At 42.3% G+C, this 144,179-nt stretch overlaps 1 protein-coding gene across 1 annotated transcript; it reads left to right on the forward strand.

Annotated features, from left to right (window-relative positions):
- The first annotated feature begins 1,334 nt into the window (after nt 1–1,334).
- Nucleotides 1,335–55,239, forward strand: rfx6 (regulatory factor X6). Its single transcript, XM_033022050.1, has 19 exons — nt 1,335–1,557; nt 3,167–3,323; nt 3,610–3,733; nt 4,245–4,306; nt 4,711–4,788; nt 7,458–7,485; nt 11,373–11,480; nt 18,264–18,341; nt 18,458–18,571; nt 21,248–21,297; nt 23,368–23,527; nt 23,617–23,761; nt 25,374–25,483; nt 25,586–25,703; nt 30,218–30,340; nt 32,893–33,099; nt 39,138–39,632; nt 47,022–47,234; nt 54,862–55,239. Exons 1-19 carry the CDS (start codon nt 1,335–1,337, stop codon nt 55,041–55,043), a joined length of 2,775 nt encoding a protein of 924 aa, XP_032877941.1. The 3' UTR covers nt 55,044–55,239.
- Nucleotides 55,240–144,179: the final 88,940 nt, after the last annotated feature.

The following is a 144,179-nucleotide window of genomic DNA, read 5'->3' on the forward strand; positions in this document are numbered from 1 at the left end:
CATCTGCGGAGGGAAATAGACAGACGAAGTTTCGGATCGGGACCCTTTTAAGACAGATGGCGTTCCGATGGGTCCGGACCCGAAACATCTCCTGTTTATTCCCTCTACAGATGCTGCCTGGCCCGCTGAGTAACTCCAACACTTTGCGCTTTGCTCAATATTCCAACATCTGCAGTTGTGACTTCACTATTTCTGAAAAGGCGTCATTTCATGAAGTGGGAACCAATCCCTATGTTCTTAAAGCGATGAAGCTGCCAGCTATCACTGATGATAGCTCGACCCCTCCGCATCGGGAACTACACCAAAGCTGATGGATTTAAAGGGCACAATCAGATCTCTGGACCAAACGCAGAATGAATGAGGCGTCAGGAGCTAAACAATAACTGTTCAGAAATCAAAGCCATGTTACTGGTGAGGGAAAAACAGTGGCTCCTCGTCCTATAGTAAAGGGCCAGATGGGAGCAGTGACGTGCGGCCTGGGCACGAAAAAAAAGACACAACATCGATTAGCAAGATAGGAAATGAATTCTAAGTATGTTGCTTGCTCTTTAATTTACCATCTGTGATAATCTTGTGTGGGAACATTGTTCACCTGATGGACAATATCTTTTCACGACAGTTATCTTTTTACTCTGTTTCCGCACAAAGTTTCAAGGGTCAGTAATGTGTTGGTTCTTTCAACCCTTCTATCACGGATTTAGCTATCTACCGCCTTATACACAAAAAAACCGTACGATAAACACAAATCTGAAAGGCGCATTCAAAAAATGATTGTTCTCTGCGGTTAATCATTAATGTTTTCTGAGTTCTCCTCTCCACATTTCCTTTACATGATAAATACGCGTAATTCATCACTCGGTCGTAACCACGGGTTTAATTAACAATGTGGCCGTGTCTACTTTCACAGTAAGAGCTCCTCACATTCAATTCCCCCATCTGCTACTTATTGCTGACTTCGTTTTTGATATCTGCCCCGTGCAAACAAATAGGCGTACTCTGGAGAGTTTAAATAGCTATTGAAGGTGCGCACCCTGGAGCTGGTAGGTAGATTGTTGGTGTTCGATCCAAAAACCAGGATGCTTTCTCACATCAGGGGAGCTCCAGTTACCTAACCATGACCTGCTATATCAAACCCATCACTGAGAGTGAAAACTCAACTAAACCGTTTTCTAACAAGAACACCCGAGATTCAGATCGAGGAGTTGGTTATGGTGTGATGTGAGGCTGTGGAGATTATATATCATGAGCCATTAATGTTGATTCCCAGCGACGGCCGACTCTGGGAGAAGAGATAGTGCTGGGCCAGCAAGCCCAGGCTCTGCCAACCGTTCGCCATGAAGATGCCATTGAAGAGAATGGCTGAACCCCATGGATCGTCCATGCTTCACCTGCAGCCTCCTCATAAGGTGTCGGCCAGAGTTCATGACCAAACCTACATGACTCTGATCGGCAAACACTTAGATTCATTGTCGGACGAGTGTGTCGGCAGTGAGGAGCCGGAGTCACTGCCTGAATGTGGAGAGGAGGAAATAGGGGTCGATCTAGGCATTAAATCAGGTGAGGTTCCGTCAGTCAGCCCACAATTTGCTGCGACAGGACACGCACTGTGGAAACTGGGCAGGATATTTCGCTATCGGCTGCGCAGTGACTTACAAGTAATCGAGCTTCAATAGTAACACATTTAAAACAGACTGCATTTAGAGTATTATGTTCAGTTTTGGGAACCATGTTATGGGAAAGATGCTGCCAAGCTGGAAAGTGTGAAGAGAAGGTTTACGGCGGAGAAGATTTACCAGGATGTTGTCAGGACTGGAGAGCCTGAGCTATAGGGAGCAGTAGAGCAGGCTGTGACTTTATTCCTTGGAGCGCAGGTGGATGAGGGGTGATCTTATAGAAGTGTACAAAATCGTGCGTGGAATAGGACGGGTAAACGCACATAATCTCTTGCCCAGAGTAGGGGGCTCGAGAACCAGACGACATAGGTTTAAGGGGAAGGGGGGGGGGGGGTTTAATAGGAACCTTGGGGTAACTTGTAACTTGTGGGTGTACTGTAAGGAACGAGCTGCCGATTAGGTAGTTGAGGCAGGTACTATCGCAGCGTTTAAGAAACATTTAGACAGGTACATGGATAGGACAGGTCCAGAGGGATATGTGATAAACGCAGGCAGGTGGGACTAGTGTAGATGGAACATGTCGGTCGATGTGGGCAAGTTGGGCCGATGGGCCTATTTCCACGCTCTATGACTCTAATATCAACGAATATTGAACGATAGACTGTTCAATCTCAAAATCATATCAATGCAACTGTATTAATTTTTGCAGAAGCTCTAATACCGAATCAAAGCATCGGCTAATTCCTTTCAGCACCACGGCCCTACTATGCATGAGATCCCCACCTGCTGCTGCTTTAATAAAGCATTGTACGCCGCGAAATTCAATTCAGGATTTATGATATTGAGTGATACAGCGTGGAAACAGGAAACAGGCCCTTCGGCCCAACTTGCCCACCGGCCAACATGTCCCAGCTACACTCGTCCCACCTGCTTCCGTTCGGTCCATATCCCTCCAACCTGTCCTATACATGTAAATGAATATTATATTATTATTAATATAATATTATTCGATATTATATCGAATAATGTAATGTGAAATAATCGTGGGGAAATCTATTCACAATAAGCTGGAGTAACTCAGCGGGTCAGGCAGCGTCTCTGGAGATAAGCTATAGGTGACGTTTCAAGTCGAGACCCTTCTTCAGACTCGACCCGAAACGTCACCCGTTTTATACCTTTTCTCCAGAGATGCTGCCTGACCCGCCGAGTTACTCCAGTTTTTAAAGTCTATCTTCGGTTTAAACGAGCATCTGCAGTTCCTTCATACATGTAGAATCTATTTGTTGGCTTCCATTAGAACCACCCACAATATGGCCACGGAAATCTTTCCCTTGGCAAGCTAATGGGAAATAACCATATAAATGAGAAGCTACAGAAAACGCCGTGGACGCTATGTCCTCTCTCTGGCAGTTTAGGATAATTCAGCCTCTCACACTTCACAAAACGGACAGATAAAACACAGCAAATTGATGCGTTGAAATGAAATAAATAAATACAAATAGATCGCTGAAAGATTAACCGATAAGGACCTTGTCGTTCGTTGATTCCACCAGAATCGGAGAATTGCAACGGATTCGCATCGTCTGAAGAGGAGGATGGGAACGTTTCTGAAGAAAAAACGTTCTTGAGCGACAAGCAACAAAGTCCGAAAAGAACCATCACACAAATCATCAAGGACAAGAAGAAACAAACGCAACTCACCCTGCAATGGTAGGGACAGCTCAGACTGGGAATCCTATCTCAAGATGATGCATTAGTCCCTTAGTTTCATACATGATGTATATATGGAGTATGTGTATGATATTTTGATATAGTTTCCACTGAGGTCCCTTTGATTCGTTATACTTTAGATGAATTCGTTAGATCTCAGATAATCTGAAGCAATGCCAGTTCTGGGCATGTTGTAAAGTATCATTGAATGCTGGCAAATTTATCGGCAAATGCTTTAATGCTCCGAACTAATTGGATTGCGCGTTGTTGACCTTTCTTTTGTCAGGTTGGAGGAAAACTACATAGTTTGTGAAGGGGTCTGTTTACCCAGATGTATCCTCTACGCCCACTATCTCGATTTCTGTAGGAAAGATAAACTGGAACCAGCTTGTGCAGCGACGTTCGGCAAGGTATTATCTGCGGACTCGCGGCGACTTCTCCAAACCAAGAATAGAACTGTTAACCAGAACAAAGACGTGCAGATGCTAGAATCTTGTGTAAAAACGCCCAGTGCTGGAGTAACTCAGCAGGTCAGGCAGCATCCCTGCAGGACATGGACAGGCGACGTTTCAGGTCGAGACCCTTCTTCAAGTTCTAGTGTTCCGATGTTCATTTATTGATGATAAATAAGCAAGTCTTTGAAGCACGGGCCAACTTAAAGCATATCAGGGCACCAATGGGACCTCCCCCTCTTCCAGTTGTCGGTATAATAAATTAAAACAGAAAAACGTTTAAAAAAAATACCCGATTATAAAATAGTGAACATTTGTTTTCTGTGCCTTCAAATTGGCTTTGGGCAAAGCTACCATTCCTCTAACACTGCGTTTTGCTCACGATTCCAGTATCTGCATTTTCTTGCATCTGCAAAGATGGGATATTTTATTCAATCTCTTTACACCTTCCTTCCTATTTCGTTGATAGACGATAAGACAAAAGTTTCCCCTGTTGACGACGAGAAGACTTGGAACGAGAGGACATTCAAAGTGAGTTCGTTAACATTTTGTCCGGTAAAGCAATCTTTCCTTTATCCCTTGGGCGTTAGGCTTGTCGAAGCTCGAAACCATCTGGATCTATTAGCTCCTTCGCTCCTTGATTTCCTTCGCTCCATAGATGCTGCTGCACCCGCTGAGTTTCCCCAGCAATTTTGTGTACCTTGGATCTATTAGCAGTAGTTTTCTTTAATTGTTTTAACGGCATCCGTTTATTTGATGACAGTACTTGTCAAGAAAAAAAACCCCCGAGAGCAGTGTCGCAAGCCCGGTAAAACAACGCGAACAATTTATTTGGTGGATATTAAATGACGTGTGCCAATTTTTGGACGGATGTTATGTTTTTAAACATTGACTTGGTATCAAAATAATATATGAATCTTGACACTATTTTGCAGGTATCACTATTATGGTATTGGCATCAAAGAGAGCAGTGCATATTATCATTCGGTATATTCTGGTAAAGGCTTGACAAGGTATCTTAATCCTCTACATTATACATTTTGCTAATATATCTATGCCTATACTGAAAGTGATTAATGGTGTAATATTTCATTAGGCAGCTGTGTGCTGATTGTGATTATATTTGTTAGAATTACTACTTGGTGGCTTCAAACAAAAGTGAATAATAGTTGAGGAATTGAAGGTTTGATGGATCTGGCACAGGATAGGAGTTGAGGCCTGCATAGATCAGCCATGATCATATGGGATGCCTGGCAGGCTCCCAGCACCAGAGACCCAGGTTCTATCCTGACCTCGGGTACTGTCTGTGTGGAGTTTGCACATTCTCCCTGTGACCGTGTGGGTTTCCTCTGGATACTCTAGTTTCCTCTCACATCCCAATGACGTCAGTGTTTGTGGGTAATTGTCCTCTGTAAATTGTCCCTGGTGCGTGGGGAGTGGATGAGAAAGTGGCATAATGGAAAACTAATGTGAATGGGTGATCAATGGTCAGCGTGGACTCAGTGGGCCAAAGGGTCTGTTTCCATGCTGTGCCTTTAAACTAAACCACATGCTTGAGGAGACTGCTGGCCTGCTCCTACTCCTATTTTCTTGTGTTTTTATGCAAGCTATTACTAGGACAAAAACAAATGGTGATATAACATGAAAGGCAAATTTGCAAGTTAACTGCTGAGTGTACTGAAACAAAAAAATAATCAGTTTCATTTAAACAGTTGCACTCGGGTAAGACACCTTTTGGTTGTGAATAAAGCTGAAAATGTGGTTACGTTTAGCATCTGTATAGAGATTAACAGAGTTAACATTTATTGTGTTTGTTGACGAAATGTAAACTCAATTTCTCTGTCTAGATGAGCCTGGGCCAGCTGAATATTCCCTTTTACTTCAGATTCCCAAGATGTGTTTTGTTTCTGGCATTTTAGTTGACTTTAGAGACTATAGCTCCATTTTAACAGCATTTTAAAATTGCTCTCTATATGTAGGTGCCATATGCATGAAAACATTTATACGTGAATTGTCTTCATGTGGACAAAAAAAAGCTCTCTCCCGGGCTTGTTTAGTTTAGCGGCAAATATCACCCTTTTTATTTCTCAGTCACATAGATATTCACTTGTTATTGTGATGTAGCTCCTCTTTGACTGTAGCTACAACAGTTAGATAGCTGGTCCACTGAAATTTTTGTTCAGTTGCGATGTCTCAGATGATGGGGGTTCTCAGCAATGGTAATACAGCTAAATTTAAAGAAAATGGAGATGGTTAGATTTGCTTCTGTGGAGCATTATATTTACAGTACCACTAACATATATAACATTTATATAATCGTTTAATATAGATAAAGTCACCAAGGTGCTTAAAATGTATTTAATAGAACATGTAACTTTTCTCAGCAGAAAATGATTGAAAGTTTAATTTCAGTCAGCTGCTGAGAAATAAAATGAATTTACATATTTAAAGTGTCATACCCCTTTCCGAACATCGCAGTGCACTTTACTAGGGCATTGAGATGCTTTTTATTGATCATTGCAGTAATATAAGAAAATATAGTAGCAAATGCATAAACATCAACTGTTCATAATCAGCAAAAATGATCAGATTATCTATTTTGTCTTGACATATGTTAATCAAGCATATAAATATTAACTGGGCTACTTAAGATACTTCTTCTGATCCCTCACTCCCAAAAGAGCAGGTGGTCCTTGAACCTGAAAGCGAAGAGCTTAGAGATACCGAATGGAAGCAGGCCCTTCGGTCCACCGATTCCATGCTAACCATCGATCGCCCATTCACACTAGTTCTATGTTATCCCACTTCCTCATCCATTTCTACAAACAAGTTGTAATTTACAGAGGCTGATTAGCCTACAAACCAGCCCATATTTGGAATTGGGGAGAAAAATTGATTATTTGGAGAAAGCCCACGCAGTCACTGGGAGAACATGTAAACTCCACACAAACAGCGCTTGAGGTCAGGATCAAACTTGTGCCTCTGGTGCTGTGAGACAGCAGCTCTACTAGCTGTGCCACTGTGTCACCCTTAAGTAGGTGGACCTGAAGATTAGGCGTGTCTTGATTCAACATCTTAGCTAAATAAGTGCTGTACTAGTGTCTCAGTCCTGCATTGAAGGGTCATTTTAGTTTATTGAATTCATGTCTCTGAATTAGGATTTGAATCCAGGACTTTCTGACCAAGAAGCAAAATTGCTATTGACTGACACTTGCTGACAAACAATTAATGCTTATCTACTCATTCTATTTCACCTCAATTTGATAATCAAAATCCATTAATTTGGATAGATAGATAGATAGATGCTTGATATTTTCTGTGATTAAATTTCTAATTTCTTGTTAATTTCATTTGATATTTTCTGTGATTTAAATACCTTGTCCTGAGAAATGCAGAGCTGCTGAGGAAAATGTTACAGGTTTTATAACTTGAGTGGAAATATATCAATATTTGCATGTGACATTTGGGACACATTTAGTAAAAATTTGAGAGAGGTTTACTATCGATTGAGAAATCCCCCTTGTAACATCATGCTTCTTTGTCACATCAACAGCTTTAATGGGACACCTGAATTTAAAACAATTGAAGGTGTTATGTTTAGAAGATGTATTTAATTGATCATGGATTGCTGTAAGGAATGTAATTATATTAACAATTAATTATTTGATGTTATATCTCACAGATTTTCAGGAAGCAAATTGAAAAATGAGGTATGTTATATAAAAAACATATTTGTCACCATATTTCTGATTCACACAAATGAAAGCTGCATTCATCATTACAAAGAAATGAATCTAATGGTAAAATAAGACATTACATTTTTTTCCAGAGCAGTCTACAGCCAGATAGTTAAAGCTATTGATTGCACTGTGCAATAATGATTGAACTTGACAAAGGCCACAAAGCAATGATTATAAATAATTAAGTTAAGGTAGCATATGTGGTTGTGCATAAGTAAATATTTCCCAATGTTAATGTGTAATGAAGACTTTAAAGATAAGCATTTCCATTTAAAAGAATAGATCGCTAACTGTATGCTGTCCATTACATCCTTTATAGTTGAAGCAGTAGATGGCTTGGGTTGAATATTAGGCTGAAGAATCATTCTTGGGGGCACATATGGCACTCCATAGGCATGTTAACATAACATGGTCATGGATGCATAAATCAAATTTAAAAAAAGTCATGATCAGTTATCTAGGTATAATATATTTATGACGTAATATTTTTTACACAGCGAGTGGTGGGTGCCTGGTGGTGGAGGCAGATTTGAGTGGGATTTAAGAGGCTTTTAGACAGGCATATAGAAATGCAGGGATTGGAGGAATATGGATGATGTTTATCCTGGCACCATGTTCAATGTTACATTGTGGGCCAAAGGGATTGTTCTTGCTATACTGTTGCATGTTCTATGTAAGAGGCAACTGCTTCACTTTCATCTTTGGGCAATATCAGTCCTATACTATAATGGGACATTAATTGTGCAGAGTGACAACTGAAAGTAACACTTGTTTGACATTGCATATGAAGTAACATAACATGCATGATTTCCAAAAGCAAACTAATATAGAAAGGGAAACAACAATTTCATTTTAGAAGGATAAGGTTAGAATAAGGTTTATTCATACAATTTATCATCTCCACAAAAACAGTAAACACATAAAAATAAAATTAAAAGTAAGAACTTTAGAAGGTAAAATGCAATATGATAGTCGTGTCATTTGGCACAGTAATTCTAGTCACATGATCACATGATTGCTAACAATTGTTTGTAAATTAATTATTTTTCCGGTTTTACAATGCAATTAGAGATGAAGAATTATTTTTAAAAGAACGCATCCCATTTAGCATTTGGCTGTGCCAATCATACTCCATGTCACCAACTTTATTGTGCATAAATTAGAAGAGGTGTGAGAAGCAATCTTCAGTGATGCAGTACAATTTCATGAAGACTATTCTAAACAGAAAAAAAATCCAAAGAAGATGAATGATATAGAAGAGTAAATGCTTAGTATGTGTAGTCCCTAGTTCCTATAAGTCCCTAGTGTGTAGGATAGTGTTAGTGTGCGTCGATAGCTGGTCGGCACAGAGAAATGTAAAGCCAAATCATTAAGCTACAGCACTATTTAGAACTATTATAAAGGAACACCTTTGACTCCTAATCAGTGCCTCGTAGGTACCATTAAAATCAATGGGATGTCAAATCCTGCATCAACATAATAGTGGAGAATCCCACCATTGACTCCATGGGGAGCCTTGTAGCAGAGCCCACTGACAAATTCAGTACTCTGGGTCTGTTAGTAAGTCCCCTTTTCACAATTACTCTGTGGAAATCCAGGACCTACTTCTGTTTGAATGGCAGAATGCTACAATTTTGCATTCATGTTTTGGAATAGTTCTCAGAATGCTCCAAAGCGCTTTACGTACAGTAAATTGTTTTGTAGCCAATATTTGGCATGAGATCTAGGAAACCACACTGAAATAATTATCAGTTCAATTATCATTAGCAATGTTGATTTAAGAGAAGTGTGCTGGCCAGAAGTCTTTGCTATTTTTAATCAATGTCTGAAGATCTTTCATGTCCATTGAAACAAACACACAATTTTGTCCATCCGATCTGAATCATGTTAGTCTTTTATTTTTCTAACAACTTTGTGAATTTTGCAATGATTTATTTGAACATATGAAGTCAAATGGAGTAAATATAAACTTTCCTAAAATTGATCATGTCTTCGTTTGGGTAGCGCACAGGATCGACTAAAACAAATGTACTTCTGAAATTCAAAGGGCAATGATTGATGACAGAAGGTGTGTAGCTAAAGACAGATTTTGGCATTCTGCAAAATATTGAAATATTGGGTTTTTCAGCTTTAACTTTCTGCGGGTGGCAATGACCGACTTTGAGATGCCAGCAGCCTTATTTACTTGACAGATTTGTGAATCACTAAAGGTTTCATGACTAATTATGCAGAAGATTATTACAATAGCTATATAAATACAAACTGGTAATTAGAAACAGATGTCCCTGGATAAAAGGTGATTTAGATTATAAATTTTGATTGAGTGATGCAGAATTGTTCATAAATGCACATTCATTAACTTGATCTAAATGATATTAGCATTTGGTTTTCACCAATGAAATTACTTAACGTAACCTACTTTATCAAAGCCAAGTCCATTTGCTCATAATCATTATATGCTCCTCATGTTAACCAGTGCAGTACATTTTTAAGAGTTAATTAAGCTGATATAAAATGACTGAACTGCGCTATTTGCATTGCAAATAAGAGTAAACAACATGCAGTTAATGGGCAATTATAGTGGCTAAAAACTTGAAGTTGGAGGACTAGTCCATTTAATTAACTAACCAAAACAAATTGACATGGATTGGAGAGAGTTCACCGTTAATATTTCAGGTGCTAGCCTGCCCTTCTGAGTTTTTCCAGTAGTTTTGTTTATTTATTCAGATTTCCAGCAACTAAGATTTGCTTTTTGGTTTGGACTGGAAAATGTAGGCCCAGTCTCCCCATCAGAGTTGCAGCCTGTGGTTCATCCATCTACACTTACCTGGGCCAGATGAACATAGAATAGTACAGCACAGGAATGGGCCATTTGGTCCACAATGTTTGCGCCAAATATGATGCCGTTAAACTGATCTCATCTGCCTGTACACAATGTATATCCCTCTGTCCTTTGCACTTCCGTGTGCCTATCTAAAAGCCTCTTAAACGCCACTATCATATCTAACTCCACCACCACCCCTGGCAAAGGGTTCCAGGCCCCTTCCATTCTCTGTGTGAAAAAACTTGTCCCGCGCATCTCCATTAAACCTTCCCCCCTCTCAGCTTATAACTATGCCCTCTAGTGTTGGACATTTCCACTCTGGGGGAAAAAAGGTTCTGACTGTCTATCCTATCTATGCCTCCCATAATTTTATACACCTTCATCAAGTCTCCCCTCGATCTCCTTCCGACATTTCACAGAGGATGGAGAGGGCATTTTACTGTCCTTTACTGCTGGAAGTCGAGATGCTCTGGATAGTGACTGGGGCCTCAGTGGTGTAATGCCAAAAGCTTTAAAAAGATTCCTAAAGCCAATGATATTTCAAACTATTAAAAATAAAATGATTAAAGAAAACAAAAATTAAACAAAATACAAGCACCACAAAAATATTTAGGAATAATTTAAAACTTTAAGCTAAAGCAAAGATGACTTGTCCACCATTTACATTCTAAAGGTTTGTCCTAATAAGTTTATGGACCTGTGTTAGGTCCATTCTAGAGAAGATAATTTCTCAATTATCGGCAGGCCAGCAGTAAGTTATACAGTCCTCTGAATCTGCCATACCTCCCGGGGTTTTACGTTTCGCAGTACGAGTCTGTGATTCTCTGTAGCTATAATGACCAAATGCTGATGGTTCTTAATGGAACAACTAGCAAAAGGCAGCATGATCCTGCCCATTGTTGTAGTATTGTTGTACAATTAGTTTTACACAATTTTAAAATAATTGTCTTTACTTTGCAATTGGAAATATTTGACTGATTCAGAATAATGGTGTTTACTTGGACTCTAATGGGACACGTTTATTTCATGACAGGGAGGATTTACTCGGAAGTATTCACTCAGTTCAAAAACTGGAACTTTGCTTCCTGATTTTCCCAGTGCACAGCATCTGATTCTTCAAGGGCCTATTTCAAAGGAAAAGGTACAGACTGTTATTAATTTAATTCAATTCACACATCATCATAGAACACCAAACCACTATTGTGAACAACCATGAAACAAAACTTATTATCACTCATGTTACCGTGAGAAAGACCGGATAATATAGATGAACATTTGATCAGAATTTATAAACAAATCCTGAACGATTTTTGGCAACGTTAGTAAAAGAATGCTCACCCGAAGCAAGTGCATCATCTATTTTAATGCATGGTATTGTCGCATATATTTAACATGTTTAAATCTGTGCAGCTAGTTTTATGTCCATATTTAAAATATCTATATTCCTTTCTGAACAAGTTATTTTTGGTTTGAAAACAAAAATACAATGATGTTCAAGATGTTTTAAAATGGACGGTAGGGAGTTATACCTACAATGTGGTTTTCTCTAGAAAATAAACACATACATTTTCTGTATTTAACAATTACAGCAAAATGTGTTTCTTTGAAAATTAGAATCACTTAAATGGTAAGCGTTCAAATCTCAGTCACGACTGTAATTTATATAATTTATCTGCTTACACTTTAACTGTAACACCTTCAGAAGGCATAAAGCTTATATTTAGTACTATTATTAAGGTGTTACTTTTTCTGGGATTATGCTAGCTTTTGTTTTTATAATTCAGAGTGCTTTTAGCAGCATGTTAAAATATAATAGTTATCTGTATATGCACTATTGATGGGTAATTTAGAATCATAGTCATATAGCATGTAACAGACCCTTCAGCCCAACACCCATGTCAACCAACATGCCCCATCTACACTAGTCTCACCTGCCTGTCTTTGGCCCATATCCTAAACTCATCCTATTTATGTACCTGTCTATATGTATTTTACCTGTTGTGATAGCACCTGCCTCAACCACCTCCTCTGGTTGCAACCGCAAGAAATGCAACACCTGTCCCTTCACCTCCCCCCTCGACTCCATTCAAGGACCCAAGCAGTCGTTCCAGGTGCGACAAAGGTTCACCTGTATCTCCTCCAACCTCATCTACTGCATCCGCTGCTCTAGATGTCAGCTGATTTACATCGGGGAGACCAAGCGCAGGTTGGGCGATCGTTTCGCCGAACACGCTCAGTCCGCCATAACCTACCTTAACTCCCGGTGGCTCAGCACTTCAACTCCCCCTCCCATTCCCAATCCGACCTCTCTGTCCTGGGTCTCCTCCATTGCCAGAGTGAGCAACAGCGGAAATTGGAGGAACAGCACCTCATATTCCGCCTGGGGACCTTGCGTCCGTATAGCATTAACATTGAATTCTCCCAATTTTGCTAGCCCTTGCTGTCTCCTCCCCTTCCTTAACCCTCTAGCTGTCTCCTCCCACCCTCCCATCCACCCGCCCTCGGGCTCCTCCTCCTCCCCTTTTCCTTCTTTCTCCCCCCCCCACCCCCCATCAGTCTGAAGAAGGGTTTCGGCCCGAAACGTCGCCTATTTCCTTCGCTCCATAGATGCTGCTGCACCCGCTGAGTTTCCCCAGCAATTTTGTGTACCCACCTCCTCTGGCAGATCGTTCCATATACCCATCACCCTTTGTGTAAAAAAAAAAGTTGCCCCTCTACTTTCCCCCATCATCTATATCTTTTGGTTCTTGATTCCCCCTATCTGGGTTAAAGACTCTGTGCATTTCCCCAATCTAATCCCCCCATGATCTTATAATAGCACTGTCCCATGGTACGAGTTCATTCCAAGAGCTCTCCCAAGTATAAAAAAAATCAAACTCGTGGTAAGCACGGAGAATGAACATCGCGGGTACGTCGGAATTCAGGACGTCTCTTAGCGGCTCGTAACGCTATCGGCAGGTACTCGGGAAGACTCGCTAACAGCAGGTAAGCACGGGAAGACTCGTGAAGATTTTTCAACATGTGGAAAAATGTCCACGAGATCCCGAGTACCGACGAGTGGCCATTATCGTAAATCTCCGAGTTCGAATCAGGGCAAACTTGAGAGAGCTCTTGGAATGACCTCGTACCGTGGGACAGGGCACCGCCCATGTCTGCTTTTCGAACAGGCGTTCCTGGAGCAGATGCTTGACGAAGTCCGACTAATGCTCGCTGGAGCTGATTTCAGCGACCATCAACAACTCGCGGAGAGAGCTGACGAATTGTGGGCACACAGACGGCGGGACGTGTTTGATTTTGTCCGCCCCCTGGTCACGGTGCGGTTGCAGCCGAACCGACATCGGGAGGAAGAAGAAGCCCAGCCCAGCGCTGAAGAAGCATCGCCACGGCCAGTGATCTACAGCCAACGCCGCTGGTGTTATTACCATCAACGATATGGGCCCGAAGCATGAAGATGTCGGAGCCCCTGCCAGTACCCGGGAAATGCCTCGTCCATAGAGGCGAACGCGATCGGCCCAAACGAACGCCTCTACGTCCGCGATCGCCATTCCGGCCACCGTTTCCTGGTAGACTCCGGTGCCAGCATCCTGCCTCCGAGCACCCCAAGATATTCGCGCCGGTAAGGTAGGACCCATCCTCTCGGCTGTCAACGGGACCAACATTCGCACTTACGGTACGCGGACCCTGGACTTAAATATTGACTCTCGCCCATACAGGTGGAAGTTTCTCGTTGCTGACGTCGCCCAACCGATCCTGGGGGCTGATTTCTTGCGCGCTCCCTGTTAGTCGATGTGCGAGGTGGACGCATGGTTCCTGTGTCGGACCAGTGCCCTGCCAAGCCGTGCATTCCGTCCACGCCCCTACAGCAACTCGACGAGGTAGCTGAGATCCAGCAACCTTTCGCAGCCCTACTCGCCAAATTCCCTGGGTTGCTCACACCCCGGTTTGACGGGGCCACTTCCGTCATGGCGTGGTCCACCACATTCCCACCGAGGACCCACCGGTACACGCCCACGCGTGCCGCCTCCCGCCCGATAAACTGTGCATCGCACGAGACGGGTTCCAGCTTATTGAGGACATGGGGATTGTCCGGCGGTCGGATAGCCCTTGGGCTTCCCCGCTGCACATGGTGCCCAAAGCGTCCAGAGGTTGGAGACCTTGCGGTGATTACAGGCTTTAGAACGCGATAACCACAGCAGATCGGTACCCAGTCCCGAACATCCAGGATTTCTCGGCTCATCTGGAGGGTGCTACATTTTTCTCGAAGGTCGACCTTATCCGCGGGTAAAATCAAATTCCGGTCCATCCCGACGACGTCCCTAAGATGGCCACCATCACCCCTTTCGGCCTTTTCGAATGGCTAAGAATGCCTTTTGGCCTGAAGAACGCCGCTCAAACATTCCAAAAGTTAATGGATCAGGTCGGTCAGGGTTTGCCGTTCATATTCATCTACCTCGATGATATTCTGGTGGCCAGCAGCTCGCAGGCAGAGCACGTTAGGCACCTCCGCCTGCTTTTCGAACGGCTATGCAAACACCGGTTGGTGATCAACCCTGCGAAGTGCCAGTTCAGATTGCGTTCCATTTCTTTCTTGGGTCACAGCATTACCTGCCACGGTGCACAGTCGCTGCCCGAGAAGGTCGACGCCATCCGTCGCTTCCCGAGGCCCCTATCCATCAAGGGCCTGCAGGAGTTTATCGGGATGGTAAATGTCTACCACCGATTCATCCCATCAGCAGCTGCCATCATGCGGCCGTTGTTCCAATGCCTGGCCGGTAAGCCTAAGGACCTGCTCTGGTCCAAGGAGGCGGAGAAGGCGTTCGAGGGGGCTAAGACTGCATTGGCCAACGCCACTATTCTAGAACACCCTAGAGTGTCAGCCCAAATGGCACTCACCGTGGACGCTTCCGACATCGCAGTAGGCGCCGTCCTCGAGCAACACGTACGTAATCGCTGGGTGCTGCTGGCATTTTTCAGCAGGCAGCTGCGAGCCCCCGAAGTTAAGTATTGCGCTTTCGACCGGGAACTCCTTGCGCTCTACCTAGCGATCCGCCATTTTCGTTATTTCTTGGAGGGACGCGCTTTCACTGCATTCACAGATCACAAGCCACTCACGTTCACATTGACCAAGGTATATGTTCCCTGGTCTGCCAGACAGCAATGGCACCTCGCCTACATTTCCGAATTCACGTCCGATATTCGGCATGTGGCGGGGAACCTGAACGTTGTTGATGATGCGTTGTCCCGTCCAGCACTGCCCGAAGTTTCAGCATTAAGTCTAGGCGTTGATTATGTGGAGCTGGCCACTGCCCAACAGGCAGATGCCGGTATGGAGGTTTACCGCAATGTTAAATCAGGTCTCAAGCTGTCAAAGGTGCCTTGCAGCGCCACCGGCGTGCAAGTCCTTTGTGATATCTCCACGGGCAAAGCCCATCCCATTGTACCGGTTGCTTGGAGGCGTCGGATTTTCAACACTATCCACAGCCTAGCGCACCCGTCCATTCGCGCCACCTCTGCCTTGGTCACGGCGAAGTTCGTCTGCCATGGGTTGAGGAAGCAGGTCGTAGCATGGGCCCATTCCTGCATCCTTTGCCAGACTTCCAAGGTGCAGAGACATGTGCGCCCGCCGGGTGCAGGACTTCGCCATCCCGGACGGCAGGTTCCTGCACATCCATGTCGACCTGGTGGGTCCTTTGCCGTGTTCGCGCGGGGCTACTCACCTACTGGCCATCGTGGATGGGTTTACCAGGTGGGCGGAGGTGATACCGTTAACGGATACCTCCGCTGAGGCGTGCGCGAGGGCCATTGTCTCGAATGGGATCGCTCGTTTCAGGGTCCCCTCCGATATCACTACCGATCGTGGGGCTCAGTTCACGTCCTCCCTGTGGAGTGGTATGGCGCAGCTGTATGGCGCGAAGCTGCATCTGTATGACCACCGCGTATCACCCAGATTCCAGATTGGGTCGACCAGTTGCCTTGGGTCCTCCTAGGCATCAGAACCACGCCTAAGGAGGACCTCAATGCCTCCTCAGCCGAGTTGGTTTACGGCTCGGTTTTGTGAGTTCCTGGGGATTTCCTGCCCGTCCCCCGGGATCAAGAGGTCCCGGCTTCGGCGTTGTTAGCTGACCTTCGCGAGCGGGCGCGTGCCTTGGTCCCGGTTCCCACTTCCCGGCATGGTTCGTCTGCGGTGCATGTGCCTACTATGTTACGGGATTGTGCTTATGTTTTTCTCCATAGGGATGCTCACCGCTCACCGTTACAGTGGGTGTACGAGGGTCCGTACAGGGTGCTGTGTACTGGTGCCTCGACGTTTACGTAGGACATGGGTGGCAAGGAGGAGTTCGTCTCCGTGTGCCGCCTTAAGCCGGCACACGCTGACGAGACAGTGGCTGCTCCTGTTACCCCCGGTCATGTTTCTCCGGTCCCCTTTGTTACGCCCGTCCCTTGCTCACGTTTTGCGCGTCCTTCCGGTTCTGTTTTGCCGGCCCCCACTGTTACGCTCGTCCCGCAACCTCGGACTACGCGTTCCGGTCGAACCGTCCAGTTACCCATGCGTTTCCGTACCGCGGATTCTGGGGGGGGCCATGTAGCGGCGCCTACTGGCGCACGCAGGTATCGAACCCGGCGTTCGGAAGCCGCGGTCATGTGACTCGGGAGGGGCTGCTTGTTTTCGCGCTGTTTTGCTTTCGCGCAGCAGTTCAGCGCTGACCACCGATGTGGCCAGACGTGTCGAGAGAACCTGTTTACTGAAAAAGTGAATTTTCGAATAAAGATTAGTTTAAAAGTTCAGTTGTCGTTCTTGAGACCGCCAAACACTTGGACTTTATTCTATATGTATATGTCATCTATAAAATGTGGCAAAAAATAACTATAGTTTGTTGACTATCAATAAATCTATTTAGCTTGTTAAGCCTCAAGTGAGTGGTGTAGTTCATTTAATATCTTCATTGTGAAGTTTTGAAACAAAAACTTAATTGCTTGAAATCGTACTGAATTGGGAATATGTCCACTAAAAGGCACACCCATTTAACCAAACACAGGAGATTAATTTATTGAGAGAATCTACCTGAAACAATGCTGGCCATTTCACTCTTGATTGGAGTCTGTGGACATATCATTTATCCATTAACAATTGAGCAGGTAGCAGTCTGATTTAAGGGCTTGCTGGTGACCTGGTGTTCAAGGAGAGAAGGGGCAGGCAGCAGGTAGGGTTGGAAACTGTTTATCAGTGAGTTGGAAACCTACTTACTCTATCTTCAAAATTCTGCAAACAGATTTTAGATTCTAGTTATGTTACATGATGGTAAAGAACAACTCAAATTATTCTTAAACTGAAAAGTTAGAACGGACATAAGTACTCTTATTTTAGCTGTAGGTAAGGTGACTAATTCTAAATATTGTCACCAAAATACATAGAATAATTAGCAGAACCCAAAGTAATGGATGAACTCAGTGGCCCAGGCAGCACTGGGAGATGAAATGGAAAGATGATGGTTCAATTGGCAACCCTTCTTCAGAGGCAGCACGGCACGGTGGTGCAGTGGTAGAGATGCTGCTTTACGGCACTAGAGACTTGGTTTTGATCCTGACTGCGGGTGCTTGTTTGTATGTTCTCCCTGTGATCTGCGTGGGTTTTCCATGGGAGCTCTGCTCTCCTCCCACATTCCAAAGACGTATAGGTTTGTAGGTTAATTGGCTTGGTAAAATTGTAAATTGTCCCCAGTGTGTGTATAGGATAGTATTAATATGTGGGGATCGCTGGTCGGCGTGGACTCGGTGGGCCGAAGGACCTGTATCCTAAACTAAACTAAATAATTTTTGAGTCTGAAGAAGGACCCTGATATAATCCTATGCATGATTATATAATATTGTAGTAAGTTATAAGGGTTGTCATTCTAATACATTTCTGGTACTTTTAACAACACAGGTAGATATATTAATTATGATGTACAAAACACATTGCCAATGCATCCTGGATAATGCAATCAATGGAAACTTTGAAGAGGTAAGATATTTACACAAAATTGCAGTTTATGTTTCTTTGTACATGTCTAAGTGAGACTAACATGAGCTTAAATCTAAAAGCAAGTGTGATTCCAATATTTTCAATTTAATTTTCAGATTCAGAACTTTTTGTTGCACTTTTGGCAAGGAATGCCTGACCATCTTCTTCCATTGTTGGAAAATCCTGTCATTATTGATATATTTTGTGTCTGTGACTCCATACTTTACAAAGTGAGTATTGATTGAAATGATAATAAATAAATAAAAGATGCAGCTTGCCAAAGTTGTAATATAAATAAAGCCTGTATGGAGTAAGGTTTTTAAAACCATTCGAGCAAATCGATTTTATGCCTGGTTACCTGACCTAAACTCAGTGTCTTCTGCAAATTTACAAATTCACGCCTTCATCCAAATCATTGATATAAACTACAAACAGCAATGGGCCTAGCACCAATCACTCAGGCATGCCACATAAGAGTCATAGGCTCTAGTCCAAAAAGCATCCTTCCACCATCACTCCCTGCTTCCTTCCATGAAGCCAATTCTCTATCCAGTCGGTTGGCTTTCCCTGGATCCCATGCAATCTAACCTTCTAGAGCAGCCGTACTGCGGAACCTCATCGAAGGCCTTGCTGGTCTATATAGACAGAGTCTATAGCAATTTCTTCTCTAGCCTCCCACAGTGTCTTCAGATATATCAGATCAGGCCCAGGATATTTATTTGCTTTCATGCGCCTTAAGACATCCTTCAGGCGCATCTCTTCGACCATAATATGGACTGTCCTCCAGACATCTCCATTAATTATCCCAAGTTCCAAAGTCTTCACATCTTTCTCCACAGTAAAAAGAGGAGAAATACTTTTTGATGACCTTGCCCATCCCCTGTTGCTCTACACAGATGATCATTGTTTCTGAGGGGCAATATTCTCTCTCTCTCTCGAGTTCCCATCGTTCCCATAATGTACATTTAAATTCTTGATTTTCCTTAATAATAACTGTCAGAGCAATTCCCTCCACCATTTTAGCCCTTTTAAGTGTGTTCCTCTCAATTTCTTTCTTAAGTGTGCTCCTCAGTTCTCGACACTCCTCCAAGAAACAATTAATCGTTGATGCCTAAACCTGTCCCATGGCTCCTTTTTCACCTTCTTTTTCCTGACGAGAGCACCAATTTCTCTCATTATCCAAGCTTGCTTACTCCCACCTGCCTTGCCCTTAACTCTAACAGGACCATGCATGTCCTGAACTCTTGTTATCACACTTTTAAAAGCATCCCATTTCCTAGACGTTTCATTGCCCGCAAATGACTTACTCCTATCAGACTCAGCAAGTTCCTGTCCAATGCCATCAAAGTTGGCCTGGCCCCAATTCAGAATTTTAACTTGTGGGACTGCCCTATCTTTATTCACAACTATTTTAAAGCTAATAGAACAGTGATCACTAGTCCCAAAAGACTTACCCATGGACACTTAATTCACTTGCCCTTCCAATTTCCTAACTGTAGATCAAGCTTTGTCCTTTCCTTTGTAGGCTATTTACATGTTGCCCGAGGGAAGGTCTAAACCCTTGGCATTATGACAATCCCAATCAAAACTGGGAAAGTTAAAATCCCCTACCATGACAATTTTATTAGTCCTGCAGCTGCCTGCAATCTCCTGCCATATTTGCTCTTCTAATTCCCATTGTACATTCTATAGGATATTCTATAGAATGTATCTATAGGGGATCTATAGGACATCCCCAACAAGATGATAGACACAAAAATGCTGGAGTAACTCAGCGGAACAGGCAGCATCTGTGGATAGAAGGAAATTCTAATCAGAGATGCTGCCTGGCCCGCTGAGTTACTCCAGAATTTTGTGTCTAACTTCGGTGTAATCTAGCATCTGCAGTTCCTTCCTTCACAGCCAACAAGATGATTATCCCTTTTTAATTATTGGTTCTATCCATATAGCCTTACTGGACGAACCATCAGTAATGTAATATCGGACTGCTACAATGACATTTTCCTTAATAAATAAAGCAACACATCCTCCTCCTTTACTCCCACATCTATCTCTCCTGCAGCACATACCCTGGAACATTAAGCTGCCAGTCCTGTCGCTCTCTTACCCAAGTTTTTGTAATGGCTACAATTCCCAGTCACATGTACCTATCCACGCGTTGAGTTCATCCTTACCCGTCAGGCCTCTCACATTAAAATAAATGCAAATCAATCTTTGCTCGCTCCCTGCCAAACTGCTGTCTATCCCATCCACTGAACTTTCTTTCATCACCTTCCATACAGACTTCTAGGCTCGCCCTGCATGAAATCCTGCCCCCCCCACCCCTGCTCCCCTCACCTCTCTCCCTGCCAATCTGAGTCTGGATATAGATGTAGTCAAAGTAAATCCTGAATACCTGAATAAAACTGGATTCTGGGCTCAATAAATGATTTCCAGGGGCACAAATATCATCTGCTGCTGACTGATCATCAGCTTTGTAAAATTAAAATCTGGTCAGTCTGAAATTCAGAAGGTCTTGCAGTGTGAAGAATTGTCCACAGCTGGATGCAGGTCCACTCTAAGATGCAGATCTACAGGTAGTGATTAAGGGAAGCATCTATGAGTATTCTAGATAGACAGTGCACGGTTTGAAGTTCTTCTGCCAATGTATGGGAACAGAAAATTCCAAATGTTTGTGTCCATAACTGTCATCATTCTGATGTAAGGCTTGGAATAACAAGGCTTTTACTGTAAAAGCTGACAGATGAGAGTTCTGCGTATCATGGAGCTGCAGAATTTATAAATAAACTAGTATATTGAAATAAATCAGAAAACTGGAAGATGTTTGTTTACGTTAAGCGGCAATTTCTTAAATTCACCTGCAGTCAATAAAATGAAAAACTTACATTTCTAAATATTTCCCCAAGGTGCTGACGGATGTCCTTATTCCAGCGACAATGCAAGAAATGCCAGAAAGGTAAGAATATATCCCTGAAGAGAAAATAAGTGTAAAATAATTCCTTTACATTACAGGATATATAACTATATCACAACCATTCTTTCCAGAAAATATTCATTGGAATGTTTTATATAATCATTAATGTAAAGAAGTCAAGTCTGACACACTTGTAACTTTACTGAGTATTTAATAAAGGCACATATAAGGTGCTTGCCTCGCCATTCGAATATGTCAGCAGCCAGCGAGGTCCAGGGCATAGCAGGCGCTGGTTGCTGTAGAAGGGGCTGGCGCTGCTGATGTGGGGCCAGGGTGTTGCAGTCAGGACAGGAGGCTACTCGGGCTTTAATGTATTTGGCCATGCCGGGCCAATAGTAATGGGCATGTGAGACGGTGGCATCGGCTCCGGGATGCCTCATGTGGGCAGCGTTGTAGTACAAGTCGTACAGGGAGGCAGGGACGACCACCTTGTGACCCTTGATGATGATACCGTCCCGGAGCACCAGCTCGTCGCGGACCAGAAAGAAAGGGTGGGCACCCGCAGGCAGCGAGGTGTGCCTGCTGGGTCACCCCCGCTGGATGACAGCTGCGAGCTGTTGCAGGTCGGGGTCGTTGGCGGTGTGCTCAACCAGGCACTGCAGCTGCTTAGAGGGAACAAAGTTGACATTGAGTACCTGCAGATCCTCCTGCTCGTAGGGGTGCCTGTCACAGGAGGAGCGGGGGGCCCGGGATAGCGCGTCGGCCACATGCATCTCGGTGCCCCTCTTGTACACGATCAGAAAGTCGAATCGTTGGAGCTGTAACATCATGCGCTGGAGTCCGGCAGGTGCGATGTGAATGGGCTTATTGAGGATGGTCACCAAGGGTTGATGATCGGTCTCAACCGTGAATCTGCTACCGAAAAGAAAGTCTTTAAATTTGGAGCAGGCGAATACAACCGCAAGAAGCTCCTTCTCGATTTGTGCATAGCGCTGCTCAGTGTCTGTCATGGTACGCGAGGCATAAGAAATGGGCTGTAGCGAGCCGTCATCGTGGAGCTGCAGGCAGGCAGCACCGAGTCCGAAACGGGATGCATCACACGTTACTACGATCGGATGGTACAAATCGAAAAACTTGAGAGTCGGTGTGCTGATCAGCTTTGTTTTGAGAGAGTCGAAAGCCTGCTGGTGTTGAGGAAACCAGGACCAGGCAACGTCTTTTTTCGTCAGTTGCCTCAGGGGTGCCCTCAACTCGCTGAGGTTGGGGATGAACTTTCCCAGGTAGTTGACCATGCCCAGGAATCGCTGCAGGCTGGTTACCTCGGTCGGGGCAGGCAGCTCGGAGATAGCGTTGGTCTTCTGCGGGTCAGGTTTCAGCCCGTGGGCTGATAAGATGTGGCCAACATAGGGTACTTCAGCTACACGGAACTTGCACTTTGACAGGTTGAGTTTTGGCAAGTTAAACGCGCGCCTCCTGTTCATCGGGTTTTATTTGCTCCTAATTTTACTAGTGTTTAAATCCCACTTCTGACACCATGTAAAGATCACAAGTCTGACACACTTGTAACTTTACTGAGTATTTAATAAATGCACATATAAGGCACGTCCCAGTACTGACTGCATCTAGTCTTCAGGCGTACTGGAACCAGGGGAGGAGCAAGGGGAAGATATCACAATTATACTGAGATAACTAAGGCGTGGTTAGTGGTATTGAGGTAGCTACATTATAGGTTGCATGCATAAACCATCTACAATTAATAAAACTCATTTGTGAATTTAAATTGACCCATCATCAATTTATAATTAATATTGCAATGCATATCAATTTGGGCCTAAATAGCCTATATGGGTCAATTGAAGTACAATTTGCAAAATTTGACTTTGGATGTAAAGGAAGGGGCAGAGGTAGATATGTGGCTGAAATGCTTTGAACCTTAAGGAAATGGAGATGAATTGCTTGCAGAATAACAGATACAAATGACAATTTTTGTCATTGCAACCATTGTTTGGCCATTTGGATGCAGGATAACAAGATTGTGAGGAAAGGAATGTAGAAAACCAAAATTAGGGCAGCATTTAGAACTTACTGGTTCATTGTTTTCTTCATTTTCAGTTTGCTGGCAGATATCAGAAATTTTGCTAAGCATTGGGAGCACTGGATATCTTTATCCCTGGAAAATCTGCCAGATACTCTAGCTGAGAAGAAGTTGCCCATTGCACAAAGATTTGTGGCTTCTCTGAAACGGCAAACTTCATTTCTGCATCTTGCGCAGGTAGGTTTTGAGCTAGTTGTTTGCCACCATGTACGTGGGTTCTTTAGTGTTCAGCTCTGTGAATTGTGGTTGTGTGCTATTCTGCACAGATTGCCAGGCCGGCTTTATTTGACCAGACTGTTGTGAATTCCATGGTGGCTGACATTGAAAAGGTGGATCTAAACAGCATCAGTTCTCAAGCCCTTCTTGCAGTATCAGGTGGAGCTGACCAGGAATTTGAACTATATTCTGATTGTAAGTATAATACTTGACATGCTGTAATAGTGATACATTTTAATTAACAGCTCTACAGGTTACAGAACATCACATTACCGATAAGTCAAGATTTAAGATAAACTCGTGAGAGAGTTACTGCAAACATCAGCTATAATTATACATGTTAATCCTTCAAATAGGTTTTGTTGTAATGGTTTATTTGCAGTAGTTTGTTTTCATATCATCAGTGTTTCTAATTGGCCTCTATTTACTATTCTAATATTCAATAAAGAATATAATTCTGACTGGTACTCAAGATCATTACCCCAAAGGATCGCAGCTCCTTGCAGGATACACACGCTCACAAATAGGTACTTTTCAAAAACTTTTTTGGAGATACAGCACGGCCCACCGAGTCTGCGCTGACCAGCGATCACCCCGTACACCAGCACTATCCTACACATTAGAGACAATTTACAATTTTAACGAAGCCATTTAACCTACAAACCTGTACGTCTTTGTGGAGTGGGAAGAAACCGGAGCACCCGGAGTAAACCCATGTAGTCACAGGGAGAAAGTACAGGCAACACCCTTAGTCAGGATCAAACCCCCATCTCTCGTGCTGTAAGGCAGCAACTCTACTGCTGTGCCACAGTGTCGCCCCAGGTAGTTAAGTGCTGGTGGATTTGTAAAACATACAATGCGATTCACACTCATTCATATCTTTCCCAGAAGTTCAGCATTCGGTCATCTATCTAAATACTGTATCTCCTCAATGTGTCACAATGGCAAATGTTAATTGATAATTCTTCTACAGAGTACCCAGCTACATTACAAAATACTATATGTGTTATTATACTATACCCAGTTGAAGCTATGGCATTTTATGATGTGAAAATATTCATGGTTGTCAGAATAATTGCAAACATTCCGCCATCAAAGCTGATAGCAACTTTGGGTTTTCATATGAATGTGGAATTTCAAAAGTCTCAGTGATTTTCACCTCATGGAGACAAGCTGTGGAACAAAAAGGTGGGGCATTTCCCCTGTAACATATTTGGGAATCCAATCAATCAACTTGTATCAGGTTATAAATGATGCAATTTGAGTGGAGAAGAACATTTCCAAGTATCAGGTAAATTTTATTTAATTTACCTTCTTGACATTATGTTAATTTATTTTGTTTTCCTTGTTTTGTGTTTTAAGTACTGTTGCAAGGTTTTTGAATATTTCTGAATTTAGCACCCAGCAAACTCCTTACTCAGTTCTTCAGTCCTCTCAGTTCTTCATCCTGTTTCTAAGTCTGATATGACTTAATTAACCCTCCATACCAATGAACTAATCTTTATCAATTAAAAAATAAATAAATGCTGCAGCAACTCAGTGGGCTGCAGTTTGAAGACACATCATCTGTCTATATTTCCTTGCAAATTATGCTGCAGATGCATCTTAAACTGAGTTGAAAGGAAGAGCAGAACGTATGATATACATCTTTTAGTCCTTCGAGATGTAATCAATATAACAGGAATTCTTATAAACATGAACCGGCTTCTACTTAAGCAACAGCTTTCACGTTTTTGTTTTGAAAATTACTGCTTCTAAATGTTCAAATAGTTAGAGCAATCTCATATTTTCCTTTTTTACATGCTAGATGACTCTATTACAGTGTTTCAAGAGCTGAAGGATCTGTTGAAGAAAAATGCTACGGTCGAATCATTTATTGAATGGTTGGATACAGTAGTAGATCAAAGAGTCATCAAGGTATGCTTTAATGATGTGATAGCTGTATTAAAATAAATAAAATATACTTCCTTATGTTGTTTTTATTTAAGTGGTGACTTTCGATATACTCTCCTTTTTAAGCCCAGCAAACAAAATGGAAGGTCCCTTAAGAAGAGAGCGCAGGATTTTCTTTTGCGATGGAGCTTTTTTGGAGCTCGAGTCATGCATAATCTCACTCTCAACAATGCTTCAAGCTTTGGTAAGCATTTACATTTGATTTGTTTTAAAACATGGCCTGCTGTAGGTAAATACGACAGATAATACTGTACAACATTGTATAACAATATTCAAGAGCTCTCGGGCATGAACATTTCTCAACCAAGAGCACATTTTGGGGAATCAAGGCTGGAGAAGTATCAAACGTGTGTAGGGAGGAACTGCAGATGCTAGTTTAAACCAAAAATATACACAAGATGCTGTCTCGATTGAAATGTCACCCATTCCTTTTCTCCAGAGATGCTGTCTGACCCGCTGAGTTACTCCAGCTTTTTGTGTCTATTTTCAAAGTATCAAACATTTCAGGCTAGGTGTCTAGTATTTTCCATTAAAGTCCTTTTGAAGGCACCACTTGTCCAAAATTGAAAAGTTACCTTCAACATTTTTTTGGATTGTTTGCCATTTCATTCCCCTAACACAGACTTATTAATACTTGTGCTTTCAAACATTTTTCTGTTTCAATTGACTAATATAATTTCCCACTTTAACTGATCAATGAGCATTCGGTTGTTTAATATTCATTACGTTGCTCGTAAAGAGCTGAACTGACTGCTGTGAAACGGAATCAAATTGAATAATAACAAAAGTAAAACATTGGAGAGTAAGATGCTCCTTATTGTAAAATGTTAAAACATGAAAACAAAATATCACGTTATTTATCTAGATGGCAACTTTCCTGCAATGTTATTGACAGGAAAAAATGATTCCCCTTTTCAAAACATAATTCTTAGTGCTTGATACTATCAAATGCTTAAGGAGCTAGCACCATTGATATTACTGTGATTAAGTTATCTTGGGCTCTATTCACCACCAGATGAATGTTAGTTACATATTTAATATTTGTAAAGAACAAGCTGGGCAAGAATGATGCATGAAGGTGTAGGCAGGAGGATTGTATGAAGCAAAAAATAACTGTTGGCTCAAGCTATTTTTTCTCTGTGCTCTAATGTGTTCTTTTCAATGTAGTATAGATTATATTTTGGTGTAAACCAGCATCTGCAGTTCCTTTCTATATTATAGATTCATGTAGTTATATAGCACGGAAACAGGTCTTCCGCCTAACTCATCCACGCCAACCAAGATACACAATCTAAGCTGGTTCTATTTGCCCATGATTGGCTCATATCCCTCTAAACCTTTCATATCCATGTACCTGACCAAATGTCGTTTAAATGGCATATCATAACTGCTTTGATTACTTCCTCTGACAGCTTATTTCATATACCCCCCCCCCCCCCCCCCCCCCCCCCCTTGCGTGCAAAAAGTTGCCCCTCAGCTTCCTATTAAATCTTACCCATCTTACCTTAAACCAATGCTCTCTAGCTTTAAACTCCCCTTCCCTTGTGGAAAGATTGTAGCTGTTCGCCTTATATGGGCTCCTCATGATGTTATAAAGGTCTATTGCTGGTAACTTAAGATAGCCTTTGGTTGCAGTTATACCGCATTGTGCAACGTCAAATAACATTTAAAAAGAATTAAGGGCCGCAATGGGTGCTCCCAACAAACAAAAAGTGGTTGCAGACACATATTTTTGGAAATATTAGGTTGAGCACTCTTGATTTTCCATGGTGTCTATCCAATGAGTAATGCTCCCCACTGAGTGTGCCGTAGCACACAATTACTTTTCATCTAATCGATCATACATAAATAGCACAAGGTTCTCATCGATAATTAACAATTTTTAAGTTTTACTGCACAGAATGCATCAAATAATCTGAAACTATATTGAAACAATCTCAAATGCATTAAATAATTGCTCATGTTCATAAGTCACAGGAGCACCATTAGGCCATTTGGCCCATTGAGTCAATTCTGCCATTCAATCATGGCGGATCTGTCTTTCCCTCTCAACCCCATTCTCTTGTATTTTACCCATAACCCTTGACACCTGTACTAATCAAGGATCTGTCAACCTCTGCCTTAAAAATACTCAATGGCTTGGCCTCCAAAGACGTTTGTGGCAATGAATTCCACAGATTCACCACCCTCTGACGAAACCAATTCCTCCTTCTCCTTTCTAGAGGTGTTGGTGTGGCTGGGATCACTTAAATCAGAAACTGGTGAATATCAAAATAAAGCTTTTGTTAGTCTGCACATAATAGTTCAAAATATTTTGGAGAGACAGCAAGGAAACAGGTCCTTCAGCCCATTGAATCCATGCCGACCATCGGTCACCCTTTCACACTTGTCTAATGTTATTCTACTTTCATATGCACCCACTCACTACACACACTAGAGGTAATTTACAGAGGCCATTTAACCTATAACCCACAGGTCTTTCGGATGTAATTGGAAATCGGAGCATCTTGCAGAAACTCACGCAGTCATAAGGAGATCATGCATACTCCACACAGGCTGCACCCCATCTCAGGATTGAACTGGGTCTCTGGTGCTGTGAGGCAGCAACTCTACCGGCAATGCCACTGCCCCTCTAACTTCATACTTCTATTTCTAAACAGTCTTCGGGATGTGTCATGCTCTTCAAGCAAAGCCATCACTATATTGTATGATTTAACTGCTTAGCACAGAAGAAACGTTTTCATTGTATTTCGGTACACCTGATGGTAATAAACCAATCCATTTTCCTTTAGCAATTCAATATGAAATTAATTTCTGGTCCTCATCAAACAAGGGAGAGATTAGTAACTCAGCATTATGACTTTATGAGTGTGCTATTTCACACAAGGGGAGCTAGCTGCTTGGATACAGAATTGGCTTCATGGAAAGAAGCAGAGTGTGGTGGTAGATGGTTGTTTTTCACCCTGCATGCCTGTAACTAGTGGCGTGCCTCAGGGATAGAAACATATAAACATAGAAAATAGGTGCAGGAGTAGGCCATTCGGCCCTTCGAGCCTGCACCGCCATTCAATATGATTATCCAACTCAGTATCCCGTACCTGCCTTCTCCCCATACCCCCTGATCCCTTTAGCCACAAGGGCCACATCTAACTCCCTCTTAAATATAGTCAATGAACTGGCCTCAACTACCTTCTGTGGCAGAGAATTCCACAGATTCACCACTCTCTGTGTAAAAAATGATTTTCTCATCTCGGTCCTAAAAGACTTCCCTCTTATCCTTAAACTGTGACCCCTTGTTCTGGACTTCCCCAACATCGGGAATAATCTTCCTGCATCTAGCCTGTCCAACCCCTTAAGAGGGATAGGTGCTGGGCCCATTGCTGTTTGTGGTTTATATCAATGATTTGGATTCCAATGTACAAGGCAGATGACACTAAAGTAGGTGGTATGTAGACAGTGAAGATAGTTATCAAAAATTACACTAGGATCTTGATCAGCTGGGCAAGCGGGCTGAGGAATGGTTAATGGAGTTCAATGAGGATAAGTGTGAGGTGTTGCACTTTGGGAAGTCAAACCAGGGAAGGGCCTTCACAGTGAGTGACAGGAACCTGGGGAGTGTTGCACAGCAGAGGGATTTAGGAGTACATGTACATAGCTCCCTGACAGTGGCATCACAGGTAGATAAGGTGGTAAAGAAGGCTTTTAGTACATTGGCCTTCATCAGTCAGGGTATTGAGTATAGAAGTTGAAATGCTATGTTATGGTTGTACAAGATGCTGGTGAGATGTTGCTGTTCCTTCACCCTACGAAGGGAAGGATGTAATTATTTAGAAGAATGTTGCCAGGATTCGGTGGGTGAACTACAGTGAGAGGTTGAGCAAGCTCGGACTTTATTCCTTGGAGCACAAGAGGCTGAGGGATAGCCTAATAGAGGTATATAAAATCATGAGGGGAATTGAAAAGGAAAATCTTTTACTCAGGGTAAGGAAATCAAGAATCAAAGGACATATGTTTAAGGTGAGAGGTAAAGATTTAATAGGAATCTGAGGGACATATTTTTCACACAGAGGTTGGTGGGTATTTTGAACCAGCTACCTGAGGAGGTAGTTGAGGCAGGAACTACAACAGCATTTAAAATACATTTTGATAGGTATATGGATAGGAAAGGTTTAGAGAGATATGGCCAAACCTGGAAAAAAAGGGGACTAGGTTAGATGGGGCACCCTGGTCGGCATGGATGAGTTGGGCTGAGGGGTCTGTTTATGTGCTATATGGCTCCATGATTCTATGACAAGGTGTTGGTTGTTTGTAATTTAACTGTTGTAAAGGTTCTTTAATTCAGTCCAAGTCCCTTCATTGAAACACATATCTAGTGTCAATTTAAAGAGAAGATATATAAAAACGAACACAAGCAAATCCTCAAAGTATAAATATTGTACCTTCTATTGTATCTGAAGTTTGGCCTACTTTCATCACTAGTTTCTTTTCATGTAATTAGTTGTCAAACAGTCTGTGAAAACAGTAAACAAAATGAGAGGTAGGTGAACCTTACAACAGATTAGGATCAGAATTTAAAACAGTGCCATGTTTGAGGTAGAAAGAGGTCCTTTGCAGTCAAACAATGGCTTTTATTTCCTTTGCCTCTTAAAGTGAACTGATGGTCACTGAGATTATTTTCCTTTGCTCCTCTTCTCCAAGGCTCCTTTCATCTGATTCGAATGCTGCTTGATGAATACATATTGTTGGCCATGGAGACTCAATTTAACAATGACAAGGAGCAGGAGCTACAGAACCTCCTGGATAAATACATGAAAAATTCAGGTACTTCAATAAAACAACCAAATTTTTTTTTTTTGGTGAAAATCTAAAATGTTACAAGCATTTGTTCTCTTTTGCAAAAGTTAATTGAAGGCAGGAACAGCAGCAGGCTATACAACTCTGAGCCTGTGCCATCGTTCAACAAGATTATGGCTGATGTGAAAGTGCAGCAATCAGGACTGCTTTACCTCATATCCAATACAACAGACAGGATAGAAGCTGAACAGAAATACATGCTTAAGTGCTGGTTTGGTTATTGATTTTATTTTAAAATACCCTATACCTCCTCATCGGATTATTCAATATAAGTGGCATTGAGGTTGAATAGTGAAAGGCCTGGATGGAGTGGATGTGGATTAGATGTTTCCACTAGTGGGAGAGTCTAGGACCAGAGAACATAGCCTCAGAATAAATGGGTGTACCTTTAGGAAGGAGATGAGTGGTAAATCTGTAGAATTTATTGCCCCAGAAGGCTGTGGAGACATTCAATGGATATTTTTAAGGCAGAGATTGATAGATTCTTGATTAATACAGGTGTCAGAGATTATGGGGATTAAGGCAGGAGAATGGGATTGAGAGGGAAAGATAGATCAGTCATGATTGAATGGCGGAGTAGACTTGAAGGGGCCAAATGGCCTAAGTCTACTCCTATAACTTTTGAATGTATTTAAGAGGCTTGTGGATATGCATATGGATATGCGAGGAATGGAGGGATATGGATTATGCACAAGTAGATAAGTGATGGCCTTGGTGTCATGGACGGCGCAGACATTGTGGTCCTTAGGGCCTGTTCTTCTGTTGTTCTGCTCTATGTTCTATGATCTATGTTCTATAAGGGTGGGAAATATATATTTTTAAATACCAAGTCTTTCCCAAAATGCATCACTTAGCACTAGCTTGTGCTAAATTCCATCCGCCATTCCTTTTCCCACTTTCCCAGTTGATCTATTTTTGTTATCTTATCGGCCAGGAATAAATCGTCCAGTTTTTGCCCTCCTAATTTTCTCCTTACATGTTCCCCTACATCCCTTATGGTCCTCAGTTCAATAATAATAAAATGATGGAAAATTAGCGGGTCACACAGAATCTGTGAAAAGTGAAACGGTTAATGTTTTTGGTTGATGATTTGTCATCATTATTATTCTGATGAAGAGTTCTCAAACAAAATCATTGATTGTTTCTTTTTTCACAAACATTGCTCGAGTAAATTAAGGGGTCAGGAATAGATCCTTAGCTTGTGAGAAAAAAGAACACAAAGTGCTGGAGTAACCCACAAATCTGGCAGCATCTCTGGAGAACATGGAAGGGTAACATTTTGGGTCGAGACCCTTCATACTAAAGAAGGTTCCCACCCAAAATGTCACCTATCCATATTCTCCAGAGATGCTAGGCGACCATCCGATTTACTCCAGCACTTTGTGTCTTTTTTATAAACCAGCATCTGCAGTTCCTTGTTTCTACATCTTAGCTTGTGAGAGGTCTGCTCAAGAGTGTGATGGCAGCGGGGTGGAAACTGTTCTTAAATCTGTTGGCATGTGCTTTCAAGCTCCCAGGAGAAGGGAGAAGAGGGAATGGCTGAGGTGTGAGTAGTGCTTGTTTATGTTGGCTGCTTACCCGAGACATCGTGATAGAGTCAATGGAGTGGGTAAACTGGACTGCATCCACATCTTTCTACATAATTCACCCGCCGTCTTGGGAAGACCAGTTGTCAAACCACATTGTGATTCATCCTGATAGAATGCCTTCTATGGTGCATTTATAGAAATTGGTAGAGTCATTGAAGACATGCCAAATTTATTTAGTTTTCTGAGGAAGTAGAGATATTAGTGTGCACACTTGGTCATAGTGTCAATGACTTTGCACTAGGACAAATTGTTGGTGAGGATTACTCTTCAGAACTTGAAACTTTTGAGCATGTCCACTGCAGCACTATTGATTAGACTGAGGCCTGTACCTCATGCCATTTCCTGAATGTGATGACCAGTTCCTTAGTGGAGAAATGTAGGCATAGGGAGCAGGGTGACAAGTAGAATAGCTCAGCATTAAATGAAGAACAATCCGATTATTTTACAAAGGTTATTTTTCACAGTAAATTATGAGAATACAGCATAATTAGTTGGCTTTGGATAATGCCGTCAGAAATTGTTTTGACAATTTCCAGAAACTCCTCATTTGTTTTAGAAAGGACATCGACTTTAAACGTGCCAAGTGGACAGTGCTTTTACAAGCAATAATCCTAAAGATGTTCGAATATTAGGTGAAGTAAACTACATAAAAACTATCCTACTTTAAAAAAAAATAAAAAAATTATAACATAATTGCAGTTGTATGCCCTCCAGGGCAATATATTCTCGCCATTTAGCTTGTTTCAAAATTTTATGCAGAATTTTCTTTCAATATTTTACCAATTTCCATTATTTTATGCCAATTTGTGATTAATTTTTGGTTTCTATTTTTTGTTTCCTTCCTGATGTTAGAGAAGAGTTTTCACCATAATAAATCTTAAGCACTCTTAAGACAATAATTCTCAAGTTGTCTTCTATTTAACTTTACAGATGTGAGCAAAACGACTTTCACAGCACCACCAAGCTCCTGTTTTCTTGCAAGCCGAAGTAAACATGCATTACTTTCTAATGATGCCATGGTAAAAAATGAATCTTTGGTAGAGCAGCCATATACATCTCTCTCCACAAGTCAACACAACGTGGCTACCAATATAACTTCATACCCAAATGCTGAAAACACTGCTCTTCAAATGGCAGGTAAGAAAGTATTCTTATAATTTTACTAAAACTGCATTCTTGTTATATTGTTCATCTTTATTCATAAAATACAGCAGCCTGTGTTGAACTAGTTTGGGTGGTTATTTCTAATCCATACATGTATTACCATGGAATAGCATTTTTGGGATGGAGATCACAACTCAATAAGTTTTCTTTGTCTAACATTGACTTCTCAAACTTCAAGTAGCCCTTGCTTTCCATCTCCCTCCACCCCCTCCCCCTTCCCAGTTCTCCGTCCAGACTTACTGTCACTGACTACATTTTGTCTCTGTACCACACACTCCCCTGACATCTGTCTGAAAAAGGATCTTGACCTGAACCGTCACCAGTTCCTTCTCTCCAGAGATGCAGCCTGTCCCGCTGAGTTACTCCAGCATTTAGTGTCTAAGTTTTAAGATTGATTTGAATAGGGAGAAGGCTGGGCCTTGCAGGATGATACTGAATTGGTGTATTGCAAATTACAATGTTATTGGGCAGGAACTCGGGAGGGTACACTGGGAGCAATAGTTATTAGGTAATTCTACATCTGACATATGCAAACTGTTTCAAAGTTCAGGGCTGGCGTGTTCCAGTAAGGAGGAGAAATAATGATGGCAAAGTAAGGAAACCTTGGATGAACAAAGATGGTGTACATTTGGTAAAAATCAAAAAAGGAAGAGTATGCAAGGTTTGAGAGAATGGGATGACACAGAGCCTTTGAATAATATAAATAAAGGAAGAAAGAACTTAAATTCACGAGTAGAGGAACAAAGGGGCCACAAAGTGACATTGACGAGTCGATTAAAGAAAATCCCAAAGGTTTCTATACCTACGTTAAAAACAAGAGGAAGAAGTTAGGACCACTCAGGGATACAGGAATTTGTGCTTGGTGTCAAGAGATGGAGGCAGGGTTGTAAATGAGTACTTTGCATTAGTTTTCATTAAGAAGGACATGGAGGACGGTGAAATTAGGGTGGAGAACATTATTAATGTTTAGTGTTTTCTGAGTCATTCGTAACTGTCACTTTATGTCATGTTGTTACTTGTGGGTGGAGCACCAAGGCAAATTACTTGTATGTGAATGCTTGGCCAATAAACTTACTTACTTAGGGCAGTTTAAGATTAAGATGGAGGAGGTGCTGTGGCTCTTGAAGAGCATTAAAGGGGATAGATCTCTAGAGCCTGATGGGATACATCTCAGGTTATTCAGAAATTAGGGCCAAGCTTTACAATTGCAGATGAAAAGCCTGATTTTCCACATCAGTAGTTTTCCATTAAAATGTTTTCCCACTTGTTAGATGTTTGTTCTTTGACGATCCCCATTTAACATTAATATGTTGGGGTTTTTTTCAACTACTTTACTCCATCATTTCATAATTATTATGCTTTTTAGTTAATCTGCCATAAATGTAATATTTTTTTAATTGTAGCTACATTACAACCACAAATTCAATCATTCCTACTGTGTTGTTATAAGGGGATGTTCGACGATTATTAAATATTAAGAAAGTCCCTTTCAACTATCTTACATTTTTCAATATTAATAAGATCTCAATATTAATTGTCAACTCTGGTAATGCATCACAGAACCTCAGATCCATTGTGTTTTTAAATAGAAATTAAAATTCTTTATGTATTTTAAGTTTATTTAATTGAGAAGATTGGAATTCGATCAGTAGATTTGGATATAATCATTTAGTTCATCTTTCAGCATCCTGGAATTGGCATGATTCATTGAAAATTGAATTGTTGACTATATTATAGCATAGTTATGGAGAAAATAAATTCTAGATTCTCTAAAAGAAGCGGTACTTAACAAAATACAATATATTTGTGCAAGAGCAGTCTGAAGAATGGTCTGGACTCGAAATGATGACTACCCATTCACTCCACGATGCTGTCTGACCTGCTGAGTTACTCCAGCACTTTGTGTTGAGCATAATAAATTTGAGAAGTTTATTAAAATCAAGGAAGATGAATCTACATCAGAATCTGCAACAGAGATAGAAGAGTAAATGTTTCAGCATTAGAAGAGAGGTCATCGAGTCATAGTCATAGAGTGATACATTATGGAAACATGCCCTTCGGCCCAATTTGCCCACAATGGCCAACATGTCCCAGCTACACTTGTCCCACCTGCCTGCGTTTAGTCCATATCCCTCCAAACTTGTCCTATCCATGTACCTGTCTAACTGTTTCTTAAACGTTGGGATAGTCCCAGCGTCAACTACCTCCTGTGGCAGCTTGTTCCATACACCCACCTCCCTTTGTGTGAAAATGTTACCCCTCAGATTCCTACTAAATATTTTCCCATTCACCTTGAACCTATGTCCTCTGGTCCTCGATTCACCTGCTCTCGGCAAGTGATTCTGTACATCTACCCGATCTATTCCACTCATGATCTTATACACCTCTATAAGATCTCCCCTCATCTTCCTACGCTCCAAGGAATAGAGACGCAGCCTACTCAACCACTCCCTATAGCTCAGACCCTCTAGTCCTGGCAACATTCTCATAAATCTCAGAACCCTGAAAGGTCAAGTGACAACCTTTCTTTAACTCAGTGGTTCTAAGGCTATGGGATCTGTTAGCAGAGTTGGTGATTGTTGAGGCTATAATAATATTTAAGGTTGTTAAATTAATAATAAATAGGGAAATACTTGGAGTTACAATGTATTTTATTATGTTGAGGCACTCTACAGCATATTGAAGCACATTTTATTGTATAGGGATGGAAGAGATACAGCAGCCACTTTATATACAACAAGCTTCCACACAAAGTGATGTGATAATGAGCAAATAATCTGTTGCTTTTCTCATGACACAAGAATAGGCAGATGTAGGAATCCGGAGCAAAATTTTAACTCTCGTTGCTGAGGGAAATGATGTAGGCTGCATATAGACATTAGTTGGTTAAAAGGTAAGCACCTAGAGAATACGTATCTCTGTTCTATCTCTGGAAAGCAACAGGTGAGACCATAAGTTTGGGAAATGGAGGAAATACAAGTGAGGGCTCCATCAATCACAGCGAAGGGAAGCCATATTTCCTGAAAAATGAAGGCATTTCACATGTCCTAGAATAAAAGGGGTCACCTTAGGAGCAGCAGCAGTGGCGGCAGAGAACTGAGAGAAAGTAATGGCATTCTTGCTTCAAACATAATGGGAAGAGTGAATGGTACTTTATTATCACATGTGACCTGATAATAAAGTACTCTTTGCATACTTTGTAAAGTATGCAAAGAGTTGCCATGAATAGGGCGTCCGCAAAGCGACAAATTGTTCAACGTAGTTGACAATGGTCCCTCTTTGCTCTTGGCGGCCCTCCACGCGGATCCCTCTTTGTTCTCTCAGTGGCACATCCTCGTCCGACCTCGGGCACCTCTTCGGCCCTCCTCGCTCACCGACAGTGACTCAAGGATTCAAAGTGTAGTCAAGGGATCTGTAGGAGCTGTCTCTTTTGATGTTGGTATAAATAGGGGTAAATATTGCATAAGATTTTGGGGAGATTTCCCTGCACTTCTTTGAAGTAGTTCTGGAGCCATTCAAGGAGCCATGCTCCTTGACCTGCTGATTTTCTCCAGCAGTTTGTTTTTTTGCTCTTTGAACTAGTGTTGTGGGATCTTTTACATTCTCCCAAGAACACAGTTGTGGTCTTGATTTGGTCGTAACATTATCTACATAGCTCCCCCTAATTGTGCAACATATTCTCAATGGTATGAAGAGTCAGCCTAGAACTTTGGACCCGAATGGGTACTTGAAGTCATAACCTCCTCAAGAGTATGCCAACATTTGAGACATAGAGGACACCAGTTGAAGGGGAAAAAAAAAAAAAAGAGATTTTGGAACAAGGCAAACATGTGAATTTAAGTCTACATTATGGCCGTTTAGGTAATGGAAATTCATGCTTATAGCATTAAAAAATATCCACCCAAAAATTTGAGCTACCGAATAAGTTAAATTGGGTCACAATAGTGCATGTTAACTAAAATGTATTAAAGGGTGTGGCAACACATTATACCACACTTTGCGGTAAAAAGTGTACGGGGGTTTATGCATGTGAGAAGAGGGTAGCAGCTTTATTTTAATATACATGGTGCAAACAATATTCAGATTACATTTACAACCTATTAACATTTCTTATGTTCAACACTTCTTCAGAGTCAAAAGCAAATTTTTTTTCAGATATCATTACTTATCAGTTCTATGATAACACTAAACTGTTCTTCATTTTATTGACATTGTAACCAGTTAATACATGTCAAGTCAAGAGTGTTTACCTGTCATCTCCTCTGGATATGAACTGGAACAATGAAATCTTTACTTCCCACAGCTTTGCAAACACATTAGAGCTGTTTTAGGCATAACATTTCCAAAAACTTATTTCCAATCACAGGACACTTCTTCTTTTAAAGAACACTTCATTCCTTTGAGAACACATTAACTATCTGATAATCTCTCAAAATTAGAAATTTTGCATAGCAAAATGAGCTTAGCAAAAATTTGTGTAAAATATTAAAACAAGTTGCAATGTATTGATTCAAACTGAATCAAGACATTTCAAAATCTAGACTTCAAGATTTATTAGTTGGCGAGCTCTGAAAATGTTAAAGAATATCCTTAGTTGCCTTATAAATTTAGAGAAGGAATGTAATTCTTAACAATACCTGAATGATTATGTTTTTCTATTTTCATTAACACTAGTGAACCAGGTTGAGTTGAGTTGAGTTTCCTTTATTGTCATTCAAACTTATTAGTTTGAACGAAATTGGGTACCTTGCAGTCATAACAGAAAATAAAGTAACAGAACACACAATTAACACAGTTTAACACAAACATCCATCACAGTGGTCTAAGGTAATATGTTGTATTGTATTTATAAAAAGGTATTTTGATAAGTTAGATCTAGACTGGAGTAATCACATGGTTTACAAGTGAAGAGACTGCAAGGAAATTAAAAATACTTTACAAGAATAGCAATTTAAAGATATTAAAGAAAATTGTATTCAGTTTTGGACAAAGTGAAGAAATATAGATGCACGCTGTTTTTAGTGTTCTCCCAATTTCCTCATGTGCCAAAAAGCTAAAGATCAATTTATGAATTGATTCCTTATTGATGAAAATTAATGGACTTAAGTCTATGTCTGTCATGCTTTCTGTAATAAACATCTTTCCAGGTTTAACATAGAATCGTTTTTAAATTTTATACAACTTTAAAATAATGTTTTAAAGCATTATTTACAATGCTATTCAAATGAGTGACAAAAACAGGTTTAATCTCTACATGATTTTTTAAAATTTATGGTGAACTGCAAACTCATAAAATAATTATTGACTGAGATAAACCAAGTGTGCATTTTTGTTCATCAAATCAGGAACTCTTCAGATTATTCCCATCACAGCATTCAGTCTTTGAAATGATTCCAATGATTTTTTATCTTACCAGGAGGAATGTATCCATTCAACAGATAAAATGTATGAGCTTAACTCCCTGTCCCACTTAGGAGACCTAAACAGCAACCTCTGGTGACCTTGCCCACACCCAAGGTTTCCATGAGGTCACCGGAGGTTTTGGGTCACTCTCCCTAATGGTCGAATGTGGTTTCCGCGCGGTCGAGGCTTCATCTAGGTTGCTATTTTTTCATCATGATTAAAACCGGCCTTGACTAAAAATAGGTTGCTGTTTTAAAAATCGATAATTTTTTAGTCGCAGGTCTAGTCGAAGCCGGTTTTCTTCATAGTCGAGGAAGGTTTTCAACATATGCGTGGGAGGTTGCAGGTCACCTCGACCTTGATTTTTTTTTTTGGGTGGCGGGCACGGTCACCAGAGGTTGCTGTTTAGGTCTCCTAAGTGGGACGGACTTAGTGTTACTGCTGAGACAAAAGATAGAAGCATGGAAAACTATGAGCTGGAGATTTCAATCAGCACTGTGTAGGATTAAAGAAAGACTTGAGAACAAAATTTTTCATTGCAGCCACTTTGTCTATTCAACTAACACTGCCTTTTTTATTTAAATACTGTTTATATCTTTTGTTCACAGATCCCATGGAACTTGCCCACAGTCACGGTCATGTGATGACCCCACCTCTATCTCCAGTGTTGGGCAACAGGGGAAGTGTAATCAATCAAGGACCAATGGCTGTAAGGTCACAAAATGGCAGCTCAGCTTTATCCATCCACACGCATTGCCACTCGTACCCAGATTCATTCTATCAGACTTTGCCCCAGCCCAGCCAAAACTTCTACGGTACAAACTCCAACTATCAAACCATGTTCAGAAATCAGACTGCTGCAGGTTACCAGCACAGAATGGATCCTGGCCGTTTCACTTCTTTCAATGAACAACCTGTTTCAAGAGACTACTTCAGAAGCTGCGCCATGTCGCCATATAGCTCCAGATCTCCGTCTAACTTTGGGTCATCTTCAAATCCACAGGAAGCACACAATTTGCAGCTGCTCAACGCTGGCAACTTTAACTTTTTGGGGAATTCGGTTGCATGCCAAGGAGCATCATTTTCTTCCGCCGGTTCAAATGGTAAATATCAAAGGGGCAATTCAATTCCCTTTAATCAAATGCAAGGAAAGTCATTTATCACCAGTCGAGAATTAAATTGAATCAAACCTTTGAGCTGAAAATCAAGCCCTAATGGATAAAGATAACCAACAGTCTATTATCTAAAGGGCTATAAAGGTTTCACATTGCTTTAAATTTTTTTATTTATTATTGCAAAACATTAGAGAAGATGATTATTTTAATGTATCTGTCAAACACAAATATTGTTCTATATTGGCATCTCTCTCTAGCTTGTGGTACAAAGTGTGGTCATGACTTCTTTAGTACAGGAAATGCATTTCTGGTGGTTGGTAGCCTGCCTGTTGTAGAACCTTTGACAATAGGGATCCAAATGCTGGGAAAGTACAGGGAGCATGGGTAAATCCATTGACGAACCTGTTTGCTAATTGATCCCATTTAGTAAATTACAAAGATCTCCATGAGCAGTAAAATGAGATACAAGGACCTGCTGATGCTGGTAATTAGAGTCACATCATTGTGAGATAGTATGATATAATATATTTAAACATTAAAAATCAAAACATCAAGTGGTGGAATTACAAAGCACGACCCTTTGATTGGAGCATCATTCTTTAATTAAAGTTATTGTTAGACTGCAGTTTTGAGAACTAAAGAATCCTTTGTGAAACACAACCTGCATCTTCATCAGTGGCATCTTGATATTACTGGGGGAAGGTGCAATTATTAACCTGTTATGTTATCCATTTGAGAACATCAGATATACAAATCACATAAACATGCTAACTCAGAATGTGTAAACTAATCCACGGATCAGATCATTGTGTATATTCTAAGAGTGGATCAGATTTATTTTTGATGAATGCTACAGATTCAATGAAAGAACCAAACATTTAAAGGTGTATTTGACTGGTCTATCTGTGTCACAGTTTTAAATCGTATTTTCGGAGATTTTGCTATGTTTACCCAACCAAGTTGAAATTGGAAACTTAGTCTTGCACTGTAGGTCTTATTCTTTGCTCTTAGTGTATGAAATCAGAAAGCAAGTCATCAAGTTCCAGGAGTAGTACAGGACATTATATCCAAATGTTTTGGTGGGGAGTGAATGATAAAGACACACATTTTATATGTATATGGGGGCATGAAATGTGTCAGTTCCATGTTTAATGAAGGTTCAAGGCCCATGGCATTGTTAAAGTGGGAGTACATTGGATGGCAGCCACGAATTGCACTGCTGGCTGTGGAGGATTGGGAGGTGCTGAGCAGATTTGTAACAAAAAATAGTAAGATTAAACGAGAACTTACCAGTTTGAAGTTTGATCTGTATTTTATGAGGAGTTACGATGAGGGATTACGTGAAGAAGCCCGCCAGGACACATGCGTGCCATTCTTCAAAGCAGCGGTGTGAAATCACAGATAACTGTAATGACTAAACATAGTAAGATTAGAGAAGAGATACCAGTTAAGTATATGATCAAGGGTGGGAGCGGAGGGCACGTAATCCCTCATCGTAACTCCTCATAAAATACAGATCAAACTTCAAACTGGTAAGTTCTCATTTAATCTTACTATTTTACTTCGGAGTCACGTGAGTGACTACGTGAAGATTTTAATGCTCTGTGATTTCATGCCGTGGAAACGAGTCCATGCATCACGTCTGCCTTGATGACTAGGAGGAATTGTGTTAACATAATTTGGACATGAATTCGACATTGAAATCATAAAATTTGTTAACACAAAATTATAAATTATGGGTTTAAATTAATTTACAGAACTTAAAATTGTTTCTGCAAACGTTCCAGGTTTCATTACTGGTTTGTTGTAAAATAATTTGAATGTTTTTTCCCCAGACCATCCTGCTGCCTTGAGGATTTGGTCCATTGGTACATCCAACTGTATCGCTGCCGATGTAGCTGCAGCCCTGGTGGAATGAGATTTAAAAATATTAGTATCCACCCCAGCCTGTGTTAGCACCTGTTTCAGCCATCTTGAGATGGTCTGGACCGTCACTCTTGGTGTGGTTGCTAGTGGCTGACCAAAAGTGCCTTCTCATTGCCTCTTAGGATTTTCGTTGTCTCCATGTATAATGACAGATGTCTTACTATACAGAGACGGTCATCTGTTGGGTATGACCTAAATTGTATATTGAGGCCTGCTGATCCCTGTCTGTTCTGCTTTACTAACTCATAGATATGAAACTTAATATTTTCTGTTGAGGAAGTCATGTTGTCCAGTCTTAGTTTATGCAGTGACTGTACCCTCTGTGCCGTGACCAATGCCATTAGCATGACTGTTTTTAATTTCAGTCTGTGTAGGGACAGAGCTGTTGCTGGAGACCAATTCCTGAGCATCTTCAGGACAATACTTACATCCCATATTTGGGAGTACCTGGTTCTTGGGGGATTAGTATTAAAATTTCCCCTCATAAGTTTTGTTACCAGTGGGTGAGCCCCAACAGAGTAACGCTCTGTCCCCTGCCATAGGTAAGTCGATAGGGCACTTCTGGCGCAGTTGATGGCACTGTAACTGAGCCCCTCATCATAGTGGAGGCCTGCCAGATATTCCAGAACAGACGGGATGTTCATGTCTCTGTAGGTGATGTTGTTTTTATGGCAGTACATCTCCCACTTCCTGATATAGACCAGATACTGTTTTTTGGTTGACTGTCTTTGGGCCGCCGAGATCATGTTCACTGTTCGGTCCGTCAGTCCCAGTTGTAATAGAGGTGTTTTTAAACTCTACAAATTAATAAGTTCAAATGTTTATGGCATGGGTGGCTATCCCTTGTTACGGGATGTAGCAATAATTCTGGTCTAAGTGGGATGGTGATACATGGTTCTAATACCATGTTTAATACCACTGGGAACCATGGTTGAGTAGGCCAATCGGGTACTACCAAAATACCAGACGCAGAGTCTTGTTGTATTTTCTTTAATACCCGACTGATGAGGCAGAAAGGAGGGAATGCGTAAATAAACAATTTCCCCCCAATGCAGCGAAAATGCATCTGTCACCGCTGCCCCAGGGTCTGGTTCCCATGAAACATAATTTGATAACTGGTGGTTAAGTCTGGATGCGAATAGATCGATATCTGGTGTTCCATATTTTGCTGTAAAATCAGCAAATACTTTTTTATTCAACATCCATTCGGTGTTTTCATTAAATTTGCGTGACCTGGTGTCTGCCACTAAATTTAGTCTTCCTGGTAGGTAAGTGGCTGATATCCAAATATCTCTCTGGATACACCATTGCCAAATTGTATTAGCCAGATTGTCACATGATGTCGATTTGTTTCCACCCATGTGGTTAATGTATGCTACCACGGTGGTATTGTCTATCTGTAGTCTAACATGCTGGTGATATGATCCAGTACAATATGACTTTAGGCCATGGAATGCACCCAACATTTCCAGGTGTGAGTAATAATGATGCTTCCTGAGCAGTCCATCTACCTCCACAGCTGGTGATGGTATTGGTGGCTCCCCACCCAAGTGCTCTGGCATCAGTTTGTAGTACCATGGAAGGGTTACTGACAATGATTGGATTGGAACAAAGCCAGATCTATCCACCATTTTAGTTCCATTTTAGCTTTGATTGGTAGTTTCATAGGTCTGTCAAAGTGACCTGCATTAATTTTGAGTGCTTGTATTTTTGCTCTCTGTAAGTGTTGGTAATGTAGAGGTCCAAATTGTGTGGCTGGATAGGCAGCCACCATTTTGTCAATTACTTTTGCTACCAATCTGATGGATGGTTTGCTGATGTCAATGAGGTTATTGCAAGCCTCTATTAAATCTCTAGCCTTTCCCTTAGGCAGAGTCACCGACATGTGAACTGAGTCAATGGTGAACCCCAAATAGTCCATAGTAGTGGAAGGCGTTAGTTTAGATTTAACTGGATGGATAATGAATCCCAGTTTTTCAAATAACTGTTTTGTGGTTGTGACAGTTTGTTTGGCCAATTCCAAAGTTTTGCCCACAATGAGTATGTCATCTAAATATGCCATGACCATGTGTTTACATTTCCGTAGAAACGCTAGGGCTGGTTTCAAAATTTTTGTGAACAGCCTGGGTGCTGATGATAAACCATTTGGCAGTGCTTTACACTGTCAGCATTGTCCCATCCAGTTGAATTTTAAGTAACATCTGTGGTCACCTCGTATAGGCACTGAATAGTAAGCATCTTTTAAATCGATGCTGGCCATGAAGTAACCTTTGGAAATTAATTGTTTAGCAGTAACAAAGGTTTCCATTTTGAAGTGAATATATTGAACAAATGTATTCAATTTTGTCAGATCTATGATGATGCGACAACCACCATCTTTTTTGTTTTTGGTAAATATATTGGACACGAATTCTAATGGTTCGTGTTGAGTTTTCTCAATTACACCTTTTACGTAAAGCCGCTCCAGTTCAGCTTGCGCTTTTGATTTTTCTTTATCAGAAAGCACGAACATTCGGTTCGGTATATGTTGAACTGGAGGGCTGTACTTGTGTATAAACTCTATTGTATATCCCTCGATACTGCTTAAGATGTAAGTATCGTTTGTTAACATGCTCCATGCATTCAGAAAAGAGTGTAATCTCCCCCCAACCTCCATGCTCCCTGTATTTTGTAGGGAACCAGACCCACCTACCTCCATAGTTACCAGTGGCAGGTTTACTTCTTTTTTGTAGGTTCTTCACTGCTGTTGTTGCGCTGGTGTCTGGATTTTCGGTTTGGTTGGCGTTGGAGGTCCCCGCATCTTCCAAGAAGGCCAGCCTGGGCCATGGCCTAAAAAGACTCATGTTTTGAGTACCGGGCCTTCGAGCTTTCACCAGTTCTGCCGGTGGGTGCATAGGGTGCTGTCTTTGGCTATAGTCGGTTTTTGTTGGAATCCCTTTTATTAGTCCCAGGGTTTTTGCTCCCTCATCGAGCTCCTTGACTTGCTTCGATAGGTTGCCTCTAAACAATAGTATTGGTGGTTTTGTGGTCCAGGTTTGCACAGTCCCTGCACCCCTTGCACACTTGTCTTTCCTTCTGCGGACCCCTCTTCCAGGTCAGCCCAGAACTGACCCACAGTGCTCCCCTCTGATGAGGTAGAAGCACTATGCAGCCCTTGAAGAGGTACTGCTGTGGGTTTATCATAGGGCCCACAGTGACCCGACTCCATCTCCCGGAGTCTGTCACGTTGGAGCAAATGCTCCACACACCGCTCCATCCGGCTCCAGCGCTCTCGGTCGCTGGCCACCCATGGTTGTTCAAAGTCGGACTCCTCTGAGTCCACGACCTTGTTTGTTTTGTGTCTAGCCTTACCGCCCGGCCGCGTGGATCTGGCCGGTGCGGAGGCAACATCGGGCACAGCTGATCCCACTATCGGTGATCCGAGTGCCGCTGGCTGCTGCTGGCTGCCCGCTGCTCTGCGGTCCTCCCTCACCAGCTTTGTCGCAGCCCGTTGGTTTCTCCACCGGTAATCACATGGGAAAACACAAATAGACCGCAGCTCTTACCTGCAGGTCCTGGTTTAAATTGTCGCTACGGGGGAATGTCGTTCCACCCCGCCTCCTCCGTTTTCGACTTGTCAAAAGTCGACGGCCCCATTCTGAATAGTCTCTCGCCCGGCCGTGGTGTTCTGGCCGGCGCGGGACAAAAAGTCGGCACAGCTGATCCCTTACGGGGTTTGTGCCTTCAGCTGCTGCTGGCTCCCGCAACTTCGCGGTCCTCCCCAGCCAGCTTTACTCGCAGCACTTGTGGACACTATTTTGTCCAGCTTCCCCCCCTGTGTAAAAACAGTGCGGGGACAAAAACTACCGCAGAGTATATCACTTACCTGCAGGTCGCGGTTTCAAACTTACCGCTGTGGGGGAACGCTCCACCCCGCCTGTCGTTTCGCAAGCGTGAAAGCGATATGACACGCATGCGTCCTGGCGGGCTTCTTCACGTAGTCACTCACGTGACTCCGAAGTAAAATAGGCCAGAATGTCTATCGAACATGTCCTTGGGATATGGATACTCCCAGCATCCAGCCTTCATCACTGGATTTATTAAACCACTGCCTCGGAGGTTGGAGCCAAAGTCATGTGTGTGTAGTTTAGAATACCCATTAACGAGGGTGGAAGAGATTGCCTGGGAAGCACTTTCTTGACATTAGAGATGGCCATGCTGGTAGAATATCTTGAAACGTTATCCAAGAGTAAAATGTAGCATATGCTAGAAATCTGAAATCAAATCAACATGTCTGATATTTTGCTTTTAGATTATTCTTTATTTCAATGATATTTCTCTTTCAGGAATGCGACTTTGGATAAAATATTGTTGACTTGAAGCGTTTGTTTCGCTTTTCACTTGCTCTGTTAACTGTTTTTACCTAAACAGTTATCATTAGCTGATGCTGCAATTAGTTGCTGAAAGAACAAATTGCCTTCTAATAATTGTCAGCCCTATTTCTCTCACGAAATAACCTCTTCAGCCTATTTTGCATCAAAGCCATGGAGCAATATGGATGCAGGGAGATTGGGTGAACACACATCACCCTGTTAATCTTGCTTCCTTTAACATTTTTGCCACTGTAAAGAGGCAGGTGAGAAATATTTTGAAAAAATTATGGAAAGTCCTGCTGCCATTTCAATTAGAACCTTTGGTCCAGCAGAGGCTGCAGAATTTAACACAACTCGATATTGTTTTGGGTACTACCGTATATTAGAGCCATAGACCCATGTAGCACAGTAACACTTCACCCCAACTTATCCATGCCAACCATGATGCCCCATCCAAGCTAGTCCCCAATGCCTGCATTTGGTCTTTTGTCCTCCAAACCTTTCCTATCCATGTACCTACCCAAGTGTCTTTTAAACCATGATACCCCATCTAAACTAGTGTCATATGCCGATTGTTGGTCTATAGTTCTCTAAACCTTTCATATCCACGTACCTGCCCAAGTGCTTTTATTGCACTTGCCACAACTACCTCCTCTGGCAGCTCCTTCCATATTCCACATATTGGGATTCTCGGCCACAGAAGGCAGTGGAGGCCAATTCACTGGATATATTCAAGAGAGGGTTAGATATAGCTCTTAGGGCTAATGGAATCAAGGGATATGTGGCGAAAGCTGGAACGCGGTACTGATTTTGGATGATCATGCATGATCATATTGAATGGCGGTGAATGGCGGTGAATGGCTTATTCCTGCACCTATTTTCTATGTTTCTATATCCTAACACCTTACGAATGAAAAAGCTGGCTCTCAGGTTTGTATTACATCTTGCTCCTCTCACCTTCTACCTATGATCTCTGGTTTTGGATTCCCCTGTGCTGGGTAAGAGACTGTGTATTCCACCTATCTATTCCTTTCTCTGTCTAGATGCACCTAAAATATTCTGGAGCCAGTGTTTATTTTGATTTGTATTTAATTTGCAGGATACTATGGCAACAACAATTACACAGAATCCCACAGATTGGGGTCAATGATTGACCAACATGTATCAGTTATTAGCAGCGTTAGCAGTATCAGGTCAGCAGCTGGCTACAACGACATCCACGATCCACTCAACATTTTGGATGACAGCGGAAGGAAACATCCAGGGCCTTTCTATGCCGATTCATCACCTTTAGTCTGCCGAACTCCCACAGGTGAGTGGAACAGATTAGGATTATATGACAAAGGGAATTTTTTTCCCTTCATGATAAAAATGTATAAAAGTTGACGTGGAAGTGTTGGCAAAATAAAAGACACATAAACTGTAATCCCAACAGGATGATTCAACGTGCACAAGCCTTGGTGTGGCTGCACTCAGGGCATTGTGTTCACTTTTGGTCATCCTGCTAGAGGAAGTGATAATTGCTCGTTTCTAAGCTTCCCCCCAGTCTAGTTTCAGTAAAAACACTGAATCAAGCACCTGAAACAACTAAATTTTATTTTACCATAAGTGTGTCACAGATGAAACACTGTACCTATCCCACTGCGGGTTCGATCCTCGCGTCTGCCTGTTCAAGCCCTCTAGGCCATGCTCAGACAGAGACACTCCAGAAGTTCACGCAGTCCCGAGCGCTCTTCCAGAAGATCTACGCAGAGCCTCGTGATCGCGGACTTTTATATGTCCCGGGACCTCGAGGGGCCGAACCACATGGGGGTGGTCTCTCAATAACCCAATTACAGATATCGATTAACCCCATACATAACAGGCATTCCCCTAACCCAATGATACAACAGCTATATACGTTGTATTCAAAACGGACTTCAAGAGGAAGCCAACTAAGAAACATTTACCCTGATTTACAGATAACCCAGACAAGGCTCAACACCTCATCCGATCAACACTTGGCAAAGTCAAACTCTGCAACATTATATGCAATTATTTACAAGGTGTATGCCTGGTTTGCAGCCATCCAATCCATTCTATGCATTTTGCACCAAATTGACAGGGTTTGCAGATCTTCCCATTCTTTGCTTGCAAATTGTATCTAAGATCCAGACACTCTGGCACCTGTCTGCAGCTTGTCCCAGCTCTGCAGAGAGTAATTCCAATTTGACCAAATCTCCCAGCAACCCTGAACTTAACCCCATTTTGAAGTTCCAGCTGCTCCAATTTAGCCAGGATTAACATAAGAATGTTGTAAAGCTGGAAAGGGTGCAGAGAAGATTTACGAGGATTTTGCCTGGACTCGAGGGCCTGAGGTTAGGCAGCCTGAAACTTTATTCCTTGGACCGCAGGAGGCTGAGGCGTAATTTTATAGAGGTGTATAGGATCATGAGGGGAACAGATATGGTAAATGCACAGAGCCTTTTACTCAGAGTACGGAAATCAAGAACTAGAGGACAAAAGTTTATGGTGAGAGGGGTAAGAATTAATAAAAACCTGAGAAGTAAATTTTGCACACAGAATGTGGTGGGTATATGGAATGAGCTGCCAGAGGAGGTAGTTGAAGCAGGTACTATCACAATCATAATAATACTTTATTAGCAAAGTATGTTTTGCAGCATTTAAAAGATATTTGGACAGGTACACGGATAGGAAAGATTTGGAGGGATGTGGGCCAAACGCAGGCAAGTGGGACTAGTGCAGATAGGGCATCTTGGTCAGTACTGGCATTTTGGGCCAAAGGACCTGTTTCTATATGGTGTGACTCTATAACTCGGTACTAATTGGCAAGTGTAGTACCAGCATAATACTAGGGTCAGTTAACATTCTTTCCTCGCCCCACAATCTAATTTCTATTTGCTCTTCCTGTGTACTTGGAAAAATACATATTTGTAAAATCACCTGCTTCTGTGGGTAGAGGCACTTTAATTATTACCACGTCTCCCTTTCCCTGCTTGCGCTTGCATCTTCAGATCATATACTGAACCATCTTAACCTGGATAAACTCCTCAGAGCCATTTATTTCAGCACCGTGTAATTGAGTCATATCATAAGTTGATATGCGATAATAACCATCTATTGCCATGCTGTTCCAAAAACTGCCCATAAAAATCATATAACCCTGTTGATATTTTTATCTTATAAATTGGACCCATTATCTTTAATGCCCATATTATGCATAAAGTGATTTTATCCAGGTTACTTCCTGTTTGTGATCATTTTCAGGCAATATTGGCTCCATTGGGAAATTGGCCAGACTCTTCTGTACACATGGAGAAACAAGGAACTGCTGTTGCTGGAATCTTGAGCAAAACATAAAGTGCGGGAGGAACTCAGTAGGTCAGGCAGCGTTTGGGGAGGGAATGGACAAACAATGTTTTAGATCGGGACCCTTTTTCAGACTTATCTGAAGCAGGATCGTGACCCAAAACCTTGCTTGTCCATTCCCTCCCCAGATGCCATCTAACCCGCTGAATTCTTCCAGCACTGTGCTTAACTTTTTTGCATACGATTCACTTTATTCTCATGTTTAATTTTTCAGTGTCATTCATAAACCCATTGATACTCAAGTCCACAGAGGGCATTATCCCTTTTCACTAAAGTTCAATAAATTGAGCTTTTGTGCATAACTTTCAAAGGAAACTGGCAGTACAACCAGAAATACACTTGCTATTTTAAACCATCTGTATCTGTTTAAAGGAATATTTTATTGACCTTGACCAGCAAGCTTCAGAAACAGATTACAGGCAACTCAAATAATTTCCAACATTTCCACTTTGCTAAAACTAACAGGAAGAGCTGTCTTCCTGGTGCGGAATGGCAATGCAGACCAAAAAGTATGACACTTTCAGGTCTACTGAGCACCTATTGAGGCACTTAAATTAATATACTGATAATGACTCACAATTTGTGGCCATGGAACATGATAATGATGTGACTAGGAGATCATTTCTTTATAAAGGGATTCATGATTTATTCATCTTTGTCATGAAGAGAATATGGATTTTCACCAAGCTTATTGACATCATTGGTCAGGAAATGAATGAATGAATGAATGAATGAATGAATGAATGAATGAATGAATACGTTTATTGGCCAAGTATTCACATACAAGGAATTTGCCTTGGTGCTCCGCTTGCAAGTGACAACATGACATACAGTGGCAGGTAGGAATGACACATAAAGCAATAAACGTTAATAAAAAAACATTATTGATTAAACATGTGAATTAAATAAAATACTAGAGTAAAAGGAGGCTACAGATTTTTGGTTATTGAGTAGAGCTACTACTCGTGGAAAAAAGCTGTTTTTATGTCTGGCTGTGGCAGCTTTGACAGTCCGTAGTCGTCTTCCAGAGGGAAGTGATTCAAAGAGTTTGTGGCCAGGGTGAGAGGGGTCAGAGAAAATCTTACCCGCTCACTTCCTGGCCCTTGCAGTGTACAGTTCGTCAATGGAGGGAAGGTTGCAGCCAATAGCGTTCTCAGCTGATCGGACGATTTGCTGCAGCCTCCAGATGTCATGCTTGGTGGCTGAGCCAAACCAAACCATGATGGAGAAGGTGAAGACAGACTCTACGATGGCCGTGTAGAATTGGACCATCATTGCCTGTGGCAGGTTGTGCTTCCTCAGCTGCCGCAGGAAGTACATTCTCTGTTGTGCCTTTTTGACTGTGGAGTCGATGGTGGCCCCCCCACTTAAGGTCCTTGGAGATGGTTGTTCCCAGGAACTTAAAAGACTCCACAGATGTGACTGTGATGTTGTTGATGGTGAGTGGGGTGAGGGGAGGGGGAGCTCTTCTAAAGTCTACAATCAATTCCACCGTCTTAAGAGCATTGAGCTACAGGTTGTTGCGATGGCACCAGGCCGCCAGCTGTGTCACTTCCTGTCTGTAGGCAGATTCCTCCCCATCCTGGATCAGTCCAATCAGGGTTGCATCATCCGCAAACGTGATAAGCTTGATAGAGGAGACAGTGGAGGTGCAGTCATTGGTGTAGAGAGGGTAGAGGAGAGGGGAGAGTACGCAGCCTTGCTGAGGATTTGCAGGTCCGAGAAACATTGTAAACAAATGCCATCTTGAGGATATATATGTAGACATAACAAATTTGAGGGCATGAGCCACAGGGTCAGGTTGAGCAGGCTATGACTTTATTCCCTGGAGCACAAGAGGATGAGGGGTGATCTTATAGAGGTGTACAAAGTCATGAGAGGAATGGATTGGCCAAATGCAGTATTTTACCCGAGAGTTGGGTAACTGAGAACCAGAGGACATAGGTTTAAGGTGAGGGGGGAACAATTTAATAGGAACCTGAGGGGTGACTTTTTTCACACAAAGGGTGGTAAGTATATGGAACAAGCTGCTGGAGGGGGGAGTTGAGGCAGGAAGTAGCGCAACATTTAAGAAACATTTGGACAGGTACATGGATAGGATAGGTTTTGAGGGATATAGGCCAAATGCAGGCAGGTGGGACTAGTGTTGGTCAGTGTAGGCAAGTTGCTTCCATGCTCTATGGCTCTATTACATATGGATGAGCGTTACAAGAGAAGAGTACTGAAAGCTTTAAACAATTAAATTGTTCTTCATAAATAAGAAGATGACAATTTTCCCCTCCAACCTCTGCTAGACATAGGATTTCTTGTCTCCTGTACTAAAGGTATTTTATCTCCCACCCTGAAAAACAACTTTGCTAAATTGATATCTTCTTCTTTCCGGACAACAGCCCAATGCAACCTGCACGGGTGTAGTTAGTGTTACTCCCACTAGGAGTCATAGACGAGTGGTGGGCAAAACAACTTGTGACAGGATTCGCTTGGGCAGCTTACAGCCCACTGGTATGAATATTGATTTCTCTCACTTCAGGTAGCCCCGGCATTCCCTCTCTCTCTCTATCCCTCCCCCACCCCGTCACATTAGCTTCTCAGTTTCACCCAACAAACAGCTAACAATGGCCCGTTTCCTTTATCAGCGTTACTTTTTTGCATATCTTTTATTAATTGTTCTTTATCTCTCCACATCACCATCTATATCTCTTGTTTCCCTTATCCCTAACCAATCTGAAGAAGGGTCTCGACCCAAAACGTCACCCATTCCTTCTATCCAGAGATACTGCCTGTCCCGCTAAGTTACTCCAGCATTTTGTGTAATATTCAGTTCCTTCCTATACATCTTTTCTTTTGACTAGTATGGGACTATGTGCCTCCATTCCAGAGAATTAATATGATTTAATTGAACCTGGCTTGCAAGTCTAACTTTCAGCTCCTTGAGAAGATACGATAGATAAAAATTCCAGTGGCCACTGAACCCGTAGTGGGGTAGAAATCCCATCCACTGCTTTGTCTCTGACATGGGAGCCATTGGTGCTTCAGGTTGAAGATTATACATTTTTTAAAGCACATTATTATGTTCTAATAAGTTACATAACTTTATCCCATGCATTCCCCGAGAACTCCTTGCAGGGAAAAGTAGCATTTCCACTTTTTATACCGAGCGTGAAAACGGCACTAAATGTGTTACATGAGGATCATTGGTCAGGAGGTCATTCTGTAACAAATGCCATCTTAAGGATATGGATGCAGGCATAACATAAGGATGAGATTTACAATAGAGAAGAGCAATGAAAGCATTAGCAATTACGTTGTTCTTTATAGATGACAATCTTTCCCTCCAACCTCTTCTAAACACGGGTTACCAGGTCAGGCAGCATCTCTGGAGGATATAGACCTAAAAGACGTTTCTGATCAAGATCATTCTTCAGACTGAAGAAGGGTTCCGACCCAAAAAGGTCACCTGTCCATTTCCTCCAGAGATGCTGCCTGAACCACTGAGTTCTTTCAGCAGATTGTGTTTCACCAAAGATGATAGGAGTTCAGCTATATGAGTTAATCTTCTAGATACATTGAGTTTTGCTGAAAAAACAAATGTTGGTGTAGATTTATGATTAACATGTCAGACTATCATATGGTTAATTATTAATCAATAAATGTGTTTTCAGAAATTAATTTAATCCCATTATTTCAGAAGCAATCAATCAAAAGATAAAGATATCAATGTTTAACATCAAACAAAAGAAGACCGTAATTTTTGTGGAAGTAATAAAATAGAAAACCCTCTTTATTGCTATATCTTTGTAATGAGATGACATAGGTATATCACACAATCAATAATAATAGAAGTACTCGAGTAGTTCTGAGGCAGGAAGACAAATTAGTTTGAGATTAAGTTAACAGTGCTGAGGAGCAGATGGCTGGGAAGGTTGTTTACCAGATTATTGCAATGAACACTTATTGCAAATGGAAGATAGACACAAAACGCTGGAGTAACTCAACATGACAGGCAGCATCTCTGGAGAGAAGGAATGGGTCACATTTCAGGACGAGACCCTTCTTCAATCTCGACCTGAAACGTCACCCATTCCTTCTCTCCAGAGATGCTGCCTGTCCCGTTGAGTTACTCCAGCTTTTTGTGTCTATCTTTGGTTTAAACCAGCATCTGCAGTACCTTACTACACCTATTGTAAATGGAAAGCTTGTCTTTGCTTTGCAGACTGCTGCTCAGTTGCATCGTATAGAGTTATGAAAAAAACAGGATGATTGGGCATTGTGTTCAATGTAATGGATCTTGTGTGCCTTTACACTTTGCATTGGTAGGCTCTCATTAAAAGACTGATGTGCTTCTCCCAATTAATGTGCCAAGAGTTTCTAACCCAATACATTTTGCTGGGCATCACCTTCATGCCTGTCCTCCAGTTTCCTGCTTAATTCTTTTTTTCAAGAATCTAAATAGTAAAATGAACTAGGTATTTGCTGAACAGAGCTGGATTTTATTCTGATCCACTGTCTACTCAATGGCATTTTCTATCAGGGTTACAAGTTAGAAGAATTAAATAAAAGTTTAAATAGATTTTCCTTTGACCAAGTCATTGAATTAAATTGCAGGGAGTCCCGTTCCTATTTTTATTGAAAGTGATTTTACCACTTATCTCTAGATGGTCTCCATTAATTCGTGTATAAAGCCTAATAATCTCAGGAAAGTGAATAATATTCTGTAGAAGGTTGTTAGTGGGAATATTACTGTGCTTTCCTTTTTGATAACAAACAATATTCTGCAGAAAAACATTTGTAAGGATAGTATAATTGTCTTGTTATTTACTATGACATCCAATTCCATTTTTTTTAGAAGGCATAAAAGGTCAGTATCAATCAGCAGCATCAAAGTAGCTGATTTGCCATCTTTAAACTTTAGAGATACAGCTTAGAAACAGGCCTTTGGTCCATTGAGTCTGTGTCAACCAGCAATCACCTCATATATATGTTTGTGTGTGTGTTTTATTTGCTACTTTTTTTTGCTATTTGCAGTTGTGAAGGATTGCTATCCCCAAATTTGTAAGCTTAACTTGTGGATTATACACTAATAAAAACAAAGCAATGCACAGAAATGATTACTTGATCTCAGTGCATTAAGGAAATGAGATCTTTAAGTACCATCTTTTTTTCATCACAACAGTCAGTATTCAAGAGCATCAGTGTAAATCGAAAAATATTTCACTTTGCAACTAAACATGGCATTTATTACAAAATGAGAGTCTGTACATTGCACTTCAATGAAATCCTTCCCTGATATCTGGTTTGACATATTGTGTTGTACAAATTTACCTCGTTTGATCCTGAGTATATTAACCTGTTCAATGCCACCTCTGAGTATACTCAGGTCATGGCCAACAGTGAAAATAAAAACTTGGCAGTGAACAGGCTAAACATGATTTAGTCTTGAAAGAAACATAGAAACAAAGAAAAGGCTATACAATCCAAATTTTAGGCTAATGTGTGTGGTTTTGTTGAAAATATATTTTGCAGACATTCCATTGATATGCTATTAAGATATATTATCTCTCTTTTTACAGCTTCACACATGCAAAGTGTGATATCTTCATCTTCTTCTCAATGCATGTACAGTGACTCTGGGCAATATAATTCTCAGGACACACTGGAAACCCGCAGACAATCTGGGGAGGTGACAAACATGGTGTCATCTCTACCCTCGATCAACACAGTATTCATGGGAGCCACCGCTGGAGGAACCTAAAGGGCTTTATTAAGCAATCAAAGTTTAAATATTCCTATCAAGCATAAAATATGTCTCAAGCCTTTACTGCTTTATGGAGTTTCCTGAACAATACTTCAGGAGTTCGACCAGTCAGTAAATCCAGGAACTGCGATAATATTTAAATTGTATATTTTTCTATTTGACTTTGACTTGCAGAAAACCCTGACATGACTTTAGACTAAAGGGTCCTATTTTGAATCTATATATCTTTCTAAAAGTTAAATTAACAAATTATACAGATAATAATTTAGAAATAGTAAGATTGTAATGTTTGCTTTTAATTATTTATAATTGTATTTTATCCGATGGAATCATTTCCATATCGAATTAATAGTTTATCACTTATTGTATTATCACTTATGACCAATGTTCTTGTGGAATTATTTTTCCAATGTTTTTATCTACTGCAGCCTTATCATTTTAGTTTCAATTGCTCTGCTTATTTCAGCATTAATATATAAGAGTAACAGTACATGAATTGCCATTGGACTTTCCACAATAGTAGCTCATCCTATTGTAGCAATGCTGCATAACCAATGCACATTCTAAGAGTCATCGTTATCCCGCCATAATTTCTTGATTTTATTATTAGCTTTTGCCGCAGCAGGTAGTGTCAGTTGGAAGAGCTGCTCTCTCATGGGTCCAGATCCAAACTCCACAATCCTGACCTCTGCTGCTGTCTGTGTGGAGCTTTCACATTCGACCTGTGACGGTATGATTTTCCCTGGTTGCTCCAATTGCTCCCCACTTCCTAACAGATATGCATGTTTGGTTAACATATATCATGTTGGTTGCATAATTGGCTACTGTAAATTGCTGCGAGTGTGTAGGTGCATGGTAGAATCTTGGGGGGGGGGGGGGGGGGGGGACAGTTGATAGGAATGGGAAGAGAATAAAAGAGGTTAGGGTGGAATTAGAGAAATATGAACACTTGGTGGTTCATGCAGGTTCTGTGGACCGCAATAATTTTTTTTTCTGAGCTGTGTCTCTCTGACTTTATGAATGGAAGCTAACTAGAAAAAAATAGCTAATAGGAATGTTTGTCAATTTTTAATGACTTGCAAATAATGGCTCGGAACTTGCAGTCATGGCAAATATTTCTGATCCAGGAAGAGGTTCCCTTGGTCTATATTACAATTCTTTTATGGACATTTCCCTTTTTCTAACGTGCTTATCAGGCATCAACTAAACAGCATCCCTGGGTCAGTAAGCAAACTAAGTAGCCAATCACATTGAAGATTATTCATGGACAACCAAGTAGGAAGGCAAAATGATTCATTAACTTATTAAATATTATTCAGAACAGATTGAAAAGCACATATAATTAAGGTAGAAGCAAAATGTACAAACAATAAATAATATTATGAATCCAACGGCCTAGACTATTTAATCGTCCATGAGTTTCAATCCCAACATAACAGCTTGCAGATTTAAAGTAATGCTATCAATCTGGAACAAAAAACTGTTACAGTAATAAGTGATCATGAAATTAATGAATTGTTGGAAAAACAAACATCTCGTTCAACACATTCTGTAAGAACAGTTTCCATCCTCACCAGTGCTGATTTATAATTAGATCAATTCATAGATTACTTCTCAAATAATCTAACAAGGGTCTCAGATCTGGGATATTTTGAGATGGGTAATAAATACTGGCCTGTCCAGAAGCACAAATATCTCATAAACATTAAAAAAAAAAAAAAAAACTCTTCTGTTTGATTATTCCACTGGTTTCCTGGTTAGTCTCATATTTCATAAGATGCATATTGAAAACATGTATTACAAATTTCAAAGCAGATATTATCTCCCATTTGCTCATCACCCTGTGCTTTCTGAACTGCATGGGGTCACAATCAAGCAAGGCCTCAGATTTTAAAATCTTTCAAACCTCTCCATAATTTCACCTTCGCGATCACTCAATTTTTCTTCACCTTCCAGAAATTCATGTGCTCCTCTGAATCTGACTTCCTCCTCTCTGATTTAATCACCTCCCCATTGCAGCTGTACCTTCAGTAGATAAGGTGTTAAGCATAGATATCTCCTTTTTAAACTGCTTCCCATCTCGATCCCTCCTGAGAAACACCTGCATTTGTGTTAAAACATTTATGTGTCACTCTGTGGAAGGTTTTGTTTGAGAAAACTTCTGCAAAGTGCTTTCGGTAACTTAGGTAGGAAATGTATTTATGAAAAGTAACCATGCAGGATATGGGGAAATTAATATGGATATAATTGAAATGGACTACTACTGGACATATTCCATGAGGTTCCATGTAATAAATTGTTAAAAAAATAAAGCACAATAACCTAAAGATGGTCTCGATGTGGCCTCCTATCTTGATGAGAACAAGTGCAGACTAGGCAACTGTTTTACGGTGTACCAGTCCTCTGCCCATACTGCCAACCTGTCTGTCTTAGGCCTTCTCTGGTGCCACAGTGAAGCCATACACAAACAAATTAAAAGAACACCTCATATTCCACTTGGGTAGCCTACAACCTAATGCTTCATGGCATGAACATTAAATGGTCCAATCTCTGGTAATCCACATGCCCTATGTTCCTTTCCCACTCATACTGGCCTATCTATGTTCTCCCTTTGTTCATGTTTTCAATCCCACTCCCTGCTCCTCATTACCTAAATTTGTCACTCAGCTGAGCCTAGTTTCATCTGCTCATTATCCCTCATCTGATTACACTTATCACCTTCCAGTCTCTGCCATTCTGTCCCCTGCCTCCGCTTGCCTTAAATTGCCCTTTTTTCCTTTATCTATTTCTATCCATCACACACCAGCACTATCTAACTTGCCCAAATCCCACCTGGCTCCATCTGCTCATTATTGGGCCTGGTTTGGCCATAATCAGCTTTGGGTCAGGTCAGCTTATTTTATAATCAGTTGGGTTTCAATTTTATACTTGATCAGGGACTGACTGAAAGACATTTGGACAGGTACATGGTTAGGAAAGGTACAGAGGGATATGGGCTCAATGCAGGCAGGTGGGACTAGCCTAGATGGTGCATCTTGGTCAACATGGGCAAGTTGGGCCGAAGAGCCTGTTTCCCACCCTCCACCCTTTCTCCCCATCTATTTTGTTTCTACAACTCCCACCCTTCCCCTCTCTCTCCATCATTTTTCCCATCAATCGCTTTGCTGTGCCTCACCTACATTCGCAGCTGACTGATGAAGGCCAATGTACTGAAACCCTTCTTGAACACCCTATCTACCTGTGACACCACTTTTAGGAAACTATGTACATGCATTTCTTGATCCCTCTGCTCTAATACACTCTCCAGGGTGTACTCCACTGTGAAGACACCTGTTTATCCAAATGCATATATATCTTATCCTTCAGAATCCTTTCCAGCAACCTACCTACCACAGATGTAAGGCTCACACTGCCCTGATTTTTCCTTGCAGCTCTTTTTAAATCAAGACACAACATTAGCCATCTTCCAATTTTCCAGCATCTCTCATGTGTCTAATGATGATTCCTACATCTCAGCCACACTCCTGCAATTCTTTCTCTAGCTTCTCACAGTGTCCTCAGATATTTATGTTAGGAAAATATATCTCCAGATTAAACTCCAGATACCAGTCCACCCACATTCTCCAGTAACTTGCTCACCAGGCCTTTAAAAGGTAGCCCGCCTCTGAATGTGGGTCCATGGATTCTAGGAATACATTCACTCCTCATTGGGGGTGCCAGATCGTGGAATTGTTCCCTTTCATTCCAGGTTGAACCAAATCTGTTTAGCCCTGTATTATTCATAGAATGGATGAAGATTAATCAAATGCTGTAAAATTGTATGAATGTGGATGATTACTAAATGGTCGCCATGGACTTAATGGACAGAAAGCCTCTGCTTCTACTATGTATAACTCAATGACTTTACATATGATTGATGAAGTATATATGAACTTACAAAAGGTGCTTATTTAGATGCCACACAATATGTTAACATTATTGAAGGTTATGGAATTAAAAGGCACATCGTAAAAAGAATACCCTTCAGCCTGAAGAAGGGTCTCGACCCGAAACGTCACCTATTCCTTCGCTCCATAGATGTTGCCTCACCCGCTGAGTTTCTCCAGCACTTTTGTCTACCTTCGTAAAAAGAATAGATTAGCTTCTACATTGGAGTTCCACAGGGTTTGGCATTGTTTCTCTTAACACGTAATGATGATGTGGAAGATAGACACAAAATGCTGGAGCAACTCAGGGAGACAGGCAGCATCTCTGTAGAGAAGGAATGGGTGGTGTTTCGGGTCGAGACCCTTCTTCAGACGCAGAAGAAGAAGACATTTTGGCATGCTTGCCTTCATTGGAAAGGTTATTGAATGCCACAACTGGTACATCATGGTGGATTTATAGAACTATAGAACTTGTTTAGAACTGTGTTCTCTCCTTGATGTTGCCACTCCTCATTCTTTCTATAGATATATAACGCTTTGTAATTTGCAGATTAAAAATATCATCAACTACCCCTGTTCCCATCAGATGTCTTTATCTCCTTGTCTATTAGCATCCTACATCGAGTATATTGCACCTAAAAAAGGACACAGTGCTGAAGTAAATCAGTAGGTAGACAAAAATGCTGGAGGAATTCATCAGGTGAGGCAGGATCTCTGTGTGATTTACTCCAGAACTTTGACTTTTTTTGTTACTCAATCTGCAGTTCCTTGTTTCTCCAGTATACTAGACCTCCAGATTTTGAATCATCTGCAGTGCCCTGCATAACCGTCCACATCAGCCAATGTAGGAAGCAACTGCAGATGCTGGTTTAAACCAAAGTTAGACACAAAGTGCTGGAGTAACTCAGCGAGACAGGCAGCAACTCTGAAAAGAAGGAATGGGTGATGTTTTGGTGTCATCTGCATATTTCTTGTCATAGGTTGTAAACTTATTAATTGTCTGGCACTGCTGGAACTCGTGGGTGTCCAGCCGGAAAAGGATGGTGAATCTGTGGAATTCTTTGCCACAGAGGGCTGTGGAGGCCAAGTCAATGGATATATTTAAGGCAGAGATAGATGGATTCTTGATTAGTACAGGTGTTAGAGGTTATGGAGCGAAGGCAGGAGAATGGGGTTAGGAAGGAGAGATAGATCAGCCATGATTGAATGGCAGAGTAGACTTGATGGGCCAAATGGCCTAATTCTGCTCCTATCACTTATGACCTTATGAAGGGGTTATTCCTTTCACGTTACCAGAAGGTCATCAAACAGAATTTCTTTGCCCCCAAGTGCTACCTGTGGCCTGAATAAATTACCTCACAAAAGCACCATCTGTTTGGATGCAGGTAATAAACACTGTAATAACCATTGTTAGAATTAGTTGGAGATAAAACCATTACCCCTCACTGTCAGTGCACGATAAGAGAGAAGATTTACAATTCACCTGGCTCCAGGCGCATGCAGCACACCTGACTTCACATCTACATGGCTGACCAAATCAGTTCGGTAAACACTGCTTCACATACTTGAGACAAGGAGAACTATTTGTAAAGGATTTGATGCAGATGCCCAGACAACAATGCAGCTTCTTTACCTGCAAAGAATTAAACAAATTCACATAGTTGCCCAAGGATCATAAGTTCAATAGCCTTTAAATTTGAATTCAAAATTATTCTATTTTCACAAATTTGATTTACTGACAATAAAAAATTATGTAGCATTTATTATTCTCTTTTTTTTCTTTTAGTTATTGGAATGTTTGCATATGAATTAAGAAAGCAATAAACATCAACAAAAGTTGGCAGACATATGAAGGTGTTATTTTGTCCCAGTATTTCAAATATTAATGGATGATCCATTTTAAGTACGGCAATCAGTAATTGCTCCAGTGCCCAGCTACTGATGTAGTAAAAACATAGAGGTAGCATTCCGTGCACACTCAACTGAGCATTGGAAAGCAGATCATAGAAATAACTGAGAATGTTTAGTATCAAAATCTCTACTTCCTCTAAGTGACACTATGTGCTGAATGTGCAGGATTGGACTGAAGAATTTGTGAATTTCTGTAAATTGTCTCTAATGTAGCAATGTTACACAATTTTGAGATTTTAAAAATCAAGTCTGCAATTTATCCCGTCAGATAAAGCATAAAAAGAAGTTTAATTTGACACCTAATTCACTTTCATATCTTAAGTATTATAAAAGTTATGGCCATTTTCATACTCAGAAATTAGCATCTTGTTCCCTATTGCTTTTCCATTGACAGCTCAAAAGCTGTGATCGAGGACAGTCAAAAGTCCATAACTTTCTTAAAAATTAAGAGAACTGAAAGAAAATTTCAGTTATTATAGATTGAAGCATTCTGAAACAAATATGAAACAATCTTACTTGGATGACCTGAAATTAAAGCATATAATTAGTTAGTGACCTAATTGTAGCTAATTACAAAATTCAATTACTAGATCTAAACATCTATCCATTTCTTAAGAAAAGGTTAACATTTTTAAATATCCTAAGTGTACAAATAACATTCACACAAGAATTCACAATATAACATGATTTTTAAATCTCATTGTCATGAATTTATAGGCCAAATTGAAGCAATTTAGTGTTTAATTGCCCGTAAATTAATGGTCATTTTAATCATCTTGCGAGTGGGTTTTTGTGGAACGGGATCGATTGGAACGTTGTGGTTTGCAGTGAATTTAAACCCCATATTGGCAGGAAAAACACCGCCAGTTTGTATGGGGCCCAAATCGCAATTTCACAATGTGAAATTTTGATTAAAGTCATCCTAAGAAGCAAGTTTATATGTAAAATACACGACTTATCTTGCTTTGTCCCATACGTGCGATCCGTTCCGTTGCCTGCGTTGATGGCGTTAGAAGCCACAGGCTTGTCACTTCCTTTTATTTTACTCCAGCGCTGAAATTGTCCCGCGGTTTAAATTTTTTTTTCCGAGAACGGCAGTCGGAACGAATTTTCAGCATCAGGTAGAAGCCCGAGAAAATATATCTCAGACAGGCAGAAGAAAACGGCAGTTTAATCCCGCCCCCCTCCTCAAAGGCGCCAAAGTCGCGCACACGGCCAGTGACAGAACTGCAGCGCTGCTGAAGATAAGTTTTGTAACAATGGATGTGAAAGTGAAATAAAATAGAACTGCTCTGGGTGACCTTTTGGATTGAGACCCTTTTTCAGACTTAGGTCTCAGCCCAAAATGTCACCCATCCCTTCTCTCCAGAGATGCTGCCTGCTCCACGGAGTTACTCCAGCATTCTGTGTCTATCTTTGATGTAAACTAGTATCTACAGTTCCTTCCTATGCATAGAACTGGTGTGAACGGGTGATCAATGGTCGGCGTGGACTATGTGGGCCAAAGGATCTGTTTTCATGTTGTATCTCTAAACTAAACTAATCAATATGACTTCATTACATATATTACATTGCATATGCACTGAAGAGTCACTTTACAGATGTCTTAAACAGTTCTGTCAGGGATCTATCAGGAGGAAGCATGTTTAACAATATCTGGAGATATACTACAGATGGGGCGAGGGGTTAATGAACACAACCTTGTCCTCATAAACAGAGATGTTGTAGAGCTGGTCCATATCACCAGCAACCTAACCTGGTCCCTTCATACTGATGCGATGATGAAGAAAGTGCATCAGCGTATGTACTTCCTTAGGACTCTGAGAAGATTTAGCATTTCCATACGGATTGCCGCAAACATCTACAGATGTGCTGGAGAAAGTATTCTGATAGGATGCATTGCAACTTGATAAGGGCAACAGCCTTGCTCTTGACCATCTGAACTGCAGAGGCATAACACAGCCAGGTGCATCGCAGGCTTGTCACTTCCTTGCATCCAGTTCATCTTCTCTGTGAAGATAGACACAAAATCCTGGAGTAACTCAACGGGACAGGCAGCAACTCTGGAGAGAAGGAATGGGTGACGTTTTAGGTCGAGACCCTTCTTCAGACTGAAACATTTTGACCTGAAATGTCACCCATTCCTTCTCTTCAGAGATGCTGTCTGTCCCGCTGAGTTACTCTAGCATTTTGTGTCTATCTTTGATTTAAACCAGTATCTGCAGTTCCTTCCTACACATACCATCTTCTCAGTGCATTGTATCAGGAAGGCTGGAAGTATCATTTAGGATGCCTGACACCCTGCCCATTCTCTTTCATTCCTTCTATCTTCTGGTAGAAGATATTATAAAGTACAGAATCCAATCTTTTGACAGCTTTTTTCCCATTACTGACAGACTCCTGAAACAATAATTTATTTCCCACCTCCCCCCTGTAAGCGCTGCCACATATTCTTAACTCCACCTCATTCGGTTATTCTGTTTCTGACCTTGAGTATTTTTTGTGCCCTACTGCAGATTACACCACAATCTTTGCACCATCCTGATCTTCTGTCATTGTATTTACTGTTATACTTACTATTTAGTCTATGACCATCAAGCAAACATGGAATTTCAGTTTAGTTTATCAGTTTAGTTTATTGCCACGTGTATCGAGGTACAATGAAAAGCTTTTGTTGCGTGCTAACCAGTCAGCAGAAAGACAACACATGATTACAATTGAGCCGTTACAGTGTATAGATACATTATAAGGGAATAACGTTTAGTGCAATGTAAAGCCAGCAAAGTTCGATTAAGGATAGCCCGAGGGTCATCAAAGAGGTAGATAGTAGTTCAACACTGCTCTCTGGTTGTGAATTTCATTGCACCCTGGTGTATGTGACAATAAACTAATCTGATCTGAAATGATCTGAGGAATTCCTAGCTTTTAACTGACAAACAAGCAGTGTTGATTGCTTATAATCAGGAATGTGGTCTCGGGTTTCCCTATAGATCATTACATTTTAAAACCAAATAAATAAATTTGCGTTGGAGTAAAATAAAACTTTTAGTCAAATATCTTCTCTGTTCCAAGAAAAGGATAACTGCCCCAGCCTCAGAAAAGCCCTGGTATCTTATTTGCCGAGTGGCCAAGTTTTGCACAATAACCATTTCCAGGCTTTCCCCTGGCTGGTGCTCAGTAGTTAATATGGCCTATAATATGTTTTCCATTATCTTTATTGTTCACATATGATATTTTGATGTACACTATGTTCAAAATAGATAATGCAAACTGAATTCTAGAGCAAGTTTATCCCAAGGCAGGGGTTAGAAACAATGACAGGTGTGATTAATGTAAAAGGCCAAACATATTTTCTATGTTGTTATATTTTGAGCTTAGTTTTGTTTAACTTTCACTCAAGTACGATTTATTGTCAAAAGACTCTCACAGAGGTTCTGTTAAAAGAATCTGAAAGTAATTATATCAATTTGCAAAAAACTGGAGACTATCATCTATCTCTTGAATATTTTTCTTGGGTTACGAAAAATTGTCAAAGAATTCTCTTGTTTCTTGGAGGGTTTCAGGAATGTACCTGACATATTTCTGAAGACACAAAATGCTGGAGTAACTCAGCGGGACAGGAATTTCCTTGTGGATTCTCCGGATCACGTGGTATCCTGGATGAATACCTGAAGAAAATATAATTGACATCATCAGAAATGATTTACCCCTCCTGAGATTTCTAATTCTACCAACTCTTGTAAACAGATTATCATTCCCATTATAATTTGGTCCAGCACTACCTAACTTTGGTTTGTTAAGGTCAAAGACTAAGAAAGTTCACAAAGTAAGCCTGTCCCGCTGAGTTACTCCAGCATTTTGTGTCTACCTTCGATTTAAACCTGCATCTGCAGTTCTTTCCTACACATGATATATTTCTTTGGTCATTGTAATTGCCTCAAAAGCAGACACAAAGATTAAGGTACTGTTTCAACATTGGCACAATACTTACTTCAGATTTCTTTGATTGGGACTTAACAATGACAACTTCCACTTAAATGAAATGATTGACACAGCAAAAACATCCTAGGTGCTTCACAAGTATTGTCAAACAAAAAATCTACATGGCAAAACACAAGGGGATATTAAGGCAGACGGCCAAATGCCTGACCAGAGGTCAGTTTAAGTGTCAAAGGAGGAAAGAATTGTAATTGTGTTGTAAATGTATCTGCCATTACTGCAAATGGTGCATTAGATAAATGCAAAAAGGTATTGTAGGCAATGCAGAGCTTATTATGTTTTTTTAAATGAGCTAGTATTCAAATGCATTATTAGGATTACCATCAGTCTGGATCAGGTTCAGTTAGTTTCCAGGGACAGGAATAACATCAGTGGCTCGGGAAAGGAATTTGTAACAAGGGCCAAAAATGGTTTTTATTCTACTCCATATTTTGTAAAGGAAAATGGGCAGGACAGGTTTGGAGGGATATGGACCAATCATGGGCAGGTGAGACTAGTGTAGCTGGGACATGTTGCCTGGTGTGGGCAAGTTGGGCCGAAGGGCCTGTTTTTACACTGTATCACTCTATGAAATTGTTGATATCACTATTGGATTTAAGTGAGCTTGGAGACAATGGAAGGTTTAAGGGAAAATAGACCAAGTGGGACCCGTTGGGTCCCGTCCCCTCAACGCGCAGTTGCGAGGGGAGGGGGGCGGCCTGCAGCGTCACACACACACTAACCAACCTCTCACACTCACACACACTAACCACCCCCATTGATATTATATTAATATTATTAATTCACTACTTTTACCCCATGCCCCGCCCTATCCACTCACGTATAGCCCCCAACTCGCAGGCGCGGCTAGAGAGGGAGGGGGCAGACAGAGAGGGACATGGAGGCATAGAGAGGGACATAGAGGCATAGAGAGGCACAGAGAGGCACAGAGAGGCACAGAGAGGCACAGAGAGGCACACAGAGAGGCACACAGAGAGGCACACAGAGAGGGACACAGAGAGGGACACAGAGCAACAGAGAGGCATAGAGAGGGACACCGAGAGGGACACAGAGGCTGAGAGGCACAGAGAGGGACACAGAGAGGGACACAGGGGCAGGGGAGATTGCTGCCTTTTGGAGTTGGGGTTTCCGTTGTCTTTTGGAGCTGGGGTTTCCGATTTGCGGCGTCTTTTGAGCATGCAGCCCTGCTGCTGCGAGCGGGCGGACAGTCAAAAGCAGCGGGGGGCCGGCCGATCATGGCTTCCGCGACAGGAAAGCTCACCCACCTGCGTGACAAACAATCGGTCGGGGGAGATGGAGAGGAGGTCGTCCCCCATGACAGCCAGGTGGGATCGGGAACACCAGCAAGGTAAAGGTGTCACGATTCTCCGTGTCCCTGCGATCAACGGAGGAATCGCAGGTCTCCATAGACCGCCTCTCCCAGAGGGAGTAATGGCCACCAGGGCCACCTTCCCATCGCACGGCCCCGCGCCCGCGCGATGATAATGGCCGCCGCCGCCATGTTCTAGAACCCAAGCTGAAGGAGAGCCGGGCTGGGGGGCTGGGGGGGGGGGGGGGAGTGGAGGAGTGGAGGAGTGGAGGAGTGCCAGGCGGCAGCAGCCGTTATTGTCACGCGGGGCGCGAGATGATAAGGTGGCTCTGGCGGCCAATACTCCCTCTTGATCTTTGGTCCGCAGCAGCAAAGCAGAAGGAAAAAAAATGACTGGGGGGGGGGAGGGTGGTGGAAAGTGTGCCTGCGTGTTGAGAGCATCTGCTTTAATCGTGTGTGGGGGAGGGGTGGGCGGTGCCGCGAACAAGGGCATTGTGACGTCCGCAGCTGCCGCAACGGTTTGATTTTTTTTTTAATGTCCGTTTTGTGAACAACTTTATAAAGATTTGGGGAAATAATTGCACAAATTTAGAAAGGAGTCGATTTGCGAAATCATAAGTTAAATCGTTACCAAAATATGTAAAAATCTCAGCGTATTTCTGTTTAATTTTCGAGAAAATACAGAGGGGAGGGGCTGGGGGCGGCATGCGGCATCACACACACTAACTACCCCCCCACACAAATGCTAACTGCCCCTCCTTGATATTATATTAATATTATTAATTTTCTCTTTTTACCCCATAACCGCCCTATCCACTGACGCATAGCCCCCAACTCGCAGGCATGTCTAGAGAGGGAGGGGGAGAGGGTAGAGAGTGAGGGCAGAGAGGGAATGGGGAGAGACAGAATAGGGAGAGACAGAGAGAAAGGGGCAGACAGAAGGGCAAGAGACAGAGGGAGAGGTGGTGGAGGGGATGAGGAGAGGGTGGGTGGGGAGGGATGCAGGAGGGTTGAGAGAGATGGGAGGAGAGAGAGAGGGGAGGAGAGAGAGGGAGAGAGGGGGGCTGAGATGGGGGGAAGGGAGGGGGAGACGAGGGGGGAGGGAGGATGGGGATGGGATGGGGTGGATGGAAGGGGGTAGGGGAGGGGTGGAGGGGAGGGGGAAGGGGAGTTAGGGGAGGGATGGTGAGGGAGGGCATGGGGGTGGGGGAGGAAGGGGGGGGAGAGAGAGGGGGGGAGAGAGAGAGAGAGGGGGAGAGAGAGGGGGGAGAGAGTGGGGGGAGAGGGAGAGAGAGAGAGGGGAGAGAGAGATGGGGAGAGAGAGATGGGGAGAGCGAGATGGGAGAGAGAGAGAGAGAGAGATGGGGGAAAGAGATAGGGGTAGAGAAAGAGAGAGCAAAATGCAACCACAAATGTATTTATTTTAAACTGTCAGGGGCAGTTGGGCCAGGTGCAAAGGCATTGTGAGGTCAGCAGCTGGGCAACCTTAATATTTTTCTAAATGTCAGGGAGGGGGAGAGATCTCCCACCCCAGTCCCATTGTGATGTGATTGTACATCTGCGAGATGGCACTGTGACTCATGTAGCAGTTTGGTTTTAGTGGGAGCTCGTGAAGGTTGCAATCTCCCACACTTGTCCCATTGTGATGGCATATGTAAATGAATCCATTGTGAATGTACATCTGTGAGATTGCACTGTGACTCATGCAGCTGTTTGATTATATTGGGACCACGTGAAGGTTTCAATCTCCCACCCCGTCCCATTGTGATGACTATTAATGTTGTTCAAAATAAATAACATCTTAATTTGATTAATGGCTCTAAATTTATATCCAATGGTATGATTAGTAAACTTAAGATTTGCCCTCTGATTGTATCATAAAGATTTCAATATGTTGCTGCCTTGCCCATATATCAGTTTAGTTTATGCCGACTATCGATCAACTGTTCTCTCCAGTTCTATGTTATCTCAATTCGTCCTCCGCATTAGGGACATTGAGATGTCATATATGTAAATGAGATCCATTGTGATTGGATCTGTGAGGTGGTACTGTGACTCATGCAACAGTTTGATTTAAATTTTTTTGATGTTTTGTGAACAATTTTATTGAAAATCTAGGGAAATAATTGACCAAATCTAGAGAGGAGTAGATTTCTGAAATCATAAGTTAAATCCCTACCGAAATATGTAAAAATCTCCGCGTTTTTGCGTCTGGCTTTTCGAGGAAATGCGTTTCAAAGGCAAAATGGCGTACACACACACACACACACACACACACACACACACACACACACACACACACACACACACACACACACACACACACACACACACAGTTTTAATTGATATATGATATGATATGATGGTATGACTTAGAGACTTAGAGTTGGATCTCATCAGAAGTGTGGAAATTGCTGCCATGTTTGTGAAGGCCTAAAGCTAAGAAATTGGAGCAGAAGGAGGAAAAATCCTTCAAAAACTTTATAAAGGGAGGATATTTCTGGTGATCCTCTGAATCTGGTTCTATGGATAAGAACAGAACCAAGTGAGTTGGGCTACCACCAAATTGATGGTCAATGGAGGTGAATGGTTTGAGCCATACCAAAGCCTAAGGCAAAATTTAAAGAACAAAGAGGAGCAGTTTAGCATTGGTACAGCCAGGTATGATGCCATGAGTAACTTCCATCAGAGTAACCACATTTACATAGGACGACCATTGCATGTTCATGTAAGAGAGCCGTGTGTAAATTGGTGAGATTTCGTGGTATCTTGTTCATATTTTCCAAATTTATGACTATTAATGTTGTTCAAAATAAATAACATCTTAATTTGATTAATGGCTCTAAATTTATATCCAATGGTATGATTAGTAAACTTAAGATTTGCCCTCTGATTGTATCATAAAGATTTCAATATGTTGCTGCCTTGCCCATATATCAGTTTAGTTTATGCCGACTATCGATCAACTGTTCTCGCCAGTTCTATGTTATCTCAATTCCTCCTCCGCATTAGGGGCAGTTTTACAGAGGCCAATTAATGTACAAACCCGCACATCTTTGTGGTAAACTGGAGCACCCGGACTAAATCCACACACTCACTGGGAGAACACGCAAACTCTACTCAGAGAGCACCCGAGGCTAGGATTGAGCCCAGGTCTCCAGTGCTGTGAGGCAGGAACTCTACCAGCTGCACGATTGTGTCTAACAATTGGTCATGAAACATGATGCATAACTGCTCCTTCGACTCAAGAGGACTGAGCTAACTTTCAGTGTGGCTGTGCATTTTAAGTTAATCAAATACCATTTGAAATACTCTGGGATATATTAATTTGAAATTTCCTTGTGGATTCTCCAGATCTCCTGGTATCCAGGATGAATACCCGAAGAAAATATAATTGACATCATCAGAAATGATTTCCCCCTCCTAAGATTTCTAATTCTACCAACTCTTATAAACAGATTAATCATTGCCATTATAATTTGGTCCAGCACTACCTAACTTTGGTTTGTTAAGGTCAAAGACTAAAGTTCACAAAGTAAAGAACTAAGACTTGGTCATTAACATGCATTTCTGGAATATTGTGTGACTGTCTTTCTCTGAGTAAACAGAGCTTTATGAAAAACAAACATTGCAAATGAGTCATTTTAAACCATTGACAGCTGGATCAGGTTTACTTTAGGAAAGTACTAAAATCAGAGTGACTGAACAACCAACGAATCAGTGAAGTTACATTGTGATCGGACTGCACATCTTAAAACCCTAACTAATTTAGAATAATGACAGGGTTAGACCTTGCACTCCTGGCCAAAGGTACATGCATTTCATTTTGGTAAATATATGTTTATGGTGGCATTACCTTTCCACTGCAGGCAATAATTAAACAACTTTAACAAATATGTCGGGATAGTAATGAGATGATTAAACAATGTTGCCACATATTAAAATAATTTTAATTCAGCCAAAGGCATACAGACACTTTCACATAAACATTTGCCATCTGTTCTAATTTAGTACATCTATACTGTGCTCACTCCATTTCAGACCATGTGATTGAGCCACTTTTGTTCATTTACTTACATTCATTATTTTTAATTTAATAGTTTGAATTAAAATCCTGTAATCACATTATCAGCTATGTTACAGTTTTTATTGCAAACTGCAAAAATTCATAATGTTTTTTTAAGGTCAGATTGAATTAATAATTAGGGTTGGATCAAATGCCCAAAGTTTCCTGAAGTTTCATTGGAAATGTTATTATAGTGTGAAAAAGTACAAGTGGATTCTCTTTGTACTCCAGGATAAAGCCTGTCCAGCTTTAATTAGCTTATTTTAGTTTAGAGATACAGTGCGGAAACAGGCCCTTCACACCACCAAGTCCTCGCAGACCAGCAATAAAGTTGCTGCCTCACAGCACCATAGACCAGGGTTCGACCAAGACTAGGGATGCTGTCTGCATGGAGTTTGTATGTTCTCCCTGTGACCTAGTTGGTTTGCTCTGGCTTCCTCCCACAATCCAAAGACATACAGGTTTGTAAATTAATTGGCTTCAGTAAAATTGTAAATTGTCCCTAGTGTGTAGGATAGTGTTAGTGTATGGGTGTTGGTTGGCGTGGACTGGGTGGACCGAAGGACCTGTTTCCTCATTGATTCGCAGAAGTCTTAAGTCTACAGCTAATTATTTTTAGGACTTGAATAGCTTTGCTAGTATCAACATTCAAACAACTGTCATCTATGACAATCAATTATTATTCTTGATTCCTTTTCTTCCTACTTTATATCCAAGTAGGCTTTAGGAATGTGGATATGATTTATGTTTGAATCTGCAACATATTAAACTCAAATCTGTCTGTCAATCCTAAACCCAGTAATCACTAACTGCCTTCTTCAACTTGAAATTGCACTGAGCCACATAACTTGGCATCTGTAATGAAGTGTAAACTTTGAAAAATTGACCCAATTTCAAATTGTGTGTGGACATCATAATTAGTGTAGATGGGACATGTTGGCCGGTGTGGGCAGGTTGAGCCGAAGGGCCTGTTTCCACGCTGTAAGACTCAATGACATCAGCAAGATTAAGAGTTGTAAACTTGGAAATGAAAGTACAGATTATATGAAGTAAAGAAATTGAAAGAGATTAAATATTTTGATTAAAAAAAGGACACAACAGGAGTAACTCAGCAGGTCAGGCAGCATCTCTGGGGAACATGGATAGGCAACATTTTGGATCAAGACCCTTCTTCAGGTAGAATGATCAATTGGATAATACCAAATTATTTTGATTCCAGGAATGCAAAAGGGGGATAGACACAAAAAGCTGGAGTAACTCAGCGGGACAGGCAGCATCTCTGGAGCGAAAGAATGGGTGACGTTTCGGGTCGAGACCCTTCTTCAGACTGAAGGGGCAAAAAGGGGGAAAGGTTGTCAGATCTGGGAAACCCAAATCACAAGAGATTAATGTGTCTTTGAATTATTCAAATCATCTTAATTTACCTATCCAATTCAACACCATTTGTCTTTCAGAGCTCCTCCACCGCTAACTCTGACCCACTGCAGCCTCGAGTTTCTTCATTAATTATCCTATGTTACCCCATACAATACTCTTTATGGATGTACACTGCAAGTATTGATTATTTGTTGAACGAATATGAAGCCCAGGATATATGACCAAGATAAGTTTTCCATTCATTTGAGCCAATATTTTTCATATCAGTTGATGATCAAAACATTTTATATTAAAACTCACCAAATAAATGTATGTATATATAAAGTAGGTAAGTAAGTAAGTTTATTGGCCAAGTATTCACATACAAGGAATTTGCCTTGGTGCTTCACCCACAAGTAACAACATGACATACAGTGACAGTTACGAATGACTCAGAAAACACTAAACATTAATAATAATAAAACATTAATGATAAAACGCCATTGATCAAGCATGTGAACCAACAAAATACCAGACCAAAGGGAGGCTACAGATTTTTGGCTGTTGAGAAGAGCAACAACTCGTGGATAAAAACTGTTTTTATGTCTGGCTGTGGCAGCTTTGACAGTCCGGAGTCGCCTTCCAGAGGGAAGTGATTCAAAGAGTTTGTGGCCAGGGTGAGAGGGGTCAGAGATGATCTTGCCCACTCGCTTCCTGGCCCTTGCAGTGTACAGTTCATCAATGGAGGGAAAGTTGCAGCCAATAATCTTCTCTGCTGATCAGACGATTCGCTGCAGCCTCCAGGTGTCGTGCTTGGTGGCTGAGCCAAACCAGACCATGATGGAGAAGGTGAGAACAGACTCTACGATGGCCGTGTAGAATTGGACCATCATTGCCTGTGGCAGATTGTGCTTCCTCAGCTGCCGCAGGAAGTACATCCTCTGTTGTCCCTTTTTAACTGTGGAGTCGATGGTAGCCCCCCACTTAAGGTCCTTGGAGATGATGGTTCCCAGGAAGTTCCAGAACAAGGGGTCACAGTTTAAAGATCCAGAACAAGGGGTCACAGTTTAAGGATCCAGAACAAGGGGTCACAGTTTAAGGATAAGGGGGAAGTCTTTTAGGACCGAGATGAGAAAAACATTTTTCACACAGAGAGTGGTGAATCTCTGGAATTCTCTGCCACAGAAGGTAGTTGAGGCCAGTTCATTGGCTATATTTAAGAGGGAGTTAAATGTGGCCCTTGTGGCTAAGGGGTCAGGGGGTATGGAGAGAAGGCAGGTACGGGATATTGAGTTGGATGATCAGTCATGATCATATTGAATGGCGGTGCAGGCTCGAATGGCCGAATGGCCTACTCATGCACCTAATTTCTACATTTCTATGTTTCTATGAATTTAAAAGACTCCACATATGTGACTGTGGTGTTGTTGATGGTGAGTGGGGTGAGGGGAGGGGGAGCTCTCCTAAAGTCTACAATCAATTCCACTGTCTTAAGAGCATTGAGCTCTAGGCTGTTGCTACGGCACCAGGATGCCAGCTGTGACACTTCCTGTCTGTAAGCAGAATCCTCCCCATCCTGGATCAGTCCAATTAGGGTTGTGTCGTCCGTAAACTTGAGAAGCTTGACAGAGATGTCTGTGGAGGTGCAGTCATTGGTGTAGAGAGAGTAGAGGAGAGGAGAGAGTACGCAGCCTTGCAGTGCTCCTATGCTGAGGGTTTACGGGTCCGAGATGTGCTTTCCCAGCCTCACATGCTGCTTCCTGTCTGTCAGGAAGTTGGTGATCCACAGATAGAGGGGTTCAGGCACAGTCAACTCGGAAAGTTTGGAGTGTAGTAGCTCTGGCACAATGGTGTTGAATGCAGAGCTAAAATCAACAAACAGGATCCTCACATAGGTACCTTGGCCATCTAGGTGCTGCAGGATGAAGTGCAGGCCCAGGTTGACTGCATCATCCACAGATCTATAGGCCCGATATGCAAACTGCAGAGGTGTTTGTGATATTTTTCAGCTTGGCCAGCACAAGTCTTTCGAGTGTCTTCATGACTACAGAGGTCAGTGCGACAGGCCTGTAGTCATTAAGACAAGTAATCCTTGCCTTTTTGGGTACAGGGACAATAGTGGAGGCTTTGAAGCAGGCAGGGACAGTACATGTTTGAAGGGACTGGTTAAAAATGTTTGTATAGACTGTATAGCCAGCTGTTTGGCACAGAGCTTAAGACTAGAGGGGGAAACATTGTCAGGTCCTGGAGATTTCCGGCTCTTTTGTCCTCGGAAAAGCCTCTCCACCTCCTATAATTTTATTGTTGATATTGGATAAGTTATGTTGTGCAGCACAGAGGATGTGGAAGATTGGGTGTGAAGTGGTGATTGGAGGGGGGTGGGTGTAGAAAGGCACAGTCTTTGCAGACTGAGGTCAGCCTGTGAGTTGGTGTGAAGTGTTGGTTGGGGTGGGAAATAGTCCAGTCTTTTCATACTGGAGTCTTGCCTTAAGTAGGTGTGAAGTGTTGAATGGGAAGGAGAGGGTGCAGGGTCCATTCTTTGTAGACTGGGGTCTGGCTGTGCAATTCATATACCGTGGGATTTAGGGGGGGGTGCAGTTTATTTTTCTCTTTGCACAACCTAGTCTACATTGTGAGCCTCATGTCATGTACAAGTCACAAGTATCATTACAGTACAATTCAGTATCAGTTGCCCTGTCCACACAGAACATGGTATGTTTGTGTTTGGAGTGCAGAAATGTTGAGTGTTATTTTGAAGGATGTGGTCAAGCAACCCACTCTGGCACTTGTTTGCTGTGGCATGCCCTGAACTCAACGATTTTACCAATGTTTCTAGTACCAAAGCTCAGTCCAGCCTGGGCACAACAGGATAATGCCAGTATATTATTTTGATGTAGGTACACAAAATTGCTGGGGAAACTCAGCGGGTGCAACAGCATCTATGGAGCGAAGGAAATAGGCGACGTTTCGGGCCGAAACCCTTCTTCAGACTCGTTTTTGATGTATGTCTTCAGTAAAAACAATGGCGACAGATCAAAGGTTCAAGTAAAAGATGAATAAATGAATTGCAAACTTAGATAAACCACCAACTAGAAATATGTTGCAGAAATATCTCTCTTTGATCAGGAAATAACCCATAGAAATGCTCTTGAATGACACATTCAGTGAGATAAAGGGCATGGGTTTAACATCTGTGACCATGCCTATGCTAATTATCCTGGAATCTGAAGATCAATCATGCAGCTATTATTAAAATGGTCACCTAACCTTCTTCTATTCAGATATCAATACATTGGTGGGTTTACACGTAACTGGAAAATTATTCTAACCAGTCTTGTTCAATATGTAACTTCTCAATGTAACTTTAAAACTTTAAAGACTCAGGAAACAACTCACATTCAAATCCTCTAGCAATGAATGTTATAACATAACACACTGAGAGGTCAAATGTAAGGGGAAAGTATACAGTTAATAGCAGGACCCTTAACAGCATTGATGTACAGTGGGATCTTGGGGTCCAAGTCCATAATTCTCTGAAATTAGTGACACTGGATAGAGTGGTAAAAAGGTGGTTTATCTAAGTTTGCAAGTCATGGTCTTCATTGATCAGGGCATTAAGTATAAGAGTAAGGAAGTCACGTTACAGCTTTATAATCTTTGGTAAGGCCGCAATTCTAGTCATCACATCGTAGGAGTGATGGGGAGGTTTTAGAGAGGATGCAGAAGAGTTTTACTATATTGCTGCATGGATTAGAGGGTTTTTGTTGTAAGGAGAGGACAGACTAACTTGAATTATTTTGTCTAGAGTGTCAAGGCTGAAGGGGGAACCTGAGGGGAAGTTGATAAAATTATGAGAGACATATATAGACTGTCATAACCTTTTTCCCAGGGTGGAAATGTCAGAGACTAGAGGGCAGAGCTTTAAGGTGAGAGGGGGGAAGTTTAAAGGAGGTGTGCGGGATACGTTGTTTCATGCAGAGAATGATGGGTGCCTGAAACACTCTGCCAACGATTGTAGCAGAAGCAGATATGATAGTGATATTCAAGAGACTTTAACATAGGCACATGGAAATGCAGGGAATGGAGGGATATGGAACATTCGTAGACAGAAGGGTCTACTCTGGCATTATGTTCAGTATGAAGTATGTGGGCCGAAAGGCCTATTCCTGTGCTGTACTGTTCTAAATTACAGGTTATATATGGTGTTCTATCTGCTATTTCTGCATCTCTGCATATATGGAGGCCAACTCAAAACTTCCAACTCAAGTCTTAGTGATATTGTTACACTTTCTATCTGAAAAAATGAACTGTGACAATGTGAAAGATTAATTCTGAATATTGATAGAAACATAGAAACATAGAAAGTAGGTGCGAGAGTAGACCACCAGGTCCGTCGAGCCCGCACCGCCATTCGCTCATGGCTGAACACTAAACAGACACACTTACCCACAAACAGTAGACACAAGACACAGAACACAAGACACTACCCTCCCCTTTATACCGCTATCACCCCTCTCCACCCCAAAAACCTCGTGATCTCCTGGGAGAGGCAAAAAAACGGATAAAAACCCAGGTCCAATTCGGGAAAGAAATCCGGGAAATTCCTCTCCGACCCCAATCCAGGCGATCGACACTTGTCCAGGAGATCACTCAGGTCTTACTATACTAACCATACCTAGGTCCATATCCCTGCCCTCTCCCCGTAGCCCCTTATCCCCTTGGCAGCTAAAAAACCATCTATTTTAGTCTTAAATATATTTAAAGTTTCTGCTTCCACTGCTCCCTGGGGCAGTGAATTCCATAAATTAACCACCCTCTGGGTGAAGAAGTTCTTCCTCATCTCATTTTAAAAGAGCCCCCCCTTATTCTGCAACTATGTCCCCTAGTTCTAGTTTCCCCGATCATTGGGAACATCCTCGGTGCATCCACCCGATCAAGGCCCCTCACGATCTTATATGTTTCAATGAGATCGCCTCTCATTCTTCTAAACTCCAAAGAGTAGAGTTCCAGCCTACTTAACCTTTCCTCATATGTCAATCCCCTCATTGCAGGAATTAATCTTGTAAACCTTCGCTGCACTGCCTCCAGGGCTAGTACATCCTTTCTTAAGTATGGACCCCAGAACTGTACACAGTATTCCAAATGTGGTCTCACTAATACTGTGTACAGCTGCAGCAAGACCTCCGTGTTTTTATACTCAATCCCCCTAGCAATAAAGGCCAAAACTCCATTGGCCTTCCTGATTGCTTGCTGCACCTGCATACTAACTTTTAGTGATTCATGTACTAATACCCCTAGATCCCTTTGCGTTGCATTACAACGCAGCTCCTCCTCATTTAGAAAATAACTTGCCCTATCATTTTTTTTCCCAAAGTGAATGACTTCACATTTATTAGTATTAAACTTCATCTGCCAAGTTGTTGCCCACTCACCTAGCTTATCTATATCCTTTTGCAGACTCTTCCTATCCTCCTCATCCCCTACTTTTCCTCCCATTTTTGTATCGTCCGCAAATTTTGATATATTACACTTGGTTCCCTCCTCCAAATCATTTATATAAATTGTGAACAACTGGGGTCCCAGCACCGACCCTTGCGGAACCCCGCTAGTTACCGGTTGCCATCCCGAGTATGAACCATTTATCCCCACTCTCTGCTTCCTATTTGTTAGCCAATCCTCTACCCATGCTAATATATTACCCCCAATCCCATAATTTTTTATTTTTAGCAAAAGTCTCTTATGTGGCACCTTGTCAAAAGCCTTTTGGAAGTCCAAGTATACCACATCCACCGGTTCCCCTTTATCCACCCGGGTTGTTACTTCCTCAAAGAATTCGAGCAGATTCGTTAAACAGGACTTCCCCTTCACAAAACCATGCTGGTTCTGTCCGATGAAGTCATGTTTATCCAAGTGCCCCGTTAGTGTTTCTTTAATAATTGTCTCTAACATTTTACCCACCACCGATGTTAGACTAACCGGTCTATAGTTACCCGCCTTCTGTTTACTTCCTTTTTTAAATATAGGTGTTACATTGGCCATTTTCCAATCCACTGGGACCGTTCCTGCCTCCAGGGAGTTTTGGAAAATTATCACCAATGCATCCACAATCCCCACCGCTATCTCCCTCAAGACCCTTGGATGTAATCCATCAGGCCCAGGGGATTTATCCTCCTTCAGTCTCATTAATTTCCCTAATACCACCTCCTTGGTGATCTTAATAGTATTTAGCTCCTCCATTCCTACCGCCCCCTGTTTATCCAGCGTTGGAATATTTTTTGTGTCTTCTATGGTGAAGACTGATACAAAATACTCGTTTAATGCCTTTGCCATTTCCATGTTCCCCACCAACAACTCTCCAGTCTCACCCTCCAATGGACCAACGTTCACCTTATAATCTGACTATTAAAAACACAGGGAGAGCACGTTACTAAAACATATGAATGAAGGAACAGAGCAATACAATTATTTTGTTTAAAAATCTGAATTGAAAGACCAGATCAAAGGTTCAAGTAAAAGACAACAACATTTTGTGATTAAATTCGAACAGGCAAGACCTGCTGATAAACTAGAACTCTGCACCTTATCTAATATTCTGGTTTTATCTGCTTTGTGCTGTGATAGTAATTATTTGGTTTCTCTATTGGACAATGTTGCAGTGATATCACTAAGCAAACAGACAGTTAATGTACAATCCAGTAGTCACAAAAGCAAAGAGATGCTAAGTGTTGGGAGCCAGATGTTCCATAAATCTCAGACAGGAACAGGACCAAAATTAATTACCACCATATATTGTTTTTATCTTTAGGTTTCAGAACTTCCTTTGCATATTCAGGTACACTCTGGTTTTTTCTCTAGACAGCGATGTGTGGATCCATAGTTAGCATTTCAACTATAACTAACAATAATATGGCATTAACGTGGAAAATGTGCCAAAGGACTTCACAAATGTGTAATGAGAAAATAAAAAAGATATTGAGCCAACAAAGCTATTAAAAAATTAACCATGAATTTGGTTTAGGAGGCAAATTTAAAGGAGGATCTTAGTAACATGTGGCTTGTTGGGGCAAGTGAGTTATAGAGTCATAGAATGATACATTGTGAAAACAGTCCCTTCAGCCCAACTTGCCCACACCGGCCATCGTGTCCCAGTTACACTAGTTCCATTTGAACGCGTTTGGTCCATATCCCTCTAAACCTGTCCTATCCATGTACCTGTCTAACTATTTCTTAAATGTTGGGATAGTCCCAGCCTCAACTAACTCCTCTGACAGCTTGTTCCATTCACACACCACCCTTTGTGTGAAAAAGTTACACCCTCAGATTCCTATTAAATCTTCAGAGTTCTACATCAGAGGGAAAAGAAGCTCCAAGGGAGATCATTAGGTTGGAAAAGGTTACAGGGAAAGCCATGAAAATATATATTTTAATTAAGATATTAAATTGATTGCATTGGGCGAACCTAGGTTTTGGTTTATTATTGTCATGTGTACCAGTGAAAAAGTTTGATTTGCATGCTGTCCAATAAGATCAGTTAATACTACACATAAATACAATCAAGTCAAACTCAAGCACAATAAATAGAGCAAAGGGGAAGATACAGAGTGTAGAATATAGTTCTCAGCATTGTAGCAGCTCGGTGTAGACCAGGGAGGTGTGATGGGTCAGCAGCACAGGCTGTAAGCATTGGAGATTTTGATGAGATTAGTGTAGAACTTTACACTCCAGTGGACTTTCAGAGGGAGAATGGAACCTTAAAACTCTAAAAGAACTGTGTAGATACTGCAGTGAGAACTTACAGTAATCCTTAAAGAATAAAGCCAGCATAATGATGCATTGTCAGCTTCTATATTAACTACAAACCGCATATAAGCTGCATTAATGGAAAACTTACTTTTTCCAAACACCACAAGTAAGAAGTGCAGAATAAAACTGAAACTACCATCTTTAATCATTAGGATATAATCTTTTTGACATGATATCATCTTTTCTATTAAAGGAAACCTGATTTTTAAGTGTTTTCTGTTTAGTAAGCAGCAATTTAATTGCTGGCCTCATATTTGAGTTTGCTTATGGATACAAAGTTTAAAATGACAGTCGGGGGAGTATGTTGTTTGCTACATCCAAGATTCAGTTCTATCAACTTTATTGGATTTAAATCTTTGAAACTAAAATACAGCAAGCAACCAGTACCACATTATGAGTTCAGTACAAATTCCCAAGATTGAATACTTATCACTATAGTTGTCAACGTAAAGAATAAAATTTAAGACAACAGGATACCTGTGTGGATGCCTGATGACTAAAAGGATTCTGGGAAATGTTACTTATCGGCCAAATGTTGAAAAAAAATCAGTCATCAAACTGGAACAGATGGTTTTAAGTGTAATGAGTGCAAAATCCTGAAGCTAAAAATGTTTAATTGCTGAGTAAATACTGATTTTAACAATTGCACAGCCTTTAGTGTAAAAGCGACAGAAGGCATAATGCAAACTGCAAGACAATATTTAACCAGAACTTTACATTAGCAGGTTTGACCTCCATTTGTATGAAGCCCACGTGACACCAAAGATCAAAAGATTCTCAGTTTCTTTGAACAAACCCTTTTGCAAAAAAGCACCTACTTAGAATGAAAAATACAGGCTGCTTAGTCTGTGAGTGAAAGTTATCTGAGACATATGTGCTTCAATATTTATCAAAAAGAGTCAACAGCCAGTGTCAGCTAATCTGTGAGCCATTAAAGCAAACAGAAGTAAACAGAAATCAGCTCATTTAACAGTCATCATAATCTCTTTCAGAAAACACCAATGTAATAATTTCCCAATAGAAAATTAGAAATAGAATGCCATTGTAAAACCTCATCTCAGAGTTAGAAAGGATTTATTACACAGGTCAATGACATGGAATTACTTGGACCCTTACCCTACTCCCTTCCCCCCAATCGTTTGCATGTTCCAGATTAGTTCATTCCACTCTCTTTCGTCAACCCAGCAAAACCTATTTGCCACAGAGACTGTCTCTACTAATGTTTCACCCACCACAGTTTACTTGCCGTCTTGTCAAGGTGGCTCAGATGGCTTAACCTTCTCACTGAACTTATTAGCTCAGTGAAATCATCAATCATTGATTGCATTGTTTACAGGTTATAGCTGGTAAACTGCTAGCCTTTACCCTTTAGATGACTGAAGCGACATGCTGGAAAGCCTTTAGTCCTTTGCTTTATAGTGTGGCTTACTGTCCATCTCAGGCTGACAACTTTTAAAGAAAGGCAATTACAAGAAAACATCAAGAAAAATTATACTTTTTTAACAACCGTAGATTTCAATTAACAGTAAAGTTAATAGAAATTAAATCTTTACAGTCATTGCCATAATCATTTATTTTTTTTAAAAACTTGCAAAAGTCATTTACCAGATAAGCTTCATAAAATTCATGACCTACTGGGCAATAGCGATTCCTCTTACATGTTTCGGAGTCATGGACTAGCACCTCCAGGCAATGGGAAGATACCAAATAACTCTGTCTCTGCAATTCATTCGATGGATAAATGAACCAACATTGGTATTCTCTCCAGGACCATCATGCCCAATAATGAGGTCCTAGTTAAATTGAACTGGCTCACATGGGCAGGCCATGATATCTGCATGTTTCACGCCGCACCACCAAAACAAATACACTATTCTGAACACAATCATAGGAAGAGATTTACCAGAGGGATGGTGGAAAGGATTCATGAATTTGTTCAAAATCTCATTGAGGAAATCTAATATCCCAACCGATTTTTCATGAATTCCTGGCTAACAACTGCTCAAAGGAGAGATGGTGCATTCAAGACAGTACTGAGAACACGGAATCTATGTATTGGGAGCCCACCGTGGCCGAGAGGAGCTGATGGAAACAACACACCACTTTACAAACTAACCACCCATTCCTCCCGGTCACACTGCAAAAGCCAGCTGATTCACCCCAGAATCGACAGAAATGAAGTGGAAATGAATCATCCTAGATTACCAAGGGACTGCCGAAAAGGAGGAAAGATCTGGATAATCAGAAATGACGGATGGATAGTTCTAATGCTGTAAGTACAGACATTACACATAGTACCATGTTCTCATACATGTAGCTCCAAATTACATGCAATTTACACCCTCACAGGGAGATTTAGAACTTATTTTAATGTGTTCTGTATTAAAACTTTGAGGAATATTGGAGCAGATTTGTGGTGTAATGAGTATACCTCAGTTTTATACCTCAGTATAAAAACCAAACTTTCGCGTATATATTTGTCTCGGCTCCTGAACACTTCAGAAATAATCCTAAATTGCAAAATTAAAATCCTGTATTATTTGGTAATTTAGCACAATAAAGATAGTATGCCTTGCACAATTGCATTTACTATACACACACCATTGTATTTGCTATGGTATTAACCTGCTGTCAATATTTGTATGTTGATCCACAATGTCATTCTCTAACTTTGTGATCTTTTTTCGCAGCCTCTTCTCTGATAACATTGGAAAGCAATAGTGATGACAGTATACCCTCATTTTCTACAGCCCTCTTTATAACAGTTTTCAGACGACCCCAGCCCTGGCCCGCACCGACTCTGTGGCTCTCGGCTTCCAGACTGGACCTGCTACTGCACCACCCCCAACCTGCACCAACACCCCAGCAACTGCCAGGACAGAACTGCCGCCAACACCACCCATGGCCCACACCACCTCCCTGGCCGCCTCCAGGTAGGACCTGCTGCCAACACCGGCCCTCATAGCTTCCTCAGTCGCTTCCAGGCTGTGCCTGCTGCCACCACGGAAAATTACTTGCACTCTGGCTCCCCTGCGATGTGACCATGACTCCACCGATACTCGCCTCTCCCCCGTCAGGCAGCAGGTCAGGGCCCTCAACACACCCAGATTCCCAGTTCAGTTCCAGGCTGAGAGACTGAGGACCTAAAATGATACATACCATGTTCTCCAGAGATGCTGCCTGACCTGCTGAGTTACCAGTGTCCTTTTCTTTATTTAACAGCATCTGCAGTTGTTTGTTTCTAATACAATAGACAATGGGTGCAGTAGTAGGCCATTCGGCCCTTTGAGCCAGCACCGCCATTCACTGTGATCATGGCTGAACATCCACAATCAGTACCCCGTTCCTGCTTTCTCACCATATCCCCTGACTCCGCTATCTTTAAGAGCTCTATCTATAATAATGCCTTACTCAGTTATAGCGGACAATCAGCAATAACAGGCACCAGCCCCCTGCCCCCCCTCCACCCCCCCCCCCATGGTCCGTTATAATGTAGATTTGCTGTATTTACCAAATGACACTCAAAAAACTCTTAACTTCTGTCCCAGAGCAGTTCTTTGGTCTTATTGCCTTTAGTGTCAATAGATTTTCTTCCCATTCCGGGATACAATTTCTGTTATAGTTTTAAAGGTTTTGCACTTATCATCGTGGCATCATCATTGCAATGACCAAAATTGCAATGTTAATATCACCTTAATGTTACACTTTAAAATCGTCAATAATGTTTTGGATTGAAGGCACCACTTATGTAATTCAACCATTTAACCTCTGGGCAAACTGTGCACATTGGGGCTGTGCATCATTCTCCAGCTGTAACTCATCCACCGTAAGCTCATTTTTCAGGAAATGTGTGCTTCAGTGACAGACAAACCAGAATCATTGAAACACTTAGGATGTTTAGGCACTAAAAAACTGAAATAGGCAGGCAAAAAAGCATAATAAAATTATTAAAAAAGGCATAAAAAGGCATTTATTGACAAAAAAGGCATTTATACCCACCACCAAAATATGGATAAAAATGATAATTATAAAGGTATACTACATTGAATGACCAAAGTTGCCTGGTTGCACATAATTACTAGCATTTTTTTCAAATTATGTTAAACTATGCCGTCTGTCAGACAGAATATGCTTCAGTTGTGAAAAACTTTTATTCTACTCAGTTGAGGTCACTGGTGCCTACCCGAAACAACGTACAGACTCAATATTCATGTCGATATCTTGTACATTACAACTACCTTTGAGAACTTTAGCTATGTTTTCTAATTCTTCAAGATCTTTGTTAGCTAAAATCACTCTCTCACATTTTCCTTGTATGTCTTTGCCTACTTCGCCAGGAACTTTACGAATATTGTCAGTTACTTTGTTGAAAACCTGCAAGTTATTCACTAATGTTTCGCCACGTTTCTCAAGGGAAGTGATAGCTTGTGGTAAATTTGCAAAATTGGAAGCATAAACACAAGAACGCGGTGGAGGGACTTTTTCTGCATGATTTCACTGACGATCCTTAATGCAGCAGATTCTTCTTTTTCAAAACAGTTGACGATTTATTTTATCTTTTCAAAATTTGCAGCATAGTAGAGTACAGCAGAGAGCCATGTACCCCACCTAGTCAAAACAGGCTGAGGAGGTAGCGGAGTCTCAGGTGTCATTTCCTTGAACAACTGCACACGTGACATTGGAAACTAGTTTCTTGACATTGGAAACTAGGCGATCGACATTTGGAAACAAGCTTCGTATGTGTTTGGCAATTCTATGAAGTCCTTGAGCTAAGAATGTCAAATGCAACATTTTGGGGAATAAAACTTGAAGTCACAAACAGAAGAATATTCTCGTGTTTTATACCTTCTGGCCAAAGTACAGCAAGTAAAGATGTCAACAACTGAGCAATAGTTGAGCTGTTTGACTTCTCAAATACCTCCGATGACAACAAATACTTCTTTGATGGTTGACCTGCCTCCAGTGTACTAATGACCACATTGGCAACATAACTCCCCACAGCATCGGTTGTCTCATCTATTGAGATCCATATTTTCTTGCATGCAACTTCATCTCTAATTTTCTGCATAACAATGTTGAAGTTGCTGTCAATTTTTCCATAATGATGACTCGCTTGGTATATGTTCCTCTGTGTATTTTTCTAAAAAACCTCTGAGGGGTTAGTTTTCCAATTTCCACAGTGGAATTCCAGCATCAATGAATGCCTTGCACAGATCGCTCGAAATCTCAAATTTGCGACTGGAGCCAGCAGTAAATGTAGTGAGGAGACAACCTTGGGTATTTTGTTTGGGTAGTCTACACCCCAGCAATATCAACATTGACTTCTCTACTTTTAGATAGCCCCTGTCTTCTCCCTTCTCCCCCTCCCCCTTCCCAGCTCTCCTTCTAGTCCTATTGTCTCCCCCTCTTTGTTTCTTTATCCCCCCCCTCCACATCAGTCTGCAGAAGGGTCTCTACCCGAAACGTCACCTATTCCTTCTCTCCATAAATTTCTCCAGCATTTTTTGTCTACCTTCGATTTTTCCAGCATCTGCAGTTCTTTCATAAATCGATCTTGGAGAAGACTAAACCAATGGGCAATGGCACGAACGAATGAATGACTGACGGTGGTGGAAATGTTCTTGTAACTTATACTAGGTTAACAGGTTAATAATAATATTAATATTAATGTGTTAACATAGAAAACGTCATTGTAATCATGGTACAACTAGAGAAAATAGCACCACATTTTAGCAAAATTTCAATAAAGGCTGATTTAGGCACTCGATCATGAAAAATTATCCTGGTGAAATCAAAAAAGGCATGAAGAGGCATTTATAGCATTTATGGCAAAATCCTGGCTCTACATAAAGTACATGGAAACAGTGTGGAGTTAAAGCCGCTAAATGTACTGAAATAAATGTCCTCAATTAATTTAATATTCATGTTCATAAGTTATAGGAGCAAAATTTCTCCTGCCTTCTCCCCTTCTCATCCGTACTGATGAAGAATCTATCAATCTCCACCTTAAAAATATCCATTGACTTGGCCTCCACAGCCTTCTGTGGCAATGAATTCCACAAGTTCACCACCTTCTGACTGAAGAAAATTATTCCTCATCTCCTTTCTAACGGAACATCCTTTTATTCTGATGCCATGGCCTCTGGTCCTAGACTCTCACACTAATGGAAACATCCTCCCCACATCCACTCTATCCAGGCTTTTCACTATTCACATATCACATTAAAAACATAAATTGGCAGGAATTTTAACGTTCAAAGCCCAGGCATGTTTTTAAATGTCCAGAAATAATTGCCAGAGCTTTGGTGTGTCCATTGCATGTCCATTTGTGTAAAGGATGGAGCCTGTCCACACCAAACGTGGGCACTGCGCAGGGCTGAGATCAGCCACTCACTAAGCTGGGATTTGTGCCTCGATTTAAAGGGGTAGATATTTGAAGGTATGTGCACCTATTGAGGAGTGCTGTACAATAATAAATGGCCCTATAAATGGGCCACATGAGGACAGCAATCACTTGCAGCAAAATAAGCAAAGCACCAAAACTGATGGGAGATAACAGGAGCACGACTGATTGTTCCTAAAACCAGCTTACTGGTACATCTTCCTAAAACGCTGAATGTCAGTGGTCATCTCAGTCATTGAGTCATATCACACTTTGGATACAGCCCCAGTGTGTCAGTGTAGTGATAGGAGTCATTTGGCACTCTGAGGAATGAATTAAATTAATCTGACGGTATTATTAAATTGGGCTAGAATTGGGTGACAAATAAGGGACAGAGCATTTAAATGTTAAGCCCTCTTTTCATAGCTTCTGGTAATTCCCTCTCTTTCTCTCCGCATGCCCCCCATTCATCCCCAAGCAGATGACTTTACAATGTATCCCCATTCAGGAATCAAACATAATCAGCCTGGCTTTGTTGGGGTGATCATGTAGGACAGAAATTTTGAATTTAAAATGTATTTGCGAAGGCTGTGCATTTGATATAGCTTAAATGAGTTTCACTAAGGCCATTGACAACATCCTACATGGGAAAATAGTAAAAAATGTGCCTGTGGAATCCAAGACACCTGATAAGAGGTTGAAGGTTAGCATGGGCACATAGGGTCAAAGGGCCTGTTTCTTTGCTGTAGGACGCTATGACATTAACCCTGGATTCACCCCATTACAAATATTCCCGTTGTCCTATCTATCCTTCTGCCATCTTCTCCACAACTTAAAACTAACTTGTTATCCCTCTTTCCTAGCTTTGACGAAGAGGTTAGAACCTAAAATGTTAACTCTGTTATTCTTTCCACATTTACCAGCTGATTTATTTTCTTCCAGTCATTATGTTGTGGTGTATATTAAACATAAGAATAATGCTTGTACATTTTAATTTACTTATACAAAATATCAGAGATTAAAAAATAGTATTTTTAACTAATTGATTTGCTTACAATCTTTTAACATTTGCTTTAGATGTTTTTACCTCACTGTATAATAATTGCAAGATTAATTTTTTTTAATGTTTTCTTGTTTCTTGCTCCAGAAAATGTGGTTGATCATTCAGCTAGTTTGATGTCATCAAAGATGATGGAATGGGGGATCCTATAGAACTGAGTCCTGATAGCAGCAGACATTAGGCGAGTAGCAGGTCACACTACAAGCATTGTTATATTTTTTCATAACGTCGTACTATACAGAAACAGGCTCTTCGGCCCATCAAGTCCACACTGACCATCAATCACACGCTCACACTGATTGTGCACTAATCTCCTTTTAATTCTCTCCACATCCCCATCAATTCGCTGAAGTGTCTACAATTTATCCCACACACTGGGGGCAATTTACTGTGGCCAGTTAATCTACCAACACCCACGTCTTTGGGATGTGGGAAGAAACTGGAGCACTCAAAGAAAACCCAGGGAGTCACAGGGGAAACATGTAAACACCATACATATGATATAGCACTTGAGAAAAGGACTGAACACTGATAATTGGAGCTGTGAGGCAGCAGCTTCCCCAGCTTCCTCACTGAAAATTTGGGACTTCCATCAAAGTCAGTAGCAAGTGCTGGTGTATTCCTTCTGACTGCAAATTTTGGGCCTTCATGCCTCTGCTGAGTAAGGAAATGTAAAATGTTGTTTCATACTTAATTATTAAACATTAAGGGTGGCACCATGGCACAGTGGAGCTGCTGCCTTACAGCTCTAGAGACCCAGGTTCAATTTTGATTAAAGATGTGGTCTGTACAAAGTTTGCACATTGTACCTTGTGACCGTGTAGGTTTTCTCCGGGTGCTCCAGTTTCCACCCATACTCCAGAGACATATATGTTTGTAGGTAAATTGGCTACAATAAAATGCCCCTAGTGTATAGGATGCGAAACAGATAACATAGAACGAGTGTACTGGTGACTGTTGATCGACGTGGACTCGTGGGCCGAAGGTTGTATCTCTAAAACGAGAAAAATCTATTGGTATATTATCTCAGTAGAGTCCCCCAGCATCCTCAATGTCCTTGGAAGAAGCAAATAAAAATATATCTATTTAAACCAGAATTAGATTTAATGGAAAAGTGCTCCACCATTAGGAACTTTCTGGCATTTCAGTTCTTACTTGAACCAAGTTAAATCTCTTTGAAAATGCTGCTGCCAATCCATTTCATTGATCACCAAGTAATGTATTAATATGGAAGTGAACAAATACAATGTATTTTCACATTCACTGAGCCATTATAAATATTTAATTAAATCCAATATTTGCACTTTGCAGCATTTAAGTAAAAGTACCGATGATGTGGTTTTGTAAAGCTGTCAAAACAGAAACAGAAACATAGAAAACTGGTGCAGGTGGATGCCATTCAGCCCTTCAAGCCAGCACCGCCATTCATTGTGATCATGACTGATCATCCACAATCAGTAATCTGTGTATGCCTTCTCCCCATACCCCTTGATTCCACTAGCCTCAAGAGCTCTATCTAACTCTCTTTTAAATTCATCCAGTGAATTGGCCTCCACTGCCTTCTGTGACAGAGAATTCCACAAATTCACAACTCTCTGGGTGAAAAAGTGTTTTCTCATCTCAGTTTTAAATGGCCTCCCCTTTATTTTTAGACAGTGGCCCCTGGTTCTGGACTCCCCCAACATTAGCAACATTTTTCCTGCATCTAGCTTGTCCAGTCCTTTTATAATTTTATATGTTTCTATAGATCGCCTCTCATCCTTCTAAATTCCAGTGAATACAAGCCCAGTCTTTCTAATCTTTCATAAGACAATCCCGCCATCCCAGAGATTAACCTTGTGTACCTACACTGCACTCCCTCAACAGCAAGGATGTCCTTCCTCAAATTAGGAGACCAAAACTGCACACAATACACCAGATGTGGTCTCACCAGGGCACCAGTACAACTGCAGAAGGACCCCTTTACTCCTATACTCAAATCCTCTCGTTAGGAAGGCGAACATGCCATTAGCTTTCTTCACTGCCTGCTGTACCTGCATGTTTACTTTCCGTGGCTGGTGTATAAGGACACCCAGGTCTTGTTGCACTTCCCTTTTTCCTAATCTGACACCAATGAGATAATAATCTGCGTCCTTGTTCTTATCGCCAATGTGGATAACCTCACATTTATCTACATTATAACTGAATCTGCCATAGATCTGCCCACTCACTCAACCTGTCCAGGTCACCAAGTCAAGTCAAGTCAAGTCAACTTTATTTGTCACATACACATACAAGATGTACAGTGAAATGAAAGTGGCAATGCTTGCGGGATTGTGCAAAACAACAGAACAGAACAGAACCAGTATTTACATTTAAAAAAAAGACACAACAGTATTTATGCCCTAGTGAGATCAGAGTTTACAATCCTGATGGCCTGTGGGAAGAAACTCCGTCTCATCCTCTCTGTATTCGCAGCGTGACAGCGGAGGCGCTTGCCTGACCATAGCAGCTGGAACAGTTCGTTGCTGGGGTGGGAGGGGTCCTTCATGATCTTGCTGGCTCTGGATCTGCACCTCCTGGTGTATAGGTCCTGCAGGGGGGGGGAGGCCAAACGTACTACTCTCTGCAGAGCCTTCCTGTCCTCGGCAGAGCTGTTGCCAAACCAGATAGAGATGTTTCCGGTCAGGATTCTTTCTACAGCACCAGCGTAGAAGGATTGAAGGATCCTCAGGGAGACTCTGAATTTCCTCAGCTGCCTGAGGTGATAAAGGCACTGCCTTGCCTTTCTCACCGGCGCGGCAGTGTGTGTTGTCCATGTCAGATCCTCTGTGATATGGACTCACAGGTATTTAAAGCTGCTCACCCTATCCACAGTAGTCCCATTAATCCCCAGTGGCGTGTACATCCTCGGTTGTTGTGCCCTTCAACAATCCACAATCAGCTCCTTGGTTTTTGTGACATTCAAGAGAGTGCTGTTATTCCGACACCGGAGCGCCAGGTCAGCCACCTCCTCCAGGTAGGCTTTCTCATTGTTATCGGAGATCAAGCTCACCACCACTGTGTCATCAGCAAACTTAATGATGGAGTTGGAGCTGAACCTGGCCACAGTCATGTGTGTTCTGGGAGTACAGTAGGGGGCTGAGGATGCAACCCTGGGGGGGATCCTGTGTTCAGGGTGAAGGGGCTGGAGGTATATCTCCCCAACTTGACCACCTGGGATCTGGCGGTGAGAGAGTCCTTAAGGAAGTGGTACTTAAGGAAGGTACACAAAATTGCTGGAGGAACTCAGCGGGTGCAGCAGCATCTATGGAGCGAAGGAAATAGGCGATGTTTCGGGCCGAGCCACTTAAGGAAGTGGCTCTAGAAATCGTGGATGCATTGGTGATAATTTTCCAATGTTCTATAGACTCAGGATCAGTTCCTGTGGATTGGAGGGTAGCTAATGTTATCCCACTTTTTAAGAAAGTCGTGAGTGTGAAAACGGGGAATTATAGACCAGTTAGCCTGACATCGGTGGTGGGGAAGTTGCTGGAGTCGATTCTAAAAGATGAAAAAGCCGCACATTTGGATAGCAGTAACAGGATCGGTCTGAATCAGCATGGATTTACAAAGGGGAAATCATGCTTGACTAATCTTCTGGAATTTTTTGAGGATGTAGCTTGGAAAATGGACAAGGGAGAGCCAGTGGATGTAGTGTACCTGGACTTTCAGAAAGCATTTGATAAATTGAATTGAATTGAATTGAATCCTTTATTTGTCATTCAGACCTTTCGGTCTGAACGAAATGCTGTTGCCTGCAGCCATACATGTAATAATAACAAAACACAATAAACACAAATTAACATCCACCACAGTGAGTTCACCAAACACCTCCTCACTGTGATGGAGGCAAAAGTCTTAGAGTTACTGTCTCTTCCCTCCTCTTCTCCCTCTGCGCCGAGGCGATACCCCACCGGGCGATGGTAAGTCAGTCCGCGGTTCAAGCTCCGCGGCCCGGGGGGTGGTCGAAGCTGCCCGCAGCTGTTTCAACGGGTGCTCCGGAAAACAGACACCAGCCTGTGACTTGCGAGCTCCCGACATTGTCCTCCATTGGCCCGCGGCCGAGCCCCGGATCCAGGTCGCCGCCGCGAGAACGCCGCCTCAGCCGCCGTAGCACCGTCTCCGCCCCGCACCGGGCTGCCCATAAGGCAGCGTCTCAGCCCCGCACCGCTGCTCACACAGGAGCGCCTTCCAGCCGGTAGCCGTGCCGGCCGCACAGGAGTGTCTCAGCTCCGCACCGTTCGCCCTCACCGGAGCGCCGAGTCGTGCCGCCACAGCTCGAAGACGGCCAGCCTCGCGTTGGTGAGTCCTGGCTGGCTCTACCTCCGGACCCTCGAGGTCGGTCGCAGGTTGGAGGCCGCCAGCTCCGCCATTACGCCTCAGCGCAGACGGGGGAAGAGAAGGGGAATACGACAAAAAGTCGCATTCCCCCGAAGGGAGAGACAGAAAGCTCTGTTTCACCCTCCCCCCACACACATAACACCACCTAATAACCAAAAAATGTACTAAACTAGACAAAAAAAAACAACATAAAAAGTAAAAACAGACAGACTGCAGGCGAGCCGCAGCTGTATCACAGCACCGCCACTTCCGGATACATCTCCCACATAGGAGATTAGTGGGCAAAATTAGGGCACATGGTATTGGGGGTAGAGTGCTGACGGATAGAAAATTGGTTGGCAGACAGAAAACAAAGAGTAGGGATTAACGGGTCCCTTTCAGAATGGCAGGCAGTGACTAGTGGGGTACCGCAAGGCTCGGTGCTGGGACTGCAGCTAGTTACAATATACATCAATAATTTGGATGAAGGGATTCAAAGTAACATTAGTAAATTTGCAGATGACACAAAGCTGGGTGACAGTGTGAACTGTGAGGTGGATGCTATGAGAATGCAGGGTGACTTGGACAGGTTGGGGGAGTGAGCAGATGCATGGCAGATGAAGTTTAATGCAGATAAATGTGAGGTTATCCACTTTGGAATCAAAAACAGGAAGGCAGCTTACTATCTAAATGGCATCAAGTTGGGAAAAGGGGAAGTACAACGGGATCTGGGGGTCCTTGTTCATCAGTCTATGAAAGTAAGCATGCAGGTACAGCAGGCAGTGAAGAAAACGAATGGCATGTTGGCCTTTATAACAAGAGGAGTCATGTATAGGAGCAATTAGGTTCTTCTGCAGTTGTACAGAGCCCTAGTGAGATCACACCTGGAGTATTGTGTGCAGTTTTGGTCCCCTAATTTGAGGAATGATCACATTGAATGGCGGTGCTGGCTCGAAGGGCCGAATGGCCTACTCCTGCACCTATTGTCTATTGTCTATTGTCTATTGTCTATTGCCCCAGGCACACAGGGGAGTGTTCCGTCTCAGTTCCAGCAGCTTATCAGCAAGTCTGGTGGGGATTATGGTGTTGAAAGCTGAACTGAAATCAATGAACAGTACCTTCACATAGCCCCCCTTCTGGCTGTCAGGGTGAGAGAGAGTGGTGTGCAAAACCTGGGAGACTGCATCATCCATGGATCTGTTTGGATGGTATGCGAACTGCAGCGGATCCATGGTGCAAGGGAGGAAGGCGCAGATGTAGTTCTTGATCAGCCACCGGTCGGTAGTCATTCGAGCAAGCTGGAGAGGCAGTCTTAGGCACTAGGACAATAGTGGATCTCTTGAAGCAGGCAGGGAACACGGACTTGGCCAGCGAGAGTTTGAATATTGTAGTGAACACTGGAGCTAGCTGATTAGCGCAAGATACCATCACACTGGAGCTAGCTGATTAGCACAAGACTTTAGTACTCACCCAGATATACCATCTGGGCCTACAGCTTTCCGTGTGCTCACACGCGTCAGAGCCCTCCGCTTGTACTCGGACACCGAGAATGTGTGCACATCTCCAGCGGTGAAACTCCCTCCAGCCTCGCTAGCCAGCACGCTGACGATGTTGTTGTTAGCCGGAGAGCTAGGGGTGTCGTTGCCCGCCGCAAATCGTGATTAAAAAGAGTTCAGGTCATCAACTACGGAGGTGCCGGCAGGGGGGGCTGCTCTGGTAACTACGGAGGGGGGGCTGCTCTGGTAATTTGTTGTAGTCTGTAGCCCCTGCCATAGGCGTCTGGTGTCACGCTGCTCCATCTGTGACTCCATCCTGTCCCTGTACTTCCTTTTTACGTGCTTCAATGCCCTTCGCTGTCTATAGGACTCAGCCTTGGAATCATCCATGTTGTCAGCTATTGTTGCTATGAAGTCGGTGACAGCTTCCACAAACTCACTGACAGCTCTGGAACTTGATTAGAACATATTCCAGTCGACGTCACTCAGTGAATCCTGTAGCATGGCCTCTGAATGATCAGCCCACCGCTTTACCGCTTTGGAGCAAGAGGAGGAGTTTCTGGGCGGTGAGTTTTTTTTTCGAGCGCGGGGCTTTAACGAAATCTGTACCGTTACACACTTCATAGGAAGGGTTCTGGTGGAAGCCACTGATTGGTGGAAGCAGACTAGAGGAAGCAGCTGATTGGGTGCAACCTCAGGTTAGCATTTCTGCTTTCTGGTTAAAGGTACAGTGCTTCTTTTTAGTAAAAGTGCAGTTTAAAGGACACGAGGGAGCAGCTGTTTGTGTGTCAGATCCCTGCTGATTTCTCCCAGCAGTTTGTATTGTATTGTACTTGTATTGTATCCAGGGTAAGGCGGGAGCATGACGGCCAGGGCAGTTTACTGTTCTGGATGTCAGATGTGGGAGGTCATGGTGTTGGATGGCCCTCCAGACGTCCACATCTGCGCCAGGTGCATCGAGATGGGGCTCCTAAGGGACCGTATTAGGATCCTGGAGCAGCAGCTCGATGACCTCTGTCTGGTCAGGGAGAGTGAGGAGGTCATAGAGAGGAGTTATAGGGAGGTGGTCACTCCAAGACCATGGGAGAGAGACATGTGGGTCACGCTTAGGAAAGGCAAGGGGCAGAGGCAGGGTCTAGAGAGTACCCCAGTGTCTGTACACCTTGAAAATAAGTACTCCTGTTTGAGTACGGTTGGGGGGGCAGCCTGCCCGGGGGTAGCGACAGCGGACGGGCCTCCAGCACAGAGACCGGCCCTGTTGCTCAGAAAGGTAGGGATAAAAAGAAGAGGGCAATAGTAATTGAGGACTCTATTGTTAGGGGGTCGGATAGGTGATTCTGTGGACGCAGTCGGGAGACCCGGATGGTAGTCTGCCTCCCTGGTGCCAGGGTCTCGGACGTGTCTCCGGAAGTGGCGGCGCTGTGATACAGCTGCGGCTCGCCTGCAGTCTGTCTGTTTTTACTTTTTATGTTGTTTTTTTTTGTCTAGTTTAGAAATTTTTTTGGTTATTAGGTGGTGTTATGTGTGTGGGGGGAGGGTGAAACAGAGCTTTCTGTCTCTCCCTTCGGGGGAATGCGACTTTTTGTCGTATCCCCCTTCTCTTCCCCCGTCTGCGCTGAGGCCTAATGACGGAGCTGGCGGCCTCCAACCTGCGACCGACCTCGAGGGTCCGGAGGTAGAGCCAGCCAGGACTCACCAACGTGAGGCTGGCCGTCTTCGAGCTGTGGCGACGTCCGGGTAGCGGCATGACTCGGCGCTCCGGTGAGGGCGGACGGTGCGGGGCTGAGACACTCCTGTGCGGCCGGCACGGCTACCGGCTGGAAGGCGCTCCCGTGTGAGCAGCCCGGTGCGGGGCTGAGACGCTGCCGTGTGGGCGGACCGGCTCCCGGCTGGAAGGTGCTTCCGTGGGGGCAGCCCAGTGCGGAGCTGAGACACTCCTGTGCGGCCGGCATGGCTACCGGCTGGAAGGTGCTCTCGTGGGGGCAGCCCGGTGCGGGGCTGAGACGCTGCCTTGTGGGCGGCCCGGTGCGGAGCGGAGACGGTGCTACGGCGGCTGAGGCGGCGTTCTGGCGGCGGCGACCTGGATCCGGGGCTCGGCCGCGGGCCAATGGAGGACAATGTCGGGAGCTCGCAGGTCACAGGCTGGTGCCTGTTTTCCGGAGCACCCGTTGCAACAGCTGTGGGCAGCTTCGACCACCCCCCGGGCCGCCATCGCCCGGTGGGGTAACGCCTCGGCGCAGAGGGAGAAGAGGAGGGAAGAGACAGTAACTCTAAGACTTTTGCCTCCATCACAGTGAGGAGGTGTTTGGTGAACTCACTGTGGTGGATGTTAATTTGTGTTTATTGTGTTTTGTTATTATTACATGTATGGCTGCAGGCAACAGCATTTCGTTCAGACCGAAAGGTCTGAATGACAAATAAAGGATTCAATCAATCAATCAATGCGTCCAGGATATCCTGAAATCAGAGGGAGAGGAGCCTGAGGTCGTGGTACATATTGGTACCAATGACATAGGTAAAAAAAGGGAAGAGGTCCTGAAGGGAGGATTTAGGAAGTTGAGAGGAGAGTTAAGAAAAAGGACAAAAAAAGTAACAATCTCAGGATTACTGCCTGTGCCACGCGACAGTGAGAGTAGGAATGGAGCGAGGTGGAGGATAAATGCGTGGCTGAAGGACTGGTGCAGAGGGCAGGGGTTCAAGTTTCTGGATCATTGGGACTTCTTTTGGGAAGGTGTGACCTGTACAGAAAGGACGCGTTGCACTTGAACCCGAGGGGGACCAATATCCTGGCGGGGAGATTTGCAAAGGTTACTGGGGAGACTTTAAACTAGAATGGTTGGGGGGAGGGACTCAAATAGAGAAAGCTAGTAGACAGAGTGTAAGGCAGGAGGCAGAGAAGGGAAGCACTCAGACCCAAAATCTAGGGGGAAAAGAGGAAAAAGGAAATAAACAGAGAATAAGAGGCGGTGGGTTTCTTAAATGTGCATATTTTAATGCTAGGAGCATTGTAAGATAGGTGGATGAGTTTAGAGCCTGGATTGACACCTGGAAGTATGATGTTGTGGCGATCAGTGAAACATGGTTGCCGGAGGGCTGTGATTGGAAACTAAATATTCCAGGACTTCGTTGCTTCAGGTGTGATAAAATTGGAGGGGCAAGAGGTGGAGGTGTTGCATTGCTTGTCAGGGAAGATATTACAGCAATGCTTTGGAAGGATAGATTGGAGGACTCATCTAGGGAGGCTATTTGGGTGGAACTTAGAAGTGGGAAAGGTGTAGCAACACTTATAAGGGTGTATTATAGACCGCCAAATGGGGAGCGAGAATTGGAAGAGCAAATATGTAAGGAGATAGCAGATATTAGTAGTAAGCACAAGGTAGTGATTGTGGGAGATTTCAATTTTCCACACATAGACTGGGAAACACATTCTGTAAATGGGCTGGATGGTTTGGAGTTTGTAAAATGTGTGCAGGATAGTTTTTGCAGCAATACATAGAGGTACCTACTAGAGGAGGGGCAGTGCTGGACCTCCTGTTAGGAAATGAGACAGGTCAGGTGGCGGAGGTATGCGTTGGGGAACAGTTCGGGTCCAGTGATCACAATACCATTAGTTTCAATATAATTATGGAGAAGGTCAGAACTGGACCTAGGGTTGAGATTTTTGATTGGAGAAAGGCTAACTTTGATGAGATGCGAAATGATTTAAAAGGAGTGAATTGGACCATTTTGTTTTATGGGAGGGATGTAGAAGAGAAATGGAGGACATTTAAAGGGGAAATTTTAAGAGTACAGAATCTTTATGTCGCTGTTCGGTTGAAAGGAAATAGTAAAAATTGGAAAGAGCCCTGGTTTTCAAGGGAAATTGGACACTTGGTTCGGAAAATGAGAGAAATCTACAATAATTATAGGCAGCATGGAGTAAATGAGGTGCTTGAGGAGTATAAGGAATGTAAAAAGAATCTTAAGAAAGAAATTAGAAAAGCTAAAAGAAGATATGAGGTTGCTTTGGTAAGGTGAAAGTAAATCTAAAGGGTTTCTACAGCTATATTAATAGCAAAAGGATAACGAGGTATAAAATTGGTCCATTAGAGAGACAGAGTGGGCAGCTATCTGCAGAGCCAAAAGAGATGGAGGAGATATTGAACAATTTCTTTTCTTCAGTATTCACCAAGGAGAAGGATATTGAATTATGTGAGGTAAGGGAAACAAGTAGAGTAGCTATGGATACTATGAGATTCAAAGAAAAAGAAGTACTGACACTTTTGAAAAATATAAAAGTGGATAAGTCTCCAGGTCTTGACAGGATATTCCCTAGGACATTGAGGGAAGTTAGTGTAGAAATAGCAGGGACTATGACAGAAATATTTCAAATGTCATTAGAAAAGGGAATAGTGCCCGAGGATTGGCGTACTGCGCATGTTGTTCCATTGTTTAAAAAGGGTTCAAAGAGTAAACCTAGCAATTATAGACCTGTTAGTTTGACTTCAGTGGTGGGCAAATTAATGGAAAAGATACTTAGAGATTATATATATAAGCATCTGGATAAACAGGGTCTGATTAGGAACAGTCAATATGGATTTGTGCCTGGAAGGTCATGTTTGACTAATCTTCTGGAATTTTTTGAAGGGGTTACTAGGGAAATTGATGAGGGTAAAGCAGTGTATGTTGTCTATATGGACTTTAGTAAGGCCTTTGACAAGGTTCCTCGTGGAAGGTTGGTTAAGAAGGTTCAATTGTTGGGTATAAATGCAGGAGTAGCAAGATGGATTCAACAGTGGCTGAATGAGAGATGCCAGAGAGTAATGATGGATGGCTGTTTGTCAGGTTGGAGGCAGGTGACTAGTGGGGTGCCTCAGGGATCTGTGTTGGGTCCACTGTTGTTTGTCATGTACATCAATGATCTGGATGAAGGTGTGGTAAATTGGATTAGTAAGTATGCAGATGATACTAAGATAGGTGATGTTGTGGATAATGTAGATTTCCAAAGTCTACAGAGAGATTTAGGCCATTTGGAAGAATGGGCTGAAAGATGGCAGATGGAGTTTAATGCTGATAAGTGTGAGGTGCTACATCTTGGCAGGACAAATCAAAATAGGACGCACATGGTAAATGTAAGCGAATTGAGGAATGCAGTTGAACAGAGGGATTTAGGAATAACCGTGCATAGTTCCCTGAAGGTGGAATATCATATAGATAGGGTGGTAAAGAAAGCTTTTGGTATGCCAGCCTTTATAAATCAGAGCATTTAGTATAGAAGTTGGGATGTAATGTTAAAATTGTACAAGGCATGGGTGAGACCAATTCTGGAGTATGGTGTACAATTTTGGTCGCCCAATTATAGGAAGGATGTCTACAAAATAGAGAGAGTAGACATCTTGAATGTTGCCTGGGTTTCAACAACTAAGTTACAGAGAAAGGTTGAATAAGTTAGGTCTTTATTCTCTGGAGCGCAGAAGGTTAAGGGGCGACATGATAGAGGTCTTTAAAATGATGAGAGGGATAGACAGAGTTGACGTGGACAAGCTTTTCCCATTGTGAGTAGGGAAGATTCAAACAAGAGGACATGACTTCAGAATTAAGGGACAGAAGTTTAGGGGTAACATGAGGGGGAACTTCTTTACTCAGAGAGTGGTAGCTGTGTGGAATGAGCTTCCAGTAGAAGTGGTGGAGGCAGGTTTGATTTTATCATTTAAAAATAAATTGGATAGGTATATGGATGAGAAAGGAATGGAGGGTTATGGTATGAGAGCAGGCAGATGGGACTAGGGGAAAATAATTGTTCGGCACGGACTTGTAGGGCCGAGATGGCCTGTTTCCGTGCTGTAATTGTTATATGGTTATATGGTTATATGGTTATATGGTTATATGGTTTACGTCCCTCGTCAATGCCGCTTCCGTACTATCTGTTTTTATACTCTGGCAGCAGGAAAATGGCGGCATGGTCAGATTTTCCAAAAGGAGGGAGAGAAACGGCCTTGTATCCTTTCCTGAACTGTATTTAACAGTGGTCCAAAGTTCTTTCCCCCCTGGTGGCACACGTGATATGTTGGCAGAAGTTAGGCAAAACATTTTTTTTTATTTTTATTTTTTTATTTTTTTATTTATTAGAAGTAGACATATTATACAATGTAGTTACATATTATAGTAGAAAAAAAACTTTTCATATACATCAGTCATACATTATTAAAATTTTCCATTATCAATTACTTCTGCTTCTAGTATTTTTATTTTTTATAGAAAGCGAGAAAAAGAGAGGGTAGAAAGTTACAAATAAAAAAGAAAGCAAAAAAAAACACAACAGAAAAACAAGGGAAGTGGAATGGGTTACCTGTGATACACCAATGGAGATAGGTTCGTAGGTTATAAAGTATAGAGTATAGTTTTTCATCTGTTCCTGAGTTCAAGTTTCAGCTGGGTCCTCGTGCTGTGCCAGTCTATCCCTTCAGATAGTTAATGAATGGAGCCCAAATTTTATGGAAAATATCTTGTTTGCCCATTAAGACAAGTCTAATTCTTTCTAAGTATAGGGTCTCCGACATTTCCGTAATCCACATTTTGATTGTGGGGGTTGTAGGGCCTTTCCAAAATTTTAATATTAATTTTTTTCCGGTTATTATACTGTAATTGAGGAAGTTTCTTTGGTTTGTTGTGAGTGTTAAGCTTTGTTCTGATATTCCAAGTATTATTAATTTTGTGTCTGGGTCCAGTTTTGTATTAATAACTTTTGAAGTTATTTCAAAAATATCTGTCCAGAAATGTTTAAGTTTTATACAGTTTGCAAAAGTATGTGTTAAATTAGCCTCTAAATGTAGACATTTATCACAAATAGGAGAGATTTGTGGGAAGATTCTATTTAGTTTTATTTTAGAGAAGTGTAGTCTATGTAAGACCTTGAATTGTATTAAAATATGTCTGGCATTTAATGAACATTGATGTATTTGTTGTAAACTTTCGTCCCACATATCTTTCGTGATAGGATGACCTATTTCAATTTCCCATTTGTATCTATGTAGTTCGGTCGGTGGTACCTCGTTATTTAGTAGGGTGTTATAAATATAAGCTATTAGTTTTTCAGTATTAGGATGCTTGTTCAGACACTCATCAAGAATTTCTGATTCCCTATTCCTGTAAACTTGTGTATTAGATTTAACATAATCTCTAATTTGTAGATATCTGAAAAAATTATTTGAGTGCAGTCCATAATTCAGTTGTAACTCTTGAAATGAAAGAAAAGTACCTTTCCCATAAAGATGTCCTATATTTTTGATTCCATGATTTTTCCATTGTGTGAAACCTTTGTCCATAAAGGATGATTTGAACAAAGGATTATTTACAATGGGAAGGCAGAGTGGTATATTATTCAATTTTAAATCTTTTTTTATTTGTTTCCAAATTCGTATTCCACTATGTATTATGGGGTTTTCTTTATAGGTTTTTTTGTGCTGTTTTGTGGGGGCAAATATGATCGGTCCAATTTCAAAAGGTAGACAGTCTTCCTTTTCCATCATTAGCCAATCTGGTTGTTGGTCCATTTCTTCCAGCCAAAAATTCATGTTTTTAATATGGACTGCCCAAAAATAAAATAAGAAATTTGGCAAAGCCAGACCTCCATTTATCTTTGATTTACATAAATGTTTTTTACTTATTCTATGATTCTTATAATCCCAGACAAAACTTGTAACAATGGAGTCGACTTTTTTGAAAAATGTTTTTGGGATATATATCGGAATTAATTGAAGTAGGTACAGTAGTTGCGGTAAAAAAATCATTTTTATAGCATTAATTCTCCCAAGCATTGAAATGGGGAGTGTTTTCCAGTATTGAATATTCTTATGTAGTTTATTCAGTAAGGGTGGGAAATTTAGTTTAAATAAAGAGGTATATGTCTTAGTTACCCAGATTCCTAAGTATTTAAATTTATCTTTAACTATTTTAAAAGGGGATTGTTGTATTGTATGTAAATTGAATTTTGTTATTGACATGATTTCGCTTTTATTCCAATTGATTCTATATCCCGAAGGCAAAACATTTTTGAGGTTTGCCCTATTAAAATCGCCAGCCACCACCATAGCCGCGTCATGATGCTTGTTCTGATGCTGACATAACACATCGTGTAGGACCGATAGTGCCGCGTCGGTGTCTGCATGCGGTGGTATGTAGACGGCTGTTATGATGACTGAACTGAACTACTGGGGAAGGTAGAATGGACGGCATGAGATCATCAGATGCTCCAGGTCCGATGAGTAGGCACCAGTTGTTATTGGTCATGAAGCAAACCCCCTCCACCCTTAGATTTTCCGGACTCTTCCGTTCTATCTGCACGAAAAGCAGAGAAGAACTCGGTTGGGCATATTACTTGATCAGGCACCAGCCATGTCTCCGTCAGACAAAAGAGGTTACAGTCTCTTGTGTCCTGCTGGAATCTAATCCTCGCCCTGAGATCATCCATCTTGTTTTCCAGAGACTGGACAACCTCCGAGCATTTTCTTCGCAGTTCACTTTGCCATCCAGCTTTGTATCATCTGCAAATCTCCCCGTATCGTATCTCCGTCCCCCCTGCGGCCTAACAATGTGGAGTGGTGCGGCCTTTCCTGATGACCGGCCCGACGCTTCGAGACTATAACATCACGGAGCCTTCGATCTTTTGCCGAGGATCGACTGTAAAGAGCTCCAACCGCGGGGCCTGTGGACTTTAACACCGTGAAGCCGTGGTCTCCGGTAAGAAGAGGCTGACTCGGGAGCTCCATGTCGCGGAGTGTTCCAATCCGTCCCGATGCCGGAGTTTCGATCATCCCGACATGATGGTTTCGGACATTGGACCGTCGGCAGCGGCGACTGCGGAGGGTTTAACAGTCCCGACCACGGGTGAACAAAGTGGAAGATGATTACCTTCCATCTCAGTGAGGAATGTGGATTCTGCTATGGTGGATGTTTATGTTAAACTATATTTTATGTGGGTGTGTGTCTGTTGCTTTTTACTTAATATGGCTGTATGGTAACTCAAATATCACTGGACCTTAATTGGTACGTGACAATAAATTTGAACTTGAACTTGAAATTGAACGTGAAATAGTTGCGCCCCAGCAATGAGCCTTACGGCACTCCACTCGCCACTGCCTGCCATTCTGACAGGGACCCGTTTATTCCTACTCTTTATTTCCTGTCTTCCAACCAATTCGTTATCCATGTCAATACCCTACCCCCAATACCATGTGCTCTAATTTTACCCACTACTCTCCTGTGTGGGACCTTATCAAACGCTTTCTAAAAGTCCAGATACACTACATCCACTGGCTCTCCTTCATCCATTTTACTTGTTACATCCTCAAAAAATTCCAGAAGATTAGTCAAGCAGGATTTCCCCTTCATAAATCCACGCTGACTTGGATCAATCCTTTTACTGCTATCCAAATGGACCGTTATTACTTCTTTAATAATTGACTCCAGCAACTTCCCCACCACCGATGTCAGGCTTACTGATCTATAATACCCCGTTTTCTCCCTCTCTCTTTTCTTGAAAAGTGAGATAACATTAGCTACTCTCCAATCCGCAGGAACTGATCCTGAATCTATTGAACATTGGAAAATGATCACCAATGCGTCCACAATTTCTAGAGCCACCTCCTTGAGTACCTTGGGATGCAGACCATCAGGCCCTGGGGATTTATCAGCCTTCAATCCCATCAGTCTACCCAATACTATTTCTCACCTAATGCAAATATCTTTCAGTTTCTCTATCTTCCTGAATCCTCTGTCCTCTAGTACATCTGGGAGATTGTTTGTGTCTTCCTTAGTGAAGATAGAACCAAAGTACCTGTTCAACTCTTCTGCCATTTCCTTGTTCCCCATTATAATTTCACCTGTTTCTGTCTTCAAGGGACTCACATTTGTCTTTACTAATCTTTTTCTCTTAATATATCTAAAGAAGCTTTTACTATCCTTCTTTATATTCTCGGTGAGCTTACCTTCTTACTTCATCTTTTCACCTGTATCGCCCTTTTTGTGACCTTCTGATGTCCTTTGAACATTTCCCAATCCTCTGACCTCCCGCTACTCTTTGCTATGTGATGCATCTTTTCTTTTAGTTTTATACCATCCCTAACTTCCCTTGTCAGCCACGGTTGCCTCTTACTCCCTTTAGAATCTTCCTTCCTCTTTGGAATGAAATGATCCTGCATCTTCTGGATTATGCCCAGAAATTCCTGCCATTGTTGTTCCACCATCATTCCTGGTAGGATCCTTTTCCAGTCGACCTTGGCCAGCTCCTATCTCATGCCTTCATGGTCCCCTTAGTTCAACTGCAAAACTGACACCTGATTTAACTTTCTCCCTCTCAAATTGCAGATTAAAACTTATCATAATATGGTCACTACCTTCTAGCGTTTCCTTTACCTTGAGTTTCCTTATTAAATCTGGGTCATTAGACAACACTAAATCCAGAATTGCCTTTTCTCTGGTAGGCTCCAATACAAGATGCTCTAAGAATCCATCTCGGAGGCACTCTACAAACTCCCTTTCTTGGGGTCCAGAACCAACCTGATTTATCCAATCTACCTGCTGATTGATATCTCCCATCACCACAGTGGCATTACCTTTATTACATGACAATTTTAACTCCTGCTGCAACTTGCACCCTATATACAGGCTACAGTTTGGGGGCCTGGTGATAACTCCCATTGGTGTCTTCTTACCTTTACAATTCCTCAATTCTATCCACAGCGACTCTACATCGTCAGTCCCTATGTCACCCCTCGCAAGGGACTGAATTTCATACCTCACCAACAGAGCTACCCCCCCTCCTCTGTCCACCTGCCTGACCTTTCTATAGGATGTATAACCCTGAATATTCAGTTCCCTGTCCCGATCCTCCTGCAGCCATGTCTCTGTAATCTCCACAATGTCATATCTACCAATTTATAACTGAGCCTCAAGCTCATCTACTTTACTTCTTATACTTTGCGCATTCATATATAATACTTTTAATCCATTACTCACCTCACCTTTCACATCAATTCCTATTTCACTTGGCCATACTCTCCCATCCCTTTGTGAGCTTTGTGTCCCGTTAATTCTAGTGTCTTCCTCAACTTTTCCAATACTCTCTTTCCCTTTAACTCCATCGTTGTATTTCTAATTTGTTTCCCCCCCCTCCCCATTATTTAGTTTCAACCCACCCGTGTAGCAGTTGTTAATGTTACCTGTCATTAATACATTTAAATTTTGTTAGTCAGAATGTACTAATGTATACATTAGATAAGAGTCATGTCAGCACTCTTTTCCAAAGAAAATATGTCCCACCTTATCAAACCTCTTATTGTATATGAGCGTTTAGAAACATAGAAACATAGAAATTAGGTGCAGGAGTAGGCCATTCGGCCCTTCGAGCCAGCACCGGCATTCAATATGATCATGGCTGATCATCCAACTCAGTATCCCGTACCTGCCTTCTCTCCATACCCTCTGATCCCCTTGGCCCCAAGGGCCAAATCTAACTCCCTCTTAAATATAGCCAATGAACTGGCCTCAACTACCCTCTGTGGCAGAGAGTTCCAGAGATTCACCACTCTCTGTGTGAAAAAAGTTTTTCTCATCTCGGTTTTAAAGGATTTCCCCCTTATCCTTAAGCTGTGACCCCTTGTCCTGGACTTCCCCAACATTGGGAACAATCTTCCTGCATCTAGCCTGTCCAACCTCTTAAGAATTTTGTAAGTTTCTATAAGATCCCCTCTCAATCTCCTAAATTCTAGAGAGTATAAACCAAGTCTATCCAGTCTTTCTTCATAAGACAGTCCTGACATCCCAGGAATCAGTCTGGTGAACCTTCTCTGCACTCCCTCTATGGCAATAATGTCCTTCCTCAGATTTGGAGACCAAAACTGTACGCAATACTCCAGGTGTGGTCTCACCAAGACCCTGTACAACTGCAGTAGAACCTCCCTGCTCCTATACTCAAATCCTTTTGCTATGAAAGCTAACATACCATTCGCTTTCTTCACTGCCTGCTGCACCTGCATGCCTACTTTCAATGACTGTTGTACCATGACACCCAGGTCTCGCTGCATCTCCCCTTTTCCTAATCGGCCACCATTTATATAAAAGTCTGCTTTCCTGTTTTTGCCACCAAAATGGATAACCTCACATTTATCCACATTATACTGCATCTGCCAAACATTTGCCCACTCACCCAGCCTATCCAAGTCACCTTGCAGTCTCCTAGCATCCTCCTCACAGCTAACACTGCCCCCCCCCCCCCCCCCCCCCCCCCCCCCCCGCTTAGTGCCATCCGCAAACTTGGAGATATTGCCTTCAATTCCCTCATCCAGATCATTAATATGATCTGTTTGACAGCACTGGGCCTATATTCGCTGGATTTTAGAAGAATGAGGGGGGATCTCATTGAAACCTACTGAATAGTGAAAGGATGGAGTGGATGCGGAGAGGATGTTTCCACTGGTGGGAGAGACTAGGATTAGAGGTCATAGCCTTAGAATTAAAGGATGTTCTTTTAGGAAGGAGAAGAGAAGGAATTTCTTTAGTCAGAGGGTGGTGAATCCGTGGAATTCATTGCCACAGAAGGCTGTGGAGCAATGTCAGTGGATATATTTAAGGCAGAGATAGATAGATTCTTGATTGGTACGGGTGTCAGTGTGTTATGGGGGAAAAGGCAGGAGAATGGGGTTAGGAGGGAGAGATAGATCAGCCATGATTGAAAGGCGAAGTAGATGGGCCGAATGGCCTAATTCTACTTCTATCTCTTATGATCTTATGATCTATAACTCAAGCTTGCAAGCCCAGCGAACATGTTAGTGGATTCATTCTGCATTGTTTCTGACCATGACTGTCTTCTTATAGCTGCGGGACCAACGTTTGTACCCAATACCCTTCCCAATGAAGGAACGTACTGCAAATGTCTTTTCCACCACACCATGTACCAGGCTCAGTGCTTTCAGGTCACCATGCACCCTCACTGAGCCATCCTCACTGATCACTGTTCCGCTACACTCTCCAGGGCTCTGCCATTTACTGTGTAAGTCATGCCTGGGTTTAACATATCAAAGTGCAACATCTCACACTTACTCAGAGTTAAATTCCATTTGCCCTTCTTTATTTATAAGGTACAATCTCTCACGCACAAAACCATGTTGACTACCCGTAATCATAAGTGCAGTCTGAGTCTATTCAAATGCTGGTTAATTGTCTCCTTGGGAATCCCCTCGAACAACTTTCCCACCACTGACGTCAGGACCACTGACCTGTTATTCCCTGCTGGCATTTTTAAATAACAGTACAACATGAGCCACCCTGCAGTCTTTCAGAACTTCACTTGTGGCTAAAGGTAAAGCAAACATTTCTGCAAGGACCTCTACAATTTCCTTCCTAGCTTCCCACAAGGTTCATGGTTACACGTGGTCACGACTGGGGATTAACCCATCTTAAAATGATTTAAAACTGCCAATACATCGTCTTTAATTATTCATATACTGTATGATCTAAGACATCATAATGCCTATGCCTCAAATCCTTAGCTTTCATGATCTTATCCTCGGTAAAAATGGATGAGGTATTCATTTAACATCTTCCCCGTCCCTTGTGCCTCCACACACTGCTGATATAAGGGGGAATATTCTTTCCCTCACCTCCCTTTTACTCTTAATATATCTGTAGAGTATCCAGGACGTCTTTACCTTGCCCTGCCACCACAATTTCATCTCCTTTTTCATGTCCATCTCATTATCCAATCTAATGACCCATGTTCAAATCCCTTCAAGGTACAGTAACTGTAGAATTTAAATTTGGTTAATAATCTGATTTTGTTTTAACTCATTAGTAATGAAATGCAGAAAACAATTAGATCAATATACAGGCCTTTCTTGATTGTTGATACTTTTTGAGAGAGGAACTCTGTAGTTCTTACTCTGTGGCCAATTAACCTATCAAGCCGCAAGTCTTTGGGATGTGGGAGGAAAATGGAGCCTTACCATAAGTGAATTCAGACCTAACGATGCTGTTGATTCTTGATGAACGTAGAAGTCACTCCATTAAAGAACACTTAGGAATTAGCAATAAATGGTGATCTTGCAAGCAATGTACAGATCTGGAAAGAGCAAATAAATGCAAGAAATAAAGATTTTCTTATGCAATCCCTCAGGATGAAATATGTCTTGCTCCTGCAACAGTTCAGTATGCCGTGAGCTGGCTAATGATGCAGTATAGGACTCACTGACTGTCATAGAGAGCACAAGATGTACTCAATGATATGGGAATCAGAGCATCCCTTCTGAAATGGATGTTGCATTTTGTATGTGCTCCAGACAAATGAAGTAGAGATTCTTAGTGCAATCCCAAATCTCTTCCGCACAGGGTGTTAGTGGTCTCAGGAATGGGATAGAGAAGTCGAAGAGTTGTTGGAGTTAACAACTTTTTTAAAGAGACTTTTAGCACATTGTTAAATCTTTCCTTCTGTCTTCCCACCAATCACTGGCCCTAAAAAATTAAATCAACAATGGGTTTTTTTGTGTGCGGAAAGAAATCAGGGAATATTGAAACTCTCATCAAAGTAAGGTGTTGTAAAATTTGCCAATGAAAAAAATGTTAAACACACATTTATTATAATGACATGCTTCTCACCATTTAGTACCACAAATGCTAGCAACAAAGTTATTGACTGCATGACGCATGCTCGGTACATAAAGAAATATTTTACATCCTAAATCTATCTAAAGTTAAACACTTCACATGCTTCCTTCACCCTTGAAATATCTGTGTTGGGAACTATCCTTCTATGTTACATTTTATCAACAGCATGATGAACCATCACAAATACATTAATCTACAAATACATAACAAGACGTTAATGAGGCCATTTATCCTGCCCCTTAGAAACTGCCACCTGTTTATATTTGAACATATTTTACTGACCCATTGATGTAGTAGCTTATATCAGAAAAACTCGGTTTTAAAATTGTTTTTAACCACAGTTAATATGTTTAATATTTCTGTTTGAATCCATTAATTTATTTGTAAGAGGAAATAGTTGATGTGTTAATAGATCAAAATAGTTTTTCACAAATTTATCCTCTCACTGAGTCAACTGGATAGTTTACCTTCCTTTAATTTCTTTGACACAGCTATAGATATTAATATTTTTTTATTTGCATGTCTGTGCCCATTTTTTTCACTATCTTAAACCTATTCCAATTAATTTGAGTGCATCAATTGGTCAGGATAAGGTCATACGAACTGTTAGAGCAGTAAAAAGCACCATTGGCTTTTCAAACTTGGTCTTGCCACAGGATGTATATGAACAGTTGGGGTTTCCATGTGCCATGTTAATCACTAAAGGGAAACCCGCTATAATGTTCAAATGTAATACACTGCATCCAATATACAAAGTGCTGGAGTAACTCAGCAGCTCAAGCAGCATCTGAGGAGGGAATGGATGGGCACTTATGGGGTAGGATCCTTTGTCAGACTACATCCAATATATTCCCTGGTGGCCTTTTCCCCACAGAAAAGTATTACCTTTCTGCCCTCCACTCTATCCTTGGAGATTAAATTCCTCATCCCCGGGGCCATCTTACAACTTTTTTTCTCAGCCTCTCAATGATATTCACAAGCTTCTAGGAGTGTTCCGTTGTGCAATTGTTTTGTCAACAGATGTGTTCGAAAATTGGATACTTGCATGTATCATTTATGGTTAACCAATATCTAGACATTCAGAGAGTAAAAATGTTTTGAATCCAATTGGCAGTAGCAACACCGGCTGAAAATGTGCTCTATAATTGATCGGTTCTACAGAACCTACTAATATTCTCTAAATTTCCTTTCTATATATATATAAAAAGCTTGACTGGATCTATTACTTGCCAGAAGATGCATAATGATATGATGCGATACAATTTATTTGTCATTTGGACCCCTTGAGGTCCAAACGAAATGACGTTTCTGCAGCCATACATTACAAACAAATAGACCCAAGACACAACATAATTTACATAAACATCCATCACATTGCTGTGATGGAAGGCCAAAAAAACTTATCTCTCCACTGCACTCTCCCCCCCGATGTCAGAGTCAAAGTCAAAGCCCCCGGCAGGCGATGGCGAATTGTCCCGCGGCCATTAAAGCCACGCCGGGTGATGCAAGGTCGCACACCGGGTTCTTGATGTTAGAGCCCCCGGCGTGCGCTCGCAGAGTCCCGCGGCCATTCCAAGCCGCGCGGGGCGATGATGTATGGCCCCGCTCCAGGAGCTCTTCAACCCCGCAACTCGGGCGGGAGAAGTCGCCATTGCGGGAGCCCTGAAAAGCGGTCACCCAGCAGGGACCCGCGGGCTCCCGGTGCCGCCGTCCGCCAGACCCGCAGTTGCAGCCTCCGAAGCTCCGGAGGTCGGGCCGCAGCAGCGCTCCACCACCGCTCCACCCGCTCTGGACTCGGCCAGCTCCGCGACGGTGAGGTGAGTAGTCGGCACCAGAGCCCCCGGTCTTCCTGTTGGAGGCCGCTCCTCGTTGCAGCCCCAACGACAATGGAGACCCGACAAAGAAAAGGTCGGGTCTCCCATGCAGGGAGAGATTTAAAAGTTACCCCCTCCCTCCCACCCCACCCCACCCCCACCCCCACCCCCCCCCCCACACACATACCCCAACAAAAAATAACAAAAACTACATAAAAACATAGACATAAAATAATAAAAACGCAGACGGACTGCAGAGGCCGCTGCTGACGAGAGTCGCGCCGCCTACCGATAGTGAGCAACATTCATGAGATGTACACAAAACTCCCTAACATCCCAATCACCATCTTAGGACCAACCTATATCTGAAAACATTCAAGAAATCATGTCAATGCTGCCTTCTGTCCATGAGACAGAATTGTTCCACTTGGTGATCTCAGAGATACTTCTTTTGCAAAGAGAAATAGCAACAACGATGAAAATATTTCCACTTTTTCCTTGCTATCTAAATCCTTAACTTCCATTTCAGGCAGTCTTACGTGCACCCATGTATTTGTGGTCACAACTGCACTATTTGCAAACGCTGTACATACTGTATATGGATAACATATATATGGATGTGATGGACACTTTCATTGAATTTAGTAACCCAGCAAGGAAAGAGGTCCTTTTACCCCAAGTTGTTAAAGTTGACCAAGATACCTACCTAAGCTAGTGCGCTTGGTCCATATTCCTCTAAGCCTTTACTATGCACGACAACCTTGGTTGTCTTAATGCTTTTTTAACATTGCAATTGTACCCAACGTTATCAGTTCCTCTGGCAGTGCGTTCCACATACCCATCTCCCTCTGTTTAAGTCTTTTAAGTCCCCATTAAAAGTTTTCCTCTCACCTTAACTCACTGCTCTCTAATTCTTGTCTTCCTACATTGAGAAAAAGATTGCGACCATTCCTCTCATGTGTGCCCTCTATAAGTCCTCTCCTCAGATCCCTACCCAGGGGAAAAAAGGCCCAGCCTATCCAGCTTCTCCTTATAACTCAAACCATCCAGTCCTGAGAACACCCTCGTAAATGTTTTCTGCACTCTTTCCAGTTTTAAATTCTCTCGATTGCCAGAGTTGCATTTGGCATTATGTATGTGTTGAGATTCTTTAAATCAATTCAGTTGTGCTCTCCAGAGTTATTACTTTACATATCAGTGACCATTATCTGGAAAACAGTCAGGATGTATTAAATGCCAGCAGTATTTGAAGGAGAAAACATGCTGACTGATGGTTCTTTAAAGACTGGCACTATTCCTTTCATCCATAGCTGCTTAGTACCTGTCACATTCAAATGAGAAAAGGGGACCCAGCCACTTATGCACAATGACAGCAAGTACCTGCAAAATGGAATGCTGAGTCAGCTATAAACTCGCTAAACATTAAATAGTACATGGGGTGAGGTGTGAGAGTGAGGAGAGTTCAATCTGAAGAAAGATCTTGACCCGAAACATCACCTATCCATGTTCTCCTGTGGTACAGTTTTTAACATGCAGTTAACACACGCTCCAAGCTGGATTTATTCAGAGGGTGGTGAATCCTTGGAATTCATTGCCACAGATGGCAGTGGACGCCATCAATGGATTTTTTAAAGAGGAGATTGACCAATTTTTGATTAGCAAGGGTATCAGGGGTGATTGGGAGAAGGCAGGAAAATGGGGTTGAGAAGGAAAGGTAGATCAGCCATGATTGAATGGCGTAGTAGACTAGACGGGCCAAATGGCCTAATTCTGCTCCTATAATAGACAATAGAAAATAGACAATAGGTGCAGGAATAGGCCATTTGGCCCTTAGAGCCAGCACCGCCATTCAATGTGATCATGGCTTATCATCCCCAATCAGTATCCCGTTCCTGCCTTCTCCTAATATCCCCTGACTCCGCTATGTTTAAGAGCCCTATCCAGCTCTCTCTTGAAAGTATCCAGAGAACTGGCCTCCACCACCCCCTGAGGCAGATAATTCCACAGACTCACAACTCTCTGTGTGAAAAAGTGTTTCCTCATCTCCGTTCCAGCATCGGGAACATGTTTCCTGCCTCTAGCGTGTCCAAACCATTAATAATCTTATATGTTTCAATAAGATATCCTCTCATCCTTCCAAATTCCAGAGTATACAAGACAGGCTGCTCCATTCTCTCAGCATATGACAGTCCCGTCATCCCGGGATTAACCTTGTAAACCTACGCTGCACTCCCTCAATAGCAAGAATGTCCTACCTCAAATTAGGGGACCAAAACTGCACACAATACTCCAGGTGTGGTCTCACTAGGGCCCTGTACAACTGCAGAAAGACCACTTTGCTCCTATACTCAACTCCTCTTGTTATGAAGGCCAACATGCCATTTTCTTTCTTCCCTGCCTGCTGTGCCTGCATGCTTAACATATGAACATATAACATATGAACATGATTCTTCCAAAGTAATTTGGGGTGGCTGACGTAAAAATCAGTGTTGCCTGAGACTGGCAACACCAATTCCCGATCCTGCCCATTTCAAGTTTGTGCTCACAAAACACATGATCTTGCCACCCACTTTCCTGAGTAGCAAAAATCTGATTTCAGAGTATGATCGAAATTGGAACCTGATCGAAATTGGAACCTGATACCCATAGTATTTAAAAAAAATTACCATATGGCACCATTTCACATCCATTGTAGCTAATATCATAAATAGTTTAATTTTCCTCAGTTGTGTCAGAGCAACCATACCTTGCTTATCACTGCACATTTTCCTTCCATTAGCAATGAATAGAAAAAAAATGGTTAGTATGTGAAGAAACAAGTGTTCTCCTTAATGTTGCCTATAAAATGTTGCCTCTCTCCAGCACTGTTCTTTTTTGTTTTCCTTTGCAGTCTATTTTATTTATTTTTAATGTCTTACAGCATTTATAATAATAATAATAAATACTTTATTGATCCCCTCAGGGAAATTCAGATGTCCAGAAGCTCCCAACCAACAAACCCACAGATTCAAAACGAACGCAGACAGAAAATACATAGAATACAATGTGGACACTACCTGAGAGCAATAAATACTTAAAAAGACCAATAATTAACAGTTAAAAATTAGTAATTGCAAAATACATCCCCCTACAGCCTAGCGGTCCAAATTATAAAATCTAATGGCTGCAGGGGTGAAGGATCTCCTGAACCGCTCCGTTCTACAGGGCAGGGAGAGGAGCCGGTTGTTGTTCCGAGTGCTCTTTTGACTCTCCAGAATTAAATGGAGGGGATGCCCGGGGTTTTTCAGGATGACCTGCACCTTGTGCCTCATACGCCTCTCAAGCACCTCCATCCCAGAGTCTACTCTCCCCTCCAGCACTGAGCTAGCTCGATTAACCAGTTTGACCAGCTTCCTATTGTTTTTTGCACTAATGCTGTTGCCCCAGCAGACAACAGCGTAGAAAATAACGCTTGCAACCACTGTGTTGTAAAACATGTGCAGCATAGCATTACACACATTGAAGGATTTGAGCCTTCTGAGGAATTATGTGTAATTGATGTCTAATTTATGTATGATTTGTTTTTTTGTAAATGGTTTGAGACTATGTGCCTGTGATGCTGCTGCAAGCAAGATATTTTTATTGTAGCTGTGACATATTTGACAATAAATATGACTTCACTTGACTGGAAAAAAATACTGCAAATAAATGAATCATTAAAATCCTCCAGCTGTTACCGATGATCTAATTTTATTTGCTGTTAACTGGAATCAAAATTATTTTTAAGGATTTGAATATTCTGAACCCGCGTCAATTAACAATTCCATGATCACATTATCAGGAGATTGTTTCTCACAACTTAATATAAATATCCATCATAATCAATCATATGGACACCAATTGCTGGAGTCATTCAGTGGGTCAGGCAGCATGTCTGGAGAGCATGGATAGGTGAGGGTCAGGACCCTTCTTCAGTAAACCCTCTTCAGAAGGGTAAACCTGTGTAAACCATTATTTGCAGTTCCTTGTCTCTACTAATCAAACAAAATATTGTTTTATTGGAAAAGACTACGAAGCTTATCTGCTTCTTCCGCCAACCTTCTCGTCTGAAGAAAGGGTTTCGGCCCGAAATGTTGCCTATTTCCTTCGCTCCATAGATGCTGCTGCACCCACTGAGTTTCTCCAGCATATTTGTGTACCACCTGACATTTATTCAATACCTGTTATAAAAAATTGTTGATTTTCCACGAAGATGGCAATTGTGTGCTTAGCTTATCCATATTATTCTGAGGCTTCCTGAAGTTAGTGTTATTCATTATATCACCAGTAGAGGGCATGCCATGTCAGTCTATAAGGAATCTTCATAAAATACCAGGCGTTGAAGCCATGCACTTGTCTCGTTTGCAGTTTCCTAGAAAACTGAAAATATTTTATAATAGAGGTATGGTGGTTACTGATCTAAGTTAATAAGGAGAAATATGGCTATATATCTGCCAAAATATGACAGAATCACAATAGTCTTAAAATACAGTGGAGCTCTGGTCTTTATCCACACACTAGCGGAAGACTAATGGAAGAAGCCAAACCTTTCTGGCTAATACGGTATCTTCTGGCATGGCCCATGTTCGCTTGCAAGGGGAAGATCTTACATCTGACCCTCGCAGGACAAATGGGACTGAGTAAAGAGGGAGGAAATCACTTAGCAATGATCTCCAGTTATTGACACATGACAGGCGAGTGCACTGGAAACTGAGGTCCACTATTCTTGATGAAGATTGGTTCCTTGCGTTTAGGATGGATACTCGGTTTTGGTCGGAGTGTATAATGGAAGGTTTCATGGCAATGTAGGGCTAAGCCCTCTCTGCTGGATGCTGATGTTTCAAGCCCAGCAAGGAGAGCAACAATGGGTCGCGCATGATCAGGGAGGCGGGAACTGCAACTGCAACAGGCCCTTATGGCCAGCTGTAAATAAGACTGTGAAATGGCGCACAAACCTGGCGACTATTGCATATAGACTCAGCGGGCTGTTTCTATGTATTATGTACTTATTGTATTTACATATGGCAATAATCTCCTGATCTGCATGCAAAATAAAAGAATTTCGTAGTTCCATGGTACACGTGATAATAAAGGAAACCATTGAAAAAGACACACAACAAAAATGTGTAAATGATAATAACCCAGAAAGAAGAATGTTGACGTATTGGCTTCCTGCCAGTTCCCAGGAAGCAAATATATTGTTATTAGGGTTATGGGGAGAAGACAGGAGAATAGGGTTGAGGGATGGAGTTGAAGATAGATTCAGATTCAATTTTAATTGTCATTGTCAGTGTACAGTACAGAGACAACGAAATGCATTTAGCATCTCCCTGGAAGAGCGACATAGCAAATGATTTGAATAAATAATAATAAGTGATAATAAGTGTCCGGGGGGTGGGGGGGTGATTGGCAGTCACCGAGGTACGTTGTTGAGTAGAGTGACAGCCGCCGGGAAGAAGCTGTTCCTGGACCTGCTGGTTCTGCAACGGAGAGACCTGTAGCGCCTCCCGGATGGTAGGAGGGTAAACAGTCCATGGTTGGGGTGAGAGCAGTCCTTGGCGATGCTGAGCGCCCTCCGCAGACCACGCTTGCTTTGGACAGACTCAATGGAGGGGAGCGAGGAACCGGTGATGCGTTGGGCAATTTTCACCACCCTCTGCAATGCCTTCCGGTCGGAGACAGAGCAGTTGCCATACCATACTGTGATGCAGTTGGTAAGGATGCTCTCGATGGTGCAGCGGTAGAAGTTCACCAGGATCTGAGGAGACAGATGGACCTTCTTCAGTCTCCTGAAAAAGATCAGCCATGGTTGAATGGCGGAATGGACTTGATGGGCCAAATAACCTAATTCTGCTTCCATCATTTATAAATGTATTAGTTGTCTTACTCTTCTTATTTCTTGGTACCCTTACAACATATTCCTTCACACATGCCCATCAACTCCTCTTTGTTTCTTTATCTGCACAAATGGGCCTGTCCCACTTAGGCGACTTTCAGTCGCATGAAAAACCGGCAACTGGAATGGCGACTGTCAGAGTGGAACACACACAAACACACACACACACACATATCGCTTCCTTCACCAGCCCGTTATGCAGGCGGGGGACAGGGCAAGTGGGGGGAGCGCTGTCTGAGTGAAATTCACATGGTGCAAAGTCAAGGTGATACAGACACACACCACGATGAACAGGAAGGTTGGCGCTGTAATTAAGACGGCTAAAGCACAGTGTACGGTAAGTCGTTTAAAAAAGTGGGGAGAGGGGGGAAAGGGGGAGAGGGGAGAGAGGGGGGAGGAGAAGGGGGGGGAAAGAGTGAAGACAACTTTTAAGAAGCCAGAGACATGGCTGTGAAGCTCAGTGGAGGTTATCCTTGGTTCTGAAAACTATTGCTTACTTTTTTTCCCCCAATGAGCCAATGAAATTCACCGGTCAGCACCGGCCTCAACCTTCAAGAACCTGTGAGAACTTTCAACCTCCTGGCAACCCACTAGGACCTCCTGACGACCCACCTACGGCACGAGAATTCTTGCTACTCTCCATTGCGGCTTCATTCTGGTCGCCGCTAATTTTTCAACATGTTGAAAAATTTGCGGCAACCATAATGAGGCCGCGACTAGTTCCCAGAATGCGGGAACTCCTCACAACCATGAAGGCGACTCCCCGGCAACCACCCGCGAACATGTGCCGGCCATGTGGCGATTGCATAGTCTCCTGCAGTCGCCTAAAAAGTCACCTAAGTGGGACAGGCCCATAAGGGATAAATTACAGTGGTCAATTAACTTAGTAACATGTCAGGGATGTGGGAAGAAATTGTAGGACCTGAAAAGAAATCCTAGTCAGAGAGAGAACATGCAGACTTCACACAGCCAGCACCAGAGGGCAGGATTGAACCTAGGTCCCTGGATCTGTGAGGCTGTCCAGCTTCTCATCGGATGTGCAATGGCACAGCCTGTTTCTTAAATTGGTGGAGTTTCAGGGTTGCAGTGCCATCACATGAGGATGACAGAAATGTTCTTTGCAGTGTCACATTTAAAATGGTTTATCCTACAGGCTTCTTGGGCATTTGTGCAAAGTTCAGCACCACAGGAACAAACAAAAATCCATAACCCCTGCCACAAAGTAAAGGGCCTGTCCCACTTGGCCGACCTAATCCACGAGTTTAGAAGACCCTAGGCGAGTTGAAAAAAATGTCGAGGTCGTGTTGATTCGCCTAAGTAACAGACCTCCTACGACCCCCCTTGACCTCAGTCTTCCAAGACCAACTACGACTAGCTACGAGTGAAAAATGATCACATGATAAAATGATGTTATGTTTGCATTTTTCTCTCGGGCCAGTTACTGACCTACGACTACCTACGACTACCATCACGACCTACTATGACCTACCTACGACCTACCTACGAGTAAAACGTATCCACTTTTTCCATGCCGACCTTTTTTTTACTCGTGGACATTTTTCATCAGGCTGGAAAAAACGGCGCGACCTACTTGAGGCCACTCATGAACATGAGACCTCCTACAACCTCCTACAACCTCCTACGACCTCCTACAACCTCCTACGACCTCCTACAACCTCCTACGACCTTGTGGTGACTATGCTGCGAGTATGAGTCAAGGACAAACACGGCAGAGATCGCCAATTAGGTCGTGAGAGTGGGACAGGGGCTTAACTATCCGATCTTGGTTCTCAGCCCTGGTGGAACACAGGAGCACATGGCAGCATTGTTGCCAACCAAGCAATGAACGGGTGGATGTTATTGACAGTGCCGACAAGATCTTGTCCTGCATACTACTTGTTGATAGTATGTAAGCAAACGTCACACCAAATTTTTCAAGCATTAGGCGGCAACCAAGGAACAGATACTTTACAATCCAACGTAACCTTGAAAATCCTAAGAGCTTTTTGTGTGCTATTGATTTTTACGATTCTCACATTCCAATAGCTATCCTTTTTATTTGTAAGCTGTTGTCTGTTAAAATGGCCTAAATAATATTTTTATGTTTTGACTGATATCAGCTAAAAGGAAATTCCTGGACACACGTGAAAATGCTGAAACAGTAAAATGGTGGCCTGTAATATTTTTGAATTCCATGATTAGCAAAGGTTCAGTTATGCTTAAAACATTAAAATAAAAAAATTATCGAGTTGTGAAGATCGAATGGCACATTTATCTTGCAATCTTATGTATATTACAGAAAATATATTTTGTCATTTTGAGAGAAAATCTATCTTCAACTCCATCCCTCATTGTCCTCAATGGATTTCAACAACAGGCCGTCACCACAGGAGCACTTGGTTTCTTTAGTTTAGAGATACAGCGTGGAAACAGGCCCTTCAGCCCACCAAGTGCGCGCCGACCAGCAATCACCCATATACTAGTTCTATCCTACACTCTAGGGACAATTTACAGAAGCCAATTAATTGACAAACCTACAGATCTTTGGAGTGTGAGAGGAAACCAGAGTACCCGGAGAAACCCCACGCGGTCACAGGGAGAACGTGCAAACTCCGTGCAGACAGCACCCATTGTCAGGATCTCTGGCACAGTGAGGCAGCAACTTCAGTGCTGTGCTACTGTGCCACCCTAATCATCATCAACAAACACAGAAACGTAACATTTGGTCCATTCAGCCATGTCGTTGAGATAGACTGTAAATATCTGGAACACTAACATCTTGTGGCACCACTAGCCACAGTCCACCAGTCTCGGAAGGATCCTATCCTTTGCTTTACGGCCAGTAAATAAACCTCTGTGCAGGTCAGAATGCTACCTGGATTTTCATCTGATCTAACATTGATGACCAACTATCTGGATGGAATTTTGTCAAAAGCCTTCTAAAAATCTGAAAATACATCATATCCACTTGTGTCACACCTCATCTGCAGTTTACTCCAATGTCTGTTTCCAGCTTTCAAACCCTGGGATCCATTCACAGCCATCACACTGACCTGACACATCACAGTTCTGTTGTCAGAAATTCTTTCCTCAAAACCCCTTCTCTTTGATTCACCTTGAGGTAGGTTTTGAAAGATCTATTCAGTTCCAATTGTGTTGGCCGATGTAGTACTAAAATACAACTACTTTGATGATTGAGGGGAGATACACCTTCTTCATAAGCCGCTGGTGTGTCCACTCACAGTCTGGCAATCGGTTTTATTGAAAGCTTTTGTTGATGGGTAAACCGTATGTTTTCTCCAAGTGTTTGCACAACATATAATGCTACAGTATTTAAGTTTTTACTATTTAGTTGGCATTGTTTGTCTCTTGCAGTATTTTTGCTCAAAATCCAACTTTGGACATATTGAATGTATTGGATTCCATAATTTGAATGTGGAAGGCTCTGAATGACATTGCTGCTGGTGTGTAGGTGATTCACAAGATGAAAATGCTGCTGCTTTAGCAGACAGTTCACTTAGATCCAAGATAGACACAAAAAGCTGGAGTAATTCAGCGGGACAGGCAGCATCTCAGGAGGGAAGGAATGTGTGACGTGTCGGGACGAGAAAACTTCTTCAGACCAAATTGTTTATACAAACCTTGCATTATTTATTGTTTAAGATTTCAGCAGAGCTGCTGCCTTACAGTGCCAGAGACCCGGGTTTGATCCTATCCATGGGTGCTTCTCTATATGGAGTTTGTATGTTCTCCCCAAGACTTACGTGAGTTTTCTCCAGGTGCTCCGGTGTTCTCCCACACTCCAAATACATGCAGGTTTGTCTGCTAATTGACTTGGTATAATTGTAAATTGTCCCTAATGTGTGTAGGATGGTGCTAGTGTGCAGGGATCACTAGTCGGCCGAAGGGCCTATTTCTACGCTATATCTCTAAACTAAACTACAGTCTGACGAAGGGTCTCGACACGAAATGTCACCCATTCCTTCTCTCCAGAGATGCTGCCGCTCCCGCCGAGTTAGTCCAGCAATTTGTGTCTATATTTGTTGTAAACCAGCATCTGTAGCTCCTTCCTAAACTAAATTTAATCTCTGTGAGTAATGTAGGAACAATTAACAGCAGTTCATTAACAACAATTGTCTCTTTCCATCCAATTCCTGGCAGTATACTTAATGTATGTTGGAATATGTTTATAGTATACTTAATGTATGTTTGGTGTGCACCAAGCCTATAAAACTCATTGAAGTTCAACCCTTCTGCAATTAGTTGCATTCAAATGCAACACCGCAGATGTTCATCCCTCTACTCTTGGTTTTGGAAAATAAAGGTGAAGAAAGAGGATTTTTGTTAATGGCCAAAGGGGGTGAGATTCAATTACACCACAGTGTCCAACTGGGTGGCCAACTAAGATTAAATACATTGAAAAAGTCTTTATCCCTTAACTTGCCTCCTCAATCTCTACACATCCACCACATTCTTGTGCCACTTAATGTTAACTTAACATGCCATAGGTGCAATGCTACTTATACAACCGTCTAATATCGGCTGACTGTCCCTTTAAAGAAAAAAGGTGTTTAATTGGTTTGCACCTCAAAAGCAGACAAATACAAACCCAGGTCAATTAACCACAGTGGCGGCACAGTGGCAGCACAGTGGCAGCACAGTGGCGGCACAGTGCAGTGGCGGCACAGTGGCGGCACAGTGGCACAGCTGTTGGAGCTGCTGCCTCACAGCGGCAGAGACTGGGGTTTGATCCTGACCTTGGCTGCTGTTCAGTGCAATTTAATACTTAACCGTATATTACTAAAATGACATCGGTTATGATAATAGACCTGCACTGGTGTTGATGAAGGTCCATCTACTGTACTGCCAATGTAAAAATTGAACATCTGAAACTTAACGATTGTTGTTTTGGTGTATTTTTTATTGGAGACCATAGAATGAGCCACATTGTATTAAAGTATAGCTTTTTATATTTAACTAGACCAAGTGGGTTGTGCGGGGGGAGGGGGGGGGGCTGCGGCATCACACACACACTAACCACCCCCCACACACACACACAGGAGGGGGGAGGGAGGAGAGAGAGGGGGGGGAGAGGGAGGGGGGATGGGGGAGGGGGGAGAGAGAGGGGGGGTGAGAGAGAGGAGGGCATGGGGAAAGAGAGGGGGGGAGAGGGGAGAGAGAGAGAGGGGCTGGAGATGGGGGAGAGAAAAGGGAGAGAGAGTGGGGGGGTGAGAAAGAGGGGGGAGAGAGAGGGGGAGAGGGGGAGAGAGAGGTGGGGAGCGGGGGAGAGTGAAGGGGGAGGGGGAGAGTGAGGGGGGATGGGGCGAGAGAGAGGGGGAGAGTGAGGGGGGATGGGGCGAGAGAGAGGGGGGGGGCAGAGAGAGGGGGCAGAGAGAGGGGGGAGAGAGAAGGGGGCGAGAGAAGGGGCGAGAGGGGGATAGAGAGGGGGATAGAGAGGGGGAGAGAAAGGGGAGAGGAGGAGGGGGAGAGGAAGAGGGGGGGAGGGAGGAGGAGGGGAGCCGGGCAGGCAGAGCGCGCAGCGACGCGAGCGAGCTGCGGGGTCCACGGCGAGCGGGCTACTGGGCCCACAGTGAGCGGGCGGCAGAGACTCGAGGGAGGCCATGGGCGGGCGCTATCTGAGGATGGTCAAAAGCAGCAGAGGGCCGACCAATCGTGGGTTCAGCAAGGGGAAGCCCACCCACCCGCGTGACAGACGATCATGATGGGGAGATGGAGAGGAGGTCGTCCCCCGTGACGGCCAGAGATCACCAGGTGAGATCGGGATCACCAGCGGGGAAAAGGCATCAAGATTCCCCGAGTCCCTGCAATGGACGGAGGAAATGCAGGTCTCCATAGACGGCCTCTCCCAGAGGGAGTAATGGCCGCCACGGCCACCTTCCCATCGTGCTGCGACCACTGCCGCCATGTTCTAGAACTTCAAGGAGCCCAGCGGAGAGCGCAGCATGACCTGAGCAGCAGTTTAAAAACGCTAAGTGACGAATGTAAAGAAGCAAAAGTTAGGAAGTACAGAAGACAGAACAGGGGTGACGTCACTCGCAGCGGGAGCAGAGGCAGGCAGTCAGATCCATTGTGACGTCATCAGCGAGACCATCTCATTTATTATCTAAGATTTGAGATTTGTGAACATTTTCATGAATAACTCGAGAAATAATGCATGAAATTTTCAGATAAGGCAAATTTTGACATCATGGCATAAATCTCTCTCGGAATATGTAAAAATGTCTCCGTTAGCACGTCGTGTTTTCGAGGAGATGTGAAACGCACACGAACATCACACACACACACAAATACACACACATCCAAGATCAGAGTTTAAGTATAGATAGAAATGTGTTCTTCCATGCGGTGATTAGACTGTTTATTACACTCTCACCAACGGTCATTAGTTAACAATGCATTAAAATGGTTACAATGAGAAAGTTACTTATATATCAATGGAAATATTTTCATGTTGGATAGTCTTTCATACTGCAACAGTCCAGTATATATTGTTTGAAATGTTATTTTTGTTCCCCCATTGATGAAAGCTTATAAAATGACAGTATGGGAATTCCAGTGAACATTGGTGGAAGTGCACTAGATTTAAATATCATTCAAATAAAAACGAGTTATTGAAGGCAAGACAATTCAGGAGGTCACTTCAAAATGCACACGTGCCCATGAAAAATAACAACTTTGCAGTAGCGCCAGAGTTAAATCAGAACTTTCCCATGAACAATTAAAGTGTGGTTGCTAAGCACTGATAGAGAATACTTATCCTGCTCAAAGGCACCAGCGGCAGTGGTTTGTAAAGACAAGCCTAGCTTTTGAGCATAGATCTGCAAGCTACAGTATGTCCTTGCCATTAGCATTTTGTTAAAAGAAAGAAGGTGATTCTTACTACCTCACACCTGACATGAACAGCGACCGGTAATCCGGGGGGGGGGGGGGGGGGGGGGGGGGGGGTAGAGCAGGAAATTTAGTCTCAAGCATGTGAATGATCCCCATGCAATTGGTTTTCAGTCCTGTAAATGTACACTAGGAAAGATGGCCTGTAGAGGATGCTGTTGTTAGTTCACTTGTTGTTAGTTGCTGGTAGATTCAGGAGGTTTTGTGGAAACAGTATTGGTGATTTCTCACCAGCGTTTTGAAGTACTTGTTTTTGGGTAGCCCACGATTTAGAAGTGCAGGGATCACTGCTTCCTGCTAGACCACAGGCTCTGTAGCAGGTAAGAGATTTGAACACTTTTCTATGGAAAGGATTTAGCTGATACACTGAAGGCAAAGGTGAATTCAATCACCAATGTCTGGCTTCACTGAGATATGGCTAAAAAATATGCAGGAAAAATGTTCCCGGTGTTGCAGGAAAAATGCTTCCATAGCTGCAGGAAAAATATTCCCGATGTTTGGGGAATCCAGAACCAGGGGTCGCATTTTAAGAATAAAGGGTAGGCCATTTCGGACTGACATGAGGACATTTTTTTTCACCCAGAGAGTTGTGAATCTGTGGAATTCTCTGCCACAGAAGGCAGTGGAGGCCAATTCACCATGTTTTTAGAGAGAGTTAGATATAGTTCTCAGGGCTAAAGGAATCAAGGGATATGGCGAGAAAGCAGGAACAGAGCACTAATTTAGGATGATCAGCTATGATAATTTTCAATGGCGATGCTGGCTCGAAGGGCCGAATGGCCTACTCCACCTATTTTCTATGTTTCTATGTCTACTATACAAGCCAACTTCACATAGACACTGGAACCATAGGGTCCACTCCTTCAGATTAATCTACCTGAAAGTTTGATGTGAAATGAGTGGCTGATTTACCAAGGGCAGAATTGGTACATCTCTCCACAAGGTGTTGGTCAACAGTCAAATTCAAAAGTATCCCAAGTTCTCTAAAATCCTCTAATGCCAACATGTACCATAAATCTGACAGGATTCAGGCTGGGGCAACGCTGGAGGATGTCAATGGGTCTATAGTGTTTGAGCATCACCAAACCAAAGAATTCCACAAGTGCGTGCATCTGAACCGAGTATGTGTAACAGGTCACTGGAGGTGTGTTGAAAATTGTGACATATATTGCAGATATTTCTCTTACTGCTGGTAAATATCTGAGAGAATTCAAATAAGTTTTGTCCATTCATTATTCTGCAGCTAACAGCCAACAGTCTAAGATTTTCATGGAAATTAAAAAGCGTTTTTCTCAGCTTAGTTTTAGTCCGAAAAAGGTTCAATAAATTTTGCAAGTGATAATTTAAATTAAATTATTACCATTTCAAATTTTGTTGTCTAATCTACAATAAGAATAATGGTGTTGTCTGGTTTTTTTTCATGCAAATGATACAGCAACTTCAGGAAATGGCAGATGAACATGTGTTAACTATTCAATGCCTACTGTCCATATTTGCTCTGAGTTTTATGACTGTCACTGATGTGGTTCAAACAGTAAATGATTGCTATATTTGAATGGTGAATATAAATTAAACGCACAGCATCCTAACATCGTGGAGATTGGCGGCCACTTGTTTGGGACTTCTAGAGCTCCAAAACCACGAAGCCTGCAGGCTTTAGCATCTTGGATCGGGCGATCCCTTTGCCAGGGGTCGACCTTTGGTGCTCCAACCTGCGGGAGCTGTAGACTTTAACATCGTGAAGCTCGCTGTCCCTGGTTAGGGTCCGACTTCGGGGACTACTTGTCGCAGGAGTTTTGACCGTCCCGATGTGAGAGCTTAGACTGCCCCGATGTGAGAGCTCGATCGCCAGCTGCGGATGGTTCAACTCCACCGACCGAAGGAGGAGAGGAGGAAAGAAGATAAGACTTTATTGTCTTCCATCACAGTGGGGAATGTGGATGAGCCGCTGTGGTGGATGTTTATGTCAATTTTTTATGTAGTTGTGTGACTTGTTGCTTTTTCGGTTTTGCTTCCTCGTATGTTGCAAAACATACTTGTCTAATAGATTACGATTATGATTATGATTATGATTACTATGATGGGGTGGAAGATTACAACCTTCACGTGTTCCACCCTGTTTCGACGAATGCAATCAACCCGGCATGCACAATCAAATAAGATCAAATAGAACAAGTTGTCCTACAACTTTAGGCTGTGCACGCCATATGCAAGAAGAAGAAGACAATGATTTATGATTATGATTCTATCTATGCCTTTCATTATTCTGTAAGGCATACCTTCTCAACCTTCTAAACTCCAGCGAGTACAAGCTCAGTGCTGTCAAACGCTCATCATATGCTAACCCACGCATTCCTGGAATCATTCTTGTAAATCTCCTCTGGACCTTCTCCAGAGCCAGCATATCCTACCTCAGATATGGGGCCCAAATTTGCTCACAGTTCTCCATTTGCGACCTGATCAGCCCCTTATAGAGCCTCAGCATTACATCTCTGGTTTTTTTTAAATTCCAATCCTCTTGATATAAATGCTGGATTTACTATGATTGTGTTAAGTGACTTGGTCTGAAGGAAGGGAGAGTTGCCAGCATTTCTACATCTGAACACACATTTAAATTCCAGCAGTTAATAATAAGTATGAGCTTAAATGAAGCACAGATATGTAGATATGCGATCTGTAAATCTGTAGCTACGGGCGTGACTCTGGAACAAATGGGACTGTTACTTCCAAAGAATTCCAATTTACCTGGCTTCACAACAAGTTGTCTTTCAACCTGGCTAGGTATTTTCAAGTTTTATAAATGGAGCAATGACTTTGGGAATGTGTGTTGGAAAAGTATTGGACAGACCATTGTAAAGAATCCACCCATAATTTTACAATACATTTTATCCAGCAATTAGTGTATATTTGAAAGATGTTACAGCACAAACACAACACAAAACTCTTTTACATCTCCTGTCATTGAAATATAAATACTGCAAATGAAAGACAGTGTTAGAAACATAGAAACATAGAAACATAGAAAATAGGTGCAGGAGTAGGCCATTCGGCCCTTCGAGCCTGCACCGCCGTTCAATATGATCATGGCTGATCATCCAACTCAGTATCCTGTACCTGCCTTCTCTCCATACCCCCTGATCCCTTTAGCCACAAGGGCCACATCTAACTCCTTCTTAAATATAGCCAATTAACTGGCCTCAACTACTTTCTGTGGCAGAGAATTCCACAGATTCACCACTCTCTGTGTGAAAAAAAAAGTCTCATTTCGGACCTAAAAGACTTCCCCCTTATCCTTAAACTGTGACCCCTTGTTCTGGACTTCTCCAACATCTGAAACAATCTTCTTGCATCTAGCCTGTCCAACCCCTTAAGAATGTGTACGTTTCTATAAGATCCCCTCTCAATCTTCTAAATTCTAGCGAGTACAAGCCGAGTCTATCCAGTCTTTTTTCATATGAAAGTCCTGCCATCCCAGGAATCAGTTTGGTAAACCTTCTCTGTACTCCCTCTATGGCAATAATGTCTTTCCTCAGATTAGGAGACCAAAACTGTACACAATACTCCAGGTGTGGTCTCACCAAGGCTCTGTACAACTGCAGTAGAACCTCCCTGCTCCTATACTCAAATCCTTTTGCTATGAATGCTAACATACCATTTGCTTTCTTCACTGCCTGCTGCACCTGCATGCCTACTTTCAATGACTGGTGTACCATGACACCCAGGTCTCGTTGCACCTCCCCTTTTCCTAATCGGCCACCATTCAGATAATAGTCTACTTTCCTGTTATTGCCACCAAAGTGGACAACCTCACATTTATCCATACTATACTGCATCTGCCATGCATTTACCCACTCACCCAACCTATCCAAGTCACCTTGCAGCCTCCTAGCATCCTCCTCACAGCTAACCCCAGCTTCCAAAGCTCACAGCCCACCAGCTTCGTGTCATCCGCAAACTTGGAGATGTTGCATTCAATTCCCTCATCCAAATCATTGATATATATTGTAAATAGCTGGGGTCCCAGCACAGAGCCTTGCGGTACCCCACTAGTCACTGCATGCCATTGTGAAAAGGACCCGTTTACTCCTACTCTTTGCTTCCTGTCTGTTAGTTTATTATTTTTTGTGAGTTGGGCTGAATGGCCTAATTCTACTCCTATAACTTGTGAACTTGTGAAATCAGATTAGTTTATCATCATATGCACCAGCAATGAAAGTCATTTATGTTGCCTGGCAACCTCTGTAGTTCACAATCCAGGCATTATCTTACATTGACTGTGACTAGTGTCTTGTACAAGATGGATTCTGCAGTCACGTACAGTCATGAGTTCCGCCCACTGGGAGAATAGGCTAAAGCACCATGAACCTGTGTTAGAAATTGTGCATCCAAAACACTGGTGTTTCTGCCCACAGGTTCACACTTGGTGCTTCCTGTCAAAGTTGCAAGAAGCCTGTGAGATGTTGGAGTTCTCTGACACACAGCTTAGTGTCAGAGAATCACGCAGCATGGAAACAGGCCCTTCGGCCCAATCATCTATGCCGACCATAATGCCCCATCAAAGTTAGTCTAATTTGCCACATTTGACCCATATCGTTCGAAACCATTCCTAGCCATGTCACTTTCCAAGTGCCTTTTAAATGCTGTTATAGTACCTACATCAACTACCTCTTCTGAAAGCTCATTTTATATACCCATAAACCACTGAGGCAAAAAGATGCTCCTCAGTTGTTATAAATTTTGCCTCTCTCACCTTAAACCTATGACCTCTGGTTCTTGATTCCACATTTCTGGGTAAAAGACTTTGTGTATTTGCCCTAACTATTCCCCTCAGGATTTTATACGCCTCTATAAAATCACCCCTCTGCCTCCTGCATTCCCAGGAATAAAGTCCTAGCCGCCAAACGTTTGACAGGATGGATGGAGATGGATTTGCCAGCGGTTACAGGACATTGAGCGGCATTTTCACACCCATCTCTCCCAACACCACCCACAACCCATCCCCGAGCCACAACGATCTGAGCTACGTTGAGCTGGGAGTGCTCAGCAACCCACTCGCTCTGGATATATTTCCAGAGCCTCACAGTTATCTGTCCACTGACCTGAAAGGAGGACACTGGCACTTACACAATGAGAGGCAGAAATGTAGAAAGGAGCGCTCAGCTTTGTGAAGATTGTGCAGAGTGCTCTTGCTGTAACCTTTCCTCGCTGCATGACAACTTGGTGAAGTAAGGAACAGGAGTAGGCCATGCAACCCCTCAAACCAGCTCTGCCCCTCAACATGGTCATGGATGCTCCAAACCAGACATTTCCTCTATTGTACGAGATCCCACCATCCTCAATTCCCTAGATAGACTCTAAATCAGGTGAGACCCTTCTTCAGACTTCGGGTCTCCACCCGAAATGTCACCTATTCCTTCTCTCCAGGGATACTGCCTGTCCCGCTGAGTTCCTACACACCTTCAATTCCCTGATCTCTCAAAAATGTATCTAATTCGACTTTAAATACCCACAATGATCCAGTCTCCGCCACCCTCTGGGATATAGTGCGCAGAGATTCACCAATTTCTGTTAAATCATACCGCATGTATAAGTGCCCATTAGATGACCAGGATTTATTAACTAAAGACATGGTCCGTGACTCTGATATGTAACCTTGGTAATATGGAGAAAGTAAATTCGACAAATGCAACTTTTGAAAGTAAAATGCACAAGAACACTTATTGGCATTCTCGCAAAATGACCCCACTGTCCCAAAAACTCTTGTAAAGCCCTGCAATTCTTGCCAGAGTGTGGCCACTACTCCATGGCACCATTTGCAATGTCTGAATCATATTCACCTTCATGCTCCTAAAGGGCCTGTCCCACTTGCGTGTCCTTGGCACGCAAATTACGCAACCTCGCGGTCGCGTTGAGCCGCGACAGTCCCGCGAAGGTCGCGAGCGACTTCATTCGACCGCACAGCCGTCTGGAGCGCGTGACGTCATTTGAAGATGGACATGAAATGCCGGAGTAACTCAGCGGGACCGGCAGCATCTCTGGAGAGAAGCAATGGGTGACGTTTCGTGTCGAGACTCTACTTCAGTCTGAAAGAAGGGTCTCAGCCCAAAACGTCACCATTGCTTCTCTCCAGAGATGCTGCCGGTCCCGCTGAGTTACTCCTGCATTTTGTGTCTATCTTCAATTGGCCCCGCTCTGGGAGTAGAAGTGGGGGCGAATCAGGACCGCAACGGCCGTGAGCCCCAGGCCGAGCTCGGCGATTGTTTTCCTGCTTCTGCTGCTGTTGCAGGTGAGACGTTGCATCGCATCAGTTACGCGACATGCCGTTGGCGCACAAAGATTTAGTTTGCTACTAAAATTTTGGAGCCCTGCGCGACGTCGCGCACAACTACATACCCCTCCGCGTTCCTCAGTATGACCGGACCCGCGCGGCCATACGATCACCGTGCGCCTCAACGCGACCACGAGGTTACGTAATTTGCATGCTAAGGACACGTAAGTGGGACAGGCCCTTTATTCTCCTCTACTGATGTCTGACTTTGTTTGAGTTGCTAACCATTTAAAACAACACAGGTGCATATGGTGAGAAATGTGAGTGAATGGAGTTGCTGGGGAAAGAAAGATTTAACTGCCGCTGTCAGTTCCCCATTTTAAATCAGAACAGATTGTATTATGGGGATAAATTGGAATGCAATGAAACGTTTTGGTTGTGAGGACATTGTTATTGTTTATTTTAGGCATCACCCTGTTAATAGCTGAGCGCTTCTCATATCTGTGATGCTGTAAGCAATAGTTTTCTTGTAGCTGTACTTCCCTTTACGTGCATACGTCAATAAACTTATGATGAGTGCTGTGTCTGTTATAGGAGCCTGCTGCTTCAATGTTGTTGTTCCTTGCTGAATGCCCATCCTGCAAGAGACAGGGAAGTGTGCAAGAGAGAGACATACTGCTGTTCAGTCAATGTATCAGTTATGTTTGAATAGTTCACAGTGCATTCCTACTGAAATCTGAGGGTGGAGTTTCTTGTAGTCCAGCGATTTTGAGATTAATTATTTGATTGCTAAATGTTGTTGGCAGATTCATGATTGGAGTTTAGAGTTATAGAGTGGTACAGTGTGGAAACAGGCCCTTCGGCCGAACTTACCTACACCGGCCACATGTCCCAGCTAAACTAGTCCCATCAGCCTGCCCTTGGTTCATATCCCTCCAAATCTGTCCTATCCATGTACCAGTCTAACTGTTTCTTGGGATAGTCTCAGCCTCAACTATCTCGTCTGGCAGCTTGTTCCATACACCCACTACCTTTTGTGTGAAAAAGTTACCCATCAGATTCCTATTAAATCTTTTCCTCTTCACCTTGAACCTATGTCCTCTGGTCCTCGATTCCCCTACTTTGGGCAAGAGAATCTGTGCAACTACCCAATCTATTCCTCTCATGCATTTAGGGAAGCTTTTGTGGATTTGAAGGGGTCTTACTCTCACCTCCCTAAACTTTCAATTTCTCTCAACCAGGCCTCTCAAACAGCATGGAAAATAAGAGAGGGTGGTGAGGGGCTTTGCTGGTATGACTGGTGAGTGATAGGTGGATACAGGTGAGGGGTGGGGGGTTGATAGGCAGATGGTTGTATAAAGGCCAGAAATAAAAAGGAAAAGGTGTAAGATAAGGATAGACAAGGTGCGAACTGTGGAGCCAGTGGAAGGAATTTAGGTGTAAGAGAGGGACAAGGATAGAAATGGGTGCAAGTGCACAAAATTTGGGTGGGGGGGGGGGGGTCTGTAGGTTAACTACCTAAAAGTGGAAAATTCAATGAACATTGTACTCTCACATTTTAGGTGACTAAACGACAAACATCACCCCCTTTCTTCCCTTTCCCCCCCCTCTCTTCCATGTGCTCCACCTAGACTCGCACCCATTTCTCCCCTTGTCCCACTCTTTCCATCTACATTCCTTCTTCTGGCTTCACAATTTGCAACTCTTCTATTCTTATTTCACACCTGTATCCACTTATCATGTCCCAAGTTTTGTCCTGCCCTCCTCTCTTCCAGCTTTTCCCCCCGCCCATCACAATCAGTTTGAAGAAGGGTCCTGAAACATCATTCATCCATGTTCTCTCGAGATGCTGCCTGACCCGTTGAGTGACTCCAATGTCAGAAGGTAGGGTCACTTACTGAGTTAGTAAACCAGAGAACACTGTAGTTAGCATTGGCTATACTTAGCAAACATTGACTGTGCAAAGTTAATAGCTGCCTGCATCAAAAACAAGTTTGTAGGAAGGCAGTGCAGATGCTGGTTTATACTGAAGATAGACACTAAGGGCTGTAGTAACTCAACGGGTCAGGCACCATCTCAGGAGAAAAAGGATGGGTGACTTCTGACCCGAAACATTACCCATCCTTTTTCTCCAGTGTTTCTGCCTGACCAGCTGAGTTATTCCAGCACTTTGTGTCTATCTTCAAATACAAGTGGTTGTATTTCATTCGCTTAGAGTGACGTCCGCACCAGTTTTTACTGGCTAATCAAACCATCTACGAACATCCCTGCATCAGGTCAGTGCTACATGTTTTTAATTACAATCTGGAAATTCAGGTAAAGAGTAAAAGTTTTACTTTTACTCACTGTGCTGTTTCTATATATTCGGTGCTTAATTGGGTATGGTACTTATGTATGACAATTATCTTACTGATCCGTATACAAAAAACATAATTTCACTGTACCTTGGTATACATGATAATACATGAGAGTAAAAGAGCCACCAATCTAACCATTATTTTCCCCTGTGCTTCTCTCCTTTATTACATGTCCTGCCATACCGACAAGAAATAAAACATTGGAACAGATCTTTGTGCAATTATGTAAAACCTGTGAGAGTTCATCAATGGAAGTGAAAATCAATACCACCTGTTTCATATTATCTAACAAACTTTAGATCTATTCCATTGTCTCCAGATGCAAAGGCATAATACGTAAATGATCGATTGGCCATTTAAAATGAGTGACTGACCAAGGGCAATCAATGAACACCAAAATGATTGCTTTGAACAGTATTTTTCAAGGTAAGTATGTGGAAAGTTTATTATAAGTAGCCGAGACAAGAAATCTCTTTCCTTTCATAACTATATTGTCCTTAGGGGGTATTTGAAGTTTTACGAACAGGAAGCCATATAAATATCCTCACCGTCATGTAAAACAAACTCTCTAACTAATATATTTTTATATATAACAATAAAACTAAATCAATGATATAATTACTAGTGGATAGACACAAAGTGCTGATTAAGGGGCTGTCCCACTGCGGCGACCTAATCCACGAGTTCTGGCGAGTTTGCCCTCGATTCATACTCGCAGCATGGTCGACACGAGGTCCTAGGAGGTCTTTGTAACTCTCCTTCATGCTTGAGAGTAGTCCTCACGTACTCGAGGCCTCAGCTAGGTCGCGGCGTATTTTTCAACATGGTGAAAAATGCCCGCGAGTAAAAAGAGGTCGCCATGGAAATAATCAATACTTTTTTTACTCGTAGGTTTAGTCAAAGTAGGTTGTAGTAGGTCGGCATGTTATTCGTAGGTAATCGAGGGTGGTCAAAGGTAGTCGAAGGTAGTCTTCAACATAGTCGAAGGGAGGTCATAGGAGATCGAAGGAGGTCGTCTTCACTCTCCACTATTCGGTGTCCAATTTTCCCGAAGCTAGTCGAAGCTTCAACATAGTCGAAGGAGGTCTTCTACATAGTCGAAGGAGGTCTTCAACATGACATTTTTTCACACTCTCCTAAACTCTTCTAAACTCGCGAATTAGGTCGCTGCAGTGGGACAGTCCCTTAACTCAGCGGGTCACGCATCCTTTTTCTCCAGAGATGCTGCCTGACCTGTTGAGTTTCTCCAGCACTTTGTGTCTATCTTAGGTATAATCCAGCATCTGCAGTTCCTTCCTAAACATATAATTACTAGTTCTTATTATGTTATACGATGTAGTATATGTTGGACAAAATTCTCTTTTGCAACCTTCTCTCCAATTTTGGAGAGAATTATGTTGAATCCTATCGCCACTTCACTGAACCTTGAAGAGCTCCTGCCCCTTCAGTTCCCAGTGGATTCATTGTTAAATTCATTCTCTGCCCAACTGCATGCGACTGGTGGGTGTTAAGATAATCAGCAGATTAACATTGCCTCTAACCTGGGAATTACCTCGAAGATAGTCACAAAATGCTGGAGTAACTCAGCGGGACCAGCAGCATCTCAGTAGAGAAGGAATGGGTGACATTTCAGGTCGGAACCAGATGTTTGCAGAAGCACTGAGATACAGTCAATGAAGACCTCAAACACCACAATGCCTTGGGTTCTGCAGGGCATGCAGTGGAAGTCTCCCTTTCGAATTGTCACACAACTCTTGCTCTTTTGACAAAGGGACATTATCTCTGTAACTATGATGTCACAATGTTGTCATGCTTATTCTGCACTCCGGTATTTTTCTCTCTCTCTGCACTACCTGTTGTACTTGTGTACAGCTTGATTGTACTCATGTATAGTATGATTTGATTTGACGGGACAGCACAAAAAACAAAAGCTTTTCAGTAATAAACCTAGTTTGTGTGATTTCGCAAAAACCCAGGACAAGGGGTCACAGTTTAAGGATAAAAGGGGAAATCCTTTAGGACCGAGATGAGATAAATTTTTTTCACACAGAGAGTGGTGAATCTCTGGAACTCTCTGCCATAGAAGATAGTTGAGGCCAGTTCATTGGCTATATTTAAGAGGGAGTTAGATGTGGCCCTTGTGGCTAAAGGGATCAGGGGGTATGGAGAGAAGGCAGGTACAGGATACTGTGTTGGATGATCAGCCATGATCATATTGAATGGCGGTGCAGGCTCGAAGAGCCGAATGGCCTACTCCTGCACCTATTTTCTATGTTTCTATGTTTCTAAATCCCAGTAACATGCTCATGTCCATATTGCACTTCCTCGCCCCTTCCTAAGGTGTGGAGCTGAGAATCATTCACAGCAAACCTAGTGTGGTCAAACTAATGGTTAGTAGAGGTGCAGCATATAACCTATGAGATCTTTATTGACATATCTGTTGCTGCAGAGCTTTCCCAGCTGTGGTTGCAACTAGAGATTATTTGCTAATGCTGGTTGGTTCTCTCATAATAGCAGAAGCACCACTAAAGTGCTTAATGCACCTCAAATCATGAAAATCAATTTAAGCTGAGAAGACAGGTTTCTTGCACACTGGAACTCGGTTGGAACCTAATTCATTCCCCATAACTTCCCAGGTGGATTGATTAACATGTACATTCCCATTTTTAGATGAGATATTAATCACACAAAGTCAGTATATGTATGAAATTGTTGTGTTTTTCTTAGTGTACATAATTCCACAGAGATCATTAACCCTGTTTAAATGGAACATTCTTACATAAATCTGAGTCTACCTTAGAGCATATTTAAATCAATGTATAGGTTCAAACGACTCCGACAATTCCCAGTGCATGATAATTATTAAACATTCAATATTTATTAAAAACATGGCGTACAATGCTAGCTGTCAAGGTTTCTTTTCTTTGTTCTTAAATGACTGATGACTAACTAAAGTACTGCTTCAGAAGCTCATAGAATACCACTGCAGTCTTTCTGTTGTAAGTAATTTGCTTGAGATTTATAAAGGAAAATCTCTCCAGCTGTTCAAAAAGAAAATGAATATACTGCGTTCCCAGATCATATGATGCTGAAGACAACATTTCAGTTCATTGTGAATGTCACAATAGAAATTGAAATTATGTTGGAAGTGTTTAGAATGATTTTTCTTTATCAGCATACATTGTTATTTTACTTTACTTTATTTGAAATGGTTTATGACCTATTCAACTGTTTCTTGTATTCATTAGGGTTAAATAATTTTATATATTGCCCCAGAGATTCAAATTAAATCCAATTTTAATGGGCTTTCTTCCTTGATGATTGTGTCCATTTAATAATAAAATCAGAGGACAGTGACCTTCAACACTTAACATGATGGAGAATAAAGTCCATCTGCACGCTTCTGAATATGTTGAAATTAGCTTGCATTCTTGACATCAGTTACAAAAAGCAAGGCACAATTGGTTCAGAGTGTCACGGCCACTGACAAAATAATACAATGTAAACGATGTTGATCGGAGATGCTCTCCCTTCTCAAAGATTCAAACGGCTTATTTTGTACTCGTCCTTTCATTAAATGAATGCTTGTAATACGGTGTCTCTGTTTCACACAATTTCGTATGTGATTAACTTGTAATGAACCTGTCAAATACATACTTATCTTAATTTTATCAGAATTGTTCCTGTTATAAATGCCAATTATTTTTACATGTAATGCAACGTAATTAATTCTGGAACATTTAGTTCCAATGCGTATAATATGCAAATCAAACAGTTTTAAATGCTTGCATGTCATCACAGCAATTCTTGCAAGCTCGTGCTTTGGAATTGATTTAATGAAAGACAGTATCCTCTTCTCCAATACCTCATATCATTTATAAAGACACTTCATTGATAATTAATAGAATGCACTAATAATGATATCAAAGCCAATTTGGCAAATTGCATAAAAATCCTCACTAACTGACCTTGGTCTTCTTTCACTTAGTGAAGAATAAACATCACATGAATATTTGTCTCACAATGTGCTTCATATTTAAATAAAGGGCACTGCTTTTACAATCAGACTATATTGAAATGAAACTCTTCCCTATAAGAATGAATTCAGAATAATCATAAATTGCATATTTTTATCCATTCATTTTGTTAACAAATCCATGGACGTCTTCACAATGAACCAGATTCATATTGAAATATAGTAAATATGCAATTGCATTTATAATTTTGTTGTCGACATCGCCAATGTTACTTCGAGAAGATATATTTTTGTATACAGGCTCTGAAATTGTTGCCTGTATATAAGCTCCACCTTGCAGTTACTTCAAATTGGTAATGGTATTAGTTTATTATTGTCACGTCACTGAGAGACAGTGAAAAGTGTATGTGATATCCAGTTGAATCATACTGAACATCCGTACAATCAAGACACACTCAAGTACAACATGTAGTGGAGAGAAAAATACCAAAGTATAACATTGTAGGGTTATGGTTATAGAAAAAGAGTGCAAGATCTGCAGCAAGGTAGGTTGGAAGATCAGGACTACATACTAGTTTATAGGGGAACTATTCAGTAATCTGATAGCAGACGGGAAGAATCTGTTTCTGAATCTGGTGATATGTGCTTTCAAGCTTTTGTGTCTTCCACCTGATGGGAGAAGGACAAGTGGGAATGAAAAGCTCCTTGACAATGTTGGCTGCTTTCCTGGGGCAACATGAAGTGTAGATGGAGTTGATGGGGGTCTGTGAGATGGATTTGGCCACATCCACAACTTTATTGCTGCCTTTGGCAGAACTTGCCAAACCGAGCTGTGATGCATCTTGATAGAATACCTTCTAGGGTGTATCTGCAGAAATTGGTCAGACTTTGAAGACATGCCAAACTTTCTTAATCTTCTAAGGAAATAGAGACATTGGTGTGCTTTCTTGGCCATAACTTCAAAGTGGTTGGTCCAAGATAAAATGTTAATAGATCATGATAACATTAAAGGATTTTTATTTCCACGTTAAACAATGCATATTACCCAAATTGATGAATCAAGTGCATTAATGGTTTCTGGACATCTTGAATTTCACATTTATAGAAGAAGCAATTGTCTGCATTTTGTGTATTCCACCAGCCACTTTATTCTATGCAATTAGTGTGATACATTTCATACTCATCCATGTACTGGCATGATTAGTGGGAATTCTAGGAAAAATTGGTTTGAGCAAAATTAATATATGAATGGATGTAATTTTAAGGAACTGAAGGAAATCCACATTAGGCATGAAATGGTGTTGGGTAGACTAATGGAACTGAAGGCTAATAAATCCCCAGGACCTGACGGTCTGCATCCCAGGGTGCTTAAGGAAATGGCTCTAGAAATCATGGACGCATTGGTGATCATTTTCCAATGTTCTATAGATTCAGGATCAGTTCCTGTGGATTGGAGGGTAGCTAATGTTAACCCACTTTTTAAGAAAGGCGGGAGAGGGAAACAGGGAATTATAGACCAGTTAGCCTGACGTCGGTGCTGGGGAAGATGCTGGAGTCAATCATAAAATATGAAATAGCTGCACATTTGGATAGCAGTAACAGGATCGGTCTGAGTCAGCACGGATTTACGAAGGGGAAATCATGGTTCTCTAATCTTTTGGAATTTTTTGAGGATGTAACTAGGAAAATGGACAAGGGAGAGCCAGTGGATGTAGAGTACCTGGACTTTCAGAAAGCATTTGATAAGGTCCAAATAGGAGATTAGTGGGCAAAATTAGGGCACATGGTATTGGGGGTAGAGTGCTGACATGGATAGAAAATTGGGTGGCAGACAGGAAACAAAGAGTAGGGATTAACGGGTCCCTTTCAGAATGGCAGGCAGCTATTTACAATATACATCAATGATTTAGATGAAGGGATTCAAAGTAACATTAACAAATTTGCAGATGACATAAAGCTGGGTGGCAGTGTGAACTGTGAGGAGGATGCTATAAGAATGCAGGGTGACTTGGACAGGTTGGCTGAATGGGCAGATGCATGGCAGATGCAGTTTAATGTGGATAAATGTGAGGTTATCCACTTTGGTAGCAAAAACAGGAAGGCAGATTATTATCTAAATGGTGTTAAGTTAGGAAAAAGGGGAAGTATAACGGGATCTGGGGGTTCATCAGTCGATTAAAGTAAGCATACAGGTACAGCAGGCAATGAAGAAAGCGAATTGCATGTTGGCCTTCATAACAAGAGAAGTTGAGTATAGGAGCAAAGAAGTCCTCCCGCAATTGTACAGTGTCCTAGTGAGACCACACCTGCAGTATTGTGTGCAGTTTTGCTCTCCAAATTTGAGGAAGGACATTCCTGCTATTGAGGGAGTGCAGCATAGGTTCACAAGGTTAATTCCCGGGATGACAGGACTGTCATATGCTGAAAGAATGGAGCGGCTGGGCTTGTATACTCTGGAATTTAGAAGGATGAGAGGCTATCTTATTGAAACATATAAGATTATTAAGGGTTTGGACACACTAGAGGCAGGAAACATGTTCCCGATGTTGGGGGAGTCCAGAACCAGGGGCCACAATTTAAGAATAAGGGGTAGGCCATTTAGGACTGCGATGAGGAAAAACCTCTTCACCCACATAGTTGTGAATCTGTGGAATTCTCTGTCACAGAAGGCAGTGAAGGCCAATTCACTGGGTGTTTTCAAGAGAGAGTCAGATTTAGCTCTTTGGGCTAAGGGAATTAAGGGATATGGGGAAAAAGTAGGAACGGGATACAGATTTTAGATGATCATATTGAATGGTGATGCTGGCACGAAGGACCGAATGGCCTACTCGTGCACCTATTTTTCTATGTTTCTATGTTTCTAAGAATACTTCCTCTTTCAGGTGTAATTGTAAGTCATTCAATTTGATTATTTCTTTAGAATTTAAGAGATATTATTGTCTGCATTGATACATTGTGAACAATTATATTAGACATAAGTGCTAGCCTGCAAGGGGATCTCTTAAATAGATGAAGAATAATAAAAGTATTTCTGCACTATTACTGCACTGTATCTCTAAACTAAACAAAAAAGAATTTAAAAATAATACAGATTTTTTTTGTGAACCTGTGAAACCTTCTCGGATATGAATAGTCTGAAGCCAATGGCACTGACAGGTTTGTTGCATGTATTGGACAAAAGGTAAGAGCAACCTGTCCTCTAGATCATAGTAAAGAATCTCGTTTTTTATACATTAGTGACTTCGATTTTTTTAAAATCACTAAAATGCAATGAAAAGAATCTTAATTGTGTAAACATGCCTTTTTATATCGGTTTGATCGACTCATGGAATCACAAAGTCTTCTCAGAAGTTTGATCCTGTATTATTCACGCCGAAAGTATTTTCCATGTCAGAACTTACTTGCTGAAGTAACGTTGAATTTTGCTTAATATTAGACATTGCCAGAAAATCAGGAACAGCTGCCTTTTACAGATGAATGATGTGAGAAAATAAACAGCTTTTCCTTGTCAAAGAGATTTGCTCCTGTGCTATTCCACCCAAGGACAATGCAGAAAATGAATAATTAACACAGTGTTGGATTCTTGTCTGGTAGATAATTATGGTTTAAATTCTACTTCTTGTTTTAAACCCCTGTCCCACGCTACGAGTTCATTCCAAGAGTTCTCACGAGTTTGCCCTGATTCGAACTCGGAGATTTACGGTAATGGCCACTTGTCGGTACTCGGGGCTCTCGTGGACATTTTTCAACCTGTTGAAAAATCTTCACGAGTCTTCCCGTGCTTACCTGCCGTTAGTGAGTCTTCCCGAGTACCTGCCGTTAGCACTAAGAGACGTCCCTGAGCCCCGACGTACGCGCTACGTTCATTCTCTGTGCTTACCACAAGTTTGATTTTTTTTTAACTTGGGAGTGCTCTTGGAATGAACTAGTACCGTGGGACAGGGCTATTAGACAGATGATTCCCAGTCATGCATTAAAAGAGATGGCACAGGAAGCTGAAAGCTCGCCTCTCATCCTTTATTTTTTTGTTTTATTTAATTTATTGTCATTGTCTTCAATTAAGAGACAGCAAAATTCCCTTACAGTCATACAAAAAAAATAAATAAATAAACCACAAAAACACAGAACACGGTAGTCCACAACACAAACATTCCCACAGCGGCACCAAAGTTCCCCACTGTGAGGGAAGGAACCAAAGTCCAGTCAACCTCCTCGCCGATGTTCCCCAATGTTTACCCGTGGTCGGGATCTCCCGAGCACCCCGTAGTCGCCGCTACGGGCGGCCCGATGTTCAGACCCTCTCGTCGGTAACGATGAAACCTCAACGTCGAACAGGACAACATCCCCAGTGGCCTGGACCTCTGAATCGGCCACCTTCCACCGGAGTCCGTGGCTCCCGATGTCCACAGGCGGAGATTCGTGCTGGCGACCACCGGCAAAGGGTCCCAGGACTCCGCGATGTTAAAGTCAGCACCGCCCACGTTGGGAGCTCCGCACCCACAGCGCAATGTTGGAGCAACGGCCCAACACTCTGAAGCTCCAAGCGGTGATCCCAGGTAAGGCCTCGCCCGCTCCGCGATGTATCGAGCACAGCGCCGCAGCTGCTGAAGCTCTGGTCCGGTCCCGGCAGTAAAGGCCACACCAATCCAGTTGGTAGGCCGCGAAAGGGAGGGGGGGGGGGCGAGGACGCAACTCGGATAATAGCCGCATCCTCGCCAGGAAGCGACTGAAGGACGGTTTCCCCCTTACCCTACCCGCTTTCCCCCACATAAAATACTGAAAAAACTTTAAAAAACACCCTCTAAACATAACAAAAAATAAAAAAGACAACCAGACCGTGGGCGGAGGCAGCCCGTAACAGCGCCACCGCCAGATGTCCAGATGTTCTATTTGTTTACAAAACAGGAATGCCTCAAGTACGACTCACTGCCAGAGCTCCTGGATCATGAGTGATACAATGTAAGAAGTACAGTGAGTGACAGTGTCAGAAAAGCTAAGCATTGTCAAAGAAGTGACACTGGACAATAGACAATAGACAATAGACAATAGGTGCAGGAGTAGGCCATTCGGTCCTTCGAGCCAGCACCACCATTCAATGTGATTATGGCTGATCATCCCCAATCAGTACCCCGTTCCTGCCTTCTTCCCGTATCCCATAGAGTCATAGAGTTGTATAACATGGAAATAATCCTTGTTGCCCAACTCATCCATGTCAATGAAGGCATTTACTCGAGCTGTACCAATTTACTTGCACTTGGCCTATATCTCTCTAAAAGTTTTTAAGCATGAGCATGTCCAATTATCTTCTGAAAATTGTAATTGTACCTGCGTCTCCAACTTCCTCTGGAAGCTCATGTCAAATACCAACCATCCTCTGTGTGCAAACGTTACCCTACATGTTCCTTTTTAATCTTTCCACTCGCCTTAAATCTATGCCTAGTTTTATACTCCCCTACTCTGGGGAAAAAAGACTGTAACCATCCACTTTATTAATACCTTTAAGAAGGAACTGCTGATGCTGGAAAATCGAAGAGAGACAAAAGTGCTGGAGAAACTCAACGGGTGCGGCAGCATCTATGTAGCGAAGGAACTAGGCAACGTTTCGGGCCGAAACCCTTTTTATATACCATTCCTTCTCTCCAGCGATGCTGCCTGCCCCGCTGAGTTACTCCAGCATTTTTTGTCTATCTTTGATTTAAACCAGCATCTGCAGTTCTTTCCTACACACTTAATACTACATAATTCCTACATAATTCCTACATAATACCCCGCATGCTTTTATATACCTCTGCAAGGTCACCCCTCAAGCTCCTGCACTAGGGAAAAAACTTCCAGCTTAGCCAACATCTGAGAAAGAAGGTTCATTCTACTCAAATACATTCAACCAGCCTTCTTTGCACTCCCTTTAACACTATTGTTTCCTTCCTAATGTTTGATGTATTCATGTCCATTAAACCCAAATGCCAACTTTCCAAAATATCCCGTTTAGTTTTCTATTCTATTTACCAAAGCATATGATTTCAAATTTCCCAACATATTGTTCCATCTATCTTCTTCTTTCTTACTCACTCAACCAGCTTTTATTCCTTTCCTGCCCTTTTTGCATCTTACTCATCCAGCTATGCACTGTCAGCAAACAAGGATCTGTTAAACCCCAAAGATGAATGAATGAATGAATGAATGAATGAATGAATGAATGAATGAATGAATGAATGAATGAATGAATGATTGAATCTTCGTCTTCTTTCGTGTGGCGTGCACAGCCTAAAGTTGGTGGACAACCTGTTCTATTTGATCTTCCGTTTGTGCACGTCGAGTTGATTGCATTAGTCGAAACAGGGCGGACTACGTGAAGGTTGCAATCTTCCACCCCAATGAATGAATGAATGAATAATGAATGAATGAATGAATGAATACGTTTATTGGCCAAGTATTCACATACAAGGAATTTGCCTTGGTGCTCCACCCGCAAGTGACAACATAGAAACATAGAAACATAGAAAATAGGTGCAGGAGTAGGCCATTCGGCCCTTCGAGCCTGCACCGCAATTCAATATGATCATGGCTGATCATCCAACTCAGTATCCTGTACCTGCCTTCTCTCCATACCCCCTGATCCCTTTAGCCACAAGGGCCACATCTAACTCCCTCTAAATATAGCCAATTAACTGGCCTCAACTACCTTCTGCGGGAGAGAATTCCAGAGATTCACCACTCTCTGTGTGAAAAAATGTTTTCCTCATCTCGGTCCTAAAAGATTTCCCCCTTATCCTTAAACTGTGACCCCTTGTTCTGGACTTCCCCAACATCAGGGAACAATCTTCCTGCATCTAGCCTGTCCAACCCCTTAAGAATTTTGTAAGTTTCTATAAGATCCCCCCTCAATCTTCTAAATTCTAGCGAGTACAAACCGAGTCTATCCAGTCTTTCTTCATATGAAAGTCCTGACATCCCAGGAATCAGTCTGGTGAACCTTCTCTGTACTCCCTCTATGGCAAGAATGTCTTTCCTCAGATTAGGAGACCAAAACTGTACGCAATACTCCAGGTGTGGTCTCTGCAGTACTGCAGTAGAACCTCCCTGCTCCTATACTCAAATCCTTTTGCTATGAATGCTAACATGACACACAGTGATAGTTAGGAATGATACATAAAACATTCAACATTAATAATAAAATATTATTAATTAAACATGTGATTTAAATAAAATACCAGAGCAAAAGGAGGCTACAGATATTTGGTTATTGAGTAGTAGAGCTACTACTCATGGGGAAAAAAAGCTGTTTTTATGTCTGGCTGTGGCAGCTTTGACAGTCCGTAGTCGCCTTCCAGAGGATGCTGACCTGAAACGTCAACTGTCCATTCCATCCCCAGATGCTGCCTGACCTGCTGAGTTCCTCCACACTTTGCTATATGCTCAGCATTCATGCATCTTTAGTTTAGTTTAGTTTAGTTTAGTTTAGAGATACAGCACGAAAACAGGCCCTTCGGCCCACTGAGTCCACTCCGATCAGCACATAAACACTATCCTACTAGGGACAATTTTTTACACCAAGCCAATTAATGTACAAAGTGTCTGAAGAAGGGTTTTGGCCCATAACGTTGCCTATTTCCTTCGCTCCATAGATGCTGCCGCACCCGCTGGGCTTCTCCAGCATTTTGGTCTACCATCGATTTTCCAGCATCTGCAGTTCCTTCTTGAACAATGCACAAACATATACATCTTTGTGGGAGGAAATTGAAGATCTTGGAGAATATCCACGCAGGTCACGGGGAGAACGTACAAACTCTGTACAGACATGCGCCCGTAGTCAGGATTGAACCCGGGTCTCTGGCGTTGTAAGGCAGTAGCTCTACCGCTAGGCCACCGTACCGCCCGTTTTTTATCTGCAGTGGCTTGTGCCTCTAGATATTATACCCTTCCCTTTTTCATTCATAGAAGTTATGAGGCAACACCACCAAGAGACAAAACAAGACTGCTGCAACTAAGACAAAAAGTATCCGTATGAAGTTGGGATTACAATACGTTAATCACTCACTTTCAGGTAACCAAAATAAATGGAAGGAGGTTTAAAAGGCTTTCAGCTTAATCCAGAAACAAAGCAAAGCCTGAAGAAGCAAGGTGTGGGCTATGAAGCTATCTCCTGGTTGTATCCCCTGTTACTCTGTTCTTTTACTATGGGAGATTCAATCACATATTAAAACTGCTGCTTTAACCTGAACGATGTTCTTTACTGAGGAAAATATAAAGATTAGTAATCAAATGTCAGATTCATTAATTAACCACATTTTCCATAATTTTTCAGTTCTTAAATGATGCCGTTTTAAACATTAATCACATGCTCATCCATTCATGGCACATGGAGAAGATTTAGATATCAACAGTCATGGTATAAATCTTTCCTTTCTGGCACTAGCAAGTTTTGCTTGTAGAACATGAGGCATGTCTACAATTAGTTCTCCTTATTTATACCTGTATTGGTGTATTATTGTGTACTGAGATACAGAGAGAAGCTTTGATTGCATTCTATCCAGTCAAATAATACTATACATGAGTATAACCAAGTCATACCAAAGTACACCAGGCAGTTTAGACCTAGAGGACTTCAGGAAGACTTTCGACAAGACGAGGACTTCCTTTGCCCTGTGTGTGAGTTTGGTTTAGTTTAGAGATACAGCATGTAAATGGGCTCTTTGACCCATTGAGTCTGTGCCAACCAGCAATTACCCGTACACTGGTTCTATGCTACACATTAGGAGTAATTTACAGAAGCCAATTAAACTACAAACCTCACGTCTTTGGCATGTGGGAGGAAACCGGAGCATCCATAGAAAACCCGGTCACAGGGAGGACGTACAAACGGATCGAACCTGGGTCTCTGACGCTGTAAGACAGCAACTCTACCACTGCGCCACAAGAATTCTATGAATAATGGGTGGAGGTGGAAGTTCAAAATACCCGAGTAGGGAGAGAAACTCATGGTTGGACAATAATTTGCCAAGGATCCTCACTTGAAGCCTTAATGTAAAAAGTATTGAGTTAGAATATGTGCAACCACTGGGTCCATGAAAGCAGGCTCCTTGGTCCCCTACCACACTGGAGGCAACTATCTCACGTCTAGTTTAAGATATTCAGGATGATAAAATTAAGGAGGATTAACTGGAAAATAATAGAATGGTAGAAAAGCAAGTGCTACCTTTGCAGCTCAACACCTTTCAGAGACAGACTCATTGTTTAGTAATATGTAAATCATAGGAGAGCAGCAATGCACATTGACATTTTAAAGTAAGCTGTACTGTGGCAGCACAGGGGCAGCACAGTGGTGCACGGTGGGGCAGTAGTAGAGTTGCTGCCTTACAGCGCCAGGGACCTGGGTTCAATCCAGACTACAGGTGATGTTGTTAGAGTTTGTATGTGCTCCCTGTAATTCCGTGGGTTTTCTCCGGGTACTCCAGTTTCCACTCACATCCCAATGGTGTACAGGTTTGTAGGTTAATTGGCTTCAGCTAAATTAGAGATTGTCCCTAGTAGGATAGCGTTAGTGTACTGGAATCGCTGGTTGGCACAACTCAGTGGGCTGTTTCTGCACTGTATCATAAAAATATAGAA

This window comes from Amblyraja radiata, chromosome 5 (genome assembly GCF_010909765.2).
Source record: "Amblyraja radiata isolate CabotCenter1 chromosome 5, sAmbRad1.1.pri, whole genome shotgun sequence".
Lineage (NCBI taxonomy): Eukaryota > Metazoa > Chordata > Chondrichthyes > Rajiformes > Rajidae > Amblyraja > Amblyraja radiata.

Excerpts from the sequence above, each read along its gene's own strand:
- rfx6 (XM_033022050.1), top strand. The coding sequence starts at position 1,335 with ATGAAGATGCCATTGAAGAGAATGGCTGAACCCCATGGATCGTCCATG. Across the intron at positions 18,342-18,457 it reads TCAATGGAAACTTTGAAGAG|ATTCAGAACTTTTTGTTGCA; the intron begins GTAAGATATTTA and ends TTTAATTTTCAG. Across the intron at positions 25,484-25,585 it reads TAGATCAAAGAGTCATCAAG|CCCAGCAAACAAAATGGAAG; the intron begins GTATGCTTTAAT and ends CTCCTTTTTAAG.